At 47.7% G+C, this 121,896-nt stretch overlaps 6 protein-coding genes and 1 non-coding gene across 12 annotated transcripts; 3 read left to right on the top strand and 4 right to left on the bottom strand.

Annotated features, from left to right (window-relative positions):
• Positions 1 to 2,221: 2,221 nt before the first annotated feature.
• FUCA1 (alpha-L-fucosidase 1) lies at positions 2,222 to 23,672 on the top strand. The gene is made up of 8 exons (XM_039474234.2): positions 2,222 to 2,690; positions 4,657 to 4,791; positions 7,251 to 7,388; positions 11,942 to 12,047; positions 15,954 to 16,154; positions 20,073 to 20,263; positions 22,597 to 22,696; positions 22,915 to 23,672. Exons 1-8 carry the CDS (start codon positions 2,293 to 2,295, stop codon positions 23,053 to 23,055), a joined length of 1,410 nt encoding a protein of 469 aa, XP_039330168.1. The 5' UTR covers positions 2,222 to 2,292; the 3' UTR covers positions 23,056 to 23,672.
• LOC120366154 (U6 spliceosomal RNA) lies at positions 3,228 to 3,336 on the bottom strand. The gene has a single exon (XR_005580902.1). It is a non-coding gene; the product is annotated as a U6 spliceosomal RNA (small nuclear RNA).
• A 6,147-nt stretch (positions 23,673 to 29,819) lies between the features above and the next one.
• Positions 29,820 to 51,996, top strand: HMGCL (3-hydroxy-3-methylglutaryl-CoA lyase). Its single transcript, XM_003934869.4, has 9 exons — positions 29,820 to 29,915; positions 32,066 to 32,149; positions 35,759 to 35,866; positions 36,562 to 36,657; positions 38,748 to 38,896; positions 42,983 to 43,046; positions 45,186 to 45,374; positions 49,353 to 49,478; positions 51,017 to 51,996. Exons 1-9 carry the CDS (start codon positions 29,826 to 29,828, stop codon positions 51,116 to 51,118), a joined length of 1,008 nt encoding a protein of 335 aa, XP_003934918.1. The 5' UTR covers positions 29,820 to 29,825; the 3' UTR covers positions 51,119 to 51,996.
• Positions 51,997 to 53,018: 1,022 nt separating this feature from the next.
• On the top strand, positions 53,019 to 57,907 carry GALE (UDP-galactose-4-epimerase). 5 transcript variants are annotated; one of them, XM_003934870.4, is made up of 11 exons: positions 53,019 to 53,100; positions 54,672 to 54,797; positions 54,952 to 55,067; positions 55,290 to 55,403; positions 55,647 to 55,823; positions 56,403 to 56,516; positions 56,608 to 56,674; positions 56,763 to 56,848; positions 56,959 to 57,036; positions 57,248 to 57,362; positions 57,507 to 57,907. In XM_003934870.4, exons 2-11 carry the CDS (start codon positions 54,677 to 54,679, stop codon positions 57,563 to 57,565), a joined length of 1,047 nt encoding a protein of 348 aa, XP_003934919.1. In that variant the 5' UTR covers positions 53,019 to 53,100; positions 54,672 to 54,676; the 3' UTR covers positions 57,566 to 57,907. The 5 variants fall into 5 exon arrangements, with proteins under 5 accessions (XP_003934919.1, XP_074236371.1, XP_074236372.1 ...); XM_074380270.1 differs by having other exon boundaries at positions 53,039 to 53,100; positions 54,302 to 54,797; XM_074380271.1 differs by lacking the exon at positions 53,019 to 53,100 and adding an exon at positions 53,108 to 53,126.
• A 61-nt stretch (positions 57,908 to 57,968) lies between these two features.
• On the bottom strand, positions 57,969 to 65,064 carry LYPLA2 (lysophospholipase 2). Of its 2 annotated transcripts, XM_003934872.4 has the most exons (10): positions 62,775 to 62,880; positions 61,267 to 61,370; positions 60,988 to 61,019; positions 60,485 to 60,550; positions 59,757 to 59,804; positions 59,580 to 59,650; positions 59,372 to 59,445; positions 59,189 to 59,290; positions 58,906 to 59,079; positions 57,969 to 58,824 (listed from the first exon to the last, which is right to left on the bottom strand). In XM_003934872.4, the coding sequence occupies exons 2-10, from the start codon at positions 61,342 to 61,344 to the stop codon at positions 58,774 to 58,776; spliced, it is 696 nt and encodes a 231-aa protein (XP_003934921.1). In that variant the 5' UTR covers positions 61,345 to 61,370; positions 62,775 to 62,880; the 3' UTR covers positions 57,969 to 58,773. The 2 variants fall into 2 exon arrangements, with proteins under 2 accessions (XP_003934921.1, XP_010343755.1); XM_010345453.3 differs by lacking the exon at positions 60,988 to 61,019 and having other exon boundaries at positions 62,775 to 65,064.
• Positions 65,065 to 65,167: 103 nt separating this feature from the next.
• On the bottom strand, positions 65,168 to 75,388 carry PITHD1 (PITH domain containing 1). The gene is made up of 6 exons (XM_003934871.4): positions 75,067 to 75,388; positions 74,331 to 74,374; positions 73,866 to 73,943; positions 67,684 to 67,788; positions 66,977 to 67,085; positions 65,168 to 66,114 (listed from the first exon to the last, which is right to left on the bottom strand). The coding sequence occupies exons 1-6, from the start codon at positions 75,262 to 75,264 to the stop codon at positions 66,013 to 66,015; spliced, it is 636 nt and encodes a 211-aa protein (XP_003934920.1). The 5' UTR covers positions 75,265 to 75,388; the 3' UTR covers positions 65,168 to 66,012.
• An 18,257-nt stretch (positions 75,389 to 93,645) lies between these two features.
• ELOA (elongin A) lies at positions 93,646 to 115,233 on the bottom strand. Its single transcript, XM_039474554.2, has 11 exons — positions 115,091 to 115,233; positions 107,112 to 107,168; positions 105,864 to 105,970; positions 103,759 to 104,944; positions 103,273 to 103,384; positions 100,504 to 100,659; positions 100,300 to 100,397; positions 98,412 to 98,592; positions 98,064 to 98,175; positions 97,331 to 97,503; positions 93,646 to 94,036 (listed from the first exon to the last, which is right to left on the bottom strand). Exons 1-11 carry the CDS (start codon positions 115,163 to 115,165, stop codon positions 93,975 to 93,977), a joined length of 2,319 nt encoding a protein of 772 aa, XP_039330488.1. The 5' UTR covers positions 115,166 to 115,233; the 3' UTR covers positions 93,646 to 93,974.
• Positions 115,234 to 121,896: the final 6,663 nt, after the last annotated feature.

Genomic DNA, 121,896 nt, shown 5'->3' with positions numbered 1-121,896 from the left:
AGAAAGAAGCAGCATGAACAAAGGCATAAATTTCACCCCCGGAAACCCGGATTCTAGTCCCACCTCTGACCCAAACTAGCTGCATGACTTTGGGCAACCCCAGCCCTCTCTGGGCTTCAGTTCCCTTCTGTGTACAATGGAAGGGTAGGGAAGAGGACGGTGCTTAGGGTCTCCTAAGTCCCTTCCAACTCTGACATGCTGCCATCCTCTCACCTGCATGGAAACGGAGTGTGCCACATGGGGTCATGAGACTTCTGACTTCTTTTTTTTTTTTTTTTTTTTGAGACGGAGTTTCACTCTTGTTACCCAGGCTGGAGTGCAATGGCGCGATCTCGGCTCACCGCAACCTCCGCCTCTTGGGTTCAGGCAATTCTCCTGCCTCAGCCTCCTGAGTAGCTGGGATTACAGGCACGTGCCACCATGCCCAGGTAATTTTTTTTTTGTATTTTTAGTAGAGACGGGGTTTCACTATGTTGACCAGGATGGTCTCGATCTCTTGACCTCGTGATCCACCCGCCTCGGCCTCCCGAAGTGCTGGGATTACAGGCTTGAGCCACCGCGCCCGACCTTTTTTTTTTTTTTTTTTTTTTTTTGAGATGGAGTCTGGCTCTGTCGCCCAGGCTGGAGTGCAGTGGCTCTAACGCAGCTCACTGCAACCTCCACCTCCGGGATTCAAGCAGTTCTCCTTCCTCAGCCTCCCGAGTAGCTGGGATTACAGGCGTGCAACATCATGCCCAGCTAGGCTCTCCACTTTCTGCCCCTGGTTTTCTAAAAATTGTCCTCCGTGGAGACCTGTGCATGGGTCTTCTTTTCCCAGGTAGAAGCTAAGCTATTTGAAATGCCTCAGAATTCCCAAAGAAAGCTCAGTAAGTACCTGACAGATGAAACGGTCACACTTGCTCCCCCTCTTTCAGTACCCTTTTCTCCCTCCTCTCCCCTCATGTTTCCTCTCATCATCCCTCTACCTTCTTATTTCTGTCAGAGCTGTTAGATATCCTTCCAGTCTGATGTCCCTGCCTCCAGCCTTGTGCTACGGGACAACTCAAAAGCCCCCCGTGGCTCCTAAGTGATCACTAAATGAAACTCCTGATCTGACTTCAGCCTAACCTCGCAGGATTGTTACAGCAAAATGGACTACGGAGGCGTGATCACTGTTCAGTTCACTGCAGCCTACACTTCCTGGGCTCAAGCAATCCAGAGTCTCCCACCTCAGCCCCCCGAATAGCTGGGACTCCAGGCTTGCATCACCACACCAAGCTCATTTTGTTTATTTATTTAAACGGAGTTTTGCTCTTATTGCCCAGGCTGGAGTGCAATGGCACGATCTTGGCTTACCAGAACCTCAGCCTCGCGGGTTCAAGCCATTCTCCTGCCTCAGCCTCCGGAGTAGCTGGGGTTACAGGCATGCGCCACTACGTCCGGGTAATTTATTTTATTTTTTTTATTTTTATTTATTTATTTATTTATTTATTTAATTATGTATTTTGAGACGGAGTTTCGCTCTTGTTACCCAGGCTGGAGTGCAATGGCGCAATCTCGGCTCACCGCAACCTCAGCCTCCTGGGTTCAGGCAATTCTCCTGCCTCAGCCTCCTGAGTAGCTGGGATTACAGGCACGTGCCACCATGCCCAGCTAATTTTTTGTATTTTTTCAGTAGAGACGGGGTTTCACCATGTTGACCAGGATGGTCTCGATCTCTCGACCTTGTGATCCACCCGCCTCGGCCTCCCAAAGTGCTGTATTTTTATTTTTTAGTAGAGACAGGGTTTCTCCATGTTGGTCAGACTGGTCTCGAACTCCTGACCTCAGGTGATCCGCCCTCCTCGGCCTCCCAAAGAGCTGGGATTACAGATGTGAGTCACTGCGCCCAGCCTGTTTATTTTTCGTAGTGACAGGCTAGTCTTGATGGTTCAGAGCGATCTTCCCGCCTCGACTTCCCAAAGTGTTAAGATTACAGGCGTGAGCCACTGCGCCCGGTTCAATGGACTTCTTAAATGTGAGTTATCCGCACACACTGGGCCTTCCTCACCTGCCCAATTTAACCTCGCAGTTAAAAAGTCCCTTTTCAAGGTTTTATTCGTCCTTCAGTGAATTGCTGTCAACGCCTCCCTGCGTTTTTCCCACATTGAGCACGAGAGGGCGCTCCTCCAACCCGAAGAGGAAGCGACTCGGGCCAAACAGTCCGGGTTGTCCCGCCCCTTTTTCCTTCCGGGCCAATCGTTAGCCAGAGTGGGCGGAGCGCGCGCCGGGTAGCTGCGGGTTAGGAGTGGGTCGCGTCGCCGCCAGGCAGCGATGCGGGCTTCGGGGGTGAGGGCGCGGCCGCCGTGTCCTGCGCTGCTGCTGCTGCTGCTCTTCCTCCTCCTCCTCGGAGCCGCCGAGTCGGTGCGTCGGGCCCGGCCTCCGCGCCGCTACACCCCGGACTGGCCGAGCCTGGACTCTCGGCCGCTGCCGGCCTGGTTCGACGAGGCCAAGTTCGGGGTGTTCGTGCACTGGGGCGTGTTCTCGGTGCCCGCCTGGGGCAGCGAGTGGTTCTGGTGGAACTGGCGGGGCGTGGGGCGGCCGGAGTATCAGCGCTTCATGCGCGACAACTACCCGCCCGGCTTCAGCTACGCCGACTTCGGACCGCAGTTCACCGCGCGCTTCTTCCACCCTGAGGAGTGGGCCGACCTCTTCCAGGCCGCCGGCGCCAAGTGAGTGTGGGCGCGGGGGGCGACACCCCTTCCCCGCTGGGGCGGCAGACGGGAGGTAGGGCCGGTCGCCTCCACGACCCCAGGGCCCGCGTGTGACCTCCTGCGGCTGCAGGAATGTGCGTGGCACACCCGATGACGAGGAGGAGGTGCTCTCGCTGGGGACTGAAAAATGAAGGTTGAGGGGGATGGCGAGCTGGGAGGCCCTCGGCATCTGCACCTGTGCACGGAGAGGGCTGGGCTTGGGCCATACCTGATGCTCCTTCCAGATTGATAGCACCATCAGGACTCCAGGGTTTCAAATCAGCGGTGTGGAGCCTGGTCCTAGTTCAACTGTAAACCTGGACAAGTCACTGCAGCCTCCCTGCAGCATCTTGCATAGTTACAGAAAGGGATTGTATCCGTTGCCTTCAGCCCTAATGTCTCTAAGAGGGAAAGGGAGGGGTCTGCAAACTGGCCAGAGGGGGTTGGTCCTCTGCCAATTTTTTAAGGCCTAAGAGGTGAGAATGTTTTTTTTTTAATTAAAAAAAATTTTTTTTTAAATATATGGAACGCTTCACGAATTTGCGTGTCATCCTTGTGCAGGGCCATGCTAATAATCTTCTCTGTATCACTCCGATTTTAGTATGTGTGCTGCTGAAGCGAGCACGAGAATGGTTTCTACATTTTTAAAGGATTGTAAATTTTTTTTTATTTTTTTAGATGGAGTCACTCTATCACCCAGGCTGGAGTGCAGTGGCGTCATTTCGGCTCACTGGAACCTCCTCCTTCTCCTGGGTTCAAGCGTTTCTCCTGCCTCAGCCTCCCAAGTAGCTGGGACTACAGGCGCCCACCACCACACCCTGTATTTTTAGTAGAGACGGGGTTTCACCATGTTGGCCAGGATGATCTCCATCTCCTGACCTCATTATCTGCCGGCCTCAGCCTTCCAAAGGGCTAGGATTACAGACATGAGCCACCGCGCCTGGCCGATTGTAAAGTTTTTTAAAAAAGAATATGCTACAGAGAGGAATGTGGTCCACAAAGTAAAATAAAATACTATGTGGCCCTTCTAGTTCTGGAGTTCCCTACTCTGGTGGGTGATTAAATCATAATGTGTAGGCATTACCAATTTTTCTGCCATAAAAGAAATTAAATGTTGAGTGATTTGCTTATTATTTCAACACTTCCCTTTTCTCCCAGTTACTAGGTCTTTTGTCACCTCTATAATAAATGAGAGGCAATTTACATAGGCTCGATAAACGAAACAGCTTAGTTTTCTGTTTTTGTTGCTTTGAGACAGTTTTGCTCTGTAGCTCAGGCTGGAGTACAGTAGCAGGATCTCACCTCACTGCAACATCCACCTGCCAGGCTCAAGTGATTCTCATGCCCCAGCCTCTCAAGTACCTGGGACTACAGGCATGCACCATTATGCCTGGCTAATTTATATTTTTTTTAGTAGAGATGGGTTTTCACCATGTTGGCTGGGTTGGTCTTGAACCTCTGACCTCAGGTAATCTGCCTGCCTGCCTTGGCCTCCCAAAGTGCTAGGATTACAGGTGTGAGCCACCGTGCCTGGCTAGCAAACAATTTAGTTTTCTGTCATCTGCCATTTCCAGTAGAGACAGTAGAGATCTTTCTCCTTCAAGGCAAAGGGTGGAAGAAAGTTAATCATTTATACCAGAAGTGTTGAAGAATCAGACAGCTCAGGTGCACTTTTTTTCCCTTACCTAATCCTTCCTTCCCTCTGGGCCTCCTCCTTCACTGGGGACTGAGGACTGGGACTTCCTCAAATCTGCTGTCATTCTTGGAGCAATGCCAAGGGGAATTGTGACTGCAGCAGCTTCCTGGATATCACTAATAATCACTGGTACAAGTACATTTGTTGTGGTCAAGTTCTTTCAGCCATTTAAAAAGCCTCAGACATGCTGGGCAAGTTCATGCAAGTTCACTGCCCACTTCTTTTCTCATGTGGTTTTACTGTCCACAGGTACGTAGTTTTGACGACAAAGCATCATGAAGGCTTCACAAACTGGCCTAGTCCTGTGTCTTGGAACTGGAACTCCAAGGACGTGGGGCCTCATCGGGATTTGGTTGGTGAATTGGGAACAGCTCTGCGGAAGAGGTGGGTGTCTAGGGATGGTTACTCTGTCATTTCTGTGGATCTGGCTGTCCAAAGTTCTGTCCCTTCTCTACTCTTGTATGTTTTCTAGGTTTGTATTTAGCAAGTAGCCTGAAGGGCTTCTGGCCCTTGAATTAGCAGTGTTTGATGCTTCACAGTTTTCACGTGGCCAAAGGGGACACCATTAGAGAAGTTAATGGCCGTGTCTGTTTAGATGGATACACAAAATAGACTACCATGCTCCTTGATGTCCATTTTGAGGAGTAGTGTCTGTTCGTATAAATCATAAAATTTGATTGGAACACAGTCATGCTTATTCATTTATGCATTGTCTATGACTGTTTTTGAGCTACAGTTTGAGAGCTGAAATGGAGACCAAATGGCCTGCAAAATCTAAAATACTCTCTGGACCTTTAAGAGTTTGCTGACTTGGCTGAGCATGGTGGCTCTCACCTGTAATCCCAGCACTTTGGGAGGCCGAGGCAGGTGGATCATGAGATCAGGAGATCGAGTTCATCTGGCTAACATGGTGAAACCCCATCTCTATTAAAAATACAAAAAATTAGCCAGGTATGGTGGCACACACCTGTAGTCCCAGCTACTGCAGAGGCTGAGGCAGGAGAATCACTTGAACCTGGAGGCAGAGTTTGCAGTAAGCTGAGTTCGAACCACTGCACTCCAGCCTGGGCAACAGAGCAAGACTCCATCTGAAAAAAAAAAAAAAAAGATTTGCTGACTCCTGTCACCTGCTCATTTTGTTTCCTAGCACTGTGCTTTGCTTATAGTCCTGCTATAAAACTCTGAGATGTTGATTAGATACGGACTTTAGGAGTCATGATTTGTACCTTTATATCTATCGATTCCCTGGGTTATATGATGAAATACTTGTTTTTTATCTGTGCCATTGCTTCTTGCATTGTAAGGTTTTTGTAACACTCACCATTCTTAATCCAAAATAAGCTTTTCTTTATGTGAAAATAGGTCATCAACCACATTTCATTTTGGGTGTATTAAAAACTATTATGTAAATCTTAGGTAAATAAAACAGTAAACCTACATTCATTTCAACTGTGTGGAAAATATTACTAATGATTGTTTCTGAGTAAGAGTACTTTGGATATTTTATTTTCTATATTCCAATTTCTTTAAATATAAAATTTTATGATTAACAGGGAAGATTTTTTGTTGTTGTTGTTTTTGTTTTTGTTTTTTTTGAGACGGAGTTCCACTCTTGTTACCCAGGCTGGAGTGCAATGGCGCGATCTCGGCTCACCGCAACCTCCGCCTCCTGGGTTCAGGCAATTCTCCTGCCTCAGCCTCCTGAGTAGCTGGGATTACAGGCACATGCCACCATGCCCAGCTAATTTTTTGTATTTTTAGTAGAGATGGGGTTTCACCATGTTGACCAGGATGGTCTCAATGTCTTGACCTCGTGATCCACCTGCCTAAGCCTCCCAAAGTGCTGGGATTACAGGCTTGAGCCACCGCGCCCGGCCAGGGAAGATTTTTTTTAAAACAGGACTGTATGATTTTTTGTTTTGTTTTAAGACAGAGTCTTATTCTGTCACCTAGGCTAGAGTGCAGTGGCACAGTCTCAGCTCACTGCAATCTCTACCTCCTGGGCTCAAGCCATCTTCCCACTTAGTCTCCCAAGTAGCTGGGACTACAGGCTCACATCACCACACTCAGCTAGTTTTTAAATTTTTTGTGGAGATGAGGTCTCGCTGTGTTGCCGAGACTGGTCTCAAACTCATGGACTCAAGGGATCCTCCCACCTGAGGCTTCCAAAGTGGTGGGATAACAGGAGTGAGCCACTGCACCCAGCAGGACCATAAGCTGTTGAGATAATTGACTTAAAAGGTAAAAGATGGGGCCGGGCGCGGTGGCTCAAGCCTGTAATCCCAGCACTTTGGGAGGCCGAGGCGGGTGGATCACGAGGTCAAGAGATCGAGACCATCCTGGTCAACATGGTGAAACCCCGTCTCTACTAAAAATACAAAAAACTAGCTGGGCGTGTTGGCGCGTGCCTGTAATCCCCGCTACTTAGGAGGCTGAGACAGGAGAATTGCCTGAGCCCAGGAGGCGGAGGTTGCGGTGAGCCGAGATCGCGCCATTGCACTCCAGCCTGGGTAACAAGAGCGAAACTCCGTCTCAAAAAAAAAAAAAAAAAAAAAAAAAAAAAAAGGTAAAAGATGGTTTAAAGAACACTGGTTTAAATAACATTTTGGTATTAAGATATTTATGTATAAAAGGTAGTTATGTATATAATCAAAAGCATAGTAAACCCCATCATTCTGCTTAAGTGAATGGTGAATAATTTAAGGAAATGGTTTTGAATCCCATCCCTCTCTACATGCTTTTATGGGTGAGTTTCACTGAGATGAAAAAATGCTAAAACTGATTCTCCTTAAAATATTTGTTCTATGCCTAATGACAGTTGCAATTCTGTTTTTCTATTTAAGGAACATGCGCTATGGACTGTACCACTCCCTGTTAGAGTGGTTCCATCCACTCTATCTACTTGATAAGAAAAATGGCTTCAAAACACAGCATTTTGTTAGTGCAAAAACAATGCCAGAGCTGTATGACCTTGTCAACAGGTAAGACACAGAAATATTTTGACCTTATGACTTCTTTTTTGTTTTGTTTTGTTTTGTTTTGAGACGGAGTTTCTCTCTTGTTACCCAGGCTGGAGTGCAATGGCGCGATCTCGGCTCACCGCAACCTCCACCTCCTGGGTTCAAGCAATTCTCCTGCCTCAGCCTCCCGAGTAGCTGGGACTACAGGCACACGCCACCACGCCCAGCTAACTTTTTGTATTTTTAGTAGAGACGGGGTTTCACCTTGTTGACCAGGATGGTCTCGATCTCTTGACCTCGTGATCCACCCGCCTCGGCCTCCCAAAGTGCTGGGATTACAGGCTTGAGCCACCGCGCCCGGCCTGACCTTATGACTTCTATCAGTGAAATCAGATCTTTCTATATAGGGTGCTGTTAGTGGAAGAGGGACAGGTATGAAAAAAAAATCTAAAACACATCAAAATAATAAAAAGTGGTGTTTTTTTGTTTATTTATTTATTTATTTATTTTTTGAGACGGAGTTTTGCTCTTGTTACCCAGGCTGGAGTGCAATGGCGTGATCTCGGCTCACCGCAACCTCCGCCTCCTGGGTTCAGGCAATTCTCCTGCCTCAGCCTCCCGAGTAGCTGGGATTACAGGCACGCGCCACCATGCCCAGATAATTTTTTGTATTTTTTTTTTTTTTTTTTTGAGACGGAGTTTCACTCTTGTTACCCAGGCTGGAGTGCAATGGCGCGATCTCGGCTCACCGCAACCTCCGCCTCCTGGGTTCAGGCAATTCTCCTGCCTAAGCCTCCTGAGTAGCTGGGATTACAGGCAGGCGCCACTATGCCCAGCTAATTTTTTGTATTTTTAGTAGAGACGGGGTTTCACCATGTTGACCAGGACGGTCTCGATCTCTTGACCTCGTGATCCACCCGCCTCGGCCTCCCAAAGTGCTGGGATTACAGGCTTGAGCCACCACGCCCAGTCTTCATTTATTTATTTTATCTTTATTTTTTTAAGATGGGGTTTCACCATGATAGCCAGGCTGGTCTTGAACTTCTGACCTCAGGTGATCCACCCACCTCAGCCTCCCAAAGTGCTAGGATTACAGGCATCAGCCACCGTGCCCAGCAAAAGTGGTGGTTTTATTAAGACAAAATATGTTCTTTCCTCCTGCATTTCATAACTTCTGTCATGTGGTCATATTGCCTTATACTTTGAAACAATCACACAAAACCCAGGATGGTAGAAAGTCAAAATTTTAGTTCCCTTCTTGCATGCCGTTTCCCTATGTCAGGACCCTGGAGAGGGGGGTGTTTGGCATAAGGCAGATTTGTGTTTGAATTCTGGCTTCTGTTACTTACAAGCCTTAAACAGAACACTCTCCTGAGCTTGATTCTCACTCTGTTAAATGAGGATGATAACGCCTTCTTTGGCCGGATTCAGTGGCTCACCCCTGTAATCCTAGCGGAGGTAGGTGGATCACCTGAGGTCAGGAGTTCGAGACCAGCCTGGCCAACATGGTGAAACCCCATCTCTACTAAAAATACAAAAATTAGCCGGGCATGGTGGTGCATGCCTGTAATCTCAACTGCTTGAGAAGCTGAGGAAGGAGAATTGTTTGAACCCGGGAGGTGGAGGTTGCAGTGAGCCGAGATCACGCCACTGCACTCCAGCCTGTGTGATGGAAGCAAGACTCCATCTCAAATAATAATAATAGTAATAATAATGCCTTCTTTGTAGGGTTTAGAATAGTAAGTGAAATGAATCTGTCATGGTGCCTGGTACAAAGTAAGGGTATTATTATTATTACCATTATTTGTTAAATGATCACTTTCACTTAGGGATTTGTCACTAGTCTTCACCATGTTTTATTCCTAGTTTGCCTTTCTTGAGCCTGGGGGCTCATAGAGGATAGTAGACCCTTAAAAATTCAGAGGCAGCTGTCTGGACTCTCACTTTAGAGCAAAGGAAAATCACCTTTAGCCAGGCACAGTGGTTCATGCCTATAATCCCAGTATTTTGGGAGGCTAAGGTGGATCACTTTAGGTCAGGAGTTCGAGACCAGCGTGGCCAACATGGTGAAACCTTGTCTCTACTAAGAATGTAAAAATTAGCCAGGCATGGTGGTGCATGCCTGTAGTCCCAGCTACTTGGGAGGCTGAGGCAGGTGAATCGCTTGAACCCAGGAGGTGGTTGCAGTGAGCCAAGATCGTGCTACTGCACTCCAGCCTGGGCTACACAGCAAAACTCTGTCTCCAAAAAAAAAAAAAGAAAAAGAAAAAGAAGGCCAGGCGCGGTGGCTTATGCCTGTAATCCCAGCACTTTGGGAGGCTGAGGTGGGTGGATCACAAGGTCAAGAGATCGAGACCATCCTGGTCAACATGGTGAAACCCCATCTCTACTAAAAATATAAAAATTAGCCAGGCATGGTGGTGCACACCTGTAATACCAGCTACTCGAGAGGCTGAGGCAGGAGAATTGCTTGAACCCAGGAGGCGGAGGTTGTGGTGAGCCGCGATCAAGCCATTGCACTCCAGCCTGGGTAACAAGAGCAAAACTCCATCTCAAAAAAAAAAAAAAAAAAGAAAAGAGAAAGAAAAGCAAAAAATTACCTTGTATCCAGATTCTATCTAGATGACTTCTCTTAAGAAAATAGTAACGGTTGACTGGATGTGGTGCCTTACGCCTGTAATCCCAGCATTTTGGGAGGCCGAGGTGGGTGGATTATGAGATCAGGAGTTCAAGACCAGCCTGGGTAACATGGTGAAAAGCTGTCTCTGCTAAAAATGCAAAAATTAGCTGGGCATGGTGGCATGAGCCTGTAATCCCAGCTACTCGGGAGGCTGAGGCAGGAGAATCGCTTGAACCCGGGAGAGGGAGGTTGCGGTGAGCCAAGATTGCGCTACTGCATTCCAGGCTGGGTAACAGAGCAAGACTCCATCTCAAAAAAAAAAAAAAAAGGAAAGAAAGAAAATAGTAACAGTTGTAAGAGACCGTCAGAGGCATACACAGCTTCAGACATTACTAAATCTGAAATCCCCATTTTTTTCTTACTTGGCTTTGTTGCCTTGAACCAACTACTTAATCTTTCAAGATCTTGATTTTTCTATCTCTAAAGTGGGGATAGAGTCATGAGAACTAAAGAGGTAATGAGTTTAAATTGCCTAGTACAATTTCTTATACACAGTAAATCACAGACCCTCTGGGTGATATCTTGCCACTTAGTGATCCTCTTAGAGTTTACTTGCCTGATTATGGTATACAGTGGACAGTTTGGCATCAGGCAGATTTGTATTTGAGTTCCAGTTCCTGTTACTTACAAGCCTTGTCACCTAAAACAAATTGCCCTGTTGAGCATCAAATTCTTGCTGCTCAAATGAGAATAATAATGCTTACCATATAGGTATATACATACGTATTTATATACATGCACACAACATACATGCCTTATAAAGCTCAGAGTAATAATACATTAAAGGTGCAAATGGGGCTCCAGTGGATTCTATGAAACCTCTATAGTAGAGACTTTGGTCATTATCCACAAAAAGGCATTTTGGGAATAGTTCAAACTCTTGAAACATCTTCAAAGCAAATCTTAGTCTTACAGTCCTGAAGCACCATTTTGTTTTCTTTGCTTCCTTGAAACACCGTTCTTAACTGGAATTGGTTACTGAAAGGAAGCCACATTGCTTGTATGCTGATTACACCTCCATTTTCTAAAAAGGCATAAAGAAAAAGATTAGGCCAGGCACAGTGGCTCATACCTGAAATCCCAGCACTTTGAGAAGCCAAGGCAGGTGGATCACTTGAGGCCAGGAGTTCAAGACCAGCCTGGCCAAGATGGCAAAACACAGTCTCTACTGAAAATACAAAACTTACCCAGGCGTGGTGGTGCGCACCTGTAATCCCAGCTACTTGGGTGGCTGAAGCATGAGAATCTCTTGAACCCAGCAGGTGAAGGTTACAGTGAGCTGAGATCATAATACTGCAGTCCAGTCTGGGGGACAAAGCAAGACACTGTCTCAAGAAAAAAAAGGAAGAAAGGAAAAGATCAGGAGGAAATATACCAAAATGCTGTGTTTGTTTTATTTTATTTTAGAAAAAGATTAGGAGGAAATATACCAAAATGCTGTGTTTGTTTTATTTTATTTTATTTTTTTCTTTGATCTCCGTACTTTAGGATGTGTTTGTTTTAAACAGTGGTTTTATTAGCAAACTGATCTTTTGTCATCTCTTCAGCTTTCCACATCCTCTACACTGTGATAATTTTTATGGCACATATTTTCAAAATGGAGGAAAATTAATTTTGAAATATTTGTTGCAAAAATCAGTCCACTAGTCAGACGCAGTGGTGTGCACCTGTAGTCTCAACTACTCAGGAGGCTGAGGCAGGAGGATCACTTGAGCCCAGGAACTGGAGTCTCTAGTGCACTGTGATTGCACCTGTTTATTGATAACCACTGCACTCAAGCCTGGGTAACATAGCAAGACCCCATCTCTTAAAAAAAAAAAAAAAAATTGGTCCATAAGACTTTACTGTGAATACATTCAGATAATAAGCTCTGTCCTGATCACATGTCTTCTAGCTATAAGCCTGATCTGATCTGGTCTGATGGGGAGTGGGAAGCTCCTGATGCTTACTGGAACTCCACAAATTTTCTTTCCTGGCTCTACAATGATAGCCCTGTCAAGGTATGTGATTGTATGACTTCTTACTTATCTCTTATGAAGAAAGGAAGTACAAGGAGTCAAACTCTGGAGTAGACAGCATCAGCAATAATAAACAGTAATATCAACATGGGGACAGTAGGGACTGGAGCACTTAGTGGATGTTAAAGATTTCTCCTTTAGTCTTCCCTGGTTCCCTTAGAGTATAAGCTTTCTTCTCCTTTAGTTCTCCAGCACCAGGCTAGAGTGCAATGGCGTAATCTCGGCTCACTGCAACCTCTGCCTCCCAGGTTCAAATGATTCCACCTCAGCCTCCCAATAGCTGAGATTACAGGTGCCCACCACCACGCCCAGCTAATTTTTGTATTTTTAGTAGAGACAGGGTTTCGCCATGTTAGTCAGTCTGGTCTCGATCCCCTGACCTCAGGTGATCTGCCCACCTTGGCCTCCCAAAGTGGTAGGATTATAGGCATGAGCCACCATGCCGGGAAATCTCCTTTAGTTCTTAACTTTGACAATATAGGTTTAAACAGTGGTAAATTTACCTAGTAGAATAAAAGTAGTAATTACAATTCCCAGACTACTACAGAGAAAATAAACTCTATTAAGCAAACAAATGTTATAAATGAGAAAAACACCCAAAAGATATTAAAACATATAATAAAAGATAAAGAAAACATATAAAAGACAAACAGGCCAAGCACAGTAACTCATGCCTATAATCCCAGCACTTTGGGAGGCCAAGACAAGCAGATTACTTGAGCCCAGGAGTTCAAGACCAACCTGGGCAACGTAGTGAGACCTCATCTCTACAAAACATGAACAAAATTAGCTGAGTGTAGAGGCATGGACCTGTAGTCCCAGCTACTAAGGAGGCTGACGTGGGAGGATCGCTTGAGCCCAGGGGGTTGAAGCTGCAATAAACCTAGCTCATGTCACTGTACTCCAGCCTTGGTGACAGAGCAAGACCCTGTCTTCAAAAAAAATAAAATGTATAAGATACACAAAACATACAAAATTAAATGGTAGGAATAAAATGCAAATGTCTACAATCCCACCTATTCTATATTGATTTTATAGTTTACCTCTCAAGGGGCAAACTCACTTCCCTTATATCTAAATTCTAGGGGGAACATTGCAACGTTGCCCACCCAAGCCCCCTCCCTATCATCAGCACTATTAGGCAGTGCATAATGGCTGCCCATTTACAGTTTGTGGTTTTTTTTTTTTTTTTTTTTTTTTTTTTTTTTTTTGAGACGGAGTTTCGCTCTCGTTACCCAGGCTGGAGTGCAATGGCGCGATCTCGGCTCACCGCAACCTCCGCCTCCTGGGCTCAGGCAGTTCTCCTGCCTCAGCCTCCTAAGTAGCTGGGATTACAGGCACGCACCACCATGCCCAGCTAACTTTTTGTATTTTTAGTAGAGACGGGGTTTCACCTTGTTGACCAGGATGGTCTCGATCTCTCAACCTCGTGATCCACCTGCCTCGGCCTCCCAAAGTGCTGGGATTACAGGCTTGAGCCACCGCGCCCGGCCTACAGTTTGTGTTTTAGTGTACTTGCAAAGTAGCAGAAACCCTAATCTTCACTATAGAAAATTTCAAAATTGCACATGTTCTGGATTTGTTGTGGATTTAAAAGAAAAATCTTAAGTGTAAAACCAGTTTGTACTGATGAACCTTGGTAGTTCATAAACCTCTAAGGGTCCCTATTACTAAACTTAGAAAATGGGAAGAAAGAAAAAAGAGATTCTATATGATGCATAGAGACAGATTAAGAGTGGTTTTCTGGAACTTGATGAATGTTTAGGACCTCACAGGTGTGCAGTTCATCCCTGGGTAATGAACTCTGATGTGATCTCATATCATAATTGTCCACATATCTGTCTCTGAAAGTCTCTGCTAAATCATTGAGGGCAAGAACTCTGTTTTATTTACCTTAGAAACCCAGTGTCTACCACAGTGTGAGCCTCATGGTAGTTGCTGAATAAATAAGATAAGTAGCTGGGTGTTGAACCAAGAACTCAGATTGTTAATACTCCATTTTTCTCTGAAATGGCATCTACATACCTGTTCAGGGTGTATACCTATGGAGCCAGGTCGCTTGCTGTGTGAGGTTACAGTCAAGTGTTTGCAATGAAGGAACATTACAGAAGGAAAAACAACTAGCCAAAGATGCAGGATTAGAAAAGGGAAGAAAATGATGTCAACCCGAGTCTTTTTGGCCTGTCTCCTTTTTTTTTTTGAGACAGAGTCTTTCTCTGTTGCCAGGCACCAGGCTAGAGTGCAGTGGTGCGATCTCAGCTGACTGCAACCTCCACCTCCCCGGGGGTTCCAGCAATTCTCCTGCCTCAGCCTCCCGAGTAGCTGGGAGTACAGGCATGCGTCACCATACCCGGCTAAGTTTTTTGTGTTTTTGGTAGAGACAGGACTTTCTCCATGTTGGTCAAGCTGGTCTTGAACTCCTGACCTCAGGTGATCCTCCCGCCTCAGCCTCCCAAAGTGCTGAGATTACAGGTGTGAGCCACCGCGCCCAGCTGTTTATTTTTATAGACTTAAAAGGTAAAGTTAACTGCCTAAGATCCTTGACTGCTAGGTGCTGGAGCCTGCTATGAACCTCAAAGCCCTTGATAATCTTGTAATCAGGTAATAAACTCTGATATGATGTCATATTGTAATTGTCCACATATCTGTCTCCTCCTCTGCTACTCTGTGCTGGATTGTTGAGGGCAAAACCTCTGTTTTTTGTTTTTCATTTATTTATTTATTTATTTATTTATTTATTTTTGAGACAATATGTTGCTCTGTCACCCACGCTGGAGTTCAATGGCGTGATCTCGGCTCACTGCAGTCTCCACCTCCCGGGTTTAAGCAGTTCTCCTGTCTCAACCTCCAGAGTAGATTACAGCCACCATACTCAGCTTATTTTTGTATTTTTAGTAGAGCTAGGGTTTCACTATCTTGGCCAGGCTGGTTTTGAACTCCTGACCTTGTGATCCACCTGCCAAAGTGCTGGGATTACAGGCGTGAGCCACCACACCTAGGCTTTTTTTTTTTTTTTTAAGTGAGATTAGCTTAAGACTTCTTTACCTAGGTAAGGTTGAGATTATATAGTTGGAAAACAGCCTGCCATGGGTTCAGATACCTGATTTGTAGATCCAGCTTTTGAAACTGCCTAGGGGGCGTGGCCTCAGGCAGATCCTCTCCTATCCATTTCTCCTCTTATGGAATAAGTGGTTTACCAGATCATCTTTTTTTTTTTTTTTTTTTTTTTTTTTAGACGGAGTTTCGCTCTTGTTACCCAGGCTGGAGTGCAATGGCGCGATCTCGGCTCACTGCAACCTCCGCCTCCTGGGCTCAGGCAATTCTCCTGCCTCAGCCTCCTGAGTAGCTGGGATTACAGGCACACGCCACCATGCCCAGCTAATTTTTGTATTTTTAGTAGAGACGGGGTTTCACCATGTTGACCAGGATGGTCTCGATCTCTTGACCTCGTGATCCACCCGCCTCGGCCTCCCAAAGTGCTGGGATTACAGGCTTGAGCCACCGCGCCCGGCCACCAGATCATCTTTAAAGCAGACTCTTCCAGCCCTAACATGTATCTCTGCAGCAGGGTTTCTCTGACTCAGTACTGTTGACATTTAGGGCTGAATGGCTGAATATTTCTTTGTTGTAGAGGCTGTCCTGTGTATTGTAGGATGTTTAGTAACATCCCTGGTCTCTACCCACTAGATGGTGTACCACCCTAGTTGTGACAATCAAAAATGTCTCTAGACTTTGCCAAATATCCCCTCCAGAGCAAAATTGCCTCCAATTGAGAACTGCTGCTCTAGACTAACTTTCTTGCTTTCAAATAGAGCCTTACTAAAATGCGTTACATAAAGAAGTCAAGCGGTTTTACTCCTCATGGCCAAATATTCTTTCCCTTCTTAGGATGAGGTGGTCGTAAATGACCGATGGGGTCAGAACTGTTCCTGTCACCATGGAGGATACTATAACTGTGAAGATAAATTCAAGCCACAGAGCTTGCCAGATCACAAGTGGGAGATGTGCACCAGCATTGACAAGTTTTCCTGGGGCTATCGTCGTGACATGGCAATGTCTGATGTTACAGAAGAATCTGAAATCATTTCGGTAAGAGCACCTTTTGAGTTTTTTGTTTTTTTAATGTCATGCAGGCAAGAGTGTAGTGGCACGATCATACCTTACTGTAACCTCAAACTCCTGGGCTCAAGTGATCCTCCCACCTCAGCCTCCTGAGTAGCTAGAACTACAGGTGTGTACCACTACATCCAGCTGATTTTTACATTTTTTTTGTAGAGACAAGGTCTTGCTATATTGCCCAGGCTGGTCTCAAACTCCTGGCCTCAAGAGATCTTCCACCCTCAGCCTCCCAAAGTACTGAGTGACAGGTATGAGCCACGGCACCTGGCCTGAGTTCATTATTTTTTAACTGCAGATCTCAAACCAGCTTTTGTTTTTTGAATCACCTTCTAAAACACTATGTGTTTGATTGATTTTAATTTTTTTTCCTTTTTTTAAATTTTACTTGAAGTTCTGGGATACATGTGCAGAATGCGCAGGTTTGTTACGTAGGAATACATGTGCTATGGTGGTTTGCTGCAAACTATCAACCTTTCATCTAAGTTTAAGCCCCGCATGCATTAGGTGTTTGTCCTAATGCTCTCCCTCCCCTTGTCCCCGATCCCCCTGACAGGCCCCAGTGTGTGATGTTCCCCTCCATGTGTCCTTGTGTTCTCAATGTTCAATTCCCACTTATAAGTGAGAACATGTGGTGTTTGGTTTTCTATTCCTGCGTTAGTTTGCTGAGAATGATGGTTTCCAGCCTCATCCATGCCCCTGCAGAGGACATGCACTCATTCTTTTTTATCGCTGCAAAACTAGCTTTTTATGTAAAAGTGATGGAAGCACTCTGGATAGAAGTGCAGGTCAATAGAACCCTTTTAAGGTCATTGAATAGACAAACAGAAACCTGTCCTAAGGAAATAATTAGAATTACACAAGAAAGTTGTGCAGAGAGAGGTCCTTCCCAGGATTATTTTTATTTATTTATTTGAGACTGAGTTTCGCTCTGTCACCCAGACTGGAGTGCAGTGGCACCATCTCGGCTCACTGCAATCTCTGCCTCCCAGGTGATTCAAGTGATTCTCCTGCCTCAGCCTCCTGAATAGGTAGGATTACAGACACATGCCACCATGCCTGGCTAATTTTTGTGTTTTTAGTAGAGACAGGGTTTCTTCATGTTGGCCAGGCTGGTCTTGAACTCCTGGGCTCAAGCGATCCACCCTCCTCGGCTTCCCAGAGTGCTGGGATTACAGGCATGAGCCACTGTGCCCAGGCCCCAGGATTATTTTTAATTGAACATATGTATTGTTTCAATTTCTTATAACTATGAAGGGATAATTAGGTGGATTTGGAGGTTTTCCTTAACCATAAAAATGTTGACAAATTGCCGGGCGCAGTGGCTCCAGCCTGTAATCCCAGCACTTTGGGAGGCCGAGGCGGGTGGATCATGAGGTCAAGAGATCGAGACCATCCTGGTCAACATGGTGAAACCCCATCTCTACTAAAAATACAAAACATTAGCTGGGCATGGTGGCGCGTGCCTGTAATCCCAGCTACGCAGGAGGCTGAGGCAGGAGAATTGCTTGAACCCAGGAGGCGGAGGTTGTGGTGAGCCGAGATCGCGCCATTGCACTCCAGCCTGGGTAACAAGAGCGAAACTCTGTCTCAAAAAAAAAAAATGTTGACAAATGTAATATGGGTTAATGCTTAGAGCATTGAGTGAAAAAATAAGTTGTATATTGGCTGGGTGTTGTGGCTCATACCTGTAAAGCCAGCACTTTGGGAGGCCAAGGTGAGAATATTCCTTGAAGCCAGGAGTTCAAGACCGCCTGGCTAACATAGCAAGACCCCATCTCTAGTTTTTTTCTTTTTTGTGTGTCCTGAGGAAAAAAAAAATTATATATATATATATATACATATATATATATATATTTAAACAAAGTTACGTATTGGCTGGGCATGGCGGTGGCTCATACCTGTTGGGAGGTCAAGGTGAGAGGATTGCTTTAGGGCAGGAATTCAAGACGAGCCTAAACAACACAGTGAGACACTCATCTCTATTTTTAAAAATAAAAATAAGTGGCCGGGTGCAGTGGCTCACACCTGTAATCCCAGCACTTTGGGAAGCCAAGGCAGGAGGTTCACAAGGTCCGGAGTTTGAGACCAGCCTGGCCAACATGGTGAAACCCTGTCTGTAAAAAAAAAAAAAAAAAAATTAGGCAGGTGTGGTTGCACACACTTGTAATCCCAGCTACTTGGGAGGCTGATGCAGGAGAATTGCTTGAACCCAGGAGGCAGAGGTTGCAGTGAGCTGAAATTGTGCCACTGCACTCCAGCCTGGATGACAGAGCAAGACTCCATCTCATAAGAAAAAGACTGGAAAAACACACCAAAAGTTAATGATTTGGTATCATTTGGAGTACTGCAATGAATTCTTATGATAAATTCTTAAAAAAAATTTTTTTTTTTAAGACAGGGTTTCACCATGTTGATCAGGCTGGTCTTGAACTCTCAACCTCAGGTGATTCGCCTGCCTTGGCCTCCAAAGTGCTTGGATTACAGGCGTGAGCCACCACACCCGGCCAAATTTTTTTTTAAAGGCTAGAGTGCAATGATACAATCTTGGCTCATGCAATCTCCGCCTCCCAGGTTCAAGCAATTCTCTTGCCTCAGACTCCCAAGTAGCTGGGACCACAGGTGCCTACCAACAAGCCCGGATAATTTTTGTATTTTTAGTAGAGATGGGGTTTCACCATATTGGCCAGGCTGATCTTGAGCTCTGGACCTCAGGTAATCCACCTGCCTTGGCCTCCCGAAGTGCTGGGATTATAGGTGTGAGCCACCGTGCCTGGATGAATTCTTTAAATTCGATAATGAATTTAAAATTTTCTATATGTAACCCTAGTTTTCCTGGGCTGCCTAGATATGCATAATACTTGTTCAAGGTCACAGTAAAAACATACACGCCAGGCTGGGGATGGTGGCTCACGCCTGTAATCCCAGCACTTTGGGAGGCCGAGGCAAGAGTTCAAGACCAACCTGGCCAATATGGTAAAACCCCATCTCTACTAAAAAATAATAAAAATTAGCCAGGTGTGGTGGTACATACTTGTAATCCCAGCTACCCAGAAGGCTGAGGCAGATCACAAGGTCAGGCGTTCAAGACCAGCCTGACCAACACGGTGAAACCTCGTCTTGGCCAGGCGCAGTGGCTCACGCCTGTAATCCCAGCACTTTGGGAGGCCGAGGCGGGTGGATCATTTGAGATCAGGAGTTCGAAACCAGCCTGTTCAACATAGCGAAACCCCGTCTCTACTTAAAATACAAAATTAGCCGGGCATGGTGGTACATGCCTGTAATCCCAGCTACTCGGGAGGCTGAGGCAGGAGAATCACTTGAACCTGGGAGGTGGAGGTTGTAGTGAGCCAAGATTCTGCCACTGCACTCCAGCCTGGGCAACAAGAGCAAAACTCCATCTTATAGCATGATTTTTCAGTTTACTCATATGAGCCTAACCTGCTTTTATAGTGACAAAAATATGCATATGGAATTTTTAGGCTGGATGCAGTGGCTCATGCGTATAATCCCAGCACTGTGCGAGGGAGGTCTAGGTGGGCAGATCACCAGAGATAAGGAGTTTGAGACCAGCCTGGCCAACATGGTGAAACCCTATCTCTACTAAAAATACAAAAAAATTAACTGGGTGTGGTGGTGCATGCCTGTAGTCACAGCTACTCGGGAGGCTGAGGCAGGAGAATCCCTAGAACTCCATTGTACTCCAGCCTGGGCAACAAGAGTGAAACTCAAAACTTTGGCTCAAAAAAAAACCATTTTTTTTTAAACAGCAGAAAATATGTACAAAACAAGGTGTGCCTTAGATCCTATTTCTTCTCTCACTGTGTATTTTAAGCACGATGCCAGGCTTGGCAATCATAGCTAGACTTTCATTGTTTCTGTTCTCTCCAGGAACTGATTCAGACAGTAAGTTTAGGAGGCAACTATCTTCTGAACATTGGACCAACTAAAGATGGACTGATTGTTCCCATCTTCCAAGAAAGGCTTCTTGCTGTTGGGAAGTGGCTGAGCATCAATGGGGAGGCTATCTATGCCTCCAAACCATGGAGGGTTCAATGGGAAAATAACGCAACATTTGTATGGTGAGTCTTGTCTTCTGTTGTGTGTAAGAACAGGACTGTGCCCCATCCGGAACTGGTATCTCCTTGGGTCCACAATGTTATAAGTCAGGCTGGAACTTGCCCCGAGAAAATCCAAAAGCTGTTATTTTCCTACCAAATTTGTATACCATTTGAGTTACGTGCTAGGCTACTAGGTTATCTTTGACTGGTGAGGGGAGAGAGTGGGTTTGGTGAAAAGGGAAGAAGCAACAAAGCATCAGTCAGTTTATTGAGATTATTACCCTGCCCCCTAAAAATAGTAATAATGAATGTTTGCATTGCACCTAGGGCCCCATTCTAAATTCTTTCCATTTATACTAGACTTCTGGATCTAGTTATTTGATCTTTGGCCCCAGTTTTTCCACTGCAGAATGGAGTGATAATACTTTATAGTGTCGTTGTAAGGATTAAATGAAATGAGTGCCAGGCACAAACTAAGTGTTCAATAAAAGGGAACTGCTTATATTATACTAGAGAGCTTAGGTCTCTGGATCTAATCCCTCTGTTTTGGATGAGTTTCTGTTTAGTGGTTGTCTTAGTCCATTTTCTGTTGCTATAACTAAATCCTACAGACTGGATTATTTTTTTTAAGACAGTTTCACTCTGCCTCCCAGGTTCAAGCAATTCTCCTGCCTCAGCCTCCTAAACAGCTGGGATTACAGGTACCCGCCACCATGCCCAGCTAATTTTTGTAATTTTAGTAGAGATGGGATTTCACCATGTTGGCCAGGCTGGTCTTGAACTCCTGGCCTCAAGTGATCCACCCACCTCTGCCTCTTGAACCTCTGGGATTACAGGCATGAGCCACTGCACCTGGCTCAGACTGGATAATTTTTAAAGAATAGAGGTTTATTTAACTCACAGTTCTGGAGGCTGGGAAGTTCCAGAGCATAGCACCAGCATCTGGTGAGGGCCTTCCTGCTACATCATGACATGGTTGGAACAAGAGTGGTCATGTCCACTGAGGTCTGTCTTCCTCTTATAAAGCCATCAGTCCCATCATGGGGCCCTACTCTGATTACCTTATCTGATCCTAATTACTTCCCATATCTGATCCTAATTACTTCCCAAAGGCCTCACCTCTAAATACTGTACCATCAAAACATATGAATTTGGGGATTAAGTTTCCAACACATGAGATTTGGGAGACACATTCAAACCATAGTGATGATGTTCATCCTCCTCAATCATAGTGAAATCTCAGAACAGGCATGGTGGCTCACATTTGTAAACTCAGCACTTTGGGAGGCCAAGCTGGGTGGATCACCTGAGGTCAGGAGTTCAGTCAGGCCAACATGGTGAAACCCCATCTCTACAAAAATACAAAAATTAGTTGGGCATGATGGTGGATACCTGTAATCCCAGTTACTTGGGAGGCTGAGGGGAGAATTGCTTGAACCCAGGAGGAGGAGGTTGCAGTGAGCCAAGGTCACGCCATTGCACTCCAGCCTGGGTGACAGAACAAGACTCCGTATCAAAAAAAAAAAAGAAAAAGAAAAAGAAACAAAAAAAATAAATATCTGAACAACAAATTTGTCTTCATTGCATATCTTGTTCTTGTTATAGTCTCTCCTATGTTCACATCAATTTGTAATAGAAAAGGGATTTGAATAATAAGGTAAATGGCTTCATTTACGTGAAGTAACTGGGAGGCCGAGGTGGGCAAATCACCTGAGGTCAGGAGTTCAAGACCAGCCTGGCCAACATGGCAAATCCTTGTCTCTACTAAAAATAGAAAAATTAGCCAGGTGTGGTGGTAGGCACCTGTAATCCCAGTTACTCAGGAGGCTGAGGCAGGAGAATCACTTGAACCAAGAAAGCAGAGGTTGGAGTGAGCCGAGATCATGCCACTGCACTCCAGCCTGGGTGACAGAGCAAGACTCCATCTCAGAAAAAAAAAAAAAAGAACTTAAGGAGCCAAGCGAGGTGGCTCATGCCTGTAGTCCCAGCACTTTGGGAGGGCAACGCAAATGCATCACTTGAGGCCAGGAGTTCAAAACCAGCCTGGTCAACATAGCAGAACGCTCCCTCTACTAAAAATACAAGGTTAGCTGGGCATGGTGGTGCACATCTGTAATCCAGTGGCTTGGGAGGCTGAGAGACAAGAATTGCTTGAATCCAGGAGGAGGAGGTTGCAGTGAGCCAAGATCACACCTCTGCACTCCAGCCTGGGCGACAGAGTGAGACTGACGGGCAACAGAGTGAGACTGACTCAAAAAAAAAAAAAAAAAAAAATTTAAAATGGGGAATGCATAAAGTTATGTATCAGGATAACAAGCCAGGTATGTTTGACAGTATTGTATCTGTTTTCCCAGGTATACCTCAAAAGGATCAACTGTTTATGCCATTTTTAAGCACTGGCCAGAAAATGGACTCTTAAACCTTGTATCCCCCATAACTACCTCAACTACGAAGGTAATCAGCCCTTGTCAGTCCTAAGATGTAACTTTCTCTAAAAGAATTGGCAGATGCTTCCTTTCTTCCTTCCCCATCGGGTTTCTCCCATATTCATACCTCTTTTAGACTGGCTTTCCTGCCCTAGCCCAGCGTGGCTGTTTTCCACCATATTCAGCTTGTATTCTATACTCATTAGTGCATTACCAATTTTTTTCATTCCCTTTTGTTTTCTGCAGATAATGATGCTGGGAATTCAAGGAGATCTAAAGTGGTCCGCAGATCCGGATAAAGGTCTGCTCGTCTCTCTGCCCCAGTTGCCACCCTCTGCCGTCCCTGTAGAGTTTGCTTGGACTATAAAGCTGGCAGGAGTGAAGTAATCATTTGTGTGCAAGAAGGAAGAGGCACTGCCTGCTGTTTTGCTGCCTCAGTTTTTTTCTTATAGTACCATCGCTATAATCAGTGCACTTCTCTTCCCCACCCAGAGATGGGCTTTTCCAACACATTTCAGTCCAAGGAACTGCGTATATTACCCTGATGTCTTAATGGACCAAAGATCTGAGATCCATTGTGATTATATCTGTGGCAGGTCAGCAGAAGAAGGGACTGAACAGTTAAACTTTGAGTTCATTAATTCTAATATTTGGAAATTATCTACAGTGGAATCTTCCCTCTGTTCTCTGATAACCTACTTGCTTGCTCAGTGCCTTTAAGCCAAGTCACCCTGTTGTCCACAGGAGGAGGTGGAAAGGATTTGGCAAGGTCAACCACATGCTATTGAGTTAGCATCAGTTGTCACCAACATGCCTTCTGCAAGGGGCAGGAGAGCTTTGGGGGAAAAGAAAAGGCTCACCAGGCTGCTAATGGTCAACTCTTCAGAAATTTCCAGAGCAATCTAAGAGCACCAAATTTCGCTGTGTTTACAATGATACTATTAATAAAATGAATGTGATTCTGCTCTTTTTAAATGTGATCAAATAAAAAAATTTGTGTGTCATTTCATTTCTACCAAAAAAACATGGTGTAGCTTTCTTTTCCTGGTTTCAACTTAGACTGCTTATAACTTTATGATCAGTTTCTGGGTTTTTGTTTTTTTTTTTTTTTGAGGCGGAGTTTCGCTCTTGTTACCCAGGCTGGAGCGCAATGGCGCGATCTCGGCTCACCGCAACCTCCGCCTCCTGGGTTCAGGCAATTCTCCTGCCTCAGCCTCCTGAGTAGCTGGGATTACAGGCACAAGCCACCATGCCCAGCTAATTTTTTTTGTATTTTTAGTAGAGATGGGGTTTCACCATGTTGACCAGGATGGTCTCGATCTCTCGACCTCGTGATCCACCCGCCTCGGCCTCCCAAAGTGCTGGGATTACAGGCTTGAGCCACCGCGCCCGGCTGGTTTTTTTTTTTTTTTAAAGCTTGTAGAGTCTCCTTAACACTGAACAAAAAAATGTAATTCCTGTGTTTTTTCTGCTTCTCACTTCTAGTACCATTCTTTTGAGTTGAGTGCCAGTTCAGCCTCTTTGTTATAGAGCTAATCAAGTTTTCTATTTCATTTTTACTTAATAAATATATTTAGAAATCTTGTTTTGTTTTGAGGCAGAGTCTTGCTCTGTTGCCGAGGCTGGAGTACAGTGGTGCAGTCTTGGTTCACTACAACTTCCACCTCCCAGGCTCAAGTGATCAGAATTTTTTTTCCGGGGGGAAGGCGGGTAGGGATGGGTTTCACCATATTGCCCAGGCTGGTCTTGAACTCATGGGCTCAAGTGAACCACCCACTTCAGCCTCCCAGAGTGCTGGGATTACAGTTGTAAGCCACCACACCCAACCAAATAGATGTATTTAGAAATCTTTACTCAGCATTTAAGGAATACATGTTTTTCTCAAGCACATGTGGAACATTTGCAAATCTCAAATACCAAAGCAGCAGCAGCATATAAGCTATTTAGTGTGTCTACAACACAATTAAACAACCATAACAAAACTTGGGGAAGAAAAAAAATCTATGTTTGGAAGTTTTAAAATAAACTAACTCATTGTGTTACTGATTCATAAATTGTGCCATGAGATAAAAAGAATTCCACATACATAGTTCTGGTGAGACAAATGAAGCCTGGTTGTGAAAGAAAAGTAGAAATTAGTGTAAGTAGATTAGCATAGCCAATTTTATTTAGATCTCTTTCTGCCCAGAGTTAGAGAGCAAGTTGGTAATAATAATATTGCTTATATAGTTCCTCACAGTCTTTTTTGTTTTGTTTTTTGTTTTTTGAGACTGGGTCTCGATCTGTCACCCATGCGATCTTGGCTCACTGCAACCTCCACCTCCCAGGTTAAAGCAATTCTCTGCCTCAGCCTCTGAAGTAGCTGGGCTCATAGGTGCCCACCACCACACCCAACTAATTTTTGTATTTTTAGTAGAGACGGGGTTTCCTGACCTCAGGTGATCCGCCCACCTTGGCCTCAAAAAGATCTGGGATTACAGGCATGAGCCACCACGCCCGGCCAAGCTTCTTACAAATCAAGGTCCAGGTGGGTTGTTTCCTTTCCCTTAGCAGGTGGAATAGGTCTGTGGAGAGTGACAGGCACAAATGGTTTGCTATGAAGACACGGTTGAAACCCCTTACAAAATGGAAGTTGGGCCAGACAAAGTGGCTCACACCTGTAATCCCAGCACTTTGGGAAACCGAGGTGGGCAGATCATGAGGTCAGGAGATCAAGACTATCCTGAATAACACAGTGAAACCCCACCTTTATTAAAAATACAAAAAATTAGCCAGGCATGGTGGCACATGCCTGTAGTCCCAGCTACTGGGGAGGTTGAGGCAGAAGAATTGCTTGAACTCCAGAGTCGGACATTGCAGTGAGCCTAGATGGCACCAGTGCACTCCAGCCTGGGCAACAGAGCACGTCTCTGTCTCAAAAATAGAAAATGACGGTCCAAGATGTGTTCCGGTTCTTAAACTTGAACTCCTGGCCTCAAGCCATTCTCCCACCCCCGCCTCCCAAAGTGCTGGGATTACAGGTGTGAATGAACGAGCCTGATCCAAATTCTTAAACTTTCCATACTGTATCAGATGTCGCTAATAAATCTGTATTCAGTAAATCAGTGTTGGAGGGTCTTCCACAATGGAGATAATAAACTGCATGCCTTAAAACATTTGACCTCAATTCAAACGTTCAAAGTCAACCATTGTTGAAATTGCCGGACAAGATCAGGATGGATTGCAATGAAGAGTGGTTGAACCTCTTACAAGGGCTCACAGTGTGTCTCAATTCTTCAGCTAGGGACCTAGGGACCTTGGGAGGCCACTCACTCTCATTTGCCACAAAATCCTAGTATGACAAATTATTATTTTTTTATTATTTGTTTATTTATTTAGAGATGGATTCTGGCTCTGTTGCCCAGGCTGGAGTGCAGTGGTCCAGTCTCAGCTCACTGCAACCTCCGCCTCCAGGGTTCAAGCAATTCTCCTGCCTCAGTCTCCCAAGTAGCTGAGATTATAGGCATCCGCTGCCACACCCTGCTAATTCTTGTAATTTTAATAGAGATGGGGTTTTACCATATTGACCAGGCTGGTCTCAAACTCCTGATCTCAGGTGACCCACCCACCTTGGCCTCCCAAAGTGCTGGGACTACAGGCATGAGCCACTGCCCCTGGCCTCACATATTGAATTAGAAACTTCATTCACTAATATTCAACTGCCTTTTTCAATACAAGCATTTAAGCCTTTAATATATTTCCATTATCATTTAATTCTAAGTATATTATGATTTCTTTTTTTTTTTTTTTTTGAGACGGAGTTTCGCTCTTGTTACCCAGGCTGGAGTGCAATGGCGCAATCTCGGCTCACTGCAACCTCCGCCTCCTGGGTTCAGGCAGTTCTCCTGCCTCAGCCTCCTGAGTAGCTGGGATTACAGGCATGTGCTACCATGCCCAGCTAATTTTTTGTATTTTTAGTAGAGACGGGGTTTCACCATGTTGGCCAGGCTGATCTCAAACTCTTGAGCTCAAGTGATCCATCCACCTCAGCCTCCCAAAATGCTAAGATTACAGGCATGAGCCACCACGCCTGGCCTATTGTTCCCATGTTAATGTCTATGTGTACTCCATGTTTAGCTCCCACCTATAAGTGAGAACATGTCGTATTTGGTTTTCTGGTTTCACTCTGGCTCATGCCTCCAGCTCCATTCATGCTGCTCCAAATAACATGATTTCATTCTTTTTTATGGCTGTGCTTTTCTCCTATGTTTTCTTCTGAGAGTCTTGTAGTTTTTGTTCTTATGTTTAGGCCTTTTACCTATTTTGAGTTAGCTTTTTTTTTTTTTTTTTCTTTTTGAGATGGAGTCTCTCTCTCTCACCCAGGCTATAGAGCAGTGGTGTGATCTTGGCTCATTGCAACCTCCGCCTCCTGGGTTCAAGCGAATTCTCCTGCCTCAGCCTCCTGAGTAGCTGGAATTACAGGTGCACGCCAGCATGCCTGGCTAATTTTTTATATTTTTAATAGAGATGGGGTTTCGCCATATTATTCAGAATGGTCTCGATCTCCTGACCTCATGATCCGCCCTCTTTGGCCTCCCAAAGTGCTGGGATTACAGGTGAGAGTCACCGCGCCTAGCCTTGAGTTAGCTTTTGTATATGGTGTCAGGTTAGGGTCCAACTTTATTCTTTCACGTGTGAATATCTAGTTTTCCCAGCGTAATTTGTTTTAAAAGACCGTCTTTTCTCCATGGAATGATTTTGACACTTTTGTCAAAAATCATTTGACTATATATACAAGGGTTTGTATCTGGGCTCTCTATTCTACTTCATTGGTCTACGTCTGTATTTATTTTAGCACCACACTCTTTTGTTCAGTATAGTAAGGTTTGAAATCAGGAAGTTTGAGTCCTCCAACTGTCCTTTTTCAAGATTGTTTTGGCTATTCAAGGGCCATTGAGATTCCATGTGAATTTTAGGATGAGTTTTTCTATTTCTGCAAAAAATTCCTTGGGGTTTTAATAGGGATTTAATTCAATCTGTAGATCATTTTGGCTACTGACATTTTAACAATATTTTGGGAGGCCAAGATGGGGAGATCACCTGAGGTCAGGAGTTCAAGACCAGCCTAGTCAACATGGTGAAACCCTACCTCTTCTAAAAATACAGTATTAAGTCTTCTTGGCTGGGCGCAGGAACTCACATCTTTAATCTCAACACTTTGGTGCCCCTAGGCAAGAAAGGTCACTTAAGCCCAGGAGTTCAAGACCAGTCTGGGCAACATGGCAAGACCCTTATCACTACAAAAAATTTAAAACTTAACTGGGTGTAATGGCCCACGTACCAATGGTCCCAACTACTCAGGAGGCTGAGGTGGAAGGATGGCTTGAGCCCAGGAGGTTGAGGCTACAGTGAGCTATGATTGCTCTGCTACACTCCAGCCTGATCAAGAGAATGAGTGAGATCCCATCAAAAAAAAAAAAAAGAAAGAAAGAAAGAAAGGCTGGGTGTGGTGGCTCATGCCTGTAACCCCAGCACTTTGGGAGGCCGAGGAGGGCAGATGATTTGAGGTCAGGAGTTCAAGACCAGCCTGGCCAACATGGTGAAACCCTGTATCAACTGAAAGTACAAAAGTTAACCAGGTATGGTGGCGTACGCCTATAATCCCAGCTACTCTGGAGGCTGAGGCAGGAGAATCACTTGAACCTGGGAGGCAGAGGTTGCAGTGAGCTGAGATCGCATCATTACACTGCACTCCAACCTGGGTGACAGAGTAAGACTCTGTCTCAAAAACAAAACAAAACAAACCAGGCCAGGCACGGTTGTTCACGTCTGGTAATCCCAGCACTTTGGGAGGCTGAGGCAGCTGGATCATGAGGTCAGGAGATAGAGACCAGCCTGACCAACATGGTGAAAACCCATCTCTACTAAAAATACAAAAATTAGCCCGGTGTGGTGGCGCGCCTGTAGTCCCAGCTACTCGGGAGGCTGAGGCAAGAGAATCGCTTGCACTGGGAGGCGGAGATTGCAGTGAGCCAAGATGGTGCTACTGCCCTCCACCCTGGCGACAGAGCAGGACTCCATCTCAAAACAAAAACAAAACAGAAAGCAAAAAAGAAAAACAGTGCTCTAAGCATTTTGTTTGCCTCAGGGCCACTGCAAATGCTACAATGTCTGGAAAGTTTTTCTTGTATCCTCTTCATCTGGATAAATCTTTTTTCCAGCCCTTCAGAAAGTACACCTAGATAGGTCTTAATCATTTTTTCAGGTATGAAATCTAAGGATGCACCCCTCCCTGGAGCTGCCTGCCTGTGTTTGAATCCTGAAGATCGTGATGCACGAGTTAATTAGTGCAAAAAATTCAGAGCAGTGAGTGGCGAATCATAAAGCTGCTCCTTAAGTGCAAGTCAGAAATGATGACACGACTGTTTGTGTAATTATTATCTTCTTGTTTCCTCATATCTTCCACACTCTAAACACAAGAAGCCACAGGCTTTGGCTAATTTCTGTTCATCTTTTTGTTTGTTTGGTTTTTGACAGGCTCTCTGTTTTGATTTCTTTGTTTTTGACAGGCTCTCACTGTGTCGCCCAGGCAGGAGTGCAGTGGCGGCTCTCTGCTCGCTGCAACCTCAGCCTCCCAGCCTCAAACGATCCTCCTGCCTCAGCCTCCCAGTTAGCTGAGATCACGGGCATGCGCCACCATGCCTGGCTTTTTTTTTTTTTTTTTTTTTTTGAGATAGTCTTGCTCTGTCACCCAAGCTGGAATGCAGTGGTGTGATCTCAGCTCACTGCAACCTCGCCTCCCGGGTTCAAGCAATTCTCCTGTCTCAGCCTCCCGAGTACAGTAGCTGGGATTACAGGAGCCCATCACCATGTCCCGCTAATCTTTTTTGTATTTTTAATAGAGACGGGGGAGGGGGGAGTTTGCGCCATGTTAGCCAGGCTGGTCTCGAACTTCGGACCTCAGGTGATCTATCCGCCTTGGCCTCCCAAAGTGTTAGAATTACATGTTGTCCAGACTGATTCTGTTCATCTTTATATTCCTAGCGTCTTACTTGGCTGGGAATGCAAGAGGCGCTCGGAAAAAAACGGAGAGAGACTGGGGGTGGAGCCAGCTTGGACGTCACTGCGGAGGGGCGAGCCCAGCCCATCCGGTTGGCAGTCGGTCACGTGGGGCCCAGATGGGCTGCCGCGGGGCATGCTGGGCCAAGATGGCAGCAATGAGGAAGGCGCTTCCGCAGCGGCTGGTGGGCTTGAAATTCCTCCGGGCTGTAAGTGCCCCGGGCCGCTGAGGCGGCGGCCCTCCAGGCACTCTTTGACTGTCAGGGTCGGGGGCTTGGCCCGTGGTGGCTGCTCTCTTAGAGGCGAGGCCGGACAACTCTCAGGCCAGAGTCGGGAGGGCCTTGGAGTCTTGGACCCTCCGTGTTCCCCCCAAATCCTTTGAAGGGGATGGGAAAACTGGGATCCGGAGAGATGGTTGACCATGGAGACCTGGGACGCCATCCTAGGCGTCCTGATTCCCCGCCCAGGGCTCTTTGCGGTGACCCTGGCCCCTTTCTCCCTCTAATTGTGCTTCAGACCTCTCCAACTCTTCATTAGTGAAAATCACGAACAGCCTTCCATTTCCTTCGCCTGCATTTCTAACTCCTGTCGCTTTTAGAGACGCTTGAGCAGCGATCGCAGTGTTATCGAGCAGGACTTGAGTTAACGGAGCCAAGCTGTGATTCCCTTGAATTGCACTTTGATCCTGTTCGATCCTGATGTTTTCCCCTCTCCTGTTCTCAACAGAGGAAAAGTGTAGGAGAGATAGCTGTATAAAGAGTGCGGTGGTTCATGGCTGTAATCCCAGCACTTTGGGAGGCGAGGCGGGTGGATCACGAGGTTAGGAGATAAGAGACCAGCCTGGCCAATATGGTGAAACCCCCGTCTCTCCTAAAAGTACAAAAATTAGTTGGACCTGGTGGCTCATGTCTGTAATCCTTCTGGGCTCAAGTAATCCTCCCACCTCAGCCTCTTGAGTAGCTGGGACTATGGGTCCATGCCACCACACCTGGCTAATTTTTGTATTTTTAGTAGAGATGGGATTTCTTCATGTTGGCTAGGCTGGTCTCGAAGGCCTGCCTTGGCCTTCCAAAGTGCTGGGATTACGGGCGTGAGCCACCTTGCCTGGCCTTTTTCTTTTTTTGAGATGGAGTCTTGCTCTGTCCCCCAAGATAAGATGAGATCGAGTACAGTGATGCGATCTCAGCTCACTGTAACTTCTGTGTCCCGGGTTCAAGCGATTTCCTGACTCAGCCTCCTGAGTAGCTGGAATTACAGACACCCACTACCACGCCTGGCTAGGTTTTGTATTTTCAGTAGAAACAGGGTTTCACAATGTTGGTCAGGATGGTCTTGAACTCCTGACCTCAAGTGATCTGCCACCGCAGCCTCCCAAAGTGCTGGGATTACAGGCGTGAGCCACCACGCCCGGCAATGCCTGGCCTTTTAAAACTACTTCTGGCCAGGCGTGGTGGCTCACGCCTGTAATCCAAGCACTTTGGAGGCCAAGGCAGGCGGATCACCTGAGGTCGGGAGTTCAAGACCAGCCTGACCAACATGGTGAAACTCCGTCTTTAAAATAAATAAATAAATAAAAATAAAATAAAACTACTTCTAATGTACATACAGCAGCATATAGAGTCCTGTAGGCCATGGTGAATAGGTGAAAGGGATGAATCAAGTTCTGGCTTAAGCAATAGGATACATGTGATGCCTTTTATGGAAATGGAAAGGATGGAGTTGGCCAGGCTTTAGAAGAAATTAAGAGTTCTAGCCGGGCATGGTGGCTCAAGCCTGTAATCCCAGCACTTTGGGAGGCTGAGGCGGGTGGATCACGAAGTCAAGAGATCGAGACCATCCTGGTCAACATGGTGAAACCCTGTCTCTACTAAAAATACAAAAAATTAGCTGGGTATGGTGGCACGTGCCTGTAATCCCAGCTACTCAGGAGGCTGAGGCAGGAGAATTGCCTGAACCCAGGAGGCGGAGGTTGCGGTGAGCTGAGATCGTGCCATTGCACTCCAGCCTGGGTAACAAGAGTGAAACTCCATCTCAAAAAAAAAAAAAGAAATTAAGAGTTCTGTTTCAGGATGGCTACACTGAAGGTATGTAAATAGAGCTGTCAGGCAGGCAGTAGAAAATGAGTCTGAATTTCAGGAAGAACCTGTAATGGGAGCGTGTAATCTCTTGCTTGTTGCTGTTACTGTGTGAAATATTCTTTTTGTTCTTAATTCTGAAACAGACCAAATGTGAATTAAATGGTGAGAAACATTTCTTCTTGTCTCATTATTAGTGGATAGATCCATTCTTTCATATTGGTCTTCCTGGGAATTGTGGCAATCTCTTCCTCATAATTCTTGTTTCCTCTTTTAAACCAAAGGTCAGCACCCCATCTATGGGCGCTTTACCAAAGCGGGTGAAAATTGTGGAAGTTGGTCCCCGAGATGGACTACAAAATGAAAAGGTAAAGATGGAAATGAGCCAAAAAAGGTTTTTCAAGCATCTGCTTTGCGTATTCCATGTAGTAGGTGCCATGGCAGTGGACAGAGCTATGCAAGACGTGATTCCTCTGCACGAGTTAGGGAAGAGAAGAGGAGGCCAGACAGGGACACGCACCTGTGACAGTTAAATGATCTACAATGGTGGGGCAAGCTGGGTGGGTGACTCATGCCTGTAATTCCTAATTACTTGGGAGGCTGAGGTGGAAGGATGGCTTGAGCCTAGGAGTTTGAGATGAGTCTGGGCAACACAGCAAGACTCCATTTTATTTAAAAACAACAACAACAACCAAAAAAAAAAAAAAAAAAAAAACACCAAACGTTAAATTGAATGGTGGTGCAACAAGTTTGGTGTCTCCAGGTCCACAGCCCAGTGGGGTGGGGTAGTAAAACCAAATGCAGAGATTTAATCTTGGGGGTGTTCCTTATGAACCTGTTGGTAAGAGCGTAACAGTTAGAAACAGCCTAAATGTTCAGTATGAGGAAAGTTGGGTCGGATACATTATGGACTTTTTATAAAATGAAATATTATGAAGCCATTAATAACATAGGTGTATATTAAGTGGCTCAAGCAGGTTATAAAATATTGTGTGTGGCTGGGCATGGTGGTGGCTCATGCTTGTAATCCCAGCACTTTAGGAGGCTAAGGCAGGTGGATTACTTGAAGCTGGGAGTTTGAAACCAGCCTGGCCAATATGGTGAAACCCTGTCTCTACTGAAAAAAAAACCAAACAACAACAACAAATAGCTGGTCATGGTGGCACACACCTCAGCTACTCCTGAGGCTGATGCACAAGAACCCAGGAGGGAGAGGTTATAGTGAGCCAAGATCACGCCACCCTACTGGTTTGTTTGGAAAGCACAATTCTGTCTCCAAACAAAAGCAAATACTGCATGTACCGATGTTTGTGTGTGTGTGTGTGTGTGTTTGTGTGTGTGTGTGTGTGTGTGTGTATATATATTTTGAGACGGAGTCTCCCTCTGTCACCCAGGCTGGAGTGCATGGTGCAATCTCAGCTCACTGCAGCCTCCACCTCCCGGGTTCAAGTGGTCCTTCTGCCTCAGCCTCCTGAGTAGCTGGGATTACAGGCACCTGCTACCGCGCCCAGCTAATGTTTGTATTTTTAGTAGAGACGGGGTTTTACCATGTTGGCCAGGCTGGTCTCAAATTCCTGACCTCAGGTGATCCACCCGCCTTGGCCTCCCAAAGTGCTGGGATTACAGGCTGGAGCCACTGTGCGTGGCCGTGTAGTTTTCAGTCTTAACATTTTTATGTAAGAAAAAAGTTTACATGGCATATGGTAGCATTTATGCAGACTAGGATCTAGACCAACACTTCCCATGGAACTTTCTGTGAAGATGGAAATATTCTAGACCTGAGCTTTTCCATGTGATGGCCACTAGACCCACCCAAGTGGCCCTTGAGAACTTGACATGTGGCTAGTGTGACTAAGAAATTGGATTTTTATTTTTAAACATTTTTATTAAATTTAAATAACCACATGTGACCAGTGACATGTTGGACTGCACAGATCTAGAAAGTTACACATGAGGGTTTTAATAGTGTTGTCACTGGAAGGTTCTAATGGTAGTTTTGTTTTAGGCATGTTTTTCTGAAAGAATCATATATTGATTATTTTTTCAATAGGAAGCTTTTTCTTTTTTCTTTTCTTTTTTTTTTTTTTTTTAAAGATGGGGTTTCACCATGATGGCAAGGCTGGTCTTGAACTTCTGACCTCAGGTGATCCACCTACCTCAGCCTCCCAAAGTGCTAGGATTACAGGCGTGAGCCACTGCGCCCGGCCCAGAAAAGCTTTTTCTTTTTCTTTCTTTTTCTTTCTTGTTTTTAGCATGTCCACCCTAGCTTTAATAGTGAGTGCTTGTTGGAAACAATAGTGTGTAAGTTCCAGGAAGGCAGAATCCCATCTGTTCTGCTTACCACTATATCCCCAGCACCTAGCACAATGACTGGAACATGGAGGGTTTTCAGACATTATTTGTCAGACCAGGCGTGGTGATTCAGGCCTGTAATCCTGGCATTTTTGGAGGCTGAGGCAGGCAGATCGCCTGAGGTCAGAAGTTTGAGACCAGCCTGGCCAACATGGTGAAACTAAAATAAATGAGGTGGGTGTGGTGGCATTCGAGTGTAGTCCTAGCTACTCTGGAGGCTGAGGCAGGAGAATTGCTTGAACCTGGGAGACCAGAGGTTGCAGTGAGCTGAGATTGCACCACTGTACTCCAACCTGGACAACAAAGTGAGACTCCATCTCAAAAAAAAAAAAAAAAAAAAAAAAATGTGCCATAGATTAAGTTAGAGTAGTGGGTAAGAAACTGAAGAAGGCAGGTGAGGGGAGGAACTAGCAAGAAGGACCTGGAGTTTTTTTATGTGTATTCTATTTGTTTGAGATGGGGTCTTGTTCTGTGTCACCCAGCGCAGTGGCACAATCATGGCTTACTGCTTCCTTGACGTCCTGGGCTCTAGCGATCCTCCCACCTCAGCTTTCCGAATAGCTGGATCACAGGCATGTGCCACCATGCCTGGCTAATTTATGTATTTTTTATAGAGACATAGTTTCATCATGTTATCCAGGCTGGTCTTAAACTGCTAAACTTAAGTAATCTACCCACCTCAGCCTCCCAAAGTGCTGGGATTACAGGTGTGAGCCACTGTGTCTGACCGGACCTGGAGTTCTTAGAATGTTTTGTCTAATCCTGTAAGTACTGGGGAGCTATAGAAAGCTTTTTTTTTTTTTTTTTTTTTTTTCTGAGACGGAGTTTCGCTCTTGTTACCCAGGCTGGAGTGCAATGGCACGATCTCGACTCACCGCAACCTCCGCCTCCTGGGTTCAGGCAATTCTCCTGCCTCAGCCTCCTGAGTAGCTGGGATTATAGGCACGCGCCACCATGCCCAGCTAATTTTTTGTATTTTTAGTAGAGACGGGGTTTCACCATGTTGACCAGGTTGGTCTCGATCTCTCGACTTTGTGATCCACCCGCCTCGGCCTCCCAAAGTGCTGGGATTACAGGCTTGAGCCACCGCGCCCGGCCTAGAAAGCTTTTGATGCAAGAGAATGAAAGATTGAAGGCTGCATTTTAGGATTCTTGTGTAGGATGAATTAGCGGCATGAGACCATGATACAGGATAATGATGGTAGATTTGGAAAGAGGAATCCATAGAATCTGGTGAGCGACTAGATACGGTGGGGAGGAAGAGAAAGAAGCTATATGCTGAACACATGAGGCTGAAGTCCTGTGCCAGTTGGGAGACAGAAGAAAGAAGGGTGTGGTACTTTGGGGGCCCCATCCCATACCCCCCAGAGGGTTAGTCATCTCTGCCCTTTTAGGCCATCACACATTGCTCTCAATTTGTTTATGAAGGGATTATAAATGAACACACATTTACTAAAGGCAAAGCCTGCATGGCAGAAAAATGTTTCTACATAAATAACTCCTTTTCCGGTGAGAAGCTGCATCCACTGCAAAAAATTACCTGTAGTTTTGAACTAACAAGCACTGCATTCTGAGGCTGTTTTACTACTAACTTTGCTGATCTGGTGTTTCTCTCTCCACTATAGGATGTCGTACCTACTCCAGTGAAAATCAAGCTGATAGACATGCTTTCTGAAGCAGGACTCTCTGTTATAGAAGCCACCAGCTTTGTGTCTCCTAAGTGGGTTCCGCAGGTGAGCCCTAACCCTCAGTAAGAGGCCTTTCTCCAGGGATGAAAAGTTTTGCATTTGCCTTTGAAGCAAGTAGAAGTTGACAACATAGGTTTCCAAGCCCCTGGCTTTGAGAGGTCTCAGGTGATTCATAGCACTGTGTCGCAGCAAAAGAACATGACCTGGGGGATTCAGGCCCTTGGGTCCCGTCTTGGCTGTGCTCTGACTTTCTCAGTGACATTGCTAAGGCCTTTCCCTTTTCCGTGTTAGAGATGACCTCTTCTAGCGCTAAATTCTAAAACCTCTGTGTAGTTTCTTTGTTTGTAAAAGAGGAGGACTGACAACTCCTGCTTCACAAAGATCGTTAAGTGGAGAGGAAACATCCTGTCACAAAATGGGTGTTTAACACAGAGCGGAGCTGAGTGCCTGGCCCAGAGTACATTCTCAATAAATGGCTGGTGATAGTATTCCTGCTGTTTCTGCATAGGTAAAGCTGGAAGTATGGGCCGTATGGAGAAATTGGGATCCATCCAAACCAAGGTCCCTCTGGCCCATCAGCAGTCAAACAAACAGTAAAAGTATTGGAGAGACTCAACTCTGCAGAAGGAATTATTATCTAAGAGTTCTGGAGAACAGAGGTTTTGTGATGAAAAAGTTTTCTCTAACGGAACTCCATGCCTGCTCTTGGTGATGACTTGGCAATGTCTCTTTGTTCCTAGATGGCTGACCACACTGAAGTCTTGAAGGGCATTCAGAAGTTTCCTGGCATCAACTACCCAGTCCTGGTCCCAAATTTGAAAGGCTTTGAGGCAGCGGTAAGAGGATAGCTTGTTGGTGGGGCTCCTGAAATGAGATTGATGGTGTTGGTCCCTGCTTTGACTTGGGGCGTCAGTCCCCTGTCCTGGGATGTCCATCTGAACACTTGTCTGTCGGCCAGACCCTGGGGCAGGCCTGGCCCTGCCACTCACTACTTTGTTGACAAGCCTATAAACTAGGGCTAATGATAGTACCTGAAATTGGGAGCATTTCAGAAGATAGGATGCATGTATGTTGCTTAGCAAGAGCCTGATAAAAGGTAACTGTTTGATAAATGTTAGCTCTTTTGATTAATCACTTCTTTAGAGAAAGGTAACCAAGTTGTCCACAAGAGTTTCTACAGCAGTTGCTGGTATCTGCCAACTTCCTTACAGTTTTAGACAAGAACATCTTTGGAGATGTTCGTTCTGCATTTAGGCCAAAAGCTCTTTTTGGCTGGGCACAGTGGCTTACATCTATACTCCTAGCACTTTGGGAGGCTGAAGAAAGAAATTAGCTTGAGGCCAGAAGCTTGAGACCAGCCTGAGCAACATAAGGAGACTTGTCTCTCCAAAAAAAAACAACAACAAAAAAACTAATTAGCTGACTGTGACGGCCTGCACCCATAGTCCTACCTACTCAGGAGGCTTAGGCAAAGGATGGCTTGAGACCAGGAGTTTGAGGCTACAGTGAGCCATGATAACACCACTGAACTCTGCCCGCTCTTTTTTTTTTTCTGAGACAGAGTTTCGCTCTTGTTACCCAGGCTGGAGTGCAATGGCGCCATCTCAACTCACTGCAACCTCCACCTCCTGGGTTCAGGCAATTCTCCTGCCTCAGCCTCCTGAGCAGCTGGGATTACAGGCACGCGCCACCATGCCCAGCTAATTTTTTGTATTTTTAGTAGAGACGGGGTTTCACCATGTTGACCGTGATGGTCTCGATCTCTTGACCTTGTGATCCACCCACCTTGGCCTCCCAAAGTGCTGGGATTACAGGCTTGAGCCACCGCGCCCGGCCTCTGCCTGCTCTTGGTGATGACTTGGCAATGTCTCTTGGTTCCTAGATGGCTGACCACACTGAAGTCTTGAAGGGCAGTCATCAAGCCTGGGTGACAGAACAAGAGAAAAAAAAAGCTTTTTCTCAAGAGTGACTTCCAGGGTGGTGATGGCAGTGGTGGTGGTTTCCTTGGGGAAAGTCAAAGTTTTTGTTTTTTTTCACTGAGAGAATTTACTGTGTTTGTTTCCTAGGGCTACTATAAGAAAGCACTACAAACTGGGTGGTTTAAAACAACAGGAATGTATTCTCTCACAGTTCTGGAGGCCAGAAGTCCCAAGTCAAGGTGTCAGCAGCATTGGTTCCATCTGAGGCCTCTGGGAGAATCTGTCCTGTGCCTCTCTGCTGGGGTCTGGTGGTGGCTGGCAGTCCTTGTCATTGCCTGGCTTGTAGATGCCTCTCTTCAGTCTCTGCCTCCATCTTCCCAGGGCCATCTTCTCTGTGTCTCTGTGTCTTCACGTGGCCATCTTTTTTTAAGGTCACCAGTCCTAGGAGAGCAGGAGCCCATCCTATTCCAGTATGGCTTCATCTTAACTCATTTTATCTCCAATGACCCTGTTTCCAAATAAGGTCACATTCTGAGGTGCTGGGTTTTAGTTCTTCAACATGTCTTTTTAGGAGGGCACAATTCAACCCATAACATTCACATAACATCAAATTTACCTGAAGAGAAGTTTTTTGGCCGGGTGCAGTGGCTCACACCTATAATCCTAGCACTTTGGGAGGCTGAGGTAGGCAGATCACAAGTTCAGGAGTTCTAGACCATCCTGGCTAACATGGTGAAACCCCGTCTCTACTAAAAATACAAAATAATTAACTGGGCGTGGTGGCATGTGCCTGTAATCCCAGCTACTCAGGAGGCTGAGGCAGGAGAATTGCTTGAACCTGGAAGGCGGAGGTTGCAGTGAGCCAGGATCGCACCACTGCACTCCAGCCTAGGCGACAGAATGAGACTCCATCTCAAAAAAAAAAAAAACAAACACAACCTTTTTGCCGCTCTGTGTCAGTGTTCCTGAAAGAGAAAAGTGCTAAAAGGAGTTCTGAACGTTGGCAGGTTGCTGCTGGAGCCAAGGAAGTGGCCGTCTTCGGAGCTGCCTCAGAGCTCTTCATGAAGAAGAACATCAACTGTTCCATAGAGGAGAGTTTTCAGAGGTTTGATGCAGTCTTGAAGGCAGCCCGGTCAGCCAGTATTTCTGTGCGAGGGTGAGTCAGAGCATATTGGTATCTTTTCCTCTGTACCGTTCTGGAATGGAAGTAGACTCGGACTCAAGTGGTCCTCCTACCATAAACTTCTTATCCAGGGCGGAGGCAGCCCAAGCTCCACACCTAGACGTCTTTTCCCAAGTAAGCGTGGTCAGAAGAAATCCTAGCCAAGTACTTTCTCTCTAACCTGAATTTTGGGTCCGTTCACCAGCTGACTGTGATGGCATGTGCCTAGCAACTTGCGAGACTAAGGCAGAGGATGGCTTGAGACCAGAGTTCGAGGCTGCAGTGAGCCATGATAGCAGCACTGCTGTCATGCCAGAGGAATCTAGTAGGACAGGACGCTAATTGGGGTTTATGGAGGTCAGTTGAGTCCTGGCGTTAACACTAGCTCTTCACACATCCCTGGAGAGTTCCCGAGGCTTCTAAATTTCCAACATCACAGCTCTACTATCAGTAGTTCCAGGGATTGTGTATTATCTATAATAACTGAAACCTCACAATAGCCCAGCAGGGAGTAGGTTATCCCCACTACATAAATGACAAAACCGAGGCCCAGTGAATAGTCTACTGTAAGGTCACACTACTGTGCAAATTGAAGCCAGAGGCCAGGTGCAGTGGCTCACATCTGTAATCCCAGCACTTTGGGAGGCCAAGGTGGGTGAATCACCTGAGGCCAGGAGTTTGAGACCAGCCTGGCCAACATGGTGAAACCCCATTTCTATTAAAAATATAAAAATTGGCCGGGCGCAGTGGCTCACGCCTATAATCCCAGCACTTTGGGAGGCCGAGGCGGGTGGATCACTAAGTCAAGCGATCGAGACCATCCTGGTCAACATGGTGAAACTCCGTCTCTACTAAAAATACAAAAAAGTAGCTGGGCGTGCCTGTAATCCCAGCTACTCAGGAGGCTGAGGCAGGAGAATTGCCTGAACCCAGGAGGCGGAGGTTGCGGTGAGCCGAGACCACACCATTGTACTCCAGCCTGGGTAACAAAAGCAAAACTTCGTCTCAAAAAAAAAAAAAAATTAACTGGGGCATGGTGGTGGGCACCTGTAATTCCTGCTACTCAGGAGGCTGAGGCAGGAGAATCACTTGAACCTGGGAGATGGAGGTTGCAGCAATCTGAGATCCTTCCACTGTACTTCAGCCTGGGCCACAGAGCAAGACTCTGTCTCAAAAAAAAAAAAAAAAAAAAAATTGTAGCCGGAATGATCTTTTCAAAAATGCATATCTGGGCCGGGCTTACTCCTATAATCCCAGCACTTTGGGAGGCCAAGGCGAGAGGATCACCTGAGGTCAGGAGTTTGAGACCAGCCTGGCCAACATGGTGAAACCCTGTCTCTACTAAAAGAACAAAAATTAGCCGGGTGTGGTGGCACATGCCTGTAATCCCAGCTACTCGGGAGGCTGAGGCAGGGGAATCACTTGAACCCGGAAGGCAGAGGTTGCCACTGCTTTCCAGCCTGGGTGACACAGCAAGACTCTGTCTCAAAAAACAAAACAAAACAAAAACACTATAAAGTGCACAGCTGATCACATCCCTCCTGGTTAAAAACCTTTTAGTGACTAACCAAGTGCAGACTTTTTTACTTTTTATTTTATTTTATTTTTTTAAAGATGGGGTTTCACCATGTTGGTCAGGCTGGTCTTGAACTCCCGACCTCAGGTGATCCGCCCACCTTGGCCTCCAAAGTGCTTGGATTACAGGCGTAAGCCACTGCGCCCGGCCAAGTGCAGACTTTTTAATGAGGTTTACAAGACCCTGCATGATTTGGTCCCAGCTATCTTCTGTAGCCCTACTGTTCACATTCCCTTCTGGCCCCTGCTTCCTCTGCATGGTACACTCCAGCCCAAATAGAACTTCTTTCTGTCACATGCCTCTACTCTCTCTTGCCTCTGGGCCTTTGCATGTGCTTTCTGTGGACTCAGAACACCCTTCCTTGGAAGGCCAAGGTGGGTGGGTCGCTTGAGCCCAGGAGTTTGTGACCAGCCTGGGCAACATGATGAAACCCTATCTCTAAAAAAAAAAAAAACTAGGTGTAGTGGGATGTGTCTGTAGTCCCAGCTACTTGGGAAGCTCAGATGGGAGGATCACCTGAGCCTGGGGGATCCAGGCTGAAGTGAGCCAAAATCATGCCACTGCACTCCAGCATGGGCGAAAGAGTGAGACTCTGTCTCCAAAAAAAAAAAAAAAACACTTCCTCCACATCATCATGCTTCCCGGGGATAACTCCTCCTCATCCTTCAGGTCCTCCTGTGGGAGTCAGTTCCTCTGAGGAGCTGCCCCAGTCCTTCAGCTGGAGTTAGCACCCTTCTCTGGGAACCCATAGTGTCTGGACATCCTCTAATGTAGCACTTAGCTGCTTTTAAAATTCCCTCCCTGCCCCACCTCACTAGACCATGCACTCCATGAGGGCAAAGCCCTCACCTCTCCCAGTCCCTGGGTGCTCTGCTTTTCCGCTCAGGGCCTAGCACACAGTGGGCACTCAGCCACTGGTGGGCAGGTAGATGAATGAGGAAGCAGGGGCCTCCAGTGACATTGGCCCGACTCCCACATCTGTGTCTTCCTCAGTATCTCACTTACCTTTCTCTTGCTCAGCAGTGGTTGGAGAATAAGTGGGAGCATTAAAATGGAAAAGTACACTGGGTTCTTTGAGTCTGAAATTATTTATCTGTTGAACATTTATTATGCCTCTTAATATGCAGAATACTTTGACTCTAAAGGGTTTTTTTGTTTTGTTTTGTTTTGTTTTTTTTGAGACGGAGTTTCGCTCTTGTTACCCAGGCTGGAGTGCAATGGCGCGATCTCGGCTCACCGCAACCTCCGCCCCCTGGGTTCAAGCAATTCTCCTGCCTCAGCCTCCTGAGTAGCTGGGATTACAGGCACACGCCACCATGCCCAGCTAATTTTTTGTATTTTTAGTAGAGACGGGGTTTCACCATGTTGACCAGGATGGTCTCGATCTCTCGACCTCGTGATCCACCCGCCTCGGCCTCCCAAAGTGCTGGGATTACAGGCTTGAGCCACCGCGCCCGGCCTCTAAAGGGTTTTAAAGACACCTCAGCTCCAACAGGGCAGGTGGGAATAGAAGTTGTCTAGATCCAAAATCCACACTCCTTACCATAGCCCGCAAGACCCATGATCAGACCTGTGCCCACCTCGCTGACCTTCTCATCTTGTACTTCTTTGCCCCTTGCTCTCTCTGTCTCAGCTAGCCTTTGTTCTGCCTGGAACACGCCTGGCTCTTCTGTCTCAGGGCTTTCCCCGGGCTCTTGTCTCTGCCTGGAATGCTCTTCTCACAGATCCCCCCTTCTCTTGGGTCCAACATCTGTCCTCAGAGGGGTCTTTCCTGGACCCTCACTACAGTTGGCCTCCTCTGCTTGTTCCTGTCATTTCCCGTCTTTGCTCTGCGGCACATCACTTCTGAGATTTTCTCTGTTACTTATTTCGTTGCTTTTTTATCGTCTGTCTCCCTAACTTGAGATAAGCTCTGAGAGCACGGGAACCTTATCAGCCTTGCCCACTGCTGTATGCCCAGTGCCTGGTGCATAACAGGCAGCTCAGTAAACATCAGGTGAATAAATGAATGAATGAATCCTCTAGCAACTCCCTGGGGCAGCTCATCCCTTGGTCCTCAGGCCAGCCCAGCCTTTTACTGACTCATATCCAACTCAGCTCTGGTCATGAGTGTGGTTTCACCCAGTCCTTGGTCTCTTCCTGGAAGTTCTGGTCCCTGCTCCCTTGGTACGTAGTTCTGCTCTGTCTCCCCACCATACAACCCAGCTGCTTGCTCTCCTTGCCCTCTCTAGCTTCTCCTCCTCTGCTTTATTGTAAATCCTTGGCTGCCTCTCCTGAGGCCTGTGCAACCTCTGCTTCCTCAACTGTAGGTCCCTTGTCCCCCAGTTTCCTGCCATGGCTCTCTACTGCCTCCTCATGGCACTGAGTTGTATCACCCTGCCCTTTGCCCAGCTGCAGCTGTTGATTGCACACTGATCAGAAGTGTTTGTTAAACAGCCCTGTCTCAGCCCTGCTGGCCAAAGAGCTCAGGACACTGACCTCATTCCTCCCCTGTCTTCCCACAGGTACGTCTCCTGTGCACTTGGCTGCCCTTATGAAGGGAAGATCTCCCCGGCTAAAGTAGCTGAGGTGTGTGCACATGTCAGGATGGGGGGTTTGGTGAGGGTTGGCCACCTTGTCTGCCCCACCTTTTCCTGGAGGTTCCTGATTTCATTCATTCACTCAGCTCCTTCAGTAAGCGCCCCATCCCGTGTGAGCACAGCCCTGCCCCTGCTCCCTGGAGGCACCCCTCCTAGCCAGACATGTAGTCCTTGAAGTCCCTGGCCTCTACCTCAGCCTGAAAACCTCCAATTCAGTTTCCAGTCTGGTAATTGAGGTGATCTTCTGAGGAGGGGCTCCTTACCCAGGGGTTCCCACAGCTCCTTGCAGTGATTGAAAGGCCACAACCCTGACGCCCTCTCAACAGTCACTAGGTCAATGCTGAGAAGAACAAAGTACAGGAATTGTGTCTGACCAGCCAAGAACTTAAGTCATTTAGTCTCCAAAACCACTGTACAAATTTGGTATTATAATTCCGTTTTACAGTTGAGGAAACTGACTGAATGATTTGCCATAGAGGTTACAAATGCTGAAATCAGGTCTCAAACCTCATTTTGTCTCCATCCAAAGCCCACTTCTTCCCAGGACACTTGGTGGCATCCAGATAGGGGGAATGGTAACAGTAGCAACTGTTCCTTGAGAGCAGCTGCCCTGCTCCAGGTCTTAGGCTTAGTTGCTACCAGTCCTCTCCATATGACCAAAGGGTCATCACCATTTTTCAGAAGCAGAAATTGAAGCCCAGAAAAGTTAAGTTCCTTGCCAAGGCCTACAGCTAGTGAGCAGCAGAACTAGGACTTTAACCCAGCACCTCATTGTTTCAAAGACTCTCTCCTTCCCCTGCACCCTGCTGCCTCCTAAAGGCCAGCCACTCCCGCCTCACTCTCTGCAGGGCTATTGTGGGCAGTGACATCACTATTTCATTTATCTAGCGGATCACTGGTGTCTTCTGGTCCCCTAACCCCGCCACATCCCACGGCACCCTGTCCAGCAGCCCCGTGCCAGCAGCAGCTCCTTGGGTGAGGCGCATACTGCTCCCATTTTGCAGTAGTATTAGAGGCGTGCAAATGGGCTCCTAAAAATTTAAATAGTGATGTGTCTCTATTAAAAATAATATAACCATTGGCTGGGTGCGGTGGCTCACGCCTGTAATCCCAGCACTTTGGGAGGCTGAATCGCGTGAATCACCTGAGGTCAGTAGTTCAAGACCAGCCTGGCCAACATGGCGAAACCACGTCTCTACTAAAAATACAAAAAATTAGCGGGGCATGGTGGCAGGTACCTATAATCCCAGCTACTTGGGAGGCTGAGACAGGAGACTCTCTTGAAAACAGGAGGCAGAGGTTTCAGTGAGCTGAGATCGCACTACTACACTCCAGCCTGGGCGACAGAGCAAGACTCCATCTCAAAAAAAAATATATAGTTTATATATTATATATTATAACTATTATTAATTTTTTTTTAAACGAGGTTTCACCATGTTGGTCAGGCTGGTCTTGAACTCCCAACCTCAGGTGATCCGCCCACCTTGGCCTCCAAAATGCTTGGATTACAGGCATGAGCCACCACGCCTGGCCTTATATATTATAACTATTATCCGAGCATGGTGGCACACTCCTCTGGTCTCAGCTGCTTGGGAGGCTGAGGTGGGAGGATTGCTTGAGCCTGAGAGGCTGAGGTTGTAGTGAGCTGAGATCACACCACTGCACTCCAGCCTGTGACAGTGAGACCCTGTCTCAAAAAAAAGAAAAAAAATATATATAACTAGCATCTCAGACTCCTAATTTCATGGATTTTATTGCTGAGGATAAAATTACATGAAAGGAATGAACTTCACTGATTCCAGCATCTGGGTCTGCCAGTCTGATGTGACAGTGGCAAGTGAAGGACTGAAGTCTGAGGGACACAGGCAGGGAAGAAAGAACAGGGGTTGGAGCCTTGGGACTGTGAGCTGGCTCCAGTGGCTGGCTCTGCCCCTTAAGCCTCAGCCTCCTGATCGTAGAATAAGGATCGTCATTCCCAGTCGGAGTTGTGAGGAGCACGTGATCCTGTGGGAATTGAGTACTTCAGACCCAGAAGTGTTCTGTCCAGGCACAGGCCTCCTGCTTCTGAGTGCTTGGATCCCCTGGCTCATGGATACTGTATCCTCCAAGTTCCTGCTTGCTTCCCTAGGTCACCAAGAAGTTGTACTCAATGGGCTGCTATGAGATCTCCCTGGGGGACACCACTGGTGTGGGCACCCCAGGGATCATGAAAGACATGCTGTCTGCTGTCATGCAGGAAGTGCCTCCGGCTGCCCTGGCTGTCCACTGCCATGACACCTATGGCCAAGCCCTGGCCAACACCTTGATGGCCCTGCAGGTAATCAAAGGCATATGCTCATTCTCCCAAAGGTGGTAGTGGGCAGGACAGCTTGTTATCATTTATTCTCTCAGCAAACATTTACTGATGCCAGTATGCCAGGCCCTGGGCTGGCAATGGTGGACACAGTCGTCGTGATCCCCAGACGTGAAGCGTACACCTCTGTTGGGGAGACAGTCAAGGGAGTTCCATGGTGATCCGACTGCATTACGACAGATGCCAGGAAGGAAAGAAGCACAGGGCTTAGGAGCCTAGAGGGGCCCCAGCCCAGCTGAGGACATCAGGGAGGATATGCAGAAGAGCCCTGAGCGAAGCTCGAAGGACATGAAGTAAGCCGCTGGCAAGGAAGAGCGGAAGGTGACTGGGCAGGACTGTACCTTGGGACTGACGGGGTTCAGGGAGGACTCACAACATACAGGGCTGTGAGTGTGCGTGTGTGTGTAGCGGAGGCAGGTGAGGAGACAGGAGGTACAGAGGCCAGCAGAGGTCACTCAGAGGGAGAGGCTGGAATGCCGTTCCCCACAGACTGAGCTGAGACCTCAGATTTGGTTTCCCTTGAGGTTTGCTTGTTGTGGGCTGGCCCAGAATGGGGATCCACTGGCTGGCAGCCAGATAGAAGGAGTATTGTTAGTGTCTGACCTTGCTGTAGCACTGACCTAACCCTCCATCTCTAGGATAGTGATGGCAGTCCCAGCCACCTTTTTTTCCTCTCCGTTATCCCCTAGAGGTTCATGTCTGAATCAGGTGAGTCTGTTACATTCTGGGCCTGTTTCCTCAGAGTTGTGGCTGTCAAGGTTAAGGTTGGTAGCTCTGTGGTCCCCTCATTTCTCGGCTACTGTGACACCCTGCCCTGCTTCTGGGCTTTCCTTCAGCCCATGCGTTTCCAGGCCAGGCAGGTAGGGGGAGTGACTTCCTCTCCATGGCTTGCCAGGCAGGTAAAGAGGATTTCTGCACAGCGGAGGTGAGTCTGAGGCAAAACTTCATCCTGCCATGCTCAGGACACTCCTGCCCCTGTGTGCTTCTCTGTTTCATGGCACCTGATGTCTCAGAATCCCCTTTTTGAAAATTTATGAGGCAACAGGTTGAGCTATGTGAGGTCTGGCAGTAGCTGCCTCTGACCTCCCTCTTGCATCAGTTATTTGAGAAATATGGATCAATGTGCCAGGTTAAGTGCTGACTTAGATGACAGCAACAAGACCCAGTCCCTGCCGTCTGGGAGCTCATGTCATGGTTGGTGGGGAATTCGGATGGAAGATTACAGGTGTGTAAATAACAAATTGTAAGACCATTTATTCACCTGTTAAAACCTAACTCCTTCTGTGTGCCAGGCTCTGCTCTCAGCATTGAGGAGTCAGCTGTGACCAAAACAGGGTCCCTGATCTCATGAGGCTGACAGTCTAGTAAGATGAGACAGATAATAAATAAGCATATGGCAGGCAGGTGCTCATAAGCACTGTGGAGAAAAGTGAAGCAGGTTAAGGGAAGGGCCAGGTCTTTCTGTAGAGTGGTCTCACTCAGAAGGTAGCATCTGAGAGAGAGATCTGTAGACCCCTAGCAGGGAGGGAAAGAGAGGGGAGCCCCATCCAGGAAAGCAGGCGCAGAGCCCTGTGGGAAGAGGAACATGAGGAGGCATGTGGCAGGAGCAGTGTGACTGAGGAGAGGGGCAGAGATGTCAGGGTTAGAAGGCCATATCTGGTGGGGCCTTGTAGAACTTTGACTCTTTTAGACTGAGCTGGGAAGCTAACAGAGAGTTTTTAGCAGGGGCAGGGAGGGAGATAATCTGAAATGTTCCCTTTAAGAGGCTCCTTAACTGGGCACGGTGGCTCACACCTGTAATCCCAGCACTTTGGGAGGCCGAGGCACATGGATCACTTGAGGTCTGGAGTTCGAGACCAGCCTGGCCAACATGGTGAAACCCTGTCTCTACTAAAAAATTAGCCAGGCATAGTGGCGGGGGAATAGCTGTAATCCCAGCTACTCGGGCGGCTGAGGCATAAGAATTGCTTGAACCTGAGAGGCAGAGGTTGCAATGAGCCAAAATCATGCCACTACACTCTAGCCTGGGCAACAGAGCAAGACTCCTTTCAAAAAAAAAAAAGAGGCTCCTCTGCTCCTCTGGCTGCTTTATAGAGATTACACTGTAGAAAGACAAAGAACCAGTTTGGAGCCTACGGCAATCCAGGTGAGAGATGTGGCAAGGGAGACTGGAGGGCACAGGTGCCTGACTGGATCTCAGGAGTTTGTGTTTTGATCTGTGAAGCTTGAGACATCTATAGGCAGGTATGTTAACCTGGGTGCAGTTACTTGGGAGCGAGTGGAGATGGAGAAGCTGTCTGAGGAGTGAGCAGTAAGGGCTCCAACCTTCAGAGATTAGGGAGGTGAAGAAGAGCCAGCAAAGACTGGATCAAGGCCTCAGGAGAGGCCAGAGCACCTGGAGATGATGCAGAGAGTCAAGTGCAAAGATGAAGACACTTGACCTTTGTACTTAGCTACAAGGAGGCCACCAGTAACTGTGACTAGAGCTGTTTCAGTGGAGGAATTGTGGGGACTCAAACCTGTTTTGAATGGGGTCAAGTGACAATGGCAAATGTTAAGTGGGAACAGCTCTTTTGAGGAACTTGCTTTGAATGGGAGCAAAGAAATGGGAGGTTGGAGGGTCCCAAAAAGAGTTTATAAAAAGATGGGAGAGATCGCAGGCTGCTGTGTGAGGATGGCCCAGTGGAGGCGAGGAACAGGTTGCAGGAGAGAGAGGAGAGACTTAACTGGAGCACATGCTGGAGCAGATGGGAATGGGCGTCTTGCTGAGGTGGAGGGGTTGGCCTTGGCTGGGAGCTCGGGGCCCATCCCAGGCAGCATGAGGGACAGCAGGTCTGTAGGCCCAGATGCAGGCAGGTGGACAGATGAGACGGTGGGAGTCAATGGAGACAGTCTCTTCTGATTCCATCTCTTTCCATAAAGAAGCAGATGAGAATGCGGATGGGGAAGGGGGTGATAGAGGTTTAAGAAGAGAGAAGAAATAAAATAGTCATCTGGGAGAGTAGGAGAGTAGGAACTAATTAATGAACCACAGTAAACAACAGGGGTCTGAAATCTCAGCTTTGGGAGTGGGTTAGGCTGGTGATCAGAAAAGGTCTCCCTGAACAGGTGGCTTTTAGGCTGGAACCTAAAGAGTGAGAGTCCACCAAGAAAGGAAAGATACTGCCGGCAGAGGAAACAGTGTAACACAAACTAAAAGGAGTAAGATAAGGAACAACGGTGACAAGTTTTGTGGAGCTTTTTATACACTTTTTAAAAAAATCTCAAACTTCTATTTTTTTTTTTTTTGAGACGGAGTTTCGCTCTTGTTACCCAGGCTGGAGTGCAATGGCGCGATCTCGGCTCACCGCAACCTCCGCCTCCTGGGTTCAGGCAATTCTCCTGCCTCAGCCTCCTGAGTAGTTGGGATTACAGGCACGTGCCACCATGCCCAGCTAGTTTTTTGTATTTTTACTAGAGACGGGGTTTCACTACGTTGACCAGGATGGTCTCGATCTCTCGACCTCATGATCCACCCGCCTCGGCCTCCCAAAGTGCTGGGATTACAGGCTTGAGCCACCGCGCCCGGCCTCAAACTTGTATTTTTATGTTTAACGTTTTCATTAAAATATTTTTGTAACTGGAGCCACAGCGTAACAAATATGGGGGGAAAACTGTGCCTTGTTTCAACAGTTTTTGCTAATTTTTAGGCTGAAAGATGACAGATACCTAGGGTTTACCTTATGTTTAATTAAAATCCGTTTTCTCTTAAAAAAAAACAACAACAGAAACTAAAAGGAGCAGCACTGTCTGTTTCAGTGGGACTTTTGTGTCCATAGAATCATACACCAAAGGAATGACTCTGGAATTTCAGGCAACAGACTACTGGGAGGTTTGCAAGGCCCAGCTCTGTGGGTTCTTGTTCCCAGTGACAACCGTGTTTCATCATCCTTATGTTTCTAGATGGGAGTGAGTGTCGTGGACTCGTCTGTGGCAGGACTTGGAGGCTGTCCCTATGCACAGGGGGCGTCGGGAAACCTGGCCACCGAGGACCTGGTCTACATGCTGGAGGGCTTAGGCATTCACACGGTAAGCCCGTCCGCCCCCTGCTAGTGACAGCCCTGAACTGACCAGGGCTCAGCCTGAAGCTGAGAACAAAAACGGATGCGGGTATTTGGGGCTGTTAAGGTGCTGAGTAGTAAAGAGGAAAAGGGTTGGCCACACGCAGTGGCTCATGCCTGTCATCTCGGCACTTTGAGAGGCTGAGGCTGGAGGGTCACTTGAGCCCAGGAGTTTGAGGCTGCAGTGAGCTACGATCCTGCCAATGCACTCCAGCCTGGGTGAAAGAGCAAGACCCTGTTTCTTAAAAAAAAAAAAAAAAGAGGAGGGGAAGGGCACTGGGGATTATGGATATTTGATCTAATGTTTGAATGTTTGTGAGAGTAGGGTTGAGTGAGGCCACACCCATGGCCACAGGGAGGCTGGGGTGTCAGGGTGACTTTGATAGTTCAGTCCTAGGAGGCACCACGGAATATGGAAGGGGCCCTGGAAAGGGTCAGGTTCCTGACCTGAAACCAGTCAGTTCTCTCTTGCCCTTTGTTTTATTCTATGTAAAATAAGGACAGTAGCATTAGCTTGCCAGGGATCCTCCAGGGTCCATCAGGGCCCTCAATGGTGAATGGAAGCAGAATAGCATCTGTGCTTGAGGATAAGTTTGAACTGGGTTTAAAGCCAACTCCTGCCACTCACAGGCTATGAGAAGTCAGACACACTATTTCATCTCTCTGAACCTAAGAAATGGGAATAATAATAGCTGTCTCATGGAGCCATTGTGAGGATTAAGTAAGAAAAAGTATGTAGAGGGCCAGGCATGGTGGCTCACACCTGTAATCCCAGCACTTTGGGAAGCCCAGGCAGGTGGATCACCTGAAGCCAAGAGTTCGAGACTAGTCTGGCCAACATAGTGAAACCCTGTCTCTACTAATAATACAAAAATTAGATGGGCATGGTGGCGTACCCCTGTAACCTCAGCTACTTGGGAGGCTGAGACAGGAGAATCACTTGAACCTGGGAGGCAGAGGTTGCAGTGAGCTGAGATCGTACCACTGCACTCCAGCCTGGACAACAAGCAAAACCTCTGTCTCCAAAAAAAAAAAAAAAAAGATGTGGAATGCTTAGCACAGAGCTGAGCATGGAGGGCACATCAGCAGATATGAGCTGCTCTGAACAGAGGGTTTCCGCCTGGCCCTTTCAGTGGTGTTTTTATTCTTCCCTCTCTGCCTTACCATCCTCACTTGAGTATCAGTTTTTTACCTCTGTGGGCCAGGCCCTGTGCTAGGCCCTGAAGAGGGAGCACTGAACAAGACTGATGGGATCTGTGCCCTGGTAGTGGCACTACAAACCATTATACAGACTGGGCATCTTACACAAGGGGGAGTCAGAGGAATAACCCAGGTGCCAGACAGACAGGAGCTCACTGGCAGCTGGTATCCCGCTGTCAAGGGAAAAACCCAGTTGACCTTCACTTTTACTTTTTCAGTATCAACAGTTGTCTGTCCATGCTGATGTTTTCCCTGGTGTTGAGGGCTTACCATGACTTACTGCATCCTCTAACTTATTTCTCAAAGGGTGTGAATCTCCAGAAGCTTCTGGAAGCTGGGAACTTTATCTGTCAAGCCCTGAACAGAAAAACTGGCTCCAAAGTGGCTCAGGCTACCTGTAAACTCTGAGCCCCTTGCCCAACTGAAGCCCTGGGGACGGTGTGGAAATAGGGGCACAAGGCCGGACGAGGTGGCTCATGCCTGTAATCCCAGCACTTTGGGAGGCCGAGGTGGGTGGATCACGAGGTCGGGAGTTCAAGACCAGCCTGGCCAAGATGGTGAAACCCCATCTCTACTAAAAATACAAAAATTAGCTGGGTGTGGTGGTGGACGCCTGTAATCCCGGCTACTCGGGAGGCTGAAGCAGGAGAATTGCGTGAACCCAGGAGGTGGAGGTTGCAGTGAGCCGAGATTACACCACTGCACACCAGCCTGGGAGACAGAGCCAGACTCCATCCCAAAAAAAGAAAAAAAAAAAGAAATAGGGGCACACACAGATGATTCATGGATGGGGACATGGAAATGAGAATGAGGTTAACGGCGCAGGTACATCACAGCCAGCTCTACACAGAGGTCTCTCCTGGCAGAAAGCAGGCGAGGGGCAGGAGGAGCTGCTTGGCCTCAGGCCCTCCTGCCAGACCTGAGTAGGAGCAAGAGGCTTTGAGGGCTGAAGTCTCCCTTCATCACAGACCCTGGCCCAGAAGTTGAATGCCCGAGGGCATGTGGAAACCCCATTCCCTACTTGGCATGATCCTGGAGTCTCCTCTCTGGATGGAATCTGCAAGCTGGCCACCTCTACACAGCTCCACCCTGGCATGCCCTTGGGGCCATTGTACTCTGACTTCTCAGGACACAGGTCCTGGAGGTCCTTCCCAAGCTGGCAGAGGCCATTTGCACAAAGTGGAGAGCTTCTGCCAACTCCAGCATCTCTGGAAAATCTCCACGCTGAATGTGATTCTTGAAAACAACTTATGTAATTAAAGGTTGAATGGCACAGAATCATTCCAGCATTCGGTTGTGCAGCTGTGTGTATACATGAGTCTGGAGGCGGAAAATACTTTACCATGTTGCACTCTGGGAGGAAAATGGAGACTATGAACTAGCTTATTAATCTTTGTATTTCCTCCCTGTTTCCTCACCTCGGCCCCAAATCCAAGTGACTGGAATTCAGTGGCTTATTCAGGAGGCTGCCTGCAACAGTTTGCTGTCCAGACCACCCGGCAGGGTTGTTTCTGACCTTTGCCTCTGACCGGGGCTGTTGCACAAACTCCCCTGCTTTGGGCCTCGGCTGCCCAGTCACTCCCTGGCTCTCACAGGCCCGGGAGCTCTCATCTGTGGGTGCCCGGGGCTCTGCTGGCAGGCGCTGATTCCCGGCCGCGGGGAACACTTGCGTGCTCGTGCATTTAGGGCCCATTTGCTCTGGTTTCATCACGCGGTACGTCACATTTGGTGCATATTATTCTCTAGCCCTACCACTTTTCATTGTAAACAATCACTTTCTAACCTGCCGTCGTGGCAGGCAGAGTGCAGGCAGTCCATTCCGGGCAGGTGGGGGCCGCGGGCGCTGGAACCTCTCGTGTGGCCTGACAGCTTCCTCCAGCTCCTTGCTTTATTTGCAAACTGGACCACGGACCCGAGACCCCGCTCCTGCCTTAGTCCCGCGGGATTGGGAAGTTCAAGACTTTGAATTCAGGCACCAGCAAGTTTGAAAACCTGCGGGTCAGAGCGGGGCGCAGGCGCGGGCCCCCTACCCTCTGTCCCCTGCCCCCTCGGAAGCGCGGCGCTGCTTCCAGGAGTTGGGACGAGCTGGCGCGAGGACCCGGGGCGCCAGCAGGAACCGCCCGCTTCGGGGACCCGGCGCCAGCGTCGTCCCTCGCGGGGTAACACCGCCCACTTCCGCCCTCAGCGGGCGCGCGCCGCACAATCGCCGTCGCAGCGCGCAGGCCTTTTGTCCTTCCGTCGTCCCCGTAGTGGCCGTAACCCGAGTGACACGTTTCCTTGGGGGCGTGGAGGGGCGGGGCGGGATGGACCGTCAGTGCTTAAAGGGCCCGCCACTCGGGCGCGGGAGGCGGTGCCTCTGGAGCCAGCGCGGGGCGCGGCAACCCGAGCAGGTTGGGAAGGCGGAATGAAGGGCCGGGTGGGCTCGCCGGGGGCCGGGGAGTCCGTGGGTAGCGAGGGAATTTCCGACGGGCCGGGTCGCGTTGCAGGCAGCGTCCCTCCGTCCCAGTTCCCCGCTTCCTGGGCTGGGGCGGCTGGGGTTCATTCATTCCCGGCCTGGGGACTCCTAGCTCAGTCCCGCTCCGCGCCACAGCCCAACGCCCAGCCTGAGACCCAGCCGCCCTCGAGTGCTCGGGGCCCAGCGCCTCTTCCCTCCAGCAGACAGACTGGGAAAACCGAGGGGGCGACGGCTGAGCAAGGTCACTTCGCGGGTCCGGGGCGCAGCCGGCCTCAGACCAGCTTTCCTGCCTCCAGGGCCTCTCTGCGACCTACCTTAGGGGTCCGCGCCGGGCGCGAGCCGAGGGTGGGGACGGCTTCGGCGCGGCGGGCAGAGTCCAGCAGGGAGTGGTGGGGGAAGGGCGAGCCGTCTTGGGAGGGGGGCGGGCTGCGAGCTTGGCGATCCGGATTCCAGCCCGCTGTCGCCAGCTGTGGGACTGAAGGCAAACTGCTTCGCTTCTGTGAGCCTAGTATCTTCATCTGTAAAGGGCCAGTGATAACACCTGCCTCACCGAGATGCTGGGGGAATTCAGGAAAATCATGCAGAAGTGCCTGGGACGGAGCCTGGCACGCAGAACACTATTGGTCCAGTGGGTTGGAGCTGCGTGAGCCCAGAAGGGAACAGAGTCAGCCTGGAGGAAGGCGGCAGCGGGCTCGGACCCTGGGAATGAAAGGCCTCAGTGTCTGGGGCTTCCTCCCCGTCCCGCCCTTTCTGCCCGCAGAGTTTGTTCAGGGTGGAGGTGCGCACCTGGCAAAGTCCACGTCTACACGGCCCACCCAGGGCGGCCTGGAGTTGGGCGGGATCCTTAACTGCGAGCCAGGAGTGACCGGGCTGGCCCTGGCATGGGCAGAGGCTGAGCCTACCTGGCAAAAGACCTCACCCTTGAGGCCATGTGATCTATTTCCTGCTTCCTCCCAGCTGGCCCTTGAGGAAAAGCGGGTGGGGGCTGCCTGGAGCAGGAGGTATTAATCACTGAGCCCAGGAGCCAGTTTACACCTACCCATGGCAGAGGCATTGGGCAGGCCTGGGTCTGAGCCGACAGAACCCCTTCTGGGACCCTGGAGTCCCAATCCTGCTGCCATTTTCCTTCTGCCCAGGACTCTGCAGTCCTCAGTGACTTTGGAGAAGGAAGTGTGGATCCTCAGATTCCATCTTTCCAACCCCAAGACAAATGGAACTAGAAAACAAGGTGCCTGTGTATCAGTCTCCCCAGCTCTGCTGTGGCAGGCCCTTAAGGTCACCTCATTGAACCCCCACACTGCCTCATGATGTTTATACAATTATTAGCAAGCCTCAGGCCAGAAAGTAATGGTATCCAGACTTGCCCCAGGGCTGACTTCTGAGCCATCCTGGTATCTAGGGCACACTGCCTTCTTTCAGAGTGAGCTTAGAGGGCCAGATTCCAGGGAGAAGGAAGCGCTAAGCCAGCAGCCTCAGCCACCTCTGAGACTCTGTATCCTGGGCCAGGTGCCATGGCAGAGAAGGTGCTGGTAACAGGTGGGGCTGGCTACATCGGCAGCCACACGGTGCTGGAGCTGCTGGAGGCTGGCTACTCGCCTGTGGTCATCGACAACTTCCATAACGCCTTTCGTGGTGAGCAGCAGTGGGGCTGGGGCTTCTCGAGGGGATGGTAGAAGCAAAACCCTGGGTTCCACTTTGACCACCGAGTGGGGGATGTGGGTCTGGCTTGTCCCTGGGAACACAGCACGCCCCTTCATGACGATGTGGCCTACATGTGCCCCCCCAGGAGGGGGCTCCATGCCTGAGAGCCTGCGGCGGGTCCAGGAGCTGACAGGCCGCGCTGTGGAGTTTGAGGAGATGGACATTTTGGACCAGGCAGCCCTACAGCGTCTCTTCAAAAAGGTGGGTGCCCATGCCTGTGGTCCCAGCTACTCAGGAGGCTGGTATAGGAAGATGGCTTCCGGGAGTTGGAGGTTGCAGTGAGCTGAGATGGCATCACTGCACTCCAGCTTGGGCATCAGAGCGAGCTGTCAAGAAAAAAAAAGTGGGTGCAGGCAGGTAGGCCAGGGGCATTGCCAAGGACTAAGGCCAGTAGAGCAACCTCTGACCATGTTACCCCTGCAGCACAGCTTTGTGGCGGTCATCCACTTTGCGGGGCTCAAGGCTGTGGGCGAGTCGGTGCAGAAGCCTCTGGATTATTACAGAGTTAACCTGACTGGGACCATCCAGCTTCTGGAGGTGAGAGGCATGGGGCAAGGCATGGACACTACAAGGGTGTCCAGCTGGGCCCCAGCCTGGGAGGCAGTGCCAAACACAGAGCCCAAGCTGTTATCCTGGACGCATATCTTTACCTCCCAGCCTCAGTTTCCCCATCTGTAAATGAGAGTGCCCATAACCTCAGCCCCATCCTCCTGTGGAAGAGTAATAGGGTGGGAGTAATGTGTGAGGCAGAGACCACTGATGCCACCTCTCCATGGCCAGATCATGAGGGCCCATGGGGTGAAGAACCTCGTGTTCAGCAGCTCAGCCACTGTGTATGGAAACCCCAAGTACCTGCCCCTGGACGAGGCCCACCCCACGGGTGGCTGTACCAACCCTTATGGCAAGTCCAAGTTCTTCATCGAGGAAATGATCCGGGACCTGTGCCAGGCAGACAAGGTGAGAACCCCCTTGACTGCACCCTGGCTTCACTGACAGACTCCTCAGGGCCCACCATGAGCCCAAGAGTGGGATTCTGAACCCCCCACTATGGAGGAAGCTAAGCTCAGGCAGTCGCAGTAGAGGGCCCCACCCCTGCTTGTTTCTAGAGATAATGAGTAGGTAACTGGCTGGGCATGGTCGCTCACGCCTGTAATCTCAGCACTTTGGGAGGCCAAGGCGGGCAGATTACCTAAGGTGAGGAGTTCAAGACCAGCCTGGCCAACATGGTGAAACCCTGTCTCTACTAAAAATACAAAAACTAGCCTGGCACGGTGGTACGCACCTGTAATCCCAGCTACTCAGGCATGGTGGTGAGGCCTAGTCCCAGCTATTCAGAGGCTGAGGCACAAGAATTGCTTGAACCTGGAAGGCGGAGGCTGCAGTGAGCCAAATCAGGCCACTACACTCCAGCCTGGGCCATAGTGAGACTCCATCTCGGCAAAGCAAATTGGCATGGGGGTGCGGAAGAGGGCTCTGGGTTCAGCTGGGACGTACTGCCTGCACTTCTGGCCTCACTGCCTGACCTACATCCCACAGACCTGGAACGCAGTGCTGCTGCGCTATTTCAACCCCACAGGTGCCCATGCCTCTGGCTGCATCGGTGAGGATCCCCAGGGCATCCCCAACAACCTCATGCCTTATGTCTCCCAGGTAATGCAGAAGGGAAGGGACAGAGGAGTGGCCCTAGGGTTACAGCTGGTGCCTGGGACCTGGGAGGAACTGACCTGATCTCCACCTCCAGGTGGCGATCGGGCGACGGGAGGCCCTGAATGTCTTTGGCAATGACTATGACACAGAGGATGGCACGGGTGAGCCAAGGACTAGGGGACCTAGGAGTGGGAGCCAGGAGGGAGAGTCAGGGGAAACAAACTCCCATCCCCGCCTCCTCCTCCGCAGGTGTCCGGGATTACATCCATGTCGTGGATCTGGCCAAGGGCCACATTGCAGCCTTGAGGAAGCTGAAGGAGCAGTGTGGCTGCCGGGTAGGAAGAGAAGGGAGAAGTGAAGGAGGGGAGGGGGCAGATCCAGGCAGAGGGGCCCAGAGCGGTGGTTAGTGCAGCCCCTTCCATAAACCCTGTTCTCCGCGGGGCAGATCTACAACCTGGGCACGGGCACAGGCTATTCAGTGCTGCAGATGGTCCAAGCTATGGAGAAGGCGTCTGGGAAGAAGGTAGGCCCCCACCCCACCCCACCCACCTCACGCCACCCAGCTCTCAGCACCAGAGCAGCTTTGGCCCTTCCCACTTGCTGTCTGGTGGGCACCTGCTACTGCCCAGTCTCCTGACCCTGCCTAGCACCCAGCACCAGGTGCCTGTGGGCAAGCACTGCTCTGTTCTTAAAAGTCCTGCTCAGCTAAGCTCCAACTACCTCCTGTCTTGCAGATCCCATACAAGGTGGTGGCACGGCGGGAAGGTGATGTGGCAGCCTGTTATGCCAACCCCAGCCTGGCCCACGAGGAGCTGGGGTGGACAGCAGCCTTAGGGCTGGACAGGATGTGTGAGTGCTGGCCTGACCCCTACAGAGTTAGGGGCCAGGGAAGGGCTGATCAGATCTAGGCTCACCTACCCAGGGTGGGCTGTGAGGTTGGGGGAGGCTCTGCATTCCACCATGGGCCCTGAGCACACACCTCACGTGTTGCAGGTGAAGACCTCTGGCGCTGGCAAAAGCAGAATCCTTCAGGCTTTGGCGCACAGGCCTGAGGACCCTCTCCTACCCAGGACCAGGAAAAGAGAAGCAGCTGCCGGCTCTCCAGCCTTTGGCAGGAACCCAGGGCCCTGGAGCTGCTGGGGCCACGCCAAGGCCTCCCCTACCTCAAACCCCAGCTGGGCCCGCTCAGCCTACCAGGCATGAGGCCAAGGGCTCCACCGACCAGGAGGCTGAGGTCTCCAACTCTTATCTTCTGCAGGGTCCAGGAGTTCATCAGGACCACCAAGAGCGAGTGACCGGGCAAGGCTCTGGAACAAAACCTCCTAGGCACTCATTTATACTGCTCTGAAAGAGCTTTCCAAAGTATTTAAAAATAAAAAGTTTTCTTACACTGAGGCAGGTTCTCACAGATGGTCACTATCTACCCCTGGAATAGAATCAGCCAGGCCTGAGCACTGAGGAAGCAATTTCTTTAATTTTATCGGAATCCAGGACACAACAAGAAAAACACCCAAAACCACATGGAGACAGAAGACGAGACACAACTCTTCCCCCAATACCTCCCTGCTCTAGAGTTGGGACAAAGTGGGGGTGAGACAGCTGGGGGGAGACCTGAACCCCAGTCCAGCCCTGCGGGCTCTGGGCCTGCAGGGAAGGAGGGTAACGGGAGGCAGGGCCCAGCCCCCCAGTTGGGGGAAACAGCTGAGGGAAGGCCCCCCTCGAAAGGCTCCACCTCCTCACCAGCACTCCAGCCCAGGGACAGGGAGCCCACAGCAGCAAGGGGGCCCCAGGGCCATGGCCACATTCAGGACTGAGAAGCAGCTGGAGTGGAGGCAGGAGAGAGACGATTATCTGGGCAGGATCAGTTGGGGCAGGGGCCTGGGAGGGCCCCATGGGCCAAACCCTGAGGTCACAGGAGGGGGCCCAAAGTGGGGCTAGTGAGTGAGGTCCTGAGTGAGTGGGTCAGCGGCTGGGCCCCTTTCTCCAGCTGCCTGTAGCCCCTCCAATACTGCTGCCAGGGGGGCCCACCTCCAGGGAAATGGGGTAAGAAAGCAGCCTGCCCCTGCTGCAGAGAGCCAGGTGGCTGAGGCCAGGAAGCAATGCCCGGCCAGGCCTCGCCACCTGCCCCAGAGGCCTGTGGGAAAAGGACAGGTCAGGAAGGGTGGGGACAGGGGCTCGACCGGCTCAGATCCAAGATGGTGCCACGCTTGCTTGCTGGGTCCCCCATGAGCTGGGAGACCACACTGAGGCCAGCAACTAGTTAGACAGGAGGCAGCAGCTTCTCAAGAAATTCCTTCACAGCTGCCATCTCCTGAGGGGATTAAGAGGGGATCACAAGAGGCTCCTGGCTGGAGGCAGAGAGGTGGGAGTGGGAAATGGTCCCCCCACTGACCTGAGGACAGGAGCTGTGCATGACACCGGGGTACGTCTTGAACTGGACCCTGGCAGGTGTGACAACAGACCGGAGCTTTTCAGCGGTCAGGGCCCCAAACCGTACGGGCACCATGGGGTCCAGCTCCCCGTGGCACTGGAGGATGGCCAGGTCCTTGGCACTGCCATTAGCTGCCTGGGGGCCAGACAGGACTCAGGGCAAAGCCAGTGCTGCAGCAGTCCCCAAGCCACGAGGATGCAGACACAAAGGTAGGGGGTGGGGGGAGGTCAGTGGGGACATTCACCTGAGGGAAGGCCCGGTGTAGAGGCAGCCAGCAGCTCAATGCCACGATGCCAGCCAGAGGGTGGGGGCAGGTGAGGGCTGTGTAAAGGGACAGGGCCCCACCCTGGAGGGAGGAGAGAGAGGGGGGTCATGAGGGCACAGCTCATCCACCTGCCACCCCTGCCCCCCACCCCTCTCCCCTCACCTGTGAAAAGCCGCCCAGGACGATTCGATTGGCAGGGATCCCATTCTTCATTTCATGCTCAATCAAGGCCTTGACTGGGGGGGAGGGGGCATGATTGGGTTGGGGGAAGTTGCCAAGGGGCCCAAGAAGGGAGCCAGGTGGAGGAACCATCCAGCGCTTTCCTGGGGGGCAGGGGAAGGAGGATGTGGAGCAGGGCCTAGGGTCTTACTGTTCTCTGCTGCCTTCTTGATGCCAGCCTCGTCCTCTGGGGCATCTGGACTCAGCCCCATCAGGTCAAACCTGGGGAGTAGAGGTATTAGCAGCTACAGAAAACCCTGGCCAGCACCCTGTAGTTCCCTCAGCTCGTGTCCTTGTTCCCCTGCCCACCACCTACTCCCAAACTCACCAGGAGGGCATCACCATCTTCATGTTGAGGGTCACGGGGATCCTAGGCCTGGGGAGGGACAGCCAGAGGGCCCATCATACTCAGGGATGAGGAAGACGCAGCCCAGAGCCCAGAGTGGGGCTGTGCCTCCCCTGGGGGCCCCTCCCAGCAGGCAGGGCCTGTGTTTAAGGTGTTGCCAGGCAACCTGCCACGTGGGGCTGGAGGCTGTGGTTAGGGCAAAGCGCCAGCGATGGAGAAGCAGGGCCCAGCTCTTGGTGTGATGGGGTCCCAGGCAGTCGGTGAGTACTCGGGGAAGGGGCAAAGGGAGGTGTGGGTCTAGGACAGGCGTCCCCAAACTTTTTACACAGGGGGCCAGTTCACTGTCCCTCAGACCGTTGGAGGGCCGCCACATACTGTGCTCCTCTCACTGACCACCAATGAAAGAGGTGCCCCTTCCTGAAGTATGGCGGCCGGATAAATGGCCTCAGGGGGCCGCATGCGGCCCGTCGGCTGTAGTTTGGGGACACCTGGTCTAGGAGAACTCACGTCTAAAAGGCCTTAGGGCTGGGGGCTGGTGCTGGATGCCACTCCTGGGGGCTCCACAGGAGCTAAGCTTGAAAATGTCACTTCTGACTGCCCTGGGCCCAAGCCCCAGGATGCAGCTGACAGGAGAGAACAGGCCTGGGACAACAGGACCACCCCCAGATGATCCCCAGCTTCAGCCTCTCCCTTGCTGGGGCGACACTCACGCATGGGGACAGATGTACTTGACATGAGGGAGCCGGATGGTGGAGAGGGCGTCAGCCCAGCTGTGCCTGTAGGAGGGACGGGAGAAAAGGCTCTGATGCAGTAGGAAGAGAAGGGGACGGCCGGTCGTAGTGGCTCACACCTGTAATCCCAGCACTTTGGGAGGCCAAAGTGGAAAGATCACCTGAGGTCAGGAGTTCGAGACCAGCCTGGCCAACATGGAGAAATCCCGTCCCTACTAAAAATACAAAAAAATTAGCTGGGCATGGTGGCAGTCGCGTGTAATCCCAGCTTCTTGGGAAGCTGAGGCAAGAGAATTGCTTAAACCCAGGAGTCGAGGTTGCAGTGAGCCGAGACTGCATCAGTACACTCCAGCCTGGGCAACAGAGCGGGATTCTGTCTCAAAAAAAGAAAAAAAAAGGAAGGGAAGGGGACGTGCAGGCCTCTTGGTCCGCAGCTGGACCCAGGCGCCCTCCCTAAGGAACACCCCTCCCCAGTCACTTACCCTGTGTCTCCAAGTCCATGTAAAAAAATGACCTGGAAAAGGATGGGACATGGGGAGACACGAAGGTTCCCCCTAGGTCCACCAACTTCTGCCCACCCCTCTCCCACCCCTAGGACCTGGGGGGAACCCAGGTAGGAGCCAAACAGTTCACTACTCCAAGCCTCTTGACCTCGGGATACTGCCTGTTCATCACCGCCACCTCCATTTTCCCACACCCGCTCCAGCCGGTCCTCCAGCTGCCCCCGGTGGGTCTGGCCATGGATGAAAGAGGATCCTTACCGCGGCCGTTTCCCGCTCAGCTCCAGACACGGTGGCAGCATCGGTGAGCAGGGGCACAGACATGGTGTTACCACACATACACCACACGGCTCCACGGCGGGGGCCTGCACACATCGGGGATGGCGGTCAAGAGCAAAACCAGGCATAGGACACACTCCTGGCCCAAGGGGCCACCAGGCCATTAGCCCCACACAGCACCCAGGTTCTGTCCTGGGCACAAAGAATAGTCAGGCAAGAAGTCCCAGGGCACAGGGGAAGTCTGCCTCCATCCACTCCAGGGCTGAAAGGCAGAGGAAGCCACCCTAGTGGCCCAGAAGGTGTGTCTGGTTCTGGCCCAACACAGGACCTGAGTTTGCTGGAGAGAGGCAGGGCATAGGGACTGCAGGGCAGGGGGTTAGGGGAGGCAGCCACACCCCTGCTTCGTCCCCCCTCTAACTCCTCTGGGGTCAGTGCCTTCTCACTGCTCTCCAGTCATTCCTGGATCCCTGCCTCCCCAAATCCCAGCCCTATAGGAAATGGAGAGAAAAATGCCAGGCAAGGAAATGAGCTTCCAGACCCTACTCACTGCCGCCCCCGGCCCCCATCTCAACCTCCCCCACCCAGCCCCATTCGGCCTCCATGCAGTTTCTTCTGGCTCATCCATTCCCAGAACTCTGGGGGGCTGCCCATGTCCCCAGAGAGCATAAGAACTCCTGTCTGCCACCCACCCCCAAACTGGTGTTCCACACCCTCCTAAACAGAGCTACCTGCTGCAGCGGCCACTGACTGCAAACGGGCCCGGCCTGACCACGCTCTGGGACTCCCAAACACACAAAAGAATGTCAGGCTGGCTGGCCCCTCCCCATCCTCAGCGTCCTCCAAACTCGCCGGAAGCTTCCACTACCTGCCTCCAAGTGCCTGTCCACCCCTCCCAACTGGCCTCACCTTCCATCTCTGACCCCTGAGGGCACCTCCCCACAATGGGATTGTTCACCTGTGATCCGGGGTTCCTCTTCCCACTGGGAATGCACCTCCCGCCCTGAGCTGCGATTCCTCTCCTTCTCCACCGTGGAGACTTGGACCTCCCGCCACGGCTTCCTCCTCAGAGGGGTACCTTCCCCTGACCTGTCTCCCTCTCCACCTTCAGAACTTCCACCCTGACCCGGGATCTCCCGCTCCCCACAATGGGAACTTGTGTTCTGACCAAGGCTCGCCCTCCCCGTTGACATTTTCTACCCTGACCCAGGACTCGCACCTACCCACAATGGGGCTTTCTATCTTTGACTCTGGGGAAGCCCCCGCCCCACGATGGGCTCTTCCACTTCCAACCCCGAAGTCTGTCTCATTATACCCTGACACCCCCTTGCCCAGCCCCGCTCCACTCCCGAAGTCCCCAAGACAGGACAGCGGCTTCGTACCTCACTCCCCGCCCCCACCCTCCCCCCATCGCCGCTCCCCCTCCCCGCCCTCCAGGACCCTCCAGAAGCCAACGTCCCCCACATGTTCTTCCGCAGCCGCAGGCCGGGTACCTCCACTCTCTGGAGCTTCCGAGGCCGCTTAGGCGATTCTCCTTTCTCCCGCAGACACACACTCTTCCCCCTCGGCCGCCCCCGCCGGAACTTCCGTTCGAGTCCCGGGAACCCAGCCAGCGCGCTGCCGGATGTAGCCTGGCCAACGGTACGGAACCCGGAAGCGGGGACCCAGCTTCGCTGGATAGAAGCTGCCATGTTGGAGGCGGCAGGGCCACTCCCTGTCATTCAGCCGCGCAGTCGCTGGGTTCTCACCCGCTCCCACCTTATAGAATGGAGACAAGGCACCCAAGACTCCCACTTGCTACCACCACCCAGGCGCCTCCTGAAGGAGAGCTGTCCGGAAGAAGAGGCATCCCTCACACTATTGTTCGCAGAAACTTTACCACCTTCCCATCCCCATGCGACATACCTCTTAAGGCCTTGGGTGTCTGCCACTGGCTTTCATGGCCCTATTCCAGGATCATGAATGGAATCACATAGTCTGCACTGAAGAGACCTTACAGATCATCTAGTTCTCCAGCCTTAAAGATGGGGAAACTGAGGCTCAAGGAAGGGAAGTAAATAGCAACCTTGGGGTTCCACTGAAATTCTGCCTCTGGATCTGCTTCCTGGGCTATAAAATGGTAATAACCACCCTGTCTCCTTCATAGCTTTATTGGTAGGCTTAAATGAGGTTATGTGAGCATACTTGATACACTGTAAAGTCACAGCATGAGGTGTTAATCACATAAAACAGGAAGATATGCAAAGGGAAAATATACAAAGGTTGTAGCAGGAGAGGTGGACAGGCACTGGCAGTGTTAGCGCTGCCTCACAAGCAATGCCATGCAGACAGTGCACAAAACGCTGCCATCAAGTTGAAGTGGAAATAGGGATCAGGGACCACAGAAAAGTCAGAGGGGAAGGCAAACATGAGTTGAAGGAGCATCTCCCTGAGAATGTGTACCTCACATTCTACAAGTACAAAATGAGTCACACTTGCTCCTCAGCCACTTAGGACTCATTCTCCCAGCTTAACCTATACTAGTGTTTTCTTTAAACAGAAAGAAAACAGTACAAAGTTGGAAGCACAACGAAGCACTTTCCCCCAGGTCTAGAGGCAATTCGGTCCTAAGTCTCCACAGGTCAAGGAGCCTACAACACCAGGATTCAGGGCAGGAAAACTTTGGGCCTAGGGGACCACCCCAAGCCAAGGACTCAGGACTGAATGTCAAAAGAAAAAGCGGGTAATGTCCCCACTTAGGGAAAAAGGAACACTTCCTCCTGCAACCTCAATCACCTGAGACACCATAGCACTTTCAACAAATTCTTTAGAGCAAAGCTTCTAATTCAGAGGCTCAGTCCCAGGAGCTGTGATTAGTGCTTTAATTAGTGGAATTAGTGAAGGGCTAGTCTGCTCTAAGACTTAAAACTTTATTTTCCCCCTACCCCATATTTAAACATAACCCTTCTTTTAACTCCAAAAAACAATCCAACTGAAATAAAAAGGCTGTGTCTTGAGTGAATAGGACTCTTAGTGCTTTTCAAGAACGCATTTGCATTCTGGTTGATTTGAGATTTGATTTTAGAAATTTTGAGGGCCAACAAGGTTTGGTGGTAGCAGACTTTTCCTAGGACAGGCTGGAGAAACAGTGGCTATATCCTCCTAAAAACAGCATGGGCCAATCCCTCAGAGGAGTTCTCCCAAGAGGATCAGATTCAACACTAATTCCATTTATCAACTGTTCCTGTTTTCTGCAAGGCAGAGAATACTGACCATTTCAAATCCCCTTTTTAGATACTTATATTCTCTCCAATTGCCAAACTGACTTTCAAAATTTAAGTCCAATGTCTTTGGTCCACCTTCAGACCACATGAGCTGCTCAATTACTTTCCTCACTCTCATTTCTTCTGATGAGCTCCAGAATCAGTTCTCCCTTATTTTTGTAAATGTCATTCTACAAATTACTTCCTTTTGTGTAAAATGAAATATAGGTTTTTTGTGGTTTTTTTGAGACAAGGTCTCACTCTGTCACCTCAGGCTGGGGTGCAGTGGCACAGTCATGGCTCACAGTAGTCTCAACCTCCTTGGCTCCAGTGATTCTCCCTCCTCAGCCTCCCAAGTGGCTGGGACTACAGGTGTGTGCCACCATGCTCAGCTAATTTTTGTGAAATACAGGTTTTCAACCCCACCTTCCTCTTTATATGTATGGGTAGGAGTGTTTTTGGTCTACTGTACAAAATTGAGCTTGACCTTTCCTGGAGAAACTGATCCAGCCTTGATTTAATTGTGGCACTTCCTATAATCTACCTAGTCCAAAACAACAACAAAAAATTTCAAAGTTCAGTACAGTTCCCCACGAAATGCAAGTTGCATTAGTTTATCATGAACTCAAAAGAAAGTACAAACATGAAGTCTGGCAAGGATTTATTAGGAAGCTTATTAGTCACAGTGAATAAAAGCCATGAAAAGAGGAACTCAGATCTCCAAATTCTGGCACTGGACTTACAACACTAGTCAGAAGCTAATAAACATTAAGGATGTTCCAAGGGGAATCTTAACTAAGTCTCAATCTTACTGACCAGATTACCCACACACACAGAAATGATCCCCATGCTCTCCCCTGACTGCTTAGCTAGGCAGTGGAAAAGACCTTCTCCCCAAGCTTAAGCTATCACGCATCAGCAGGAGATTCCCGCCCTTCTAGCTATAACAGGACACATGTGCATGACAGACAACTCCAAGCTGGGAAACTTGATAAAAATGCTGAACAATGAGAGGGGAAAGGAGCAAGCAGGAACAAGTGTTTCTAGTTGGAGACCCTCCTGCTGGCTAGTACTAACACAATCCTGAGGCATCAGAAAGCTTCCTACAGCCCACAAATAGTTTCCTTTAAAAAAAAAAAAAAAAAAAAAGTCACACAACATTCCTGCCACAAAGCAACATGACACTTGGAATCACATGGCCACATTGACTGGAAAAGCAAGCGTTATCCATGACTGCCAGATGCCACCCAACCCAAGACCCCATTTCCGCAGTGCCCTAGAAAACCACGATTGTTCCCTGGCACCTACACAACCCTCCCAGTGGTGTCGTATCTTCTGTAGGCCAGGTTTCTGCAGCAAGCCCCAAAGACAAAGCTTGGCAGACGCTGTGGCAGCCAACTCTCTCTGGAGCCTAATCCCTTTGTCCTTCCCAACAGGTAGTCGTACATCTTCACTGACATGGCACCTCTATGGGAGCCTTGGCCAGCCCTTAGGAAATAAAGTGTGTCTGTGGGGTAACCTGATGGACCCTATGGTCTGCTGGGTTGGCGGATGCTTCGTAATTGCAGATGGTCACCTCATGACGGCGAAGCTGTGAGAAAATTGAAGGTGCGTCAGCCAGCCATTGAAAGAATTGTTCTTTTCCACACCACACACATTGCTGGAAGTCCTTATTCAGGCTCATTTCTAAAAGTCATCATTTAATACCTCCCGATTTTGATACTTAGAAGTCGTCATCTAGTATCACCCAATTCTGATACTTTTTAACTTCAGAAAGCTGTAAAGATCATTATCAATGATTTACCCTGTAACTGTGAAGATTCAGTTACCCTACTATAATGGCAGAACCATGAGAACAGGAACTTGTCTATTGTATTATCTTATTCCTGGTGCCTCAACAGTAAGATTATCAGAAGTTTTGAAAGAATTTGAAAGTGAAAAACCATGAATTAATATAAATAACAATTTCAGGCCAGGCGCAGTGGCTCACACCTGTAATCCCAGCAGTTTGGGAGGCTGAGACAGGCAGATCACCTGAAGTCAGGAGTTTGAGACCAGCTTGGCCAACATGACAAAACCCCTTCTCTACTAAAAATACAAAAAAATTAGCCAGGCATGGCAGTGGGCGCCTATAATCCCAGCTACTCGGGGGACTGAGGCAGAATTGCTTGAACCCAGGAGGCGGAGGTTGCAGTGAGCCGAGATCTCACCACTGCACTCCAGCCTGGGTGACAGAATGAGACTCTGTCTTCCCAAAAAATATATGACAATTTCAACCTCCTTAAAAATACCTTTTAGTTTGTCAAATGAAAGTGTATACTGATAAAACCAAGAAAAATCATAAACAAACCGGAAGCAATTGTAACATCTGCTCTTTTCCCTTCCCTGGTAGCTCCTATCACCAGTGTGCAGATATGTAGACATGAGGGGACAACTTTCCAACCCCATCTTACCTCAGTCCACTCTCCTCTCAGGCCAATATAAAAGACCTTTGTGGTATCTGCTCCGAAATTTTTTGAAATATGAATCGAGAGATGATAGACATTTGAAAAACGAGAAATTCTAGAGGATGACAGGAATAGGGAAAGAAGATGTAAGTTACAGTTCAATGAGTATCTCACCACCATGTAAAACAACAATTCGGCTCCAACTCATAAAACCCAGGCAAAGTCAGAGAACACCTGGAGTTCTTCCTTCTCCTTTGGACAGGTAATTATTTCAATGACCATTTACTGAGCATCTGCCAGATCCTGTCCAAGGCAATAGGGATAAACACTGCTCCTGCCCTCAAGGAACAGGAACAAGAAATGCTGCATAACCCAGCAGGGATTCTAAAGCACATTTAGTGTTGAACTAAACTAATGGGAGGTACGGCAGTGACATGTAACTCTGCCTGTTGTAAGCTCACTATGCAAAGAGGAATTCTGAAAGCATCTTTACTAAAACCACCCTAGGAGTTCATTCAAACCTGCCAATTGCTTCCAAGTTAACAAGTCTGTGGCTTGCACTGAATCTCTGCCAAAAATTGACCAAGTCAAAGATCAATTCTCTTCCACTGTTTGAACTCATTTCTGATGCTAAGAGAGCAGGAGACTGGCCAAAAATAAATGGCAAGCCATATAAGAAGCCACAGAAAATGGAAGACAGGCCCCATACTTACTTTGTAGCATACTCTAATTCTCCTGTAAGATCCCGGTTCAGACTAAAGGTCTGATCTGGCTCCCTTTCTGTATCATCAAAGGACATCTGTGGAATATTCTTGTACCTAAGAAAGGAAAGGGAAGAAAAGTCAAGAAATGTGCATTATCACATTTCAGGTTTTCAAATATTTCTTTTCTTCTTTTTTTTTTTTCTTTTTCTTTTTTTTTTTTTTTTTGAGACGGAGTTTCGCCCTTGTTACCCAGGCTGGAGTGCAATGGCGCGATCTCGGTTCACTGCAACCTCCGCCTCCTGGGCTCAGGCAATTCTCCTGCCTCAGCCTCCTGAGTAGCTGGGATTACAGGCACGTGCCACCATGCCCAGCTAATTTTTTGCACTTTTTAGTAGAGACGGGGTTTCACCATGTTGACCAGGATGGCCTCGATCTCTCGACCTCATGATCCACCCGCCTCGGCCTCCCAAAGTGCTGGGATTACAGGCTTGAGCCACCGCGCCTGGCCAGGTTTTCAAATATTTCTACTGACTGCTTAACTGGCTTTGGTTCTATCAATAGGAGATTGAATTTAGGGGTCAAATTTAGAAATGGCATTGTATTGGCACTTATATACAAATATCTCCAAATTTTTTTTTTTTTTTTTTTTTTTTTTTGAGTCATCCAGGCTGGAGTGCAATGGGTGGCTCACTGCAACCTCCACCTCGCAGGTTCAAGTGACTCTCATGCCTCGGCCTCCCGAGTAGCTGAGTCTACAGGTGCACGCCACCACACCCAGCTAATTTTGGTACTTCTAGGAAAGACAGGGTTTCAACATGTTGGCAGTGCTGGTCTCAAACTCCTGACCTCAGGTGATCCACCCACGTTAGTCTCCCAAAGTGCTGGAATTAAAGGCATGAGCCAACATGCCCAGCCTACAAATATCTTTAATCTAACAAAAAAAGAGCTGAGATCTGCAACATAACTCTGTGACATCTTTGAGTGGGTTAATATCACATGAGAAGCAATACACAAAGAGACGGCTCAAACTAGGTCACATGCAACAAATGCATGGAGAAAATAAATAACTCAGCACATTCAGACCAAACTGAGGATGTTATTAAATAAAACAGCTTACTGATGGGAAAAATATATACTTTGGCAGAAACATACTACACACAGTTAAGAGATAAAAGATCATGTAACCTAATGCTCAAGCATTTTTTATATACTCAGTCACCTTACAGTCCTAAAAAAAAAAAAAAAAAAAAAAAAAAAAAAAAAAAAAAACAGTTTGAGGGTTTGCCGGGAGCGGTGGCTCAAGCCTGTAATCCCAGCACTTTGGGAGGCTGAGGCGGGTGGATCACGAGGTCAAGAGATCGAGACCATCCTGGTCAACATGGTGAAACCCCGTCTCTACTAAAAATACAAAAAATTAGCTGGGCATGGTGGTGCGTGCCCGTAATCCCAGCTACTCAGGAGGCTGAGGCAGGAGAATTGCCTGAACCCAGGAGGCGGAGGTTGCAATGAGCCGAGATCACGCCACTGCACTCCAGCCTGGGTAACAAGAGCGAAACTCCGTCTCAAAAAAAAAAAAAAAAAAAAAAAAAAAAAAAAAAAACACAATTTGAGGGTTTCCATTTTGAAAGAACATGAAAGAATGCAACCTCACATCTAAACTGCTAGAGAGGTTGCAGTGAACTGAGATCGTGTCACTGCACTACAGCCTGGGTAACAAAGTGAGACTCCGCCTCAAAATAAATAAAAAGTAAAATGCTAGAGAGGAAAATGTTTTTGAAAGAGTAATCTAGGCTGGGCACGGTGGCTCAAGCCTGTAATCCTAGCACTTTGGGAGGCCGAGGTGGGTGGATCCCAAGGTCAGGAGATCGAGACCATCCTGGCCAACATAGTGAAAATCTCTATTAAAAAAAAAAAAAAAAGAAGAGCAATCTAAAAAAGTAGATGTCCCTATAACCCACAAACTCTCAAAGACTAAGCCACATATCCCTACCAACTCCAGCATGTTTTATTAACACACCCACACAGAAGAGGCCTAGATATTAGCTGGAGCAAAAGGCATGTAATTTAAGAAAGCAAATGTTTACTTCAAAGTGTTTCTAAGAATGACACACCACAGAATAATAATAATAGTGAACATTTATGAGCAGAATAATCAGAAGCAGTTTAGCACTGTAGTCAAAATCTAGAGCTAGACTTTCTGGGTTTCAAGCCTGGCTCTGTCACTTACCAGCTGAGTAAATTTGGGCACCTGATTTAACCTCTGTTTCCTCATCTGTAAAATGGGAATAGTAATAGTACGTACTCCACACAATTAGTATAGAGATGAAACTGAATCAATTCTAAGTGATGCATATATTTTTAAAACTTCAATATGAAAAAGTTCAAACTTATATATAAGTAGAGAGAACATATGAATCTCCACATACTTTTCACTCATCTTCAATGATTGACATTATGTAGATTTTGCCTATCAGAACCCAGGAGGCAGAGGTTGCGTGCGTGAGTGTGTGTGTGTATTCCAGTATGTACCTCTTGAGGTTTTGTGTGTGTGTGTGTGTGTGTGTGTGTGTGTGTGTGTGTGTCTGTGTGTGTGTGTGTGTGTGTGTGTGTGTGTGTATTCCAGTATATACCTCTAAAAATGGCTTTTAGACCAGGCATGGTGGCTCACTTGAGGTCAGGAGTTCAAAACCAGCCTAGCCAACATGGCGAAACCCCATCTCTATAAAAAATACAAAAATTAGCCAGGCTTGGTGGCAGGAATCTGTAATTCCAGCTACGTGGGAGGCTGAGGCCAAAGTTGCAGTGAGCCAAGATCACGCCACTGCACTCCAGCCTGGGTGACAGAGACCTCATCTCAAAAAAAAAAAAAGGTGGGGGGGGGGGCATGGATGTAATACCATTTTACAATTGACAGTATCAACAAATAAATTAACAGCAGCCGGGCGCAGTGGCTCAAATCTGTAATCCCAGCACTTTGGGAGGCCGAGGCGGGTGGATCACGAGGTCGAGAGATCGAGACCATCCTGGTCAACAAGGTGAAACCCTGTCTCTACTAAAAATACAAAAAATTAGCTGGGCATGGTGGCACGTGCCTGTAATCCCAGCTACTCAGGAGGCTGAGGCAAGAGAATTGCTTGAACTCAGGAGGCGGAGGTTGCGGTGAGCGGAGATCGCGCCATTGCACTCCAGCCTGGGTAACAAGAGCTAAACTCCGTCTCAAAAAAAAAAAAAAAAAAAAAATTAACAGCAGTTCTTTTTTCTTTAATTTTTTTTTTTTTGGCTGCGTGCAGTGGCTCACTCCTGTAATCCCAGCACATCAGGAGGCTGAGGTGGGCCAACCGCTTAGACCAGGAGTTCAAGACCAGCTTGGGCAACATGGTAAAACCCCATCTTTGTTTAAAAAAAAAAAAACACACACACACATAAATTAGCTGGGCATGGTGGCACACATCTGTATTCCTAGCTACTTGGGAGGCTGCAGTGGGAGGACTGCTTGAGCTGAGGAGGTTGAGGCTGCAGTGTGCTATGATTGCAACACTGTACTCCAGCCCAGGTGATAAGGTGAGGCCCCATCTCAAAATATGTAAATAAATAATTTTTTTTTAAGCCTTTCTCTGTTGCCCAGGCTAGAGTACAGTGTATGATTTTATGATCTTAATTCACTGTAACCTTTAAGTCCTAGGTTCAAGTGATCCTTTGTTCTTGGCCTCCCCAAAGTGCTGGGATTAAAGCATGAGCCACTGTACTCAGCCCAATGGTAATTATTTTATTTATTTACTTTTGAGACAATCTTGCACTGTCGCCTACATTGGAATGAAGTGGTGTGATCTTGGCTCACTGCAACCTCGGCCTCCCATGTTCAAGCGATTCTCCTGCCTCAGCCTCCTGAGTAGCTAGGATTACAGGCACCTACCACCACACCCAGCTAATTTTTGTATTTTTAGTAGAGATGGGGTTTTGCCATGTTGGCCAGGCTGGTCTTGAACTGACCTCAGGTGATCTGCTGGCCTCAGCCTCCCAAAGTGCTGAGATTATAGGCATGAGCCACCGCGCCCAGCTGAATGGTAATCCTTTAATAATACGTTATGCCTCATCTTTGTTCAGATTTCCCTGATTTAATACTCTCAATCTGACTTTTCTAGATGTGTCAATGGCATGTCATAGTTGAATAGTTTTTCTGTATTACTTGTATATAAAATAATGGTACATTTTACAATGACATCTTACATTTGACAAAGTACAATATACGTAGTGTGCTTAGAACTGAGGGCTATGCAATCCATCCAATCAGCCCCACTGTTGTATAAAATAAAAGAACTGAGGGCTATGTATTTGTGTCTGTTCAAACAAAATTGGGCACTTACTGTGTTCCAGACCTAATCTAACTCCTTACATGTTATAACTCATTTAAGCCTCTCCACAATCTTATGAGATAGGCACTGTTACCATTTCCATATTACATATGAGAAAATTGAGGCATAGAGAAGATAAGCAAGGTCTCAAAGTCATGAAGCTAGCAAGTGGTAGTCATTATTTGAACCCAGTTCACTCCAGAGCCCACACTCTAAATCACAATGCAGCATGGATATCTAATATTCTTAGGTTAGTCCATCAGCTTTCAAGTAAATGAGTCTCCAAAATCATCAGATCAAAGGTACTATTTCCTTAAAATGATTATTTTTTTTGAGACAGTCTCACTCTGTCATCCAGGCTGGAGTGCAGTGGCACGATATTGGCTCACTGCAACCTCTGCCTCCTGGGTTCAAGTGAAACTCCTGCCTCAGCATCCCAAGTAGCTGGCATAACAGGTGCCCGCCATTATACCCAGCTAATTTTATGTATTCCTGGCCTCCCAAAGTGCCAGGATTACAGGCATGAGTCACTGTCCCCAGCCAGTATCACTATCTTAAATCTCTCTAAAGTCCATTTAAATTGATCAATTTTTCAGATGAAAAAAAATTTTTTTTTTGAGACACAGTCTCTCTCTGTTGCCCAGGCTGGAGTGCAATGGCACAAACTCGGCTCAATGCAACCTGCACCTCCCCGGTTTAAGTGATTCTCATGCTTCAGCCTCTCCAGTAGCTAGGATTACAGGAGTGTGCCACCGTGCCCAGCTAAAATTTTTGTATTTTTAGTAGAGACAGGCTTTTGTCATGTTGGCCAGGCTGATCTTGAACTCCTGGCCTCAAGTGATCCACCCGCCTCGGCCTCCCAAAGTGCTGGGATTTGCATTTTTATTATTATTTTTGAGATGGAGTCTCATTCTGTCACCCAGGCTGGAGTGCAGTGGCCAGATCTCAGCTGAATGCAACCTCCGGCTCCCAGGTTCAAGCAATTCTCCTGCCTTATCCTCCCTAGTAGCTGAGATTACAGGTGCACACCACCATGCCTGGCTAATTTTTGTATTTTTAGTACAGAGGGGGTTTCAACAGGTTGGCCAGGCTGGTGTCGAACTCCTAACCTCAGGTGATCCGCCTGCCTCACCCTCCCAAAGGGATTACAGGTGTGAGGCACCATGCCTGCCCTATTTATCATCTTTTATTGGTTTTGTGGGATAAGCCACTGTCCCTGGCCTGAAATTTTTAAATGTAAAATTATTCTTATATGTTTCTCCAACACTCAAAAAGCAGTTTTCCCTTTCTTTTAGGAACGCTGTCTTGGAATAAGGTAAGCTGCCGAAAAGAGTACTAGCTCTGGTGGTAAAAGATTCAGTGTTGCAAGAGGTATACACGACTTTGCTAACTAAATGCAACACAAACTCAGGTGGAGTAATTCTATGTCAATAAAACACAGGCTAAGACCATTACTGTATGAAATAGCAAGGAAAAATGTTGAGGCTAACCCCAAGAATAGACTCCATAAAGATCATGTAAGATCTCCAGCTAGTTATTAAGAAAACTGCAAAGTCATCAACAAATGACATTTACACAATGCTCTCTGAATGAATCGTGTCATAGTAAGTGCTTTGAAACATGAGACAAGCTACTGGGGCTAAAAATGCTTAATCTAAAAAACCCATTAATTCAGGAAGAAATATGTGTATTCCAATGCAGAATGAGAACAGGACCAAGACATTTTAGAAGGGGAAATGTTAAACCCAGTAAGAAGAAAAATGATACTATTCTGGAATAAAATGTTACCAGAAAGAGATAGTTAGGAGCTCCTTGAGGGCCTAAGCCTTTGCCACTTACAGTCTCATCTCAGAAGGGTGTGAGTCATCGTCCTCTCCCATTATAATGATGCCTTTGAGCTTGACATTGCCCGTAAATCTGCCAGAATGCAAAAAAGAAGGTTGTCAACCTGGGTTTGAATACCTGTTTAGTTGTGTGACCCTGGGCAGGACCCTTCCCCTGTATGGGCTTCAGTTGACTCATCTGTCAAACTGTACTATATAATTTCTAAGATCCTGTCTACCTCTAGCATTCTACAATTCTAAGAAATCTACCTCCATTTCTCAGGTATTGTTCAACAAATACATCTGTTTCCAGTCCGCACCAAAAAAGCTACGATGCTTTCCTCCTCAAACCCACCAAAATAAGTTATCCCGTTTCTAGAAGCAAATGTGTGCTGTTGACACAACCAGTGAATGAATCCATCTGAGGAGGCAACTGGGTACAGCCTATTCAGCCTGAGGTAGGCACCAGGGAGATACTTACGGAATATTAAACAGAAGCTCTTCATCTGCATCACTTTCAACAAACTGGAGGGGATGGGGAGGGGGGAGGAGAAAGCAACAAATATTTGCTGAGAGCCTACAATTTCAGGCATCTCCCACCCTGTTCTACAACTGGGGTGCAACGGGAATAGTCACTCTCCCTTGGTTTTCCAAGACTTACTAACTTGAAGCTAATCAGTCTTATCCAGTGTCCTAACAGCCACAGGCAATCCAACTGGAAGGTTCTTAATAAAAACCCCATAAATAAATTTCAAGGGTCGAAGAGCCTCCTGAAGTGTGAACTGAAAGGTAGGTGCTTAATGTCCATTTTTCTGGGGAGAAGGTCCATTGCTTTCAAATAGATAGCAAAGGGGCCTGCGACCCCACGACGTAAAGAACCTTTGCTCTACACGGGAAACACCTTTCATCTCCCTAGCTCGTCTTCGCCAGGTGATATGATGAGGCAGCCATTAGGACCAATGGCCCTCACCGTCATCCTCTCTAACCCACACAGCCCTGGAATAGAGCGTTAGACTGTGTAGCGACAAAACTGCTCCCTTTCCTTCTCGGTCTGTTTCCCTAAATGCTAGCCTCCCAGAGAGCTGGCAGGAGACAGGCACGGAAAAGCGCTTGGCAAACCAGGCTGTCGTTATTTTTAACATCAGGAATGAGCACACGGACCGCCCGAGGCCCCAGGCGGACCCCACCCCGCCCGCCCCGGGCCCCAGGCGGCCCACCTTGGAGCGGTCGGTCCGCTCCTCCCACGGCTTGAAGACGCCGCGGCCGCTGCCCTCACGGCTCTCGTTAAGGCACTGCAGCCGCTCCAGGTCGATGCGCAGGTACAGGCCATAGGCCAGGCCGCGCTGCTCAGGCGGCTCCTCCCGTTCGGCGGCGCACCGACAGCCGCCCCCGCCGTGGCTGTGACCGTGCGACATGACGACGCCGCCACCTGCGCGTCCGCTCGGCCCGGCCGCCGCGCTAGCTCACCCCGGCTCCGCTCAGTTCAGCTCCGGCCGCCAAGCGCGCCGCGTCCGCCGCGTCGTAAAAGGCGCCCCTAAGCGGCGCATGCGCCTGGGGAGAAGGCGGGGGCGGGGGGGCGCGAGCGGGCGGAAGTGACGTTGGACGCGCGCCTCCCAAGTGCCAGAGTTCGTGTTGACTCCTTCATCCCTGGCGCTGGAAGCTGCTACTGTCCCGGCTTCCCAGGTGTGGAAACTGAAGGACAGAGAGATTAAATGGGTGTTCTGAGTAAACTCACAGGCTGAGATTCGAATTGTCCTCCCCCTGGAGGCAGGAGCCTGTGCTCTCTTCCTTGACTGCCACGTTTCTTTGCGAGCTGATAGAGGAAAGCGTGCGGAATGATAAGGCCCTGGAGACCGGAGAACGCGAGGTTATCGCTGTCCCACACACGCCCGCTTAGGTGTCGAGAGCTCCCAGGCCCACTTGCATAACCACTTGCTTGACAGCTGAGTTAGAGCTTGAGAGCACGGGGCTTTGTGCACGGCCAAACCTAGAGACTAGTCCTTGGTCTGCTACTGGCCATTGTTACAACTTCAGTCATTCCCCTATTCTGAGACTCCGTTTCCTCGTCTGTAAGGTGGACAGAATAATATCTGTTTCATAGGATGACAGTGACATTAAATAATGCAATTAAAGAACTCAGCAGGCCGGGCGCGGTGGCTCACGCCTGTAATTCCAGCACCTTGGGAGGCCGAGGCTGGTGGATCACGAGGTCAGGAGATCGAGACCGTCCTGACCAACATGGTGAAACCCCGTCTCTACTAAAAATACAAAAGTTAGCTGCGTGTGGTGGCGCGCGCCTGCAGTCCCAGCTACTTGGGAGGCTGAGGCAGGAGAAGCGCTTGCACGCAGGAGGTGGAGGTTGCAGTGAGCCGAGATCGTGCCACTGCACACTCCAGCCTGGCGACAGACCAGGACTCCATCTCAAAAAAAAAAAAAAAACCTCAGCAAATGTTTGACACGTGATAGGCATTCAGTAGCCAGATGGTTATTATGTGGTTATTATGTCAAATCCAAGCATAGCCACCTACTAGCTGCGTGGCCTTGGGCAATTGACTTGATCTCTCTGAGACTCAGTTCACTCCCTGTAAAGTAAAGGGCTTGGACTAGATGATCTTTACGTTTCCTCCCCCATGTGATATTTCAGAGTACTTTTTTCAAACAGCTGGCTGTGACTTATCAATAAGTTTTAAAATCTGTTTAGAGGATTGTGACCAACGTTTAGAAACACACACGGCCCGGCACGGTGGCTCAAGCCTGTAATCCTAGCACTTTGGGAGGCTGAGGCGGGTGGATCATGAGGTCAAGAGATCAAGGCCATCCTGGTCAACATGGTGAAACCCTGTCTCTACTAAAGATAAAAAAAAAAAAAAAAAAAAAAAAAAAAAAAAAAAAAAAAAAAAAAATTAGCTGGGCTTGGTGGCGTGTGCCTGTAATCCCAGCTACTCAGGAGGCTGAGGCAGGAGAATTGCCTGAACCCAGGAGGCGGAGGTTGCGGTGAGCCGAGATCGCGCCATTGCACTCCAGCCCCTGGGTAACGAGCGAAACTCCGTCTCAAACACACACACACACACACACACACACACTAGAATGTATCGTATATTTCAAGTCTGAATTGATGAAACTTTTGTTTCAGTTTTGAGTTGTATTCAGGCACAATATGATGTGTTTTTCATATTGCGGGTTGAGATCAAAATAATTAAAAGCCACTGTTAAGCAGGGCGTGGTGGCTCAAGCCTGTAATCCCAGCCCTTTGGGAGGCTGAGGCGGGTGGATCACGAGGTCGAGAGATCGAGACCATCCTGGTCAACATGGTGAAACCCCGTCTCTACTAAAAATACAAAAAACTAGCTGGGCATGGTGGCGCGTGCCTGTAATCCCAGCTACTCAGGAGGCTGAGGCAGGAGAATTGCCTGAGCCCAGGAGGCGGAGGTTGCGGTGAGCCGAGATCGCGCCATTGCACTCCAGCCTGGGTAACAAGAGCGAAACTCCGTCTCAAAAAAAAAAAAAAAAAAAAAAAAAAAAGCCACTGTTTAGAAGTGAAATAATTTTGTTTTCAGGATAGACTGTTTTCCTACTCCCTGGTGGGGAAAATGATACAGAAAGAGAGTTATGGGATAGCTTGGCTACCCACTTCTCTTCACATCTGGCTCTGAAGTGCTCAGTGGGGCTGGTGAAATATAGACCAATATATCCATTTTTTTCAAGTTCCATTCAAAAATATTTTTTGAGCCAGGTGTGGCGCCTCATGCCTGTAATTTCAGTACTTTTGGGGGGCCAAGGTGGGAAGATCACTTGAGCCCAGGAGTTTGAGACCAACCTGGGAAACATAGGGAGACCCCATCTTTAGAAAAATAATAACATTAGCCTGGTGTGGTGCCTCATGCCTGTGGGCCCAGCTGTTTAGGAGGCTGAATTGGGAGGATCTCCTGAGCCTGTGAGGGTGAGGCTGCAGTGAGGTGAAGTGTAATCGTGCCACTACACTCCAGCCTGGGTGACAGAGCAAGACTCTGTCTCAGGAAAAAAAAAAAAAAAAAAATTGATGTCCTGCTTTCATTACTTGTGCAATAAGCAAGCTTAGTTCTGATTCAAAATAGCTCAGGGTCATGAATTATTTCTGCTTTTAGGTCACAGTTTTAGGTAAGGGATCTGGAATGTGGCAAACATGTAATAAATGTTTACTTGACTGATAAACTCAGTAGCCTTCCTCTGGAAAGACTATCCCATTTTGACTTTTTTCCTGTTACCTTCATTAATGATTTATTTGAGCACTCTGTGCTAAGTACATTATATAGTTCATCTCAATTATTTGTCACATGAACTGTAAGAGCTAGGTACGGCCAGGTGTGGTGGCTCACGCCTGTAACCCCAACACTTTGGGAGGCTGAGGCAGGTGGATCACTAGAAGTCAGGAGTTCAAGACCAGCCTGGCCAACATGGTGAAACTCCATCTCTACTAAAAATACAAAAATTATCCAGGCGTGGTGCCACATGCCTCTAATACCAGCTACTTGGGAGGCTGAGGCAGGAGAATCGCTTGAACCCAGGAGGTGGAGGTTGCAGTGAGTTGAGATGGTGCCACTAGCCTGGGCAACAGAGTGAGACTCTGTCTCAAAAAAAAAAAAAAATTAATTAATTAATAAAAAATTTTTAAAAGAGTTAAGTACTATTACCTGCTGTTCCAATTTGAAGATGAGGAAAACTGAGGCTGAGAGAGGTAAATTAACTTGCCTGAGACCAAGTAAAGTTAGGAAGTAACCAGGGTTTGAACAAATCCTGTAGTATTCCTGAAACACATCCATAGTTTCCTGGTTAGGGTGGCGAGGCTGAGGCAGGGAGGTCCACACAAAGTAAATATGTTGTATCAATTAGCTTATGCTCTGTAACAAATTACCCTAAAACTTGATAGCTTTATTCAAACAACAACTGTTCAAACAACAAACACCAATTAATTCTCATGATCCTGTGGATTAGCATAAGCACCTTTTAACCCTTGTTTCTGTAATCTTTCTATAATGACCCATCAGCCAAAACAAATTTCACAGCCAAATCCAAATTCTAGAGTGGAGAGCTAGACTGTAGACTTCACCTCTTGACTGAAAGAACTACAAAATACTGTGGCTCCTCCCCACCCAATAGGTCTCTGGTTTAGTTGTCTTTGTTGTGTAACAAATTATTCCCAAACTTCTGGCTTAAAACAACAGTTAACATTTATCATCTCAGTTTCTGTGAGTTAGGAACTTGAGAGCGTCCTAGCTGGGTGGTTCTAGCTTGGGGTCTCTCATGAGCCTGAAATCATGTGAAGGCTTGGCCAGGGCTGGAGGAGCCCCAGCTGGCAAGTTTGTACAGGCTGTTGGCAGGAGGCCCCAGTTCTTTGCCACGTGGACCTCTCCATAGTACTTTTGAGTGTTGTCATGATACAGCAGCAGGCTCTTACTAGAGCAAGTGATCTAAGAGCAAGGTAGAAACCACCTTTTATGAACTAGCCCCAGAAGTCCCATATTAGCAGTTCTGCAGAATCCCATGGTTTTACAGGTCATTCGTATTCAGTGTGTGTGGGAACTTCATAAGGGCGCAGATACCAGGAGGTAGAAATCATTAGAGACCACTGTAGTGGCTGGCTACGGTGCTGCCATACATGTTAAGTGGCACTGAAAATGGCTTTAGTCTATTGTATTTAATTAGTAGTTTGGCTGTGAATAGAATTCTTTCATGATTGTGAAGATATTCCTCTGTTTTGTTTTGTTTTGTTTTGTTTTCTAGCATTGATAAATACAATGCTTTTCTGACTCCTGATTCTTTGTATGGGTTTTCTCCCCACCCCGATTTCTGGAACCTTTTAAGATCTTCTCTTGGTATTTTACAACGTGATAATTTTTGTTGTCCGTTGGTGTGGCTCTTTTGTCATTCATTGTGTGGATACCTGAGGGACCCTTTCAATTTAGAACCCCTAGAACAGAGTGTGAGCATGCAGGTTGGGACTTCTGCGTGTATGGACACAAGGCCCTGCCAGGTAAACAGATTTCGAGATATGAAGAGAAGGGGGCAGGGGTGGGGTCCTGCTCTCTGCGTCCCACCACCTTCTAGTACAGAGCTCTCAGAGGCCCAAAAATGTGAATGTGGCCTTCCAGGTAACTGTGAAGTTTGTTTGTTGGCGTAGCAGAATAGGTTGTCTTTTATTTAATAGTTCCTTAGTGTCATTTATAACTTTTTAAGTATGCCTTCAGCTGTACTCTTGCCCCAGTCCTGCAGATACTAGGTTTGGCCTGTTAGGCAAATTGCTTAACCTCTCTAGGTCTCAGATTTTTTTCTTTTTATGTATTTGTTTTTTTCTAGGCCTCAGATTTGTCTTATATAAAGTGGGGATAATAAGAGTACCTGTGTTGTGGAGTGTTATGATAATAATGTGAAATAACACATGATAAGCGTTTGGTGTAACAGCTGGTCCACAGGGAAAAGCTATTATTGTAGCCACTTCCCTCCTCCACCCCTGACTCAGTTTTGCTTTCTGTGGTTTCAGTTACATGCAGTCAACCACTGTTCAAAAATGTTAAATGGAAAATTCTAGAAATGCACCATCTGTAAGTTTTAAATTGCACACCATTCTGAGTAGCATGATGAAGTCTTGTGCTGTCCCACTCTGCCCACCTGAATCATCCCTTTGTCTAGTGTCTTCATGCCATATATGCTCCCTGTTGGTTAGTCTCTTACTAAGTCAGTGCCCCATCGGTTATCAGATCGACTGCCATGGTATTGCAGTGCTTGTTTTCAAGTCACCCTTATTTGACTTCATAATGGCCCCAAAGTGTAAGAGTAGTGATGTTAGCAATTTGGATATACCAAAGAGAAGCCATAAAGTTCTTCCTTTAAATGAAAAAGGTAAAAGTTCTCAATAAGGAAAGAAGAAAAGTATACTGAGGTCACTGAGATCTGTGGTGAGAATGAATCTTCTATCTGTGAAATTAAGAAGGAAAAAGAAATACCTGCTAGTTTTTCTGCCACACGTGAAACTGCAAAAGTTATGACCACAGTGCATGATAACTTTATTACATCATATTGCCATACTTGTTCTATTTTATTATTAGTTGTTAATCTCTCTCTCTCTCTCTCTCTCTCTCTCTTTTGTTGTGAGACAAAGTCTCACTCTGTTGCCCAGGCTGGAGTGCAGTGGCATGATCTCGGCTCACTGCAACCTCCCAGGTTCAAGCCATTCTCCTGCCTCAGCCCCCTACTTGCTGTGATTACAGGCGCACATCTTCATGCCTGGCTAATTTCTGTGTTTTTAGTAGAGACAGGTTTTCACCATGTTGGCTAGGCCGGTCTCAAACTCCTGACCTCAAGCGATCCACCCACCTTGGCCTCCCAAAGTGCTGGGATTACAGGCGTGAGCCACCGTGCCCAGCCCTAGTTGTTAATCTCTGAATTGTGCCTAACTTATAAATTAAACGCAATCATAGGAATGTATGTATAGGGAAAAAACATAGTACTGTGTATATATGGTTCAGTACTATTCAGTCATTCCCCTGGGGGTCTTGGAACATATCCCCCACAGATAAGAGGGGAGAATGCAGATAATCCCCAGTTTATGATGGTTCGACTTATGACTTTGTGACTTTACAATGGTGCAAAAGTGCTAAGAACTCAGCATGCTCCTCAACAAGGAGCCATCTCTACTGTGCCTTCACAGCTGCTAACACGGTTGCCAGCAGCAAGACTGTCAGCTCAGCGCCCCCATCTGGTTGGGTTTGGAAGGAGCTGGCCGGGATTGCCGGGGTGGCTTAGTTGTGATTTGGATGTAATGCCTTGTGCCTCTGCTTACTGTCTCCTCTCTTGCACTCCTATGTTACAGGAATCTCTGAGGACAAATGGGAATTCTCACTGATTTCTAGGACTACCCTGGGACAGATAAGAAAAATGTCTAAGTTTTTTCTTTTTCCCGTTGGTCCATTTAGAAACTTTTTTGGGGGGTAGGAGCCTCACTCTGCCATCCAGGCTGGAGTGCAGTGGCACAATCTTGCCTCACTGCAGCCTGTGTCTCCTGGGCTCAACCAGTCCTCCCACTTCAGCCTCCTGAGTAGCCGGGACTATGGGTACATGTCACCATGCCCAGCTAATTTTTGTATTTTCTGTAGATACAGGGTTTCATCATGTTGCCCCGGCTGGTCACTCAAGTAATCTGCTGGACTCAGCCTCCAAAGTGCTGGCACTACAGGCCTGAGCAACCACCCCTGGTTGTAAACATTTCCTTAGCTCAAGGATTGCTGAATTTGTATCCACTTTCTTCTATCTCAATTGGGCTGGATGAAATTATACTAAGTGTTAACTGTTTTCTGTTACTTTTCAATGCTTCTTTGTAGCAAACTGAGGGCATAGTAATAATGTAGCAGCTAACAACCATATGGGTCCTGAGGGCTTATGTTACTTTTTAATCTTCATAATTGTAGGTGTTTTATTATTATCTTCATTTTATAAATGAGAACACTGGGGCACAGAGAGGCTGAGTTACTTGCTAAAGTTCATACAGGTGGTTAGTTGAAGAACTAGGATTTGAACCCGGCAGTCAGCCTCCAGAGTCCATGTTACTTTTATTTATTTATTTTTTGAGACAAGGTCTTGCTCTGTCACCCAGACTGAAGTGCATTGTCATGATCTTGGCTCACTGCAGCCTTGACACCTCCTGGGCTCAGGTGATCCTGCTACCTCAGCCTCTCAAGTAACTGGGATTACAGGCACGCACCACCATGCCTGACTAATTTTTTTTTTTTTTTTTTTTTTAGTTTTTTTTTCTCCTGACTAATTTTTGTATGTTTTGTAGAGACAGAGTTTTGCCATGTTGCTGAGGCTGGTCTCAAACTCCTGGGATCGAGGGATCCGCCCGTGTTAGCCTCCAAAAATGCTGGGATTATAGGTGTAAGATGCCAAGTCCATGTTATTAACCACACTGAACCTCTTCCAAATATTACTTGACATTTGTGATTTACGATGTGCCAGGCTGAGACCCCAGAGCTTAGGTTCTTCACCACCATGCTGCACTTACCAGCTGTGTTACCTTGGACAAATCATTTTCCTCAGAGCTTAGGTTATAACAACAACTGTTTACTAAATGCCCACTCTGTGACTGGCGCCTTGCTATATTCATCATCATCATCTTGGCTAACATGTCCTGAGTGCTTTCTGTATGCCAGGCACTGTTCTAAGCACTGTATGTTTGTTTGGTTTTTTTTGTTTGTTTCGTTGTTTGTTTGTTTGTTTGTTTGTTTGTTTGTTTGTTTTTTGAGATGGAGTTTCGCTCTTGTTACCCAGGCTGGAGTGCAATGGCACGATCTCGGCTCACCGCAACCTCCGCCTCCTGGGTTCAGGCAATTCTCCTGCCTCAGCCTCCTGAGTAGCTGGGATTACAGGCACATGCCACCATGCCCAGCTAATTTTTTGTATTTTTAGTAGAGATGGGGTTTCACCATGTTGACCAGGATGGTCTCGATCTTTTGACCTCGTGATCCACCCGCCTCGGCCTCCCAAAGTGCTGAGATTACAGGCTTGAGCCACTGCGCCCAGCCGCACTGTACGTTTTAACACTGCAAGGTTGATTTATTTTCCTTATTTTTTGAGAAAGAAACTGAGAAACAGATTAAGTGACTTGCTCAAGGCCACACAGCTAGAAAGTGTGGGGTTTGAAGCCGAGTCTGATTCCACAGTCTGTGCCAATAGGTGCCCTGCTCCAAGCCTTGTGGATTATCTAGAGCCAGGCTGTCATGATTACCTTTGAAGTCTTTTTTTTTTTTTTTTTCTGTCAGCATACATTTTTTTCTGGATTTTAATTTTTTTCCCAGTAGGTTTTGGGGGAACAGGTGGTGTTTGGTCACATGAATAAGTTCTTTAGCGGTGATTTCTGAGGTTTTGGTGCACCCAGCCAGCCTTTGGAGTCTTTAATACTATTAGCAAATATTCCCAATTCTCTGCATCCAGGCACATGGATGGACTGTGCTTCCTTGCCCCCATGAATTTAGATGCAGTCAATGAAATATGATGGAAATGATAGATGTCACTTCTGGATATAACTTACAGTTATATCAATATTGTAATTAATGTTATATTTTTATTATTATAATTAATGTTAATAATATATTGATATTCTCCACTTGTCCTGAAAATTTTACAAGTATGGGGATGGCTTCTCCCTTAGCCTGGGCCCCTGAGTGAGGATGACGTAAAGCAGATCTGTATCAAACCCACAATGGACAGGCGGTGAGACCTCTGTTGTTGCAAGCCACTGAGTTGGGTGGTTGTTGCTGCAACAGAACCATGTCCAAGGTTCCTCAACCTTGCCCCTGTTTACATATTCGGCCAGATAATTCTTTGTTGGGGGAGGGGTGCTCTCTTGTGCATTGTAGCATGGATATTGGCATCCCTGGTTTCTGCCCACTAGATCCCCATAGCCCCCCAACAACAGTGACAACCAGAATGTCTCCAGACATTGCCAAGTGTCTTGCTGCGGACAAAGTCATCTCTAGTTGAGAACAACTGTCAAACCTATTCTTTCTTTTTTTTGTTCTCTCTCTTTTTTTAGAGACAGGGTCTCACTTTGTCACCCAAGCTAGAGTGCAGTGGGCAATCTCAGCCCCCTGCAACCTTTGCTTCCCAGGTTCAAGCGATTTGCCTACCTCAGCTGCCCAAGCAGCTGGGACTGCAGACTGCAGGCTAATGCCACTATGCTTGGCTAATTTTTGTATATTTCGGTAGAGATGCAGTTTTACCATGTTGGCAGCTGGTCTCAAACTCTTGACCTTAAGTGATCCACCTGCCTCGGCCTCCAAAGTTCTGGGATTACAGGCATGAGCCACTGTACCCACCAGCCTTTTTCTTTAAATCCAGAAGAGGTGGCAACACTAGGCTCTTCTACCTGGAAGCAGCAAAGTGGAGCTGTGTGAATAGCTCTCCTTTCTGTTCCCATCACTGCCTGCTGTCACATACCAAACCCCTGGTATTTGAGTTTGTGACCCTAAGAAGAAATTAGATAATTTTCCTTTTTAGTGGTTGTTGGGAGCTATAGTCTAAGGGACCTGAAAAAATAAGAATGGGGCCCCCAAACAGAAAAGCCAAACTAACTCTGTCTGGGGAAGCAGGGCCTAAGATTTCAGTTATCAGATGGCCGGGTGTGGTGGCTCACTCCTGTAATCCCAACACTTCCGGAGGCCAAAGTGGGTGGATCATGAGGTCAGGAGTTGGAGACCAGTCTGATCAACAAGGTGAAACCCCATCTCTACTAAAAATACAAAAATTAGCTGGGTGTGGTGGCATATGCCTGTAATCCCAGCTACTCAGGAGGCTGAGATAGCAGAATCGCTTGAACCCGTGAGGCAGAGGTTGCAGTGAGCCGAGATTGTGCCACTGCACTCCAGCCTGGGTGACAGAGCGAGACTCTGTCTCAAGAAAAAAAAAAATTGAGTTATTAGGAAGGACTTGCTGACCTCACAATAGTTTTTAGCTTGTGACCCCCTAAAGCTTGTATTCCCATCAGTAAAAACAAAACGTTTTCCTTTCATTCCACATTTAGAGGGAAAGAAGGAAGAACACTAAAATGTGGCTTCCCTTCTGTCATTGAATCCTAGTAAGAATTCCTACAGAGTGTCATAATTCCCATTTACCAATGAGGAAACTGAGGCAGGATTTGACTGGGAATGGTGGAGGCAGAATTTGAACCTGGGTCTCATTCCAAAGGTCACACATGCTTTTTCCACTACACTAGGCATTCCCAAACCAGGCTGCTCATCGAATTCATAGGGGGGGCCTGCAAAAGAGTGCCTGTTTCCAGATCCGACCTTTGACCTATTCAACCATATTTCTTTAGTAGGGCCCCAAAACCTATACTTGAAATAATTATTTGTGCAGTTATTTGATAACTGTCTCCCTGCTAGATGAAAGCTTCATGAGGGCAAGGGCCATCTCTCTCTCTCTCTCTCTCTCTCTCTCTCTCTCTCTCTCTCTCTCTTTCTCTTTCTCTCTCTTTTGTGAGACGGTCTTGCTCTTTCACCCACCTGCCCTTTCACAGTGGTACAGTCTTGGTTCACTGCAGCCTCAACCTCCCCGCGCTCCAGCTGTCTTCCCACTTCAGCCTCCTGAGTAGCTAGAACTACAGGTGCATGCCACCATACCAACTAATATTTTATTTATTTTATTTTTAGATGAAGTTTCACTCTTGTTGCCCAGGCTGGAGTGCAGTGGCGTGATCTCAGCTCACCACAACCTTTGCCTCTCAGGCTCAAGCTATTCTCCTGCCTCAGCCTCCTAAGTAGCTGGGGTTACAGGCATGCACCACCACACCTGGCTAATTTTGTATTTTTAGTAGAGACGGGGTTTCTTCATGTTGGTCAGGTTGCTCTCAAACTCCTGACCACAGGTGATCCGCCTGCCTCAGCCTCCCAAAGTGCTGGAATTACAGGCGTAAGCCACTGCACCTGACCTAATATTTTACTTTTGGAGACAAGGTCTCACTATGTTGCCCTGGCTAGTCTTGACCTCCTGGACTCAAGTGATCTCCCACCTCAGCCTCCCAAAGTTCTGAGATTATAGCTGTGAGCCACTGTGCCCAGCCCACCATGTCTGTCTTAGTCAGTGACACAGAGTGGGAGGCAGCGCGAGTATTTGCTTAGTACTAAATCTACAAGCTTCCCAGCCCTGACCCAGGGACCTGATGTGAAGAGCTATTCCACTGTGGCAAATTCTCTGGAACAGTTCTCAAACTTCAGTGTATGCATTTTTTTTTGTTCTGTTTTGTTTTTTTGAGATGGAGTCTCGCTCTGTCACCAGACTGGAGTACAGTGCACAATCTCAACTCACTGCAACCTCCACTTCCCAGGTTCAAGCAATTCTCCTGCCTCAGCCTTCTGAGTAGCTGGGCACATGCATGCACCACCACATCCAGCTAATTTTTATATTTTTAGTAGTGACGAGGTTTCATCATGTTGGCCAGGATGATCTCAATCACTTGACCTCATGATCTTCCTGCCTCAGCCTCCCAAAGTGCTGGGATTACAGGTGTGAGCCACTGTGCTCAGCCAGTGTACATTTTAAGAATTGCTTAGTGTCAGCCAGGTGCGGTGGCTCACACCTGTAATCCCAGCACTTGGAAAGGCTGAGGCAAGTGGATCATTTGAGGTCAGGAGTTCAAGACCAGCCTGGCCAACATGGTGAAACCCCACCTCTACTAAAAATACAAAACTTGGTGGTGCATGTCTGTAGTCCCAGCTACAGGTGAGGCATGAGAGGCAGGAGGCTGAGGCAGGAGAATCGTATGAACCCAGGAGGGGGAGGTTGCAGTGAGTTGAGATTGATCAAGCCACTGCACTCTAGCCTGGGTGACCGTGTGAAACCCAACCTTAAAAAATAAAATAAAAAGAAGGCCGGGCGCGGTGGCTCAAGCCTGTAAACCTAGCACTTTGGGAGGCCGAGGCGGGTGGATCACGAGGTCGAGAGATCGAGACCATCCTGGTCAACATGGTGAAACCCCGTCTCTACTAAAAATACAAAAAATTAGCTGGGCATGGTGGCGCGTGCCTGTAATCCCAGCTACTCAGGAGGCTGAGGCAGGAGAATTGCCTGAACCCAGGAGGCGGAGGTTGCGGTGAGCCGAGATCGCGCCATTGCACTCCAGCCTGGGTAACAAGAGCGAAACTCTGTCTCAAAAATAAATAAATAAATAAATAAAAATAAAAAGAATTTGTTTAGTGTCTCAGTCAGTTCAGGCTGCCATAACACTTACCATAGACTGGGTGGCTTAGGCAACAAACATTTAATTCTCACAGTTCCAGAGTGGAAGTCCAAGATCAAGGTGAGGGCAGATCTTGTGTCTGGTGACGGCCCTCTTCCTTGTTTGCAGACTGCTGTCTTCTCATTTCCTCACATGCTGGAGAGCAGGAAGCAAGAGCAAACTCTCACTTCTCTTATGAGAGAGAAGCCTATTCATGAAGCCTCCACCCACATGACCCAATTACCTCCAGAGGCCCACTTCCTAATACTATCACACTGGGGGTTAGGATTTCAGCATAAGAATTTTGAGGGGACACAAACATTCTGTCCATAATACTTGAGCTGCTGCTTCTCAAATGCATATTCTGAGGTCCCAACCCAAGACTCTGTGCTTGAGAAATGGTGATATAAAATTTTGGTGGCTGAAACTTTCCTTAGTCTTTGAAGAGTTGAGATGATAGACATAGAGAAGTTCAGGGGGCTGGAAGAGGTGGCTCATGCTGTAATCCTGCATTTTAGGAGGTGGAGGCAGACTGAGCTCAGGAGTTTGAGACCAACCTGGGCAACATAGCAAAACTCCATTTCTACCAAAAAAAATTAGCTGGGTGTGGTGATGCACATCTGTAGTCACAGCTGCTTGGGAGGCTGAGGCGGGAGGAATGCTTGAACCTGGGAGGTTGAGGCTGCAGTAAGCCAAGATCGTGCCACTGCACACCAGCCTAGGCAACACAGCAAGACTCAAATCTCAAAAAATAAACGAGAGAGAGAGAAAGAAAGAAAGTCCAGGGGCCTCTGAAGACAAACGGATTCACCATTTAGCAAATAACCAGAAAGAGAGGAAAGTGGATGAGAAACCATGTGATGGGGGCATCTGTCAAATTGATAAGCCAGGTAGGATTCTGCTGGGTATCAGCTGCCTGTAACTACAGGCAGCAGACAAAAGATGTCATTCTTAGAAATGACTGTTGAACTTGAGAATAAAGAATTTTTAGGTTGGGCACGGTGGCTCACGCCTGTAATCCCAGCACTTTGGGAGGCCAAAGCTTGAGGTCGAGAGTTTGAGACCAGACTCGCCAAAATGGTAAAACTCCATTTCTACAAAAAATACAAAAGTTAGCTGGGCATGGTGGCACACATCTGTAATCCCAGCTACTTGGGAGGCTGAGGTGGGAGCATCGCTTGAACCCGGGAGGTTGAGGCTGCAGTGAGCCAAGATCATGCCACTGCACACCAGGGCCTGGGCGACAGATCAAGATTCCAAATTTAAAAATAAAAATTTAAAAACCAGAAATTACTGTGGCCTTGGCTCAGGCATCTCTTGTTGTGGAGGTTGGCTTTGCTTCAGAGGCCTAACTGGGAATGTGTCAGTATATGAGACGGTAAATGTGACTAAGAGCATGCGTGTTGGAGTCGGCCCAACACACAGCACCACTGCTCACTGATTCCGTGAATTTAGGCAAGTTCTTCATCTCTCTGTGCTTCATTTTTCTCATTTTCATTAAAACAGTTTTTTATAATTTATTTCTACAGACACTATGGTGCCTTAAGTTCTCATTTTTTATTTTTTCATACCCTGGATTTACCAGGATTAAGTTCTCATTTTGAAAATGGGGCCCTGACTGTTTTCCTCACAGGATCATTGTGATAAGAGAGGCAGCATACACAGGGAGGAACGGTGGCACCTATTAGGTGCATAATCAGTAAAGTTAGTTACTCCTCCCTGGCTGTAGTACCAGAGGCTACTAGGTCTAATACAGGTCCTGGCTCAGCAAACGTTTAATTAATTGATAAAAGACAGATTTGTAGGTTTGATTGAAGGTCCAGTCCACTTGCTGTATTCAGGGTTGAAGCCAAACCTGTGGCTCCATTAGCAAGTGCTGAAGCTCTTGCAGCTCAGCCAGAGCCACCACAGCAGGTTCTCAGTAAGTCCTTGCTGGCACAACTTTTTGCATTTGTTTTTCTTCTGTTCTCATTAGAATGCCCGTGTAAGCTGAGACTACTGGGCCCTCACAGCCCCTGGAAACTGAAAGGTGGCACAAACCTTGCAGTCAGAGAATCAGGGTGTCAAATCCTTCCTTTTGCCACTTTATTAGCAACGAAGCTTGGCCATGTTAATTTCACTCCTTCCTGTTTTGTTTTTTTTTTCCTTTTTTTTTTTTTTTTTTTGGAGACAGGGTCTCACTGTGTTGCCCAGGCTGAAGTACAGTGGTGCAATCATGGCTCATTGCAGCCTCAACCTCCTGGACTCAAGCCATGCTCCCACCTCAGCCTCCCAAGTGGCTGGGACTAAAGGTACGTGCCACCACACCCAACTATTTTTTTTGTATCTTTATATCTTTGTATCTCTTTTGTAGAGGTAAGAGTTTGCCATGTTGCCAGAGCTGGTCTCAAACTCTTGAACTCTACCTACCCTGGCTTCCCAAAATGCTGGGATGACAGGCATGAGCCACAGTGCCCCCTGACCCCTAATGTGTGTGTTTTTTTTTAATTCAAAAAAATATGCGCTCACCAGAAGCAGGCTTGGGGGGTAATAAAACAGGATAAGCAAAAACAAAAGGCAGGACTCATCCTCATTTTGAGTTTTAAAATGCTGGGGAGTAAGGAGAGGAGGTGAGGAGAGGAACTTCACGGTCTGAGCAACAGCCCTGAGGCCACAGATGGCTCTTTCATGGATCTGCACAGTCAGTGTGGCTGGAGTAGAGAGAAGGGGAACATGGAGAGAGAAAGGAGAGTAGCAGGATGGGCAGGGGCCAGCACAGGAGGGTTTTGGGATTGTGAATCTTCATCCTAAAAGCCAAGGAGAAAACACTTAGAGTTTAAAGTTGGAAGGGACAGCCCAGATGTTCCTTTCAAAAGACTGGGAGGGTAGGGCAGATAGACAGTGAGAACAGCTACAAGGCCCCTGGAGTTCAATGGTGATAGGCTGGTTGAAGGGGAGTGATACTTAGGATACTATACTGTAAGAAAATGACACAAAAGGGCAAAGAACAGAATGAGGAATGAGTCCGTATCCCTAGGGGTGAAGATGTGAAATCTCTCGTGGACATCTTGAGTTTGAGACGCCCATGAATAGGTAGAGAGGACAGGTAGGCAGTAGGCCCTCTCCACCGGCACTCAGAAGGAATCTGTAGTCCCAGCTACTCGGGAGGCTGAGGCAGGAGAATCACTTGAACCAGGAGGCAGAGGGGTGCAGTAAGCTGAGATTGCGCCACTGCACTCCAGCCTTTGGAGCGAGTAGAGAGATCTATGCCCTCTACCACCTCCTGTTCTGCTTTTACTTCCTCTTCAGCCAAGCTCTGTGGATGCACATTGTTAACACTGTGTAATGTCAATACTTCTGTTTTTTTGAGACAGGGTCCTGCTGTCACCTAGACTGGAGTGCAGTGGCATAATCACAGCTCACTGTAGCCTTGACCTCCCAAGCTCAAGTGATCCTCTCACCTCAGCCGCCCATGTAGCTGGGACTATAGGTGTGCCATCAGACCTGGCTAATTTTTGATTTTTATAGAGACAGAGTCTCAATATGTTGCTCAGGCTGATCTTGAACTCTTGGCTCAAGCAATCCTCCTGCCTCCATCCTTCACAGTGTTGGGATTACAGGTATGAGCCACCATGCCTGGCCCCATCTTACCTGTTTGAACCAGTTTCTAATTGCAAGATGGGGTTACCAGGGTTCCAAGTATAACAAGGGACAGTGCCTGGTTCCCTGCAAATGCTGAGTTCCCTCCCTCTGCTCACAGAATTCTTTCCCCCCGAATTTCCCCTTTCCTCATCCTACTATGTTACCAACAGTAATTCAACATCCTTTAAGGCCCAGCCCAAGGATACTGTTAAACAGCCTAAGAATCAGCATTTTCTAACTTGTTTTCCCTGACACTGTAAGTAAAGAAGATACAGTATGTGGAGGGTTTTTTTGTTTGTTTTTTATTTAGATCTGGAATTTTCATTTTCATATAACTTATCTAATTAAAATATTCATCTTGGTAGTTACCACAAAAAAGTAACATAGAAAATTGTATTTACATTTTGGGACCAAAATACAAATGAAGAGCAGGATGACACCTTGCTCCTTTCCCTCCCACTTCCCAGAAAGAAAAAGCCCCAAGAAACTGCTCAGTACACCAAGGATCACAAAGGGGTACTTTGTAATTTGGTGATTTGTATGTAGTGTAGCACAGAAAAAAAATTGCACAACTTTTTCCACAAATGAGACCAAAGGTTCAAATTCATCCTGTGTCTGCTCTGCAGCCATTTCAGTAAGCTAGGCAAGGAGGTCATTTAGAAATTGGGATTTTCCGCTTTCCACTTTCTCTTCGCACCAAGTCACATCCCTGATGCAGATACTCTTGGGGGTGGGGAAAAGATCTGGCTCTATGCAAGCAGGGTTCATCAAGAATCTTTATGTGCCAAAATGGATACTGACATTGATATGAACAAATCTGTCTTTTCTTTCCTCCCTGCCCAAAGACTCCTAATAAGGGAAATTAAATCATACACAACTGAATCTAAGATATGAAAAACTGGTTTCAATGACAAAGACTTGAACACCCAGTTAAGAAACAAATTCAAGGTGGTAGACACCTAGAAAAAGCTATTCTATGCAGCAGACATCTGGCACCTGACCCAAATGTTCATTTGGTTTCAGGTATGAGGCATTCTAATATTAATTATTTGTGGGGCAGGTTAGGGATAGGGGTGGAATGGTGGTGCAGGTGACCAAGAGAAATAATGCTTTACCCAATTCAAAAACAAATAGCAAATTAAAACACAGCAACATTTGTGTCCTGTCTCAGTAGCACTCTGCACAGCAATACACACTGAACAATGTTGGGTTTCTGCTGCACAGACTTCCTGCATTGCTCTGGAATTCAAAGTTGGCCTAACTGAGGGTCTCCAGATGTTACAAAAAACACTGGCTCTGTATCCTGGGCTTTGAGAAAACTTGTCAGGCTGTCACGCTTCCCATCCCCAGTCTGCCTGTCAGGCTCCTAAAGGAAGCATATGTCAAATGTATGGCATCTACCTCCACCTAGGTCACAACCAAGCAGGTTTCTACTAGATTGGTGTTCCTTGACAGCCAAGAAGGGAGCTGACACTGCCCTCCTAAATTCTGATCTTGCTCCTGTGTCAACTGGAACTTGATGGATGCCATGTGGTTTCCCCCATCCTGATGCTGTGGCTCAGACACTCTCCCTAAGCTGGTCCTTCCCTCCAAATCCTGCCTTAAACCAAGGTAAAAAATGCTTCAGCAGCAAAGTTCTCTTCCCAAGCCAACGGTTGTGTTCTTCCAATCACATGATCTTACCTTTCAAATAAAAGGCAAACCAATTTCCAACATAGCATTACAACTTTTAAAACCACTCACTTCTCACAGTGATTCACAGAGAACAAGAGATTAAAGTGGTGTCTTAAAAGACAATCTCTAAAGCTGCATTCAGGGCTACAAAAAGCCTTGCCGTGTGTGTGTTTTTCTTCCATGCTGTTGAGGAAAAGGAAAAGTAGGGGAGTGTGGGGAAAACCCTAAAATTTTCCATCAGAAACTGGAAACTGTACAACCGGGAGGTGGGGAGTTCTGTGCGTATCAGTCTCCCAAGGTTCCGGGTGTTCTAGTGAGCCTCAAAGAAAAAAAAAAGCTGGAGACTCACAAAAAGGATGAGGGAAAGGCTCCAGAGCTTTACAAAGCACCTCCCTTAACAAATACCAGTTAGTGAGTAAGAAAGAGACGCGCCTGCACAGGAACGTGCAGAGACCCTGGGGAGGGCCTGAGGTGGGAGTCCACCAAACACCCCATTGCCCCACTGAGGCTCCCTTGGGGATGGGCAGTCTGGTGCTCATTCCTCACCCTACACGCAGCAAGTACCATGCAGGCTCTGGAGATGCCCAGTCCTCTGTCTGGACCAGAGTCCACTCAGGAGCGCTGAGCTGGGGCAGGAGAATGGCTTTCACTAGGCTTTCATCTGACTTTAATAAAGGACCTGGAAGATAAAAGGCTAAATGTGTGGTAGAGGACAAAACAAGACATAACAAAACCAAACCTGGGGGAATAATATAAATACAATCTGGGGGCAATATTTATTAATTAAAACTACATCTTATAGTTTACAAAGATGCTAATGAACAACAAAAGTATAAATGACCTTTAAAATCCTCAGTGAGACAGAGGTTTCACATCTTCTTCAGAATTCTGAAGTGTGCTCCAGGCAGGGAGGCAGGGTTGTGACACGCAGCTTCCAGGGGCAGCACCTGCAGACGGCAGGACTCGGAGACCAAAAGGATCCACAAAGCAAGACTCCAGTCTCCTGTAGAATTCCATTCCCAAACCCTCACGGTCCTTGTATTCCTGCCCCGCCCCCACATTCCATTTCCAAGACAAGTCCTCAGTTTATCGTCGGGAGAATCTGTTCTTGAAAGCTTTAATTGTCTTGGCCATCATTGGGGCAATTTCTGTGAAAAGAGAAATGAGGCAGCTGTCTCTGATCTATGGAAGCTTAGACATATCCCCAGTGGTTAACAGTTAAAGCCAGCTCTGCTACTCTTAGCTGTGCAACACCAGGCAGAGATACAAGTAGTAACTATCTGCTCTGTTCACACTGTAATAAAAGCAACAGCACAGAGCAGACACTTTTGGAGGACATGCCAGGGGCATAGCAACCACTCTCTCCAAACATCTGCACCAAGGCTCAGAAAGCATGGCCAACTTGCCCACGGTTGTATAGTAAGGGGCAGAATTAGAATTCAATTCTTGTCAGAAGTTTAAAAAAATTTTTTTAGCCGGGCGCGGTGGCTCAAGCCTGTAATCCCAGCACTTTGGGAGGCTGAGGCGGGTGGATCACAAGGTCGAGAGATCGAGACCGTCCTGGTCAACATGGTGAAACCCCGTCTCTACTAAAAATACAAAAAAATTAGCTGGGCATGGTGGTGCGTGTCTGTAATCCCAGCTACTCAGGAGGCTGAGGCAGGAGAATTGCCTGAACCCAGGAGGCGGAGGTTGTGGTGAGCCGAGATCGCGCCATTGCACTCCAGCCTGGGTAACAAGAGCGAAACTCCGTCTAAAAAAAAAAAAAAAAAAAAAAAGCCGGGCGCGGTGGCTCAAGCCTGTAATCCCAGCACTTTGGGAGGCCGAGGCGGGTGGATCACGAGGTCGAGAGATCGAGACCATCCTGGTCAACATGGTGAAACCCCGTCTCTACTAAAAATACAAAAAATTAGCTGGGCGTGGTGGCGCGTGCCTGTAATCCCAGCTACTCAGGAGGCTGAGGCAGGAGAATTGCCTGAACCCGGGAGGCGGAGGTTGCGGTGAGCCGAGATCGTGCCATTGCACTCCAGCCTGGGTAACAAGAGCGAAACTCTGTCTCAAAAAAAAAAAAAAAAAAAAAAAAAAAAAAAAAAAAATTTTTTAAAGAAAGGGTCTCACTCTTTCACCCTGGCTAGAGTGCAGCAGCGCAATCACAGCACACTGTAGCCTCTACCTCCTAGGCTCCAGAGTAATTGGGACTACAGGAGTGTGCCACCATGCCTGGCTAATTTATTTTCTGTAGAGTCAGGGTCTCAATATGTTGCCCAGGCTGGTCTTCATCTCCTTGGCTCAATCATCCTCCTGCTCCAGCCTCCCCAAGTGCTGGGATTACAGGTGTGTGTAAGCCATGGCACCCCGGCCCTTGCCAGACTCTAAAGGCCATACTCAGCCATAACTTTGCCTCAAAAATAGCCAAATCAGTAAACAGCACGTCTACCCCAATCTGTCCAGTATAGCAACAGGTCTAAGGTGGCTATGCAAGTACTACCTAAGGCGGGCCAGCCCGCCTTCTGAATGGTTAATCTGAGCAAAGCTGCAGCTCGAGCCAGGACTCCTACCCTCCCATGGAATTAATACAGAATAAGAGTTCCCAGCCGGGCGGGGTGGCTCAAGCCTGTAATCCCAGCACTTTGGGAGGCTGAGGCGGGTGGATCACGAGGTCGAGAGATCGAGACCATCCTGGTCAACATGGTGAAACCCCGTCTCTACTAAAAGTGCAAAAAATTAGCTGGGCATGGTGGCACGTGCCTGTAATCCCAGCTACTCAGGAGGCTGAGGCAGGAGAATTGCCTGAGCCCAGGAGGCGGAGGTTGCGGCGAGCCGAGATCGCGCCATTGCACTCCAGCCTGGGTAACAAGGGCGAAACTCCGTCTCAAAAAAAAAAAAAAAAAAAAAAGACTTCCCTTAAATTAGGACATCCCCTTAGGATACTGGGGATAGTCTATGGTAATAAAGTTAACAAAACAGACCCAACTAGATATAAAGAATAGATACTTGGCAGGGTGTGGTGGCATGCCCATAATCCCAGCACTTTGGGAGGCCAAGGTGGGTGGATCACCTGAGGTCAGGAGTTCAAGACCAGCCTGACTAACATGGTGAAACCCCATCTCTACTAAAAATACAAAAATTAGCCAGGCGCCGTGGCACATGCCTGTAATTCCATCTACTTGGGAGGCTGAAGCAGGAGAATCACTTGACCCCAGGATGCAGAGGTTGCAGTGAGCCAAGATTGTGCCATTCCACTGCAGCCTGGGCAACAAAAGAATGAAACATTGTCTCAAAATAAGTCAATAAATAAGTATTTGGAAGCTAGAGTTATAAGGTTATAGAAACTCAGTAAGATGACCTATCATTTAGCTGTTAACATTAGTAATTATGAACATTGTGGTATTGCCTAGAGAAGTAAGTTTACGTTTGGGTGTAAAAGAAGAGTGCCAGCTGGGTGCGGTGGCTCACACCTATAATCCCAGCACTTTGGGAAGCTGAGGCTGGCAGATCACTTGAGGTCAGGAGTTTGAGACCAGCCTGGCTGACATAGTGAAACTCCATCTCTACTAAATACTAGCTGGACCTGGTGGTGGCCACCTGTAATCCCAGCTACTAGGCAGGCTGAGGCAGGAGAACTGTGTGAACCCAGGAGGCAGGGGCTGCAGTGAGCCAGGATTGTGCCACTGCACTCCAGCCTGGGCAACAAAAGCAAAACTTTGTCTCAATGAAAAAATAAACAGAGTGCCCAAATGGTCACTCACAATGATATTTATTTACTTACTCACAGTGTCTCACTCTGTCGTCCAGGCTGGAGGGCAGTGGCACTCCAACCTCTGCCTCTCAGGTTTCAAATGATTCTCCTGCCTCAGCCACCCGAGTAGCTGAGATTATAGACACATGCCACCATGCTGGGCTAATTTTTGTATTTTTAATAGAGACAGGGACCATGCCTGGCCAGATTATTATTTTCCATTTTCACTTTTTTTTTTTCTTTCAGAGACAGGGTCTCACTGTCACCTAGGCTACAGTGCAGTGGTACAATCTTGAGTGTCTGCAGCCTTGACCCGCTAGACTCAAGTGATCCTCCCAATTCAGTCTCCTGAGTAGCTGGGACTACAGGTATGTGCCATTGTGCCCAATTAATTTTTTATATAGAGAGGGCCCTCATTACATTGCCCAAATGGTCTTGAACCCCTGGGTTCAAGGGATCCTCCTGCCCCAGCCTGCCAAAGTGCTGGGATACAGGCAAGGTCTCACTATAATTATTTGAAAAAAATACAGTTGCACCATGGATAAAGCAGTGGGGAAGGGGACTGACACTCAGCCCAGCTATGTGCAAGGCATCGTGCACACGCAACATGCAGCACACAAACCGGAATACAGTGAACAATGACACTCAGGGTTCAAAAGCTAGTTCTCAAACAATATTTGAGCAGGAACTCCAAGTTACTTACTCTTCACAGTGGGTTTCCTAGGATCATAGGAAACAGTGCTGCTGACCACTGGTGCCAAGTGGGCACTGCTGGTGCTTGGGCCATCATAGGCCGGCTCCTCGGGGCTGGGGTTAAAGCTGTTGCTGCTGGCGGAAACCTGGCTGCTTCCCGTGGGGTACGGGGCTGGCTTAATCCTGCAACACAGACAATGCTGGTTAGCCATGAGCACAAGAAATCTGCCCTGAGCATGAACAGCCTGAAGCTGGCCTGTGTGAGGCCGACTCACCCTGTCTGTGGCTTTGACCAATAGACCCTAGCACCCTGGATTCTGGTGGTGGCTCAGAGATGTCTGCATTATCCCTTCAGAATAAATGATAATCTCAAGTAACTTTTCACTGTTTTGGTGTAAATCTGTATTTTGAAAACGATAATGTGGCTCAGACAAAATAACAATCATTGCAGAAATGTATTTTTGGTTTAAACGGGGAAAGGAGAAGCATAAGGGAATGTTTCCTATAAGCCAGGCTTTGCTCTCCATTTAGTCTTGACTTCCCTAGGGCAGGAGGCTTGCATCTTGCACTGCAGTCCAAGAAGCGGAGGCTCAGGGAGGTCAAGTGCTGAGCTGATGAGGTCTGGCTCCAGAGCCCACAATCTGCACTGCCTTGCTTTCACCAAAAGCCAGTTGCTTCCTGCTACTGTGGCTTCCTCTAAGGGTTGATAGCATACAAAAGCCAGGTAGAAACAGAGATCTTACTTGATTTTCTCAGGGACAGCTGCTCCTCCAGTTCCAAACTTTTCCTGCCTCCTCCGGACATCACGAGGTGGCTTGGCCACAGAGTTGACAAAAGCCATCTTTGCTTGTCGGCCTGTGGAATTATGGAGATCAAGATCTGCCTTCTTGAGCAGAGATGCTACTATTAATTAAATAATCCACTGCCCTGAAACCCCACTGTAGGGTATCCTGGGCTGTGGCAGAAGAAACGCCCACCCTGCCACCTGAGGTAGGGCCAGCAGTCCTACACCAGCCAGAGCCACCAAGACCCTGCTACTGACCAGAACACTCATCCCACCGGCTCTTCCCCAGCTCTCCCGTCTCTGTTACCTTTGGGCTTATTAGCATGAGCAGATTGGATATTCTTTGTTAGTACTCGTAGCCGCTGCTCTCGGGCATCCTGAAGCCGCAGGTACATCTCTCGCCACGACTCGTACTCTTCAGGTCTTTCTTCCTTAAAGTCTCGGTGACAATGAACTTTCCATAATTGATCTGTTTCTTCAATTAATACCTGACACCAGAACCAGGACATCATTTATGTACAAGCACTCTTCCTTTTTTTTTTTTTTTTTGAGACAGAGCCTTGCTCGGTCACCTAGGCTGGAGTGCAGTGGTGCAATTTCAGCTCACTGCAACCCTTGCCTCCTGGGTTTCAGTGATTCTCATGCCTCAGCCTCCTGAGTAGTCAGGACTACAGACACGTACCACCATGCCCAGCTAATTTTTTATATTTTTAGTAGAGATGGGGTTTTGCCATATTGGCCAGGCTGAGTCTCGACTCCTGATCTCAGGTGATCTGCCCATCTTGGCCTCCCAAAGTGCTGGGATTACAGGCATGTCACTGCACCCGGCCCCATATCTTTCTTTAATTACCTAGGAATGACCAGTTTCCTAATGACTTTTTGGTCTTTACAGTAGTAGTTTTTTTTTTTTTTTTTCCTGAGATGGGAGTCTGGCTCCCATAGTGCAGGCTGGAGTTCATTGGGGCAATCTCAGCTCACTGCAACCTCCACCCCCCGGGTTCAAGCGATTTTCCTCCCTCAGCCTCCCCAGTAGCTGGGATTACAGGAGTGTGCCCCATGCCCAGCTAATTTTTTTTTTTTTTTTTTACTGGAGACGGGGTTTCGCCATGTTGGCCAGGCTGGTCTTGAACTCCTGACCTCAGGTGATGCACCTGCCTTGGCCTTCCAAAGTGCTAAGATTACAGGTGTGAGCCACCACTCTTGGCAATCTTCATAGTAGTAGTATGTTAAATACCACAATTCTAGGAAAAAAATAACTCACTAAATTTTAAAAATGCTAAGTGTGAGGCACTATGCTAGTTGCTTTTGGTGGCTGTGACAGAAGACAACACAAAAACTAGTATAAGATCAGTCTTTTTCCTCTAGAAAATGAGCAAAGGATAGAACAGGGATCAAGTTAAATCAGGTGCTTCCCAACACTATGCTGTGATGGGAAGGAAACAACCTGAGAAGAATGTTACGTTACTGGCCGGATGCAGTGGCTCATGCTTGCAATTCCAGCACTTCAGGAGGCCAAGATGAGAGGATCACTTGAGGCCAGGAGTTTGAGAGTCCATCTCTCCAAAAAATAAAAATATTAACCGGGTGTGGTGGTATGTGCTAGTAGTCCCAGCTACTTGGGAGGATCACTTGAGCCTAGGAGTTCAAGGATGCAGTGAGCCATGATCAGGCCACTGTACAGCAGTGTCTAGGCAACAGAGGTAGACCCTGTCTTCCCCCATCGCCAAGAAAAAGGCGTTAGGTTATAGAACTCTCAGAATTAGAGACAGCTGATACAATCAAATGCATATATCCACATCATAAGGAGGATTTCTGGATAGATCTTGATGTCTCTTAAGAGACATCCAGCCTACCAGATGTCAGAGTGTCAACACAAAGTACTGTCCACCCACTGGGTCCCAGCTGCTCTGCTGCCAGAATTCTCCCTTGACCTTCATGACTAGGCAAGCTCAAGGGAGGCATTAAAAGTGTTTTTCTTCTCCCTTTGAATCCCACCCTGATCCTAGCCCAAGAGGCCCACTTAAGATGCCAGGAGCAAGTGCTAATAACATGCTTGTTTAAAGGCCCAGTGGCAAACCACATATACCCAGAACCGTGCTGTGACTACTGGTCTGCCCTTCAGCCACAGGCAGTCACAAATTTCTGGAGGCACAAGTGAGAAAACTGCCCTCTTCCCATCCAAACAGAATACTCACGTGGTTGTATTCCTCTATGCGATACAGCTGATCAGGTGTACACCTCTCCAAAACGGGTTCAAGAACAGAGTATGGGACTCCCCCCACTTCAAAGATTGCTGCAAATAAATCAAAGGTGAAGGCACTGAATAGCAGCCAAGCCACCCGGTGATAAGATCAAATGCTACAATGTGCTTGAGAGCTAAAGAGAAGCGTGTGACTTACAATCAATGTTGTTTTTTAGTACTCGGATGCATTGCTGGTGCAAGGTCATCATTTTGGGTAGATAGGCACATTTGGAACCAGAATACACCTGCATCTTAGAATTCATTCTGCGCCCAGTAAATCCAGCTTCTTCTTCTTCCTGGGGTGAAGAGAATGCTATAGGGCAAGAAAAACCCAACAGGAAATTACAAAAGGCCCTAAGTGATCCAGTGAAAACTCTCCTTCTACCCACCTTAGCCCCCACTTCCCTTTCCCAATGGCAATCAATGCTACAGTTTCTTTTTTTTTGTTTGTTTGTTTTTTTTTTTGGAGACGGAGTTTCGCTCTTGTTACCCAGGCTGGAGTGCAATGGCGTGATCTCGGCTCACCGCAACCTCCGCCTCCTGGGTTCAGGCAATTCTCCTGCCTCAGCCTCCTGAGTAGCTGGGATTACAGGCACACACCACCATGCCCAGCTAAATTTTTGTATTTTTAGTAGAGATGGGGTTTCACCTTGTTGACCAGGATGGTCTCGATCTCTCAACCTCGTGATCCACCCGCCTCGGCCTCCCAAAGTGCTGGGATTACAGGCTTGAGCCACCGCGCCCGGCCCTACAGTTTCTTTTAGATCCTTCCAGAGACTTTAAAAATAAGCTCCTGTAATCCCAGCACCTTGGGAGGACAGTGGATCATCTGAGGTCAAGAGTTCAGGACCAGCCTGGCCAACACAGCAAAACTCCATCTCTGCTAAAAATACAAAAATTAGTCAGGTGTGGTGGCAGTCGCCTGTAGTTCTAGCTACTCAGGAGGCTGAGGCAAGATAACTGCTTGAACCCAGGAGGCAGAGGCTTCAGTGAGCCAAGATGGAGCTACTGCACTCCAGCCTGGGCAACAGAGGGAGACTCTATCTCAAAAAAACAAAAACAAAACCAAAAAAGCAAATGTCTTATTCCTTTTAAGCCAATTAATCAATAACATATGCATCTTAGAGATCATTCCATGTCAGCGCATAAAGACGTTCTACTTTTTTTTTTTTTTTCACTGTGGCATAGGATGCCACTGTGTAGATGAACCGTGATTTATCTGTTAGTTTTCTGCTGATGGACACTTATGTGGCTTCTAGTTCTTTTGCTATGAAAGTTAGACATTTTTCTTTCAGACAAAAATCACAGTGGCCGGATGTGGTGGCTCACACCTGTAATCCAAGCACTTTGGAGGCCAAGGCGGGTGGATCACCTGGGGTCGGGAGTTTAAGACCCACCTGACCAACATGGTGAAACTCTGTCTTTAAAAAAAAAAAAAAAAAAAAAAGGAATAGGTAACAAATAGAATAAAGGGCTGCTAATAGCAGCATCAATTTACTGAACAATTACTATGTGATAAGCCCAGAGCTAAAAGGCATCACTTTTGAATTCACTAAACTGAGCCCTACAGGGCAGATACCATTATAACTCCCATTTACCCATTATATAACTAAGGTCCAAAGAAATTAAGATATTACTCAAGGTCATATAACTTTTAGAAACCAGAGCTGGCACTCAAACACAAGCCATCAAACTTCAGCGTGTATGCACTTAGGAAATACACCAAAAATCTGATGGTATAGTGATAGAAGTTTTTTGTTTTGAAACAGTCTTGCCCTGTCACCCAAGCTAGAGTGCAGTGATACAAGCTCACTGCAGCCTTGAATTCCTGGGCTCAAGTGATCCTCCCACCTCAGCCGACGGAGTGGCTTGGACCACAGATATGTGCCACCATGCCTGGCTATTTCTTTTGTAGAGATGGCATCTTGCTGTGTTGACTAGGGTGGTTTAGAACTCTTTTTTGGTTTTTAGCCAGGCGCAGTGACTCAATCTCATAATCCCAGCAATTTGGGAGGCTGAGGCAGGCAGATCACGAGGTCAGGAGATTGAGATCAGCCTGGCCAACATGGTGAAACCCCATCTCTACTAAAAACACAAAAATACAAAAATTAGCCAAGCGTGGTGGCATGCGCCTGTAGTCCCAGTTACTCAGGTGGCTGAGGCTGAGTGAGACCCTATTTCAAACCTTTTTTTTTTTTTTTGAGAGGGGAGTTTCGCTCTTGTTACCCAGGTTGGAGTGCAATGGCGCAATCTTGGCTCACCGCAACCTCCACCTCCTGGGTTCAGGCAATTCTCCTGCCTCAGCCTCCTGAGTAGCTGGGATTACAGGCACGCGCCACCATGCTCAGCTCATTTTTTGTATTTTTAGTAGAGACGGGGTTTCACCATGTTGACCAGGATAGTCTCGATCTCTTGACCTCGTGATCCACCCGCCTCGACCTCCCAAAGTGCTGGGATTACAGGCTTGAGCCACCGCGCCCGGCAACTTTTTTTTTTTTTTTTTTTTTTGAAATGGCGTTTTGCTCTTGTTCACCAGGCTAGAGTGCAATGACTCACTGCAACTGCCGGCTCCCAGGTTCAAGCGATTCTCCTGCCCCAGCCTCCCAGGTAGCTGGGACTATAGGCATGCCACCATGCCTGGATAATTTTTGTATTTTTAATAGAGATGGGGTTTCACCATGTTGGCCAGGCTAGTCTCAAACTTCTTATTTCAGGTGATCTGCCTACCTCGGCCTCCCAAAGTGCTGAGATTACAGGCAGGAACCTATAGCGCCAGGCCGGCCAGTTTAGAATTCTTGGCCGCAAGCAATCCTCCTGCCTCAGCCTCCCAGAGCGCTGGAATTATAGGTGTGAGCCACTGCACCCTGCCTTGAATGAATTTTTAAATCTTTTTTCCATTAAGAAAAAAAAAATTATAGAAAATTACCTTTTCGCTTTGGCTGGAAGGAGGATATCAGCTCAAGGGAAGGCAGTGGACGGTAATTGGCCTGGATTGCGGGTAACGGGAGGTCTGGCAACACCGGCAACACATCAGGCACCTGCAGGGGACAGACCCCAGGGAGAGAGTCAGTGAGTACGAGCACAGCTCCCTTTCCCACAGGCTATTCCCAGGAGCATTCACTGGACATCTGCACAGGAAGACCCAGGCCTGGGGGGCCACAGTCATGTCTGATGACGCCTCAGTCAGGAAATAAATACAGATGGGCCCATCACCACAGAATAATGCTGGAGATTCTTATTTGGGGTACAATCTACCCTGACAACCAGTGAAGCCCAGAGGAAATTACCGCAAACTGAAAATTCAATGGGTCCCCTAAAAGCGAGGTAAGGAAAACAATGACAGGGCGATCCTCTGAGCTTTGCAGGGTCCGGGGCTCTGGGTGGGAAGCCAGTACGGGGCTGAAGGGGTTACCTTTCTCTGCTTGACTGAATCGGCTCCAGCCGGCTGCACCTTCTCTGACTTGGTTTTGTTCACCTTAGGTAATTTCTGAACTGAGTCCAAGTTTTTACTAGTGCTTTTAGAGTCGTTTTTTTTAAGTCCCTTTTCTCCAAGTGCTGTGGCTGAAGTTTTCACAATCTTTTTCTTTTTCTTCCGGGGCTGGTCATAGCTGAGGTAGGATTCAAAAGACATGGTGGGCTGCTCAAACTCATCCTCCATATCTGTCTCCTCAACTTTAGGGAGGGAGCCCAGTGACTTTCTATCCGAGTTAGTCTTTGCTTTCCCTTCTTGAGTCTTTAGGTTGTTAGAGCCCTTCTCTTTGACCTTGGGCAACAGGTCCCCTGCTCCTTTTCCTGCATCGAAGCTGTCCAGACCTTGCTTGCTTTTGTCCAATCTGGCTTTCTCCGGGTCTCTGTGCTTCGGCTTTTTCAGGTGGTTGTCTGAAGCAGCTTCCGAGGCGGGCAAAGACCTCTTCTTCAGGCTGCTGCCTTCTCTGTCCTTCTCTTTCTTTATGCCACTAGAGGGCGGTTTCTCCCGAGCACTGTCCCCCGAGGGCGGCCTTCGGTTCTCCTCTTTGGAGAGGCCCTTGTGTGATTTCTCTCTGCTCACCACAGAGGCCTTCTCATCACTCTTGGCATCCACAGGGCGTTTGTCCTTGTGGGATTTGTGCTCCTTGTTTTGACTCACAACCCCTTTCCCGTGGGGTTCACCCAGGTGTCGTTCTTGGCTGGCCCCCAGTCTGTCCTGAAAGGCATTGCTGTGGCCTTTCCCAGGCTTCTGGTGTGAAACAATGGGTTCCTGGTCCTCCTCCAGAGATCTATAGTGGTCCACATACATCTGATGAGGACTGGTACAAGATGGAGGGGACTGAACGTGGCCGTAATCAGAAGACTCCGGGTCTGAAGAGTAAGTTGGTGACATTCTGTGACACCTCTTTCTGTCATCTCTCCTCTCATGACTGTGAGACACTCTGTGAGGTCTCTCGAGCTCTGAGAGTTTCCTGTGTTTCTTCTGTCTATGATCAGGGCTATAGGACCGGCTCCCCGACGCTTTCCAGGTTTCTTGGTAGTCCCCCTCCATCTCCTCCTTCTGCAGGACATCTCGAGGGCGCTTTCGGGAACTGCTCTTCTCAAAGTCCTGTTCGTCGGGCTCAGTGTTTCTAAAAGAAAAGAAAAAGCAAACAGAGTAGGTCTAGGAATTAAATCTTGCTTATTGAGAGACAGTCACAGAACCTGAACTCACAGAAGAAGTGAAGATGAAGAGTTAGAAACAACAAGTGGGTTACACTTCAAGATATTCAAGTCTTAAAACCGGGTAAACCCAAATGAGAACGGTGAGTTTAACTACAAGATGCAAAGAGGATCAAATATCTCATATACAGGAAAATGTGAAGATTTTTAAAACATGGGGATCTTTAAAAACATTTTAATTTGTTAAATAAAATGAGGGCTGCTAATGACCGAGTTCACAACTACAAAAATGCCATTTAAGGAGCGGTTAGAAAGAAAACATACCAAGATGTTTATAATGTATGTCTTTGCATGACAGAAATAGGAAATTTTGATTTCTATTTTTAATATTTTCTAATATTCTACAATGATCATGAATTATTTTTATAGTTTAACTAAGGCAAAATAGTTTTTGTTTCTGGTTTTGGTTTTTTTTTTTTTTTTTTGAGACGGAGTTTCGCTCTTGTTACCCAGGCTGGAGTGCAACGGCGTGATCTCGGCTCACTGCAACCTCCGCCTCCTGGGTTCAGGCAATTCTCCTGCCTCAGCCTCCTGAGTAGCTGGGACTACAGGCACACGCCACCATGCCCAGCTAATTTTTTGTATTTTTAGTAGAGACGGGGTTTCACCATGTTGACCAGGACGGTCTCGATCTCTTGATCTTGTGATCCACTCGCCTCGGCCTCCCAAAGTGCTGGGATTACAGGCGTGAGCCACCGTGCCCCGCCAAGGAAAAATAGTTTAAGAAGGCAAAAGAGAAACAATAAAGAAAAGCTTTTCTATCTGTAAATACTTTGAGTACCCAATTTAACCATGAAATTGAAGAAACCTAAAGAGAAATGTTCTTACCGTTCCACAGGAACTAGCTTCTTCCACTGAGCCACTAGGTCCCTGGCAAAGCTTCCAACATGCTCGTGTTTTCGCAAGCTATTTACCGTTTTCCCAACCCCAGTCTCCTGCAAATTTGACAAAGTAATTGTTAGAGGGGTCTGGAACTAGGCTAATGTTTTTCTAAAGAAATAAGGCCTCCTACCTTGAGAGACTCAGTAAGCAATACTTCCTTCCTAAAACATACCCTGCAAATCCTAACACTAAATTACCTTGTGCCTACGCCCCAAATCTCTAATGACACAACGTAGTAGAGCTACCGAGTTCAGAGAAGGAAAAACACTTGTAGAACTTTAATAACAAGAGTGATTAGGGCAGGTGTTAGGCATTAAGATAAGAGCTTTGCATACATTTCTGAATCAGTCTTTACAATAACTTTTTTTTTCCCTTTAATTTTCCAGGTGGCACTGAAGGAATACAATAGCTCTTTGAGGCAGGAATCAGGCCTTTTTTACATAGGAACAGCTCAAGTCTCAGAGCTCGTATTTGGATCTTGGACGAGCTGAGGCCAAAGTCAATGTTCTTTTAATCCTAATTTTGAAATAGAAGTCACATGACAATAGACACAATTTTAACCGGAAAGTGGTTTCCAGAACATTCCATAATATCGTGTAACCATTATAACTATCTAATTCCAGAATATTTCTTTTTTTTTTTTTTTTTTTTTTTGAGACAGAGTTTCGCTCTTGTTACCCAGGCTGGAGTGCAATGGCGCGATCTCGGCTCACCGCAACCTCCGCCTCCCGGGTTCAGGCAATTCTCCTGCCTCAGCCTCCTGAGTAGCTGGGATTACAGGCACGCACCACCATGCCCAGCTAGTTTTTTGCACCTTTAGTAGAGACAGGGTTTCACCATGCTGACCAGGATGGTCTTGATCTCTTGACCTCGTGCTCCACCCGCCTCGGCCTCCCAAAGTGCTGGGATTACAGGCGTGAGCCACCGCGCCCGGCCCGAGAATATTTCTATTACCCTAAAAAGAAATCCTGCTCCTCCCAATTCCCCTAGTCCCTGGCAACCACTGATCTACTTTCTGTCTATGGATTTGCCTATTCTGGACATTTCATATAAATAAAATCAGACAATATATGGCCTTTTGTGTCTCGTGTCTTTCACTTCCAAAGCCCATACTTGTAACCTTACTCTACAAACTCTCCAGTGAGAAGGGAATGGGACATTGTTATATAGTATTTAAAGTCACACAGTTCTTACCGCAAGAATGTCTACTGTAATAGGCAGGGTGGAGAGTTTCTTCAAATATTTCAATAGCTGCAGAGAAGAAAACATTAGTTTCAATAGTCATACTCACTGCAACAAATAATATCTGATTAAGTGCTTAGTGCTAAGCATTTACAGTAATGAGTATAACTATTATCCCTATTTATAGTAATAAGTTATATCTCTATTTTACAAATGTGAAAATAGGCTCATAAAAGTTATGTTACTTGTCCCAAGATGCAAGTGGGGCAAGATTCACTCAGGTCTGTGGCTTTAGATTCCCTGCTTTCAACCACTGTGCTACACCGAGCAGAAATAAGATGCAGAGAAGAGAATCAAAACTTACCAACTCTGATAAAAGTCATCAACAACTATCATTTTTGCTCTAGTTTTGACAGAATTTATGGGAAAGGTAACAATTTTAGGAGAATTACCCATGGACCTGGCACAGAAGAAAGTAAAGGAAGAAAAGGCCCCTACAGGAAAAGACCATCGTGTTTCCAGAAGGGCCACAGTATTTAACAGAATCATTTTTCTTCTATATAAGTGGAAAGCCAAGAGCAATTTCGAATTGCCAGAATCAGAGCTTTGATGTTAATGGTTAACAGTGGACACAAAATGCCTGGGTAGATTAGAAAACTGATCTGGGTTTGACCACATTTCCTTCCTATAGTCCCTAAAACTAGGTCAAAATCAGTATAGCAGAGGTGTTAAGATGGAGTTCTGGGCCGGGCGCGGTGGCTCATGCCTGTAATCCAAGAACTTTGGGAGGCCGAGGTGGGCGGATCACAAGGTCAAGAGATCGAGACCATCCTGGCGAACATGCTGAAACCCTGTCTCTACTAAAAAATACAAAAATTAGTTTGTCGTGGTGGCACGTGCCTGTAGTCCCAGCTACTCGGGAGGCTGAAGCAGGAGAATTGCCTGAACCCAGGAGGCGGAGATTGCAGTGAGGCAAGATTGCGCCACTGCACTCCAGTTTGGCATCTGGTGACAGAGCAAGACTCTGTCTCAAAAAAAAAAAAAGAAAAGAAAAGAAAAGATGGAGTTCTGGGCTGGACACAGTGGCTCACACCTATAATCTCAGCACTTTGGGAGGCCAAGGCAGGCGTATCACCTGAGGTTGGGAGTTGGAGACAGCCTGACCAACATGGAGAAACCCTGTCTCTACTAAAAATACAAAATTAGCTGGGTATGGTGGCGAATGTCTGTAATCCCAGCTACTCAGGAGGCTGAGGCAGGAGAATCGCTTGAACCTGGGAGGCAGAGGTTGCGGTGAGCCAAGATTGCACCATTGTACTCCAGCCTGCGCAACAAGAGTGAAACTCCACCTCAAAAAAAAAAAAAAAAAAAAAAGCCGGGCGCAGTGGCTCACGCCTATAATCCCAGCACTTTGGGAGGCTGAGGCAGGTGGATCACGAGGTCAAGAGATCGAGACCATCCTGGTCAACATGGTGAAACGCTGTCTCTACTATAAATACAAAAAATTAGCTGGGCATGGTGGCGCGTGCCTGTAATCCCAGCTACTGAGGAGGCTGAGGCAGGAGAATTGCCTGAACCCAGGAGGCGGAGGTTGTGGTGAGCCGAGATCGCACCATTGCACTCCAGCCTGGGTAACAAGAGGGAAACTCTGTCTCAAACAAAACAAAACAAAACAAAACAAAACAAAACAAAAGATGGAGTTCTGGAGTCAGAAACAGGCTCCAGGCTTCACGGTCTGGCTTTGTAACTTCTTTTTTTTTTTTTTTTTTTTTTGAGACGGAGTTTCACTCTTGTTGCCCAGGCTGGAGTGAAATGGCGCATTCTAGGCTCACCACAACCTCCGCCTCCTGGGTTCAAGCAATTCTCCTGTCTCAGCCTCCCAAGTAGCTGGGATTACAGGCATGTGCCACCACGTCCGGATAATTTTTTGCATTTTTAGTAGAGACCGGGTTTCACATGTTGGCCAAGATGGTCTCGATCTCTTGACCTCGTGATCCACCCTCCTCGGCCTCTCAAAGTGCTGGGATTACAGGCGTGAGCCACCGCGTCCGGCCCATAACTTCTTGATGGGTGATCTTGAGTGAGAAACCTCCCCCAAACTTCAGTTACTTCATCTGCAAAATAGGAACTTGGTCTTGTCTCTACTTCACAAACTATGAGGATTCACTGAGACAAACCATGTGCAGTCCTTAGTCATAGTGTCTAGAACACTATGAAAGCTCACTAAATACTTATCATTTCATTCATCGACTGACAGCTTTCAACGTTCTGCCCTTGATCTTCTCCCAGATATGTCAGCCAATTCCTACTTGCTCTATTTCTTACAAAAGTCATGACTGGCCACACCTTTGTCTAGGAAATGTCTATGTGTATCTATCTTACTTAGCATACAAGGAGTGCTTCAAAGTATAAGTAGTTTAAAATAGATAACTGCGGCTACCTTTACATTTAAATATTAGCTAACAAGATCTGCTCTTTCGCCACATGTGGCCCGGGCTATAATTAGTATACCGTATTGCTATTAGGTGGAATAACAAGTCTGTTTTTCTGGTCATTCTACTTCAATCATGACTTAAGACGGTCACTAGGCAGAGCAGTTGGATCATAATCTTGTTTGAGATCAAGTAAGAGGCCAAGTGGCCTATCTAGGGAGTTTTACCTTCGTAGCTGAGTGAAAAATTATCCTCCACTTCAAATCCTATCACCACCATCATCCAACTCAGGAAAAGTTGTGTCTCTTGCCACCCGAACTATGGGTGCAAAGACTAATGCCAATTACTTCATTCATTTAAAGGAAAATTCTGAATCACTGAAAAGGTCAAAAACAAGTGTTCTCTCCTAATGCCATTCCCTGGAAGGCGTAGGTTGGGAACATTCATGTACCATCTGTTGTGTGTCAGCTACTACACTAAGTTCTTAGGTGTGTTACCTTATTTCATCCCCACTAGCCAACTCTATAAAGTGGATCTCATTCTCCCCATTTTACAGATACTGCAACTCAGCCTAATCAGGTTAGGTAACTTGCGTAACAAGCTGGAAAGTCAAATGTGTCTACTACCGTATGTAAAGCCAGGAGAAGCATCCACCGTCAGAACACTGTCTTGGGAAATAGAGCAGCACCTCATATACTTCTTAGCACACTTGCATCAAAGTAGAAAAATTCCTCCTGTGATGTCATTAGACAGTTCAGAACCCGCATAGTAAAGGAGGTTACCAAGGGGACAAAGGTGTCCCAGGACCTCTACAAAGCCAACCTATGAAGACAGGGCTGGAAGTCATTGTGGGTGTCTTTATCCCAAAGCCTAGCACTAACTGGAAGAACAAATGCTGTCTTTCTGCTTTACTTTGGGTTAACAGGGGGTGACTTAAAAGCAGATAAAACTAAATAAAACCCTCAAGATTTTCAGACTCATTTAGTCTAACACAAGAGAAAAAAGGACTTCACTACTCCATTTTTAGTCAATTTCAAGAACGAACAAAGCAGTAACAAGGCAAAGGCACACTGGGCATCCTCAGGTGGATGGAAACTTGCTGTTATCAAACAAGGTACCAACTGTGGAGCTTGTAAGAAGTGATAACAGGCAATTGAGGAATATCAAACATTTATTTGCACGGTGCATGTTTAGGCATCTCAGTTGTCCCCTGCACACTCCTTCAACCCAAAAAGCAAAAAATATTTTTAATGGGCTGAGCACAGTGGCTCACGTCTGTAATTCTAGCACTCTGGGAGGCCGAGGTGGGTAAATCATGAGGTCAGGAGTTTGAGAACAACCTGGCCAAAATAATGAAACCCCGTCTCTACTAAAAATACAAAAAATTAGCCGGGCATTATGATGGACGCCTGTAATCCCAGCTACTCGGGAGGCAGAAGCAGAGGCAGGAAAATTGCTTGAAACCGGAAGGCAAGAGGTTGCAGTGAGCCAAGATTGCACCACTGCACTCCAGCTTGGGCAAAAGAGCAAAACTCCATCTCAAAAAAAAAAAAAAAAAAAAAAAAATTAATGTCACCTGCCATCAAACTGTTCTTGGTAGTTTTCACAGTCAAAATGTAACACAGGATAGGTAACTTTTTGGGGGGGTTGGGGAGATGGAGTTTTGCTCTTTTCGTCCAGGCTGGAGTGTAATGGTGCCATCTTGGCTCACTGCAACCTCCGCCTCCTAGGTTCAAGTGATTCTCCTGCCTCAGCCTTCTGAGTAGCTAGGATTACAGGTGCCCGCCACCACACCTAGCTAATTTTTGTATTTTTAGTAGAGACAGGGTTTCACCACATTGGCCTAGCTGGTCTCCAACTTTTGACCTCAGATGATCCGTCCACCTTGGCCTCCCAAAGTGCTGTGATTACAGGCGTGACCCGCTGCACCCAGACCACTTTTTTTTTTTTAAATGGAGTTTTGCTCTTGTTGCCCACACTGGGTGCAATGGCACAATTTTGGCTCACCGCAACCTCTGCCTCCCAGGTTTAAGCGATTCTCCTGCCTCAGCCTCCTGAGTAGCTGGGATTATAGGCATGTGCCACCACACCCAGCTAATTTTTGTATTTTTACTAGAGAAGGGATTTCACCCTGTTGGCCAGGCTGGTCTAGAACTTCTGATCTCAGGTGATCCGCTTTGGTCTCCTAAAGTGCTGGGATTACAGGTGTGAGCCACCGCACTCGGCCTACGGACAGGTAGGTAACTTTCATCAGCCATGAACCATGAAACATAAAAACAGAAACCAAGTGGCCCTAGCCTGCTAATACCTTCTCCCTCAAGTGAGCCAACATGATAGATGAAAAAGTGAAAACCGAGTTACAGCAATGTCTAATACCAGAAAATCCACGAACATAGGTGTGGAATCAAACCCTTGGCTAATAATGGTTTGAAAGCAAGATCTGGTTGCAAATTCAACAGTGCTATATAATCATCTTGCAATTTCACATACAACCTGTAGGAGCTTGTTAGGTTACCAGGAGGTTGAGAGGAACAAGGCCAGCATGCCAGCTTGCAATTTTCCCTCTGCAGTTAGCTCATTTCTGAATGCTGACTATTATGCCCTTTGCAAAAATGATCTCCCAACATTTTCTCATCTTTATAATGCTCACTTCAAAATGCAATGCCAGAAGTTCAGGGTGATTTTCTATCTAGAAAGAGTGAGCCCAAATCCTCACACACACACACAAAATAATAATAATAATAATAATAAATTAATAGTTCAACTAGGTGGAACTAATTCCTAATTTTATTTTTCATGCAAATTTACCAAAAGAACTACTTCCAAATCTAAATTCTGGTTTCAAAAAAAAATGACTGTAGATACTACATATAACTTTTTTTTTTTTTTTTTTTCCTGAGACGGAGTCTCACTCTGTCACCCAGGCTGGAGTGCAATGGCGCGATCTCAGCTCACTGCAACCTCTGCCTCCCAGGTTCAAGCGATTCTCTTGCCTCAGCCTCCTGAGTAGCTGGGATTACAGGCACGTGCCACCATGTCCAGCTAATTTTTGTATTTTTAGTAGAGATGGGGTTTCAACATCTTGGCCAGGCTGGTCTCGAACTCCTGACCTTGTGGTCCACCCGCCTCAGCCTCCCAAAGTGCTGGGATTACAGACGTGAGCCACCGCACCTGGCCCAGAACTTTTTTGTTGTTGTTGTTGTTGTTTTGAGAGTCAGTCAGGCTGGAGTGCAGTGACGCGACGTTGGCTCACCGAAACCTCCACCTCCCGGGTTCAAGCGATTCTCCTGCTTCAGCCTCCTAAGTAGCTGGAGTCCCAGCTACAGGCGCTCACCACCAGCTAATTTTTGTATTTTTAGTAGAGATGGGGTTTCAACATCTTGGCCAGGCTGGTCTCGAACTCCTGACCTTGTGGTCCACCTGCCTCAGCCTCCCAAAGTGCTGGGATTACAGACGTGAGCCACCGCACCTGGCCCAGAACTTTTTTTTTTTTTTTTTTTTTTGAGAGAGAGTCAGGCTGGAGTGCAGTGATGCGACATTGGCTCACCGAAACCTCCACCTCCCGGGTTCAAGCGATTCTCCTGCTTCAGCCTCCTAAGTAGCTGGAGTCCCAGCTACAGGCGCTCACCACCAGCTAATTTTTGTATTTTTACTAGAGACAGGGTTTCACCATGTTGGCCAGGATGGTCTCCATCTCTTGACCTGGTGATCCACCTGCCTCGGCCTCCCAAAATATAGGGATTACTGGCGTGAGCCACCGTGCCCGGCCTAGAACATTTTTGTCTGACAGAAATAAAGAACAAATAGGGGATAATCATTACATGGCACTGCTTTAAGGTATCAAACGTCAGTCACAGCTCTTACAGTGTTTAGAAAAACCAACTAGTACTAAAAAATAATGACCACTTATTAGATGTTCACAAAGGGTTACTGTAAAAAGAAACGTGTAAATATGCCTGACCACTAGGTACTGAAGCTGCAACAGAAAATATGGCACAATTGAAAGCATTTAAGTTTTCCCAGACTTGTAACTAAAATGGCTTCCTGAAGAAGTGAATCTTCAAGCTAAGTATGAACGAGGAGTGTTAAAAAGTCTGATAGTGAGAGGCTGCGTACAGCCTTCGAAACTGGAGAAACCCTACCTCCAACAGGCTAGAACAACGTAAGAGAAAGTGGCTCTTAAAGAAAAAAAAAAAAAAAAAAGACAGACAATTGGTATCTTCTGAGTACTGACTTCGAGCCTGGTACCTTAGCCTTTCAGGTTAGTGCTAGGAAGCAGCAGGTGAGGAAGAAGCTCAGCAGAGCAGTTTCGCCACGGCCCTGGCGCTCCCTCCACGACTCCTTCCACCAGGACAGAGCTCCAACTCCTAGAACTGCCCGCCGCGGCCAGAATGATGACAGAGATTGCCAAACACATAAGTGCTTTCATTGATATATTTCCACTTAAAAAATCCTGACAGCCGAGTTCAAAACCAGCCTGGCCAAGATGGTGAAACGCCGTCTCTACTAAAAATACAAAAAATTAGCTGGGCGTGGTGGTAGGCGCCTGTAATCCCGGCTTCTCGGGAGGCTGAGACAGAGAATTGCTTGAGCCCAGGAGGCAGAGGCAGCAGGAGCCGAGATCGCGCCACTGCACTCCAACCTGGGCGTCAGAGCAACTCAGTCCAAAAACACAAAAACAAAAAAAAAAAAACCCTGACAGTCACGAAACGCTGTCCTTGAGACCATGGAGAAGCGGGTGACAGAAAGATGGAAAGGTACAAGAACGCGTTTACCTTAATGTTCAGTTTGTACAACGAACAACAAAAACTAGTTAACTACAATTAAAAATGGTTGCCCATCACTAGAACAACGAAAAACGGCAGCTCTTACCTTCCTATCAACGACCAAAAGGAAACCTAGCTGCGACTTCATCCCCGGACCCCTGCCTCTTCAATGCCAACCTAAGTTTTCAGGAGTACGCCGAGGTGACGCGAAGCTTTATTTGGTTTTGAAAGGGATTCAATGAGAACGCGAAAGGTCCACTGATAGCCAGCGGGCGAGCAGTAAGCGCGGCTCGGAGAGGCGCGGACCCCCCGGCCAGCCCGGGCTCCGCCGCGTTCGGGCGTCCCGTCTCCTCCCCGCGGCCAACACGCACCCGCTGGGGAGTCCGCGCCGCTCCGCGGGGAGCCGGGCACCAGCGCGGGCACCGGGCGGTCAGCGAGGCGGCGGCCAGCGCCCTCCCAACCCGGGCGCGCTCTCCCGCAGGAAACAGCTGGCTCGGGACGCCACGGGAGCGCCTCCGGGAGGGAGCGCAGGGCACGCGGTGTCCGCACCGGGCGCGCCCCCGTCCCGGGCCCGGGAGAGACGGGGAGCGGCCGGGGCCCCGCGTCCCGACGCCCGGCGTACGGGGTCCCAGCGCGCGGGCAGCGGCCAATGGCCGCGAACTTCACGACCCCAGCCCCGCGGGGCCTGGCTCAGGGTCCCAGCCCCCGAACCCCACCGCGCCCGGGCCCGCGACCGTTACAGGGCCCGCACCGACCCAACGCCCACCCCGCTCCGCGCCGCTCCGTCGCTCACCTTCTTAGGGTCCGGGTTCGCGGCCAGGCGCGCCTGCAGCTTCTCCACAACTTGGAGCGCCGACTCCGCCGCCATCGCTGTCACTGGCGCGGCCTCCTCGCCGGAACTGGGCTCGCGTCGCGTCCTCGGGCCGCAGCTCCGCCCTCCGTGCCTCCCCGGCGGAGACGGAAGCGCGCCTGGCCCCTTCCGGGCCTCGGCCGGGGGGTGCGGGGGACAGCGGGCGGCAGGCTCCGCCCCCAGGGCCCGGTCCCCAGCGGCCACCCGGCAGCCGCGCACGCCTCGCGCCACGGGCCCAGGTGTGCGCGCTGGGAGCCGGGGGCTGCTCAGGACGCACGCGCCTCCGCCTCCTGCACCCCCGCTCCCGCTGCTCGCGTGCCAAGCGCAAGCCTGGAAGACCTCTCCGGGGTCTAGTTAAAGAAGGAATGAGGCCACCGCGCCAGACACTGGCTTTATAAATCCCAACTCCTTCCCCGGCCCGGGGCTTAGCCACGCCCTAATTAACACCTGTCAGGGGTCCCGGGCTGGTACCCGCCCTAGGAGTCGGCAGGTATCCGCGGTAGCAACCACCCTAGGCTGAGCGCACAATGCGTCAGTAGTTAGACTATCTTTTCCAGCCTCAGTACAACTTGATGAGACGAGTTGTATGATCTTCATTTTACAGATGAGGAAACTGAGGTTCCAGGAGACCAAATTAACATGGAGGTGGCCCCAGAACAGGAAAAGAACTGAAAATGGAACCTGAATCTAACAAACAGGTCCGGGAACTGAGGCCCAGAGAAAGGGATTTGTCAAAACCTAAACAGCTTAGTTCCTTCCATGAGGCAAATAGCCCATGTGTCTTGTTTTCCCCACAGTGTCTGGCACACAGGCACCAAATAAATATTTCTTTTTTTTTTTTTTTTTTTTTTTTGAGACGGAGTTTCGCTCTTGTTACCCAGGCTGGAGTGCAATGGCGCGATCTTGGCTCACCGCAACCTCCGCCTCCTGGGTTCAGGCAATTCTCCTGTCTCAGCCTCTTGAGTAGCTGGGATTACAGGCACGCACCACCATGCCCAGCTAACTTTTTGTATTTTTAGTAGAGACGGGGTTTCACCTTGTTGACCAGGATGGTCTCGATCTCTTGACCTCGTGATCCACCCGCCTCGGTCTCCCAAAGTGCTGGGATTACAGGCTTGAGCCACCGCGCCCGACATAAATATTTCTTGAGTGGAAGGATGGATAGATGGATGTTTCCTCTGATGACCTGCCAATGAGCCATAGGGCCTGAATCAGAAAAGCCCAAGATACCATCCTTCAGGCCACCTACTCTCATCCTGTCAGCACTAAGTTTTACCATATTACTAACATTACTACTAAAAAGAGAACTAAATAGTTGCAAACTGACTTAAAGTACCAGCATTGATTACATCTCATTTGATCAGATCAAAGTAGATCCCAATCAGATTTTCAGCAGCAAACTGGCAATGCACCTAGCCTGATCTCTCCTTCAAAGCAGGAAAGCCCAGAGATTCTTCCAGATTCCAGCTCTGGAAGAAAAAAAAAAAAACACCTTAAACACAAGTTGTTTCTTCGAATGAGCTTTCGTTCACTCACTATGCTGAAGAGCCCTCCTCCCTACCATGTCCCCGGTCCTCCATCTGGTGCCCCTCTCCCTCTTCCCTAAGCAACTGACCACCTTTTCAGGGTGTAAATGGTCAGTTTATTTACCTGTCTTGCCACCTGGCTGTTTATTTATCAAGTATAGTAACCGACCTGTCCAACTTTGAATGTCTGCCACCTAGCATCATCTAGACCTTATAATCAGCATTGGATATAAAGTCCATACAACCCTAATCTAGCATTAGATATAAAGTCCATACAGGACTATGCACTTGGTGCCCTAAGGCTCATCTGAGGGATGTTGTGGAAAAGACATTGAAACAGGGTATGAGAAAACTTTGATTCTAGTCCCACAGTAGCATTTCTCTCCTCTGCATAGCAAATACTCACACATTTTATATTCTTCCCTTTTTGAAAATGGAGCACCACATAATGGAATACAGGCTGGCTCTTGAAACAGAATTGCTGAGTAATTGGCCTGGCACATACTCAGGACACATGAAACATTCTGCAAATGTTACCCAGGGAGAGCTCAATAACCAAAATAAAAAGAAACAATGAGACTGGGCACAGTGGCTCATGCTTGTAATCCCAGCACTTTGGGAGGCCAAGACAAGAGGACTGCTTGAGCTCAGGAGTTTTGAGACAAGCCTGGGTAACATAGTGAGACCCAGTCTTTACAAAAAATGTAAAAATTTAAAAATTAGCCAGGCATGGTGGTGTGTGCCTGTGGTCCCAGCTACTTGGGAGACTGAGTTGGGAGAACCACTCAAGAACCAGGAGATCAAGACTGCAGTGAGCCATGAGCACACTACTGTGCTCCAGCCTGGGCAACAGAGAAAAAAACAATAAATGCTGCTAGGGGATCCTGGAGTCGGTGCACTGCTCCCCCACCACCACCCCATGTCAGCCTGAGTCAGGCTTACCTGCAAAGTACTCTTGCTTTTTCTTTTTTTTTTTAATGACTTTTTTTTTTTTTTCTTTTAAGATAGAGTCTTGCTCTGTCACCCAGCCTGGAATGTAGTGGTGAAATCTGGGCTCACTGCAACCTTTGCCTCCCAGGTTCAAGCAATTCTCCTGCCTCAGCCTCCTGAGTAGCTGAGGTTACAGGCATGCTCCCCGATTCCCAGCTAATTTTTGTGTTTTTAGCAGAGACAGGGTTTCACCATGTTGACCAGGCTGGTCTCAAACTGCTGACCTTAAGTGATCCACCCTCAGCCTTCCAAAGTGCTGCAATTACAGGTGTGAGCCACCACGCCTGACCTGGATATATGACTTCTAAGATGAGCAGCTAATTATACTTGTGTAATTCTCTGATTTTTTTGAAGAGTTTGAGAAGTCTCTGATTTTTAAAAAAAGTTCTCAACCACTTCTAAAATTGGTACTCTGTATGTATTCACTGAGGGATTACCATTGTAATCCTTGATTGACACAAGGGTGTACAACACAGGAATGAGCTCCCTAAGGTCAGAGGCTGTTTACCTACTCTATTCGGGAGATGAGTTTAAGGCTATACTGGGGAAGAAGGATGGGCAAGGAGACAGTCATCTGTTCTGTACAGTTTTTTGAGTTTTTGCAGCAAGTATAGTCCATTCTTTTTTTTTTTTTTTTTCCTTTGAGACAGGGTCTCACTCTGTTGCCCAGGCTGGAGTGCAGTGGCATGGTCATGGCTCACTGTCAGTCTTGACCTCCTGGGCTCAACGGATCCTCTTGCCTCAGCCTGGGACTACAGGTGTATGCCACCATGCCCAGCTTATTATTTTTTTTCTTTTTACTTTAATTTTTTGTAGAGAAAAGGTTGCCCAGACCGGTCTTGAACTTCTGGGAGCAAGGGATCCTCCTGCCTTAGTCTCCCAAAGTGTTGGGATTATAGGCATGAGCAACTGCACCCAATCTGGCCTACTTTTAGGATGAATATAACTTAAAGGTATTTTAATTTTGGAAAAAAGTAATTCTAGGCTGGCTAGTATTAGGGCGATTTAAAACACTGAAAGACAAGTTAAAAAAAATTCAGGCTGGGCTGATTCAGGCTGGGCTGGGCGCGGTGGCTCAAGCCTGTAATCCCAGCACTTTGGGAGGCCGAGGCAGGTGGATCACGAGGTCAAGAGATCGAGACCATCCTGGTCAACATGGTGAAACCCCGACTCTACTAAAAATACAAAAAATTAACTGGGCATGGTGACGCGTGCCTGTAATCCCAGCTACTCAAGAGGCTGAGGCAGGAGAATTGCCTGAACCCAGGAGGCGGAGGTTGCGGTGAGCCGAGAATGCGCCATTGCACTCCAGCCTGGGTAACGAGAGCAAAACTCCGTCTCAAAAAAAAAAAAAAAAAAAAAAAAAAAAATTCAGGCTGGTAATCTCAGCACTTTGGGAGGTTGAGGCGGGTGGATTACCTGAGATCATGAGTTCAAGATCAGCCTGGTCAATATGGTCAAACCCCGTCTCTATTAAAAAACTACAAAAATTAGTCAGGCGCCAGGCGCGGTGGCTCAAGCCTGTAATCCCAGCACTTTGGGAGGCCAAGGCGGGTGGATCACGAGGTCAAGAGATCGAGACCATCCTGGTCAACATAGTGAAACCCCGTCTCTACTAAAAATACAAAAAATTAGCTGGGCATAGTGGCACGGTGCCTATAATCCCAGCTACTCAGGAGGCTGAGGCAGGAGAATTGCCTGAACCCAGGAGGTGGAGGTTGCGGTGAGCCGAGATCGCGCCATTGCACTCCAGCCTGGGTAACAAGAGCGAAACTCTGTCTCAAAAAAAAAAAAAAAAAAAAAAAAAAAAAAAAAAAAAATTAGGCGTGGTGGCAGGCGCCTGTAATCCCAGCTACTCAGGAGGCTGAGGCAGGAGAATTGCTTGAACCCGGCAGGCAGAGGTTGCAGTCAGCTGAGATCACGCCACTACACCGCAGGCTGGGTGTCAGATCGAGGCTCTGTCTCAAAAAAAAAAAAAAAAAAAAAAAAAGGCTGGGCATGGTGGCTCACGCCTGTAATTCCAGCACTTTGGGAGGCCAAGGTGGGCGGATCACGAGGTCAAGAGATGGAGACCATCCTGGCCAACATGGTGAAACCCCATCTCTACTAAAAAAAAATACAAAAATCATCTGGGCGTGGTGGCGCAAGCCTGTTGTCTCAGCTACTCAGGAGGCTGAGGCAGGAGAATCGCTTGAACCCAGGAGAAGGAGGTTGCAGTGAGCCAAGATTGCGCCACTGCACTCCAGTCTGGTGATAGAGCAAGACTCCATCTAAAAAAAAAAAAGAAAGAAAAAGCAGCAATTATTAGGGAAAAGGCATTGCCTTGGTAAAGAACGTGTAGTGTTCTGCAATAAAGCAAGATAGAACATCCTCCATGTGGGCAATTTTGTTCCGCACAGCTGTGGCCACTGCTGTCTTCCCCATGGGCTCATGTTTCTGAAGTGACTACATTTATCTTTGTTTCACATCCTTCAAACATGTTCAGTTGGTGATTTACTTATGGATGGCATCTTTTTGTGTTTCACAAACTGAATTCACCCTCTTCGAATGCAGTAATGGCACGTGGAGACTGCCGGCTTCACGGTGTAATGTTACATATTCAAAATCCACACCTTTCACAGAGTGCCTTGAAAAGTGGATTAAACTTTCCACTAACAATTTAAGGATATCAGACCTAGATACCCTCTGAAGCCTTCTGTCAAAAGAGGGTAGAACACAGCCTTCTCTCTGCTCATGGAGACCAGTCTACTGAGAATCTGTATTTACTAGAGGAAAAAAAGCTACCATTAAAATTAAAAAGTAGGTCGCTCATGTCTGTAATCCCAGCACTTTGGGAGGATGAGGTGGGTGGATCACCTGGGGTCAGTAGTTCGAGAACAGTCTGGCAAAAACACGGTTTCTATTAAAAACACAAAAATTGGCTGGGCGCGGTGGCTCACACCTGTAATCCCAGCACTTTGGGAGGCCAAGGCAGGTGGATCACGAGGTCAAGAGATCAAGACCATCCTGGTCAACATGGTGAAACCCCGCCTCTACTAAAAATACAAAAAATTAGCTGGGCATGGTGGCGCGTGCCTGTAATCCCAGCTACTCAGGAGGCTGAGACAGGAGAATTGCCTGAACCCAGGAGGCAGAGGTTGTGGTGAGCCGAGATCGCGCCATTGCACTCCAGCCTGGGTAACAAGAGACAAACTCCCTCTCAAAAAAAAAAAAAAAAAAAAAAAAAAAAAAAAAAAAAAAAATTAGCCAAGCACGGTGGTGAATGCCTGTAGTCCCAGATAGATGGGAGGCTGAGGCAGGAGAACTGCTTGAATCAGGGAGGCAGAGGTTGAAGTGAGCCGAGATCCTGTCACTGCAGTCCAGCCTGGGAGACAGAGAGCCAGACTCCATCTCAAAAAAATAAATAAATAAATAAAAAAGTAACAAGTATACTTTGGAGGATACTTTTTAAGTATACTCAAGTATACTCTTAAAAGTAACAAGTATACTTTTTAAGTATACTCTTAAGCTTTATGGATTTATATACACTGTATCGAGGTGGAAACATACAGGCCTTTCTTTAGCTCTTTATCTTGTTTTATTTTTGTTACAGCACTTAAGACAATTTGAAATTACCTTACTTAAGTGCCACATAGTGCACTTAAGGGAACTTTTTATAGTCTCCTCCCATTATGTAAGCTCCATGAGACATCACTGTAGCTAAAACAGTGCCCAGTACCTTGTAGGCACTCCAAAAAAAAATTTTTTTTTTTTGAGATGGACTTTCGACCTTGTCACCCAGGCTGAAGTGCAATGTCATGATCTCAGCTCACTGCAACCTCCACCTCCTGGATTCAAGCTATTCTCCTGCCTCAGCCTCTAGAGTAGCTGGAATGACAGGTGGCCACCACCATGCCCAGCTAATGTTTGTATGTTTAGTAGAGACAGTGTTTCACTGTGTTGGCCAGGCTGGTCTCGAACTCCCGACCTCAGGTGATCCACCGCACCCAGCCAGCACTTTGTAAATACTGACTAAGTTGAATGAACACTGTGCTTTCCGGCATTGTTGAATGGATCAAACGAGAAAACACTTGGTAAAGTGCTATAAACAATGCTCATTTTACTGATGAGTAAACTGATACTTAAGAAACAAGTGCTTTGGGAGGCCGAGGCGGGTGGATCACGAGGTCGAGAGATCGAGACCATCCTGGTCAACATGGTGAAACCCCGTCTCTACTAAAAATACAAAAAATT

This window comes from Saimiri boliviensis, chromosome 11, assembly GCF_048565385.1.
Source record: "Saimiri boliviensis isolate mSaiBol1 chromosome 11, mSaiBol1.pri, whole genome shotgun sequence".
Classification (NCBI taxonomy): Eukaryota; Metazoa; Chordata; class Mammalia; order Primates; family Cebidae; genus Saimiri; species Saimiri boliviensis.
The sequence above is the reverse complement of the archived record's forward strand: the minus strand, read 5'-3'. Positions and strand labels throughout refer to the sequence as shown.

Excerpts from the sequence above, each read along its gene's own strand:
- FUCA1 (XM_039474234.2), top strand. The coding sequence starts at position 2,293 with ATGCGGGCTTCGGGGGTGAGGGCGCGGCCGCCGTGTCCTGCGCTGCTG. Across the intron at positions 7,389-11,941 it reads CTGTATGACCTTGTCAACAG|CTATAAGCCTGATCTGATCT; the intron begins GTAAGACACAGA and ends CATGTCTTCTAG. Across the intron at positions 22,697-22,914 it reads TAACTACCTCAACTACGAAG|ATAATGATGCTGGGAATTCA; the intron begins GTAATCAGCCCT and ends TGTTTTCTGCAG.
- HMGCL (XM_003934869.4), top strand. The coding sequence starts at position 29,826 with ATGGGCTGCCGCGGGGCATGCTGGGCCAAGATGGCAGCAATGAGGAAG. Across the intron at positions 35,867-36,561 it reads CTCCTAAGTGGGTTCCGCAG|ATGGCTGACCACACTGAAGT; the intron begins GTGAGCCCTAAC and ends CTTTGTTCCTAG. Across the intron at positions 49,479-51,016 it reads AGGGCTTAGGCATTCACACG|GGTGTGAATCTCCAGAAGCT; the intron begins GTAAGCCCGTCC and ends TATTTCTCAAAG.
- GALE (XM_074380268.1), top strand. The coding sequence starts at position 54,207 with ATGGCAGAGGCATTGGGCAGGCCTGGGTCTGAGCCGACAGAACCCCTT. Across the intron at positions 54,394-54,671 it reads AAATGGAACTAGAAAACAAG|GTGCCATGGCAGAGAAGGTG; the intron begins GTGCCTGTGTAT and ends ATCCTGGGCCAG. Across the intron at positions 55,404-55,646 it reads GGACCATCCAGCTTCTGGAG|ATCATGAGGGCCCATGGGGT; the intron begins GTGAGAGGCATG and ends CTCCATGGCCAG.
- LYPLA2 (XM_010345453.3), bottom strand. The coding sequence starts at position 63,002 with ATGACAGGGAGTGGCCCTGCCGCCTCCAACATGGCAGCTTCTATCCAG. Across the intron at positions 61,371-62,774 it reads GGAAGCTCCAGAGAGTGGAG|GCCCCCGCCGTGGAGCCGTG; the intron begins GTACCCGGCCTG and ends CGATGTGTGCAG. Across the intron at positions 59,651-59,756 it reads AAGATGGTGATGCCCTCCTG|GTTTGACCTGATGGGGCTGA; the intron begins GTGAGTTTGGGA and ends TCTACTCCCCAG.
- PITHD1 (XM_003934871.4), bottom strand. The coding sequence starts at position 75,264 with ATGTCGCACGGTCACAGCCACGGCGGGGGCGGCTGTCGGTGCGCCGCC. Across the intron at positions 74,375-75,066 it reads AGCGGACCGACCGCTCCAAG|TTTGTTGAAAGTGATGCAGA; the intron begins GTGGGCCGCCTG and ends CATCCCCTCCAG. Across the intron at positions 67,086-67,683 it reads GAATTAGAGTATGCTACAAA|AATTTCTCGTTTTTCAAATG; the intron begins GTAAGTATGGGG and ends GTCATCCTCTAG.
- ELOA (XM_039474554.2), bottom strand. The coding sequence starts at position 115,165 with ATGGCGGCGGAGTCGGCGCTCCAAGTTGTGGAGAAGCTGCAGGCGCGC. Across the intron at positions 104,945-105,863 it reads AAGCTAGTTCCTGTGGAACG|AAACACTGAGCCCGACGAAC; the intron begins GTAAGAACATTT and ends CTTTTCTTTTAG. Across the intron at positions 100,660-103,272 it reads CTTCCAGCCAAAGCGAAAAG|CATTCTCTTCACCCCAGGAA; the intron begins GTAATTTTCTAT and ends CTTGCCCTATAG.